General features: G+C 34.9%; 9 protein-coding genes and 5 pseudogenes across 9 annotated transcripts; 6 read left to right on the plus strand and 8 right to left on the minus strand.

Annotated features, from left to right (window-relative positions):
* Nucleotides 1-1,314: 1,314 nt before the first annotated feature.
* Nucleotides 1,315-1,636, minus strand: LOC120195962 (polyubiquitin-like; the record flags this gene model as incomplete). Its single annotated transcript, XM_039197894.1, has 1 exon — nucleotides 1,315-1,636. A coding segment is annotated over exon 1 (322 nt), but the record flags the coding sequence as incomplete, so codon positions are not given.
* Nucleotides 1,637-6,733: 5,097 nt separating this feature from the next.
* LOC120195991 lies at nucleotides 6,734-8,860 on the minus strand. The gene is made up of 5 exons (XM_039197909.1): nucleotides 8,689-8,860; nucleotides 7,887-8,107; nucleotides 7,584-7,751; nucleotides 7,316-7,442; nucleotides 6,734-6,861 (listed from the first exon to the last, which is right to left on the minus strand). Exons 1-5 carry the CDS (start codon nucleotides 8,858-8,860, stop codon nucleotides 6,734-6,736), a joined length of 816 nt encoding a protein of 271 aa, XP_039053840.1.
* A 7,712-nt stretch (nucleotides 8,861-16,572) lies between these two features.
* Nucleotides 16,573-19,440, plus strand: LOC120195992 (annotated as a pseudogene).
* A 1,127-nt stretch (nucleotides 19,441-20,567) lies between these two features.
* Nucleotides 20,568-24,066, minus strand: LOC120195985 (G-type lectin S-receptor-like serine/threonine-protein kinase B120). The gene is made up of 7 exons (XM_039197907.1): nucleotides 22,648-24,066; nucleotides 22,287-22,397; nucleotides 21,890-22,134; nucleotides 21,480-21,690; nucleotides 21,175-21,406; nucleotides 20,959-21,106; nucleotides 20,568-20,884 (listed from the first exon to the last, which is right to left on the minus strand). Exons 1-7 carry the CDS (start codon nucleotides 23,975-23,977, stop codon nucleotides 20,576-20,578), a joined length of 2,586 nt encoding a protein of 861 aa, XP_039053838.1. The 5' UTR covers nucleotides 23,978-24,066; the 3' UTR covers nucleotides 20,568-20,575.
* Nucleotides 24,067-27,896: 3,830 nt separating this feature from the next.
* Nucleotides 27,897-29,337, minus strand: LOC120196006. Its single transcript, XM_039197917.1, has 2 exons — nucleotides 29,070-29,337; nucleotides 27,897-28,988 (listed from the first exon to the last, which is right to left on the minus strand). The coding sequence occupies exons 1-2, from the start codon at nucleotides 29,314-29,316 to the stop codon at nucleotides 27,976-27,978; spliced, it is 1,260 nt and encodes a 419-aa protein (XP_039053848.1). The 5' UTR covers nucleotides 29,317-29,337; the 3' UTR covers nucleotides 27,897-27,975.
* Nucleotides 29,338-34,407: 5,070 nt separating this feature from the next.
* On the plus strand, nucleotides 34,408-41,332 carry LOC120195975 (annotated as a pseudogene).
* Nucleotides 41,333-45,493: 4,161 nt separating this feature from the next.
* LOC120195993 (syntaxin-124-like) lies at nucleotides 45,494-46,411 on the plus strand. Its single transcript, XM_039197911.1, has one exon. The coding sequence runs from the start codon at nucleotides 45,494-45,496 to the stop codon at nucleotides 46,409-46,411; it is 918 nt and encodes a 305-aa protein (XP_039053842.1).
* Nucleotides 46,412-52,063: 5,652 nt separating this feature from the next.
* On the plus strand, nucleotides 52,064-56,007 carry LOC120195978 (annotated as a pseudogene).
* Nucleotides 56,008-58,683: 2,676 nt separating this feature from the next.
* Nucleotides 58,684-60,832, plus strand: LOC120195974 (annotated as a pseudogene).
* Nucleotides 60,833-72,323: 11,491 nt separating this feature from the next.
* LOC120195994 (uncharacterized protein At4g28440-like) lies at nucleotides 72,324-77,648 on the plus strand. Its single transcript, XM_039197912.1, has 3 exons — nucleotides 72,324-72,448; nucleotides 76,709-77,085; nucleotides 77,391-77,648. Exons 1-3 carry the CDS (start codon nucleotides 72,324-72,326, stop codon nucleotides 77,549-77,551), a joined length of 663 nt encoding a protein of 220 aa, XP_039053843.1. The 3' UTR covers nucleotides 77,552-77,648.
* Nucleotides 77,649-79,782: 2,134 nt separating this feature from the next.
* On the minus strand, nucleotides 79,783-81,270 carry LOC120195968 (transcription elongation factor 1 homolog). The gene is made up of 5 exons (XM_039197898.1): nucleotides 81,226-81,270; nucleotides 80,778-80,900; nucleotides 80,366-80,436; nucleotides 80,077-80,098; nucleotides 79,783-79,992 (listed from the first exon to the last, which is right to left on the minus strand). The coding sequence occupies exons 2-5, from the start codon at nucleotides 80,888-80,890 to the stop codon at nucleotides 79,872-79,874; spliced, it is 327 nt and encodes a 108-aa protein (XP_039053829.1). The 5' UTR covers nucleotides 80,891-80,900; nucleotides 81,226-81,270; the 3' UTR covers nucleotides 79,783-79,871.
* A 10,713-nt stretch (nucleotides 81,271-91,983) lies between these two features.
* Nucleotides 91,984-93,398, minus strand: LOC120195972 (ras-related protein RABA1f-like). Its single transcript, XM_039197902.1, has 2 exons — nucleotides 93,146-93,398; nucleotides 91,984-92,470 (listed from the first exon to the last, which is right to left on the minus strand). The coding sequence occupies exons 1-2, from the start codon at nucleotides 93,364-93,366 to the stop codon at nucleotides 92,038-92,040; spliced, it is 654 nt and encodes a 217-aa protein (XP_039053833.1). The 5' UTR covers nucleotides 93,367-93,398; the 3' UTR covers nucleotides 91,984-92,037.
* Nucleotides 93,399-97,354: 3,956 nt separating this feature from the next.
* On the minus strand, nucleotides 97,355-99,334 carry LOC120195971 (rac-like GTP-binding protein RAC9). The gene is made up of 7 exons (XM_039197901.1): nucleotides 99,109-99,334; nucleotides 98,933-99,020; nucleotides 98,635-98,744; nucleotides 98,115-98,178; nucleotides 97,817-97,881; nucleotides 97,650-97,715; nucleotides 97,355-97,511 (listed from the first exon to the last, which is right to left on the minus strand). The coding sequence occupies exons 1-7, from the start codon at nucleotides 99,205-99,207 to the stop codon at nucleotides 97,410-97,412; spliced, it is 594 nt and encodes a 197-aa protein (XP_039053832.1). The 5' UTR covers nucleotides 99,208-99,334; the 3' UTR covers nucleotides 97,355-97,409.
* Nucleotides 99,335-102,527: 3,193 nt separating this feature from the next.
* On the minus strand, nucleotides 102,528-104,842 carry LOC120195995 (annotated as a pseudogene).
* Nucleotides 104,843-118,978: the final 14,136 nt, after the last annotated feature.

The following is a 118,978-nucleotide window of genomic DNA, read 5'->3' on the forward strand; positions in this document are numbered from 1 at the left end:
CATTCTTCTTCTCCAGTGCCCTTTTTCTCGACAAAAGGCACATTCATCTTTGCTCAATCTGGACTTTGACTTCGATCCCTCTGCTTCCTTTATTCTGACTCTTGGAACGGCCTCTAACAACAAGAGCTTCTGCTCGACACTTGTGTTTCTTGATTGTCTTTCTTTCTAATTCATAACTATACAAGGCATCAGTTACTTCACTGAGAGACACATCAACCTTCCCATAAAGTAGAGTAGTTTCAAGATACTCAAACTCATCAGGAAGTGATCCCATCAACATCAGAGCCAGATCTTCATCTTCAAAGTCACGTCCATATTCATCAGATCAATCACCAGCTGATTAAAGCTAGTAATGTGATCATTCATAGTGGTACCTGGTACATAGTTGAAGCGGAACAATCTCTTTTCATGTAGAGTTTGTTCTGACCGCTTTCTTCAAAAATTTCTCCTCCCAGTGCCTTCCATAATTTACTTGTAGAAGTTTCCTTAGAAAATGCATACTTCTGCTCTCTAGAAAGACACGATCGAATAGTACCACATGCCATTCTATTGATCCTCTTCCATTCTTTCTCCTCAACATCATCTGGTTTTCTCATTCAATAGCAATGTCTAGACCCTGCTGAAATAGGGCATCTAGAACCTCGCTTTGCCACATGCCGAAATGACGGTGCCATCAAAAATCTCCACTGCAAATCTAACATTTGTCACATCATTTCTTGCCAAAATTGAAGATGAAGAAGCGTCTGTCATTTCTGCTACAATTCTATTTAATAGCTGCCAATGCGGAATGTCAATTACCCAAGGAAATTTTTCTAATGTGGAAGATCAGCCTAAGCCGCAACCACAGAGCATACTAAAATAAACCAAGAGCGCTGATACCAATTGTTGTGAAATTTGGGTTAATTTCCACCAATAACAATTCCTTGAAAACTATTATCTAGATGACTAGTGTTGAAAACGATTGTACTAAAAATCACCCCAAGGTAGATTCCCAGGAAAGAGGAGGGGTCACAATGGTCCCTCTTAAAACCCACTTTCGTTAGACAGAACTACCAAGACAAGTAATTTAATAGGACAATAATTAACAAAACTATACCCGACAATAACTATTAAATAGACATAAAAGGGAACACCAAAATATTTCACTAATAGAGGAAATATTACAAAGAGAGAAAGAATACAAATAGCCTTTAAAATAGAAGAAGGCTTATATTTGTGGGATGAAACTAAGGAGGAGGAGGGCTTTATTTATAACAAAAGAATTTCCCCTCCTCCTTATACACAACCAATGTGGGACTTTTGCCAAAAAACTACACTCTCCACCTCCAATTTGATCATGTTCCCCGTTAATGTCTTGAAAAAATGGGCATCCGACGAGGAAACATGAAATCTGAACCAAGTATGGACTCTGCTGGATGTTATAATCGGCCAAAGTCGAACAACCATCATCGAATTGCTTGCCGGCGAAAATAAGGCTTTGCATATCTTGGATCTTCACCTTGACGTTGTTGATGGTGTCGGAGCTTTCGACATCCAAGGCTATGGTTTTACCAGTGGAAAGTGTTTCAAGAAGATCTTCATAAACAGGACGATCGAGTTGGAGAGTTGACTCTTTTTGGATGTTGTAATCGGCCATGTTCGAGGTAGAGGGATAATTTATAGGATAGTGGGGAACAAATTGAGGTGACTTGGTAAGAAAGGTGGCTATTTTCTCAAAAAGAAGTCTCCTTTAAATTACCTTACATTTATAAAATGAAGAATGAGAGTGATGTAAAGTGATGAAGATCAACCCTCTGGTTGCAATGAAACTAATGAAGAGTCCATCCAGGTTCGTGGAACTAGTCTAGTGATGATGGTGATGTTCCGGTCTCTCATCCTCCCCATTCGGATGCTTCCGGTTGGTTTCCTTATTCAATAATCTACTCCTCAATCGTAAACCTATCTTCTCTCTGCCTCACAAGTCGAATGCCCTGGAAAGTTTGTGCGGTCAATGAGCCATGGGTAGCTTTTCTTTGCAAGGCCGAATATATATCAATGCATATATTTATTTATAATATTGATTTATTCTAATTAAAGGACTTCTTCCAAATATATATCAATGCGTGTGTGTATATATATATATATCATTTTTGCAAATATCAGTAAGATTTGTAACTTTATAATGTTATAATTTCATGACCATTTTTTTAAAACAATTAAGTTTAAAAAATAATTATGACTTTATTTGAAAAATTGGTGATTTTGAATAATTTGAATTAAATTGAATAGGAGTCGCCATCGACCTTTAAATTAGGGTAGACCGAATACCTAAAAACGTCCTTTAAAATATTTTAAGAAAAATCATTTTAAGACAAAAATTGGTTTGCATTTACCAAAAAATTTGACTTAACGGGTCCGGGAGTCGATTACGCATGGGGAATGATAATCACCCTCACAACTCCCAAAAATTGATACTTAATCGATTACACATTGTCGTAAATGATGGAAATTGTGAATCAAATATATAGTTAGAATGTGATCCATTTATTAAAGTTTAATTAATTTGCTTCGAATTGTTTATTAGGGAAAATCCTTTAATTCGAAAAGAAATATTAAGATTTGCTCATCCTTGGACTGGAAGGTTATCTCTTCCATTCTTGCCTAAAAAGAATATTTCCTTCTCGATTTAAAAAACGAAAATAAATATAAAATTGAATATCTGCATTTTACATAACATAAATTATATATAAAAAATATGCATTGCGTCATTTTAATAAAAATGAATTGATTATCATTTTTTATAAAAATAAATTCAAATTCTTTCAAGTTCACATTTCGTTCGATTGTCGTATCGGATCGGACTACTCGACTAAGTTATGCTTTCCACGCACATTCTACAAATAAGTATTCTTGAAAATATTAGAATAACATATCAATAGATAAAGAAATACGATGAAAACAAATGCAATTTGAAATATGTGGAATAAAATGTCTACAACACATAGAGCTAATAAATATTTAATATAATACATAATATAATATACAAAAGATGTACAGACAAAGGACTAGAATACAAACAAGAAAACATTACTTATCAAAATACAAATAACAAAAACAATCATATTTGGTGATTTAAGGGATCAAAATGGTACTAATAGAAACTTAAAGGAATGAAAAATAATTATAAACAAACCAGAGCCACAATCGAACATTTAGAACACTATAGATACCATAAACGAAATAATCCATAAATAATGTTAAGGACTAAATAAAATAAACCAGAAACATGGAAGGGAAAATAATAATTATACCTAAATGCATTCAATATACAAAACAATGACTGAAATTAAACATTTACAAATATCATGACCAGAGTTAAACATTAATAAAATGACATACATATAAGACGATGACTAAAATACAAATATAGAAATATAAGTGCTCAAAACAAAATAACACAATACTTCATTCAATGGCCCAAATGGTGAGATTACAAAGAATGGGAACCAAACACGTTATTTTCCCCTAAACTTATGAAAACACGGGAATGGGTGAAACTACTTCTTTTCAATCAGTGTATATAAGTCGAATTTAGGGCTTCCCGCATAATCTCTTCATTTGTTTCCTTTCACTTGGAAGAGGAAAGAGAAGTTTACAAACTCTCTCAACTTCCTCGTTAGGAAAAGGAAACTACCGCTGACCGACGGTAAATCACGGCCGCCCACGACGGTCGAAGGGAATAAAACCCTCCGAAATACCCATCTCGTTCTCAATACCATAGATCCTAACCCCCTTTTGCCTAAAAAATAACATAAAATCCTAGATCTAAGCTTTTACCTTTCAAAACTTAAAGTTCGACAACCTTTCTTCCGATGAAATTGTGCCAGGTAAGTTCTCTTCTCTCTTTTGTTTCTGTTTTTTATTCAAACTCTCTTTCTTCTATTTTTTTTCTCTTCTTTTTTTCTTGAATGTTCGAAGTTTTTTCCTTCGTTTCAGTCCCGAATCTAGTTTTCCTCCTTTTTATCTACTCCCCTCGTTGATTTTTGTGATGGCTTGTTGTTTTTCGAGAGAATAGGGTATGAATGCCCTATCTTTGCTTGCGACAGAGCCCCCAATTTCCTCGGGATTTCATTTATTTTTTATTGTTTCTATTATTTTGATTTGGCCTCTCTTTTTGACTGTTGATGGATTATTTATGTTGATTTCGGTCAGTGTAGAATGATGGAGGTGTCAGAAGCGGGCAGCGGCGTCAGCACACAACAGTGGCGGCAACAATAGCTCCTTAGGGTTAGGGTTTAGAAACCCTAAATGTCATCGATATGAACTGTGATAGTCATCAAATCCAATGGTGGAGAGCTGGAGGCGTTGGAACTTGAGATGAAAACCCTAATCAGGTTTTGGGTCTCATATTTGGGTCGGATCTTTGGGCCAAGTTGGTCTGTTGTAATTTGGATTAGAGTTCGGGCCTTTTAATTGAGTCTTGACCCAATTGTCATTTGGACGTGTAAAATGTAGTAATAATACTATTAATAAAATAATAATATTAATAGTAATAATAATTAAAACACGGAAAAAATGAGTGTCTACAATAATATTGTTTTTATAATGTTATGTTTTAAAGAATGGATCACTTGGACTTTGTTCAGTTTGCCGCTCCCAAGAAGAAATTCGTGACCTCTTTGCTCGGGACGCTGCTCCTGCTCATCCGAGATCGGTAGCTCAGGTTTAAACTGGTGTTTAGTTTCATTTTCAATTCAAAAAACAGAATTGATGGAAGAGAAAATTGTATATTATTAAAATTAGTATCACGACTTTACTAAAATTGTCATTTTGGTCACTTTTTCTAGAGTATTTTGGCTCTAACGTCTTATTTTAGGATAAAATAGTCTCCAACGTCTTATTTTAGGATAAAATAGTCTCTAACGTTTGATCTAATAGTCACTTTAGCCTTTATTATTTTTTCTAGAGCATTTTAGCCCTTAATGTTTTTGTTTTGGGTATAAAAGTCTCTATTTTAGAGTGTTAACTGTTTGTTAACTAATAATTTCTGTCAACGTACGTGCCTTCTTGCCTCAAAATGAAACATGAGACTAGGGGTGTAAACGAGCGAGCCGAGTTCAAGTATTGCTAATCTCGGCTCGACTCGAAAACTTTGAAATGGAGCTCGACTCGATTTGAAAACTCGCGAGTTTAAAATTTTCAAGCTCGACTCGAACTCGAAATCATGAACTGAATTTCGTGAGCGGCTTGAAAAGGCTCTAAATGAAAAAAAAAATCTTAAATTTAACTCTATTGAAGTCTCAACTCAAATTTGAACCTTAAATACATGAAAATCTTACTGTATTTTTTAAAAATCAATAAATAAATGTTAATATTATTAATATTTTATTTTTTTAAAAATAAAATCTTAATATATTATATTTCGAGCTGCTCACGAGCTTTTCGAATCGAATATTAAGTAGCTCGTTCGGCTCGTTAAGAACTCGAGTTGAGCTCGAGCTCGAGTCGAGTCCATTCGATCTGAGTATTTATCGAGCCTTGATCGAGTCGATCTCGAGTAGCTCAGGATCTGTCTCATCTCATTTACAGTCCTATATGAGACTGAAATACTAAAAACAAATATGAACTAAAATATTTAGTCAAACGTTAGTAATATCTCTTGAGATTATGCCAAGAAAAAATATAAAAAAGTTATAGTCAAAATTCAAACTCAATTCAAAATTGAAATATGAACTAAAAATTTGAGTTAACTCAAACAATTTAAAGTTAAAAGTATAATTTTTTTTAGTTGAATCAAATTTTGCACCCGGTTTGTAAAGGAGACATTGGTAGTTTTTTAACCTTCAATTTACATGACATAATTTAATCTGCAGAAGAACCCGAGCTTAGATATTTTTCTTGAAATCTATCCTTCACTGCCGTTATTCACTTTCTACCAGAAGCAAATCTTTTTCATAAGCTCACTTTATAATTTTGTCTTGCGGGACTGGTGCGGATATACCTTTCCCATTCTCATACTCATTTAATATTTTCATATCCATTATCTACTCATCAATCACCACGATAGTTAAAATTTTAAATTCACACCCATAACAAAGTCTTCAATTATAAAGTTGTTCATCCATTAAAAAGCCGACTTTTTGAACCCTCCATTTCATCCTTATGACAAACATAAAACACAAAAAGCTCAACAATCATCGTTTTCCATCTCTTACATACATGCATACATTCATATTAAAAGGAAAGATTCCGCATCTTTATCACAGTGGATTTATGTACTTGTCATCATCTCCAAAGTTTGATTTTTTTATAACTCTCTACACATGAAGCTATCTTTAATGGAAGATTCATATAATCTTTCCCTTTTGTTTCTTTCTTCAACCTTCTCTTCTCAACCACTCCCATCGGTTTTCCGGTCTGATCTCCCATGTGTATGTCATGTTGCAATGTTGCTCTTAGTTACCAGTAAGTTGGTGAGTATAGTCCCCGGCTATGTCCTAATCGAAAGCATCCCATCTCCGTTCGTTTTGTAAATCGACAATGTGAAATATATCAGCAAAATCGTTCCTATGCTCGATCTGTCAAAAGAACCCGAAAAGGTTCTTCCTTTCAGTATCATCAAAGCCTTTGCAGATGGAATAGAAATATTCCTGTGATAGGGTTCGGAGACTTACAGTGTGGCAAAGAGAAACAGAAGCCTTTTGGGATCGAAAATCCATTGGGAAGCATGTCGTCGGGAATTGTTTCTCTGAGATTAAATCTGCTCTCGGTTAGAGCGGTGATTGCCAGTTGTAATGGTGATCTGATGACGAGCTTGCGGATTGTTGGCCATATCAGTTGACCCTACAGCGGCCGTCACCGGCTTTTCAGCAGTGCTAGACCCTACCAGAGAAGTTGCGGATCAATAATTCCAGGCCAAATCTTACAAAATAAACTATGCAAACAGGAAATTTGCCATAAAACATGAGAACATGCATCCAAGGGTAACAGGACATATTTCTATGGTAAAATCTCTCCGAGTTTGCTTTCAGTATACCTTTTAGACACATCTTCGAAGATGAGCATATTCGAGTATACCGATATCTGGCACATACTGGAGTCCGAATAACATAGCTAAATACTACTAAAGAACTGTTCTACATAATTCACGAGTTAAATTCAAGTCCTTCAAGGAATTTAACTATAAAATGCTGAAAAGTGCATGGTCTAAACCACTAATCTGGGTAAAAATAGAGCCAAAATGTTCGCCTTTTTCAAATTTTCCTGGAAATTTCCTGGGAAAAATTAAAAAACCAGCATGTGAAAAATCTAAGCAATTAATGCTGAAAGTCTGTACCTCTCGGGGAGGTGGCAACAAAAGCATCTTTATCATTGAGAGACGATTTACAATTTGAATTTGTACAATTGAAGCTTATAATCTTCTTGTCCCCTCCTCTCTGAGACCCTTTACGAGAAAGACTTTTCTGCAAATTAGAAGGGAAAAAAAAAGAAATTTTCTGGACTTGCATGAAACAGTCTCATTGAGATGTAAACACGTGTCATTCAGAAATAATTGTTTTGAATTTTTCCCACAAAAAATAATGAAAAAAAGGGGGAAAACTCACTGTAAATCTTGAATTCTGAGTGATTTCTTTATTGGATCCTCCATGAGAGAAACCTTCCAAGTCGAGAACAAAGCTATCGGTTTTATTATCCGTTGTGTATTGAAAGCCATTATTATGATCCGAAACTGATATATTTTGTATGGATATCTCGTTGGAAGATGACGAGTCCTATCACCAAATCAAGAACCCCAAATTTAAATTAAGATACTTGATATTGGTGATGAAAATCAATTAAACAGTAACAAGGAAAAGGAGATGAAAAAAAATGAAATATTTGAAGAAAACCAGAGAGATTATACTCACCAGCTTTGGATTTTCCGTCAGATTCAACATTTTCTCGGAAAATGAAGCAAAGATAAAAGAAAGAGAAGAAGACGATGAAAGAAGGGTGGAATTAGGACTGTAGAGAGCGTCAAACAACTGCGTACTCCATGGGGAACTCTTGAGATCTTTAACCAAGTCCCCTGATTGGGAGAGAAGAATCAGAAAAAGAAAACAGAGACCCTTTAAGATACAGTCAAAATCTTCAAAGATCGCGAAAAACTATTCTTTAAAATCAAACAAATCTCGTGATTAATTGATTTCTGCTGCAAATGAGCCGACTTTATATACCCAGAGAGATTGAAAACACCATTAAAAAACGGTGTCAAGAAGAAAATGAGATCAAAACATGCAAATCAAGAAATAGGATTTGAAGATTTGCAGCAGAGGGTTTTGTATTATTATATGATTTGGTATTACACTCAATGGGGAAATTTAACAAAGTGGAATAATTTATAAAAAAAATTGCTAGCATTTTGTTTTTATTTGTAATAACAGACAGAGTGGCGTGATGATCTAATTGATGAAGTTTTCTTTGCATCTTTGGATTTCTACGGTAGATGAAATTGTTTTATTTGTGCAATGACAATCACCCGTATTTGTATTACTTTTGAGAGTATAAAATTATAGAGAATTTTACGGTGCATGCACATGTGGCATTTTTTTACGATCGTTAACATAATGATTATGTGGCATACAAATATAGAAGATTAATGCATGATATCACTTACTCAATGAGCACCCTTACCGGAGATTCATTCGAGCTCATGAGCGTCTTACCAACCGGCAACCACCCGAACCCACTGGTGTAAGATCAATATTGATGGCACAAAGATAGCAACCACAGGAGAGACCGCTTGTGGAGGCATAGCTAGGAACCATACAGGAGAATGGTTATGGGGATTTGCTAAGAGGGTAGGCTTCTGCTTAACCCTAGAAGTGGAGCTATGAGGCATACTTGAGGCCCTTCGAATTGCCTAGAATACGATAGAAAAGTAAGTAATCGTAGACGTCGACAATAGCGAATCCATGAGAATGATTCAAGAGGACGAATGAGGGAAAATTCTAAGATTTGTTTATATGTCAATTTAAATTGAGTTGGTGGGTAGAGGGTTAGCGTCGCTTATTAGCAAGTGTAACTTATGATACATTACATGATCTAAAAATTTGAGTGTCTCACATTTTTAAAAAGAATCTGTTAACCGGAAAAAAAAATATTTTCTTATTGAACACACAAGTGAAGAAAATTCGGTGAAGAAATATTAATTTCATATGTTTGAATTTTTTATTTTGTAAAAAATAATCGTAATGGGATAAATTTTGATTTTTAAAATATCTTCTTATATAAAATATTTTAGGGGCCTCATTTTAAAGTAACATGCCTTCATATCTTTTGGGATGCTCCTGTATAGGGCAAATATATTAAAATAATAATTATAACAGTAATGGTAAATATTTGATTGGGTGGGTAATTTTTTTTAAAGTTAATCAAATTGATGAGTTTTATTTTATTGTTCAAAACGTTATTTGATTTTGTTTTAAAATACATTGAGTTTATGAAATTTGAGTCAAATCAAATCGATTTAAATTTCTATTCAAATTTAAGAAAATATAATATCCAAACAAATAATAAACCAACTCTAAGAAAAATATAATAACTAAATAAAATATTAAGTAACTATATAGAAATAGAATAACTATAAAATAAAAAAAAATATATTTATACAAAGATTAACTAGTATTATAACTTAGAAGAAAACATACTTGGAGATCTGAAAACACAGTAAAAACACTCAACAAATTCCGACTGATTTTTTTATTGGCCGAAACATCTTTCTCTTTAACCTATAATTTTTTCATCTCTTGATAATTAGTCATGCCACGTAGAATAAAAGTATATTCTGTCAAACACACTTTTAAAGATGTAATTAATATAGAGTATTTTCCTTTATGTAATATATCCTGTCAATAAAATATTATTTTAAAAATAAAGATTAATTTAAAAATAATTTTCATATAATGATAAAAAGCTAAGCTTTAACTTGATTCATAAGTTTAATTCAATGATTTTAATGATATCAACTAAAGTGATATTAAATCGACAATGACATTTTGATTTTTATATTTTATTTTATACTTGTTCTTGGTGTTAATCTTCTTTTCAATTTTGTTGGTGTTATATCTTCAGAGATATATCTTCAAAGACTCTCAACAGAGACAGACGTATGGTTTTATGTTAGAAGTAAATGAATTTATAAATTTTAAAGACGAAAACATATTATTTATTAAATATATATATATAATATATAAAATATATGATAATTTAAAATTTTCATAGTATTGCTCCCTCCTACTATAAGTACTCTTCAATATTCTTTTAAATTAGCCATAATGTATAAATAATACTTTTAAACAAGACATGTGAGACAATCTACTGGTACAAAGTCCAAAGATCTAAGTACCAGATTTGTTAACATATCGGCTTATAAATAGCATCATCGTCCTATGCATGACATTATTAGTCATAGTCATTGTAAATATCCCTTTTACATATACATAATCAGTAAAGTATGTTTTTTTAACTAAATATCTCTTTTTGAGTTATAATAAATAATAATGATGAATGGGGCAGCACATGTCGTGGAAGTAATGTCTGGCGGTTGGAGAATGGATACGTTGCTGCTGCTGGCTCATGTATTCTCCACTATCACATAGTAATAATAATTACACAACATGAGCGTGTGCTTTTCAAGTTAAAATCACAACGGTTTAGCTAAATTAATCATACTTTAATACAAGTTGGGCACTATTAAAAGTTAATGGTTCTTGTTGGGGAATTTTTTTGCGTGGACCTCAAGATTTTGGGATTGTTTTAGGGGGTGTCTTATCTCTTATTAAAATGTCTCGAGTGTTCAGAATATACAATGAAATTTAAATTATGTCTTATATGAGCAGGTGTGAAAACACTTAAAATACTTATTTCAATAATTTTTTATTAGAAAATTATTTCTGGACCCTCGAAACAATATTTTATATAAACAAAATTTATATATTAAATTGATTTGAAAATAAATTTCATGATTCCTTTTTATAAATTCTAAATCTATATTAGTTTTTAATTTCTATTACACTAATATTTTCTTTCTTCGTCATTTTTAAAGTCGTTTAGTAATTTCTATAGTAAAAGTCACCAAATTAATAATCTTCATCTTCTTTCTTTTTTCTTTAGTTCAAAATCATTGAAAAACTCCGAGACGATCTTTCTTCGTGCAATATTTGCTACATCTGTGTGGACAATGCTATTCGACTGCTCACGCAAAGGTGCCCTTCCGATAAAAGAGCGATCATTTGGTATGAACAATGTATGTTGAGATATTCGTACATCAATTTTTGAATTGATGTTTAATATTGATTTCCTACAAAATTTGAACATTATGGTGTTATTGGGAACTGGGAAGTTCACATGGCTCAAAGCTTGCTATTTGATGGAGATGGGTATTTATCTATCAGATGATCAAGCCGACGAGATGCATCAGTTAATTTAACTACCATAACGCTGCTAAAAAAGTTGTCCGAGGAAAAAAAGCTCGGAGAAGGAGGTTTCGGTTTCGTTTACAAGGCCCAAAGCAGTTCTCTGATCTATTGTTTACGATAGGATTAAGGTTGAAAGCACTTTGAAAACTGTTTAGGGGGGAATGCCCAATAGGAAGGAAATAGCAGTTGAAAGGCTTTCAATGAGATCAAGTCAAGGCCTTGAAGAGTCGAAGGATGAAGTAAAGCTAATTGTAAAGCTTCAACATATATAAAAATCTGGTGAGACTAATGGGATATTGCTTGGAAGGAGAAGAAAGCTTCTCGTCTACGAGTTCATGGCTACCACCAGCTTCGACTTCCTTTTCGGTTTGCTCTTGTCCCTCGCACATCTGAGTCGGTGTTCTTGCTTTCCTATGTTCATGTTCGATTATGCGTCTGACTTGGTGCAGGTCCAGAACATTGAAAGGCAATGCTAGACTAGGAAAAACGCTCCAACATCATTACCGGAACTGCAAGGGGGCTGCAATATCTACACGAGGATTCTCGGCTTAAAATGATCCATAGGGACTTGAAGGCCACCAATGTTTTGTTAGATGATGATATGAACCCTAAGATATCAGACTTGGACACCAAAAGAAAATTTGGAGGCAATCAAAATCGAAGCCAACACAGATTGAATTATCGGCACATTGTAAGTACTCCATTCTGGTTCCTCAACCGAATCCGAACCAAAAGTTGTTTCCTATGCAGCGGATACACGGCACCAGAATATGAACTAAAAGGGTTGTTTTCAAACAAGGCTGATGTTTACAGCTTTGGTATCCTAATGCTAGAAATAATAAGTGGTAAAAGAAACAGGGGATTCTACCATTACCTGGACGGTGGCCAAATCCTTGTGGCATATGACATGTATGCATTCATTGTAACCCCTGAGACCGATGCGGATACCCGATCCGATCTGAAGTGTCACATTAGGGCCACTGGAGCGACCCATTGTAAAAATAGCAGAAAATTTAAAACTTTTCTTAAAACATGTAACTTATAAAATGATTTATCAATATGCAGAAATAAAACAAATTTTCAGGCTCATATATAAAACAAAACACAATTACATGCCCCCTAATTTCATGTACCATACTCTGCAAGCAACGTCGGAAGAACTCCTTTACTGAAGCCGATAGCTGCACTGGTACAATTCTTTTAACCTGCAATGGTGAGTAATAGAGTGAGCTTCGAAAAACACAGTAATACAGAACTACCAGATGATGCTGAAGAACGTGCAGATATAGATAAACATATTTTTTCTTATTGGTTCAGATATTTACAGATTTCTTTGGCTGAGCTGAGATTCCATTGATATTTCAAGTATTAACAGATAGTATTCAGTTCTGATGGAAAATATTTGGGATGTTTAGGTTCAGGAGATAAGAATAGGTTTTCTAGTGTGTTCCCAAAAACCATGTAACTTTTTAGATCTTTTTAAAACATATATATATATATATATATATACCCCATCCGTCAAGTCCAAAATGTGTAGGTTCCCCAGAACCATACACCCACTGTCAAGTCTAGTAAGGCCCTGAGCACACAGCCGAGGAGCCTCCAGGTATTCTTCCTCCAACATTACCCCCCATGTTCCGTCCGTAAACGGATATATCAAAAATCAAATCATAATTCACGTCAAGTATCATATCAAAATCCAGGTCAAGTATCAGATCAGAATCCAAGTCAAGTATCAGATCATAATCCATGTCAAGTATCAGATCAGAAATCAAATCGAAAATCAGGTAAAATATTCATGTGAGTAGGGAACACACCAGAATTTACAGGTAGTATTCAAAGATATTGGATAATCTTAACAAGTAGAGGAACACAGATCTTCAGTATACCGATAGAATATCGGAATTCAGAATCACTATTGGAAGAGTTCAATAACTGACATAATCATTAGTTATTCAGAATGTGACTTGAGCTGATAAGGAAGAAATGAAGGTTCAGAATATTTACATTCTATGTCGATTGATCGGATTATCGAACAACTGTTAGATGAATAGTTCCCAGAACTAATGCTTGTCGATTGGTAAATTCATTGTTCTTCCAGGGTATTTACTCTTTAATACCACAAATTCTTGTCCATATATCAATTTTTAAAATCATCGCAGAATAGATCTTCCAATGTCTTTATTTCATTTCCACTCTTCCACAATAAGTAATGCTAACATATTTGATTATTTTGTTCATAACCCATTGTAATTGTACACTATGTAAACTCATCAGAGTTTCCAGACTTATCCAAATCACTTACTAAATCCTCAGTCATTGAGGTTACCTAGTTCATTTAACAATCATGTCTATTCTAGTTACTTCAGGATTTTCCAGAGTAATTCAAACGTTCCTGAATTTAAGATACATATTGTCCTTCCGTTCCATTCAATTTGGTCTTCGTGGTTGATTTGTCGAACAAACGTCCAATTCTTAGTACTGAATGCGATCTAGAGTTGAGCTGAGCTGAATACTTCCAAAATTTATCATCGAGCCAAACTTGAGAAGACGAACACGCATTCAGTAATATATATGCCATTCAGGTATTGATATAGCTTTAGGGTTGATCTACTCACTTAAATTATGTTCCGTTACTTTTAAAGGTAGTCTAAAACCTATGCTTATTTGGATTCCTTAATTAATCCAAGACATTAACTTTGTTTAGGCCATAAGGTTATTTTGGTAATTTTGTTGTTCAGTTTTACTCCATTCATTTCAGAGCTCGAGGATATCCAATCATTCCTGAGCTTGGTGATATTCTTGGGTCATTTCCATTATAGGGGTATTCTAGTCATTCTACAGATCCAATGTATTTTAATCATTTTCTTCCATCCTGTCTTATTATTTAATTCCAATTTATCATCTATTTCAGTCCCTTCGAACAATTCTGATAAAAGAGTACCCCCGATAAATTGTTCTTCAGGTTTTTACTCGTAACTCGGATATTTTCGGGTCAAGTGCCTTCTCAGATTTTTACCAACGAAATATCAAGAATTTTCTACACTAAGTCAAGATCTTAACAATCAAATTCGTACTTAATCGAGTTAAGTACAAATCCTCAAAGTACTTTCTCATTCAGGGTCAACTCGGACTATTTTACCTCTCAGGGGCATTTTCGTAATTTCTTAACCAGATAATTTCAGTATTAACTCTTAACGAGCATACTTATAATTTAGAGATCCTATGGTTAATTGTTTTTTATCGAATCTTGAAATGATTCCTTAACAAACTTCTAATATCTTGCATAAGCCCTCTTAGGGTTAAAAACAGATTATCCGAATTTCCTAAGCAAACTAGCATTTCTTATGCACATTTGTAGTTTTATCATATCAATATATCCTTTCAGAGTTATAAATCAACTTCCAGGGACAATTCTTGACATATTACAACTTAAGGGTATTTTCGTAATTTTACCCTACCGGAGTATTCTCATAATTTCCCATCCAAGTACCTTTAACATTTGACCTTTGATGAAATAAATTATAAGATACAGATCGAGGTTGATTTCTTTATTACCAAACACAGAACTTGAAATTTAATTCTAACAATCCCTCAATTTCTTATAAAAGTTCTTTGAACCATAATCAGTTGCCAAATTTCTATTGTATTCGGATCGAGTGTAGAAATTCATTAACTACCCATATGAGACCAATATTATCTTATTCATGCATTTACCAATATTCACATGTTCCATAAAGCATAAAGAGATAGTAAAGTATTACCTCGATTTTCGTACCATACTGATCGACTATATAAATTCCATTCGAACGTCTTTGATCTTGAAATCATCTTCCAATATTTCCTCGGATCCAAATCAATAGAAATTACATCAAAACAGAGCTAAATTCTGAAAAACGAATCAAATCGGATGATAAATCAGTGAAAAACAACTTACCGGGTTCGAATTTGGTGAAACAGACTTCGGATTCGGATTCAGGATGTCAAAAGTATAAAACATGACTTTTCGAAAATTTGGATTTTCCCGTCAAAGTCAACAGGTTTGACTGACAATTTTGAGGCATTCGAGTCCAAATTTTGAAAAACGGACTGCGAAATCGAATTTGGAACGTCGAAAAACATCAGGATAGGTATACTCGGTCAAAGTCAAAGGTCGTTTAATGCCCGATCAACGTCGGTCAAAGTTCCAGTCAACTGTGGTCAACGCCAGTCAACGATCGACTATTTTACACAAATATCACACTAACAGAAATTAATTACAAAATCAGCGACCTTCTGTAAATATTTACGAAACTAACTCTCGGGGTGGCGCGTGTGGCGTGTGAACAGTAATCCGGTGTCGATAAATTCCCGAAAAAATTCCTAAAAATTATTTTAAGCGATTTTGAGGCACTTACAAAGCTCGGTTCACAATTTTGAACGGCGGAGAGCTCGATTTCGAAACGTCGGAAACTTTGACGGTCTCACCCCTCCACGCACTCGAAACGATGCAAGGAGCACGATGGTGCGGGAGGTTTCATAAACGGATGACCAGATCGTCGTGAATCGACGAAAAATCAACTGAAATCGAGTTATTACCGATGATACTTCCGACTGAAATTAACAACGAACGACGACGATTCACGACAAAAGGTTTGAGGGATTTTGTTCCTCGGTCGACAACGAACACGATGGTAGTTTCGGTTCATTGATCGGAGGTCGAATGACGAGTAGATAGAGTTGAAAGGAGGGTTGTTAAAGAGGAAAAACTGAGAAATATTCTGGGTACAGAGCACGTGGAGGGGTTATAAATTCTCTTATAAATAAAAATGGTTAAACCATAAGTTTAGTCATTGAACTTCATGCACTTCTTAAAACAGTCTGCTAACTTTGAAATTTTACAATTTAATCCATCATTTCTTTCAAAATACCAATTAAATCCACCACTTTATAATTTATTAAATTTAGCCCCTAAATTGGTGTGTTACATTCATTCTCTTTTTATTTCCTTTTTCCTGGCACCTGAACTTAACGTTTGTGTCCTTAATTAGGACTTTGTGTTATCTAGGCATGGATGGTTTGGAACGAAGGCAGAGGTTTATCGACCCGAACATGGCCGACAATTGCCCGGTTTCGGAGGTTGTGAGATGGATACATGTGTGTTGCGGATGACCCTGCAGTGAGGCCAACAATGTCATCGGTTATTCTCATGCTCGGAAGCAAATCAATCAGTTCCCCTCCGCCATCAACACTTCCCTATTCTGCTGCGAGATTTGTTTCGATGTCGGATCAACCTTCAAGTATCGGGACTGGGACAGGGTTTCTTACATCCGATCAGTGTATAACCTCTAATCATCGTCCATATGTATTCTTTCATATAGCCTTCAAAATTTTATTTTTTTTATTTTGTATGATAAAATTTTAATTCTTATCTTATCCTCAATATCAAATTTGCATTACTTTAATTCTTTTGACAAAATAAAAATTGATTATATTTGCCTTTGACTCGTGCACCATTTTCTCCTGCATTGATTTGTTCGATATATGTTTATTTAATTATCTCATTTATTATTTATGGAGTATTTTAGATATTTGATTCGTGGTTCTTTTTATTTAAATAGTTGTGAACAATCATTCTATATATCTCATATTTAAATTATTATAAAGTTTATTTTCACTATTAGTATTTATATTGATGATGTTTAACCAATATTATCTCTTTCGAAATTATAAATTAATAATTATCACAAACACAATATTACGATATATTTTCAAATAATACAAATCAATCAATTAAATCATAAAAGATTATATATGTAAGGACACCAGATGTTTACGTTAAAGATTAAAAAATCACATGATTTTAGAGTTTAGACAAAACTCAACTATAATTAAATATACAATTATAAGCTTATAATTATGAGTATAAATGAGCTGTTTTGAATAAATATTATTGTGTTCATGTTCGTATAAACTTTTATAATTGAGTATGATCAGGGTTTTAAATAGTTGTAGCGCTGCCTTTCGATATGGCCGCAATAGCGCCTGCTATGGCCGCAATAGCGGCAAACGAGACATGACTGAAAACACGACTGTGATCGCGATTTGAATCCCTGAGTATGACACGAATCCGATATCCGATCAACCACCAGCTCCCCCATCGGAGAACCAAGGTAGGGCAAATAGGCTTATTTCGTAGACTATGTTATTCGGACTGAAGTATCGGGATCGGAAACAAGTATATATCCAACACGGTATACTCATGGGTCGTATTTTGGTCGTTTTAAAAGCAGGAAAGGAGGGCAATAGCAGAAAAAGGATCATAATAATCATCGTATCATCATTAGCAGGTGTTTTTGTTGTTGCAGTTCTAGTTGGTTTCCTGTATCACAGAAGAAGACGACGTTTTAAAGGTAATTTCCCTTCACATTTTCAGGTTAATATGGCATATATATGTTGATTTCTTACAAATTTTGAACATTGTGATTCATTACTCGGATAAGGAACTAGAGAAAACGTTTTACTAGGAAGGTCTAATTCCTCAGACTCCAGATTTGATGGAGTTGGGTATTAATCTATCGGATGAGGATCAGGACGACGAGATGCTTCAGTTTGATTTAGCTACCATACATGCTGCAAAGAACAACTTCTCTGAGGAAAACAAGCTCGAAGAAGGTGGTTTTGGCCCTGATTACAAGGTAAAAAGTAGGAACATTCATCTATTGTGTATGGTAGGATTACTAGCGGAACCTGCAGTTAACATCATGTTTCGGACTTTACGATTTTTTTTCAGGGGAAAATTACGAATGGGAAGGTCATAGCAGTTAAAAGGCTTTCCATGAGATCACGACAGGGTCTCGGAGAGTTCAAGAATGAAGTGAAGTTAATCGTTAAGCTTCAACATAAAAATCTCGTGAGGCTATTGGGATATTGCTTGAAGAAAGACGAAATGATTATCGTCTACAAGTTCATGGCTAACACCAGCTTGGACACCTTCCTTTCGGTTATCTCCTCTCCCTCACACATCATGTTTTCTTACGTTCATGCTCGAATATGTTTCGAACCTGGTTCGATACAAGTTTTCCAATAGATAAGTGTTGCTGTGCTTTTATGCTATTCAAGGCAGATCCAGAGAAAAGCAAGGCAGAGCTAGACTGGGAGAAACGAGCCAACATCATTATCGAAACCGCAAGGGGCCTGCAATATCTACAGACTTAAAATAATCCACAGGGACTTGAAGGCCAGCAATGTTTTGTTAGATGATGACATGAACCCTAAAATATCAGACTTTTGCACTGCAAGAATAGTTGGAGGCAATCAACTTGAAGCCAACACGGTTCATGTCGTCAGAACGTAGTAAGTTCTTCATTTTGGTTCCTTAACTGAATCCAAATAGAAATGAGAAAGGAGTCTAAATTTATGTCCTATGCAGCGGATACATGGTACCAGAATATGCACTAGAAGGGTTGTTTCAAACAAGACTGATGTTTACAGCTTTGGTATCCTAATGCTAGAAATAATAAGTGGTAAAAGGAACAGGGGATTCTACCATTACCTGGACGGAGTGAAGTCCTTGTCACTTATGTATGCATTCATCTCTCTTTATTTCCTTTTACCAGGCACCTGAGCTTAAGGCTTGTGTCCCTAATTAGGACTCTGTGTTATATAGGCTTGGATGGTTTGGAACGAAGGCAGAGGAGATGAGTTGATTGACCCGAACATCACCGACGATTGTCCGGTTTCGGAGGTTGTGATATGGATACACATTGCGTTGTTATGTGTTCAGGATGACCCTGCAGTCAGAGCTACAATGTCATCGGTTATTCTCATGCTCAAAAGCAAATCAATCAATCTCCCTCAGCCATCAACACTTCCCTATTCGGCAGCAAGATTCGTTACAATGTCGGATCAATCTTCGAGTATCGGGACCGGGACAGGGTTTCTTGCATCCGATCAGTCTATAACCTCTGGATCTTCCTTGCTAGAGCGAAGCAAAAACAGAGAAATCCAATTCGAACCCTAAAGTTTTCCGAGTTCGATTTTTTAATCAATTTTTTTTATACTTGTATCGATTGTTTGTGCTAACATTTGTTACATACATAATGGTATGAACAAGTGAATGGAATTGGTATGCTCAGGCTTGGCATAGTAGCGGTCAAAAGAGGGTGCCTCCATTGCAATTTAAAAATCGATCAACCCTCAAGGCAGACTCGTGATTTTGACAAATCCATTGAAAAAGATGTGAATTGTCTTTCACTTATTATTTATTTTTCAACATACAAGAGTGCCACCGAGACAACTATGGATTTTGGGACTGGGTGGACGAAGCTTGGCACAATTGGCGTCTGTTGTTGCAATTAGCATCCATGATGGGGTGCTCACACCTGCATTTGCGGCTCAAGTCGCAATACCCAATGCCAACACTTGCACATATATCCGCACACTCTTTGTCGTTCGTACACCCCAATGTTGTTTCTTGTGCGACCGAGTTCGATACACCTGCAAATTAAACCAAATAACCTTTGTAAACAACTTGTTGAGATACTAAAGGGGAGAAAGATTGTATACATCCATATTGACAAGAAGCTATGATCAAGATGACAAGAAGAGAAGCAACGCCAAGAGAAGACGTCTTCATCTCTTTGTAGATTGTTTTGAAGCTGATTGGAGAATAAAATGAGATCCAACTCTTTGTATTCTTGTGTCGTCGATGATGATATGCAAAGTGAATAGTTTAGTGGGGATTTATAGAAGAATTCTCTGTATCTTTGCCAATTATGGAAGCAAAAATCCTAGACAATTTATTAGGAGGAGATGGATAGATTCTGCATGACCTACATTTGGAAATTAGAATCCAAGCACATTTAATTCTTGGATTGTGGATAATGTTTTTAATCTGTTTGATTTTTTTAGTTAAAAGTAGATATAACAATCTTTTTTTGTCCATTAGTTTTATTAGTTGAGTGAAATTTAAAGGCTGAATAATTAAATTGAATCTGAATGAAGGGCAATTTTCTAGACTGTAACCCTATTCTTTAAACAAAAACAAAGATTTCATAATTACAAATATAATTCTATTCAAGTTTGCATGTACAAGCAACTGTGTTACAATTTTAGTATCGATAATATGCATATATTTATAAAATTTCCGAATTAATTTATCTTCCGGTTATCGTTGTCACTGTAACATTATTAGAAGACACAATTTCTTGACCATCCAAAACTAATTGGCCATCAATGGAACTTCTTATGGAACTAAAAGTGGGTTCCCTTGGCATTGGAAATGTAGGAGCTTCACTCTCGAGCATCAACACCACGGCGGCCATCGTCGGCCTATGCGTCGTGGAGTCTTGCACGCACAACATGCCTATATGTATGCATTTCAACACTTCGCTCGGAGAGCACGAATCCCGGATCGATGGATCAACGATTTCCATCGCTTTATCTTCGTTCCAATGTTGCCATGCCTGGAAAAAAAAACAAACCGATTCAATCAAATTCCATAGAATTATATTATTTCACGGTTGGCCTTTTCACTTACATATGCTATAAGGCTTGCATGTTCAGATGAGCGGAAGCTTGTATTTCTACGTCCACTAACAATTTCCAACAACAATACGCCAAAGCTATAAACATCTGATTTCGCTGAAAACAGGCCTTCCATGGCATATTCAGGAGACATATATCCACTGCAATTCAAGAAAAACATTTGATTTGACAGTGAAATTGTCTGAAAATTGAGCATGCTAGTACTTACTATGTGCCAACTACTCGGACCGTATTTGCTTCGTTTTGGTTACCCCCGAAAATCCTGGCCATGCCGAAGTCTGAAATCTTCGGATTCATTTCGGCATCCAACAAGATGTTGCTGGCCTTTAAGTCTCTATGAATTATTCGAAGTCTCGAGTCTCGATGAAGGTAAAGAAGCCCTCTGGCAATGCCTTCAATAATGCTGAGTCGGGTTCTCCAATCGAGCCGTGCTTCTTTGGCTACCATGAAAGATTTTTATTAGGTATGAGTTCCGAATATGTACCGAATACGTGCAATATCGAGGGAACATACCGAAAAGAAAGTTGTTCAGACTTTTATTGGGCATATATTCATATATCAGCATCTTTTCTTCCCCTTGAATAGAGCATCCCAATAGTCTAACAAGGTTTCTGTGTTGCAATTTGGCTATGAGGATAATCTCGTTCTTGAACTCCTCTAAGCCCTGACCTGACTGTCCTGAAAGCCTCTTTACAGCTATTTCTTGACCTCCAGGAAGCTCTCCCTGTTTTACCAAAATTAACAGCAACTGTTATCACTTTAAACTCGACATTAGTGTATCGACTCGGGTTTCAGGATGCTTTCCCGGTGCCACCCTATACATCAGGATGACCATCAAAACCTGATATGTAGTTCAACATGGAAAATACATCCTAAGACCAGGATCGTTATGAATACTTCCATTACAATTTAGTGGAACTCGCCTTGTATACGGCACCGAAACCTCCCTGCCCGAGTTTGTTCTCTGCACAAAAGTTGTTTGCTGCAGCTGCCACAATGCTGAAATTAAAAATTGGTAACTCTGGTCCATTAACTTGATTCCCATCTGTAAGGATGTCTGATGTTCCTGAAACATCTGCTGAGAATTCTTTGCTCTTTGATTTGGATTCATCGAAAACCTCTGCATCCTTGTCCTTGCAACATGCCATTGATGCAACTGCAGACAAACCTGAATGAAAAAGCTCACAAATTAATACCAAATGGCACACTAGACAGCTTTAAGCTGCCTCCTCTGCAAATCATACCTATGTTAGACTCGGATGTGAGTAGAAAATACAGGTATATGTTCGAAAAGTCCGGCGTTAACATAGAATTTCATACCTTTTAGATCCTTCTTGTATCTCCATAGCAGCCATAGAGACACCACCAAGAAGCATGTTCCCAACAGAGAAACTATAAATATCACAGCTTTGGGTATCTTCCTCTTGTCATCTGTGTTTGAAGTGAAGATTAAAGGTGTTAATATCGAAATAATTGTACTAATATGTCATGTCCATTATTTGTTTAAAGATCTAACATGAAGTATCAAATTCCTGTATAAGATTCGAGTTTGGTTCAGTTTAGCCTTTAAATGATAGGATTTCACTAATATATCAAAGAATCATGTCACCAACATGACGTACATTCTTCAAATTTGAAGCAATTCAGCAAGAAAAGATGACTTTTGGGTATCGAAAAGCACCTAATTCGGAATGATGGAGGCGGTAAAAGAAGCGTAAACGTCCACTTTGTTCTATATACTGAACATCAACCAAATCTCCAGTCCATATCATGCATCCAATGCCAGAAACAAATGTATATGCAGTACAGGAACAATTCCCCAAGCAACTTCGTTTACAAGCATCTAAGCTCCTTGCCGATAACCACAAGTTTGCTAAATCAGGAAACTTCATGCACATTAATCGCTTAAACCCATCCGGTTTACCACCTCCATTTCCCCCTGCTGTCCCATTAGTCCTTTGACACTGCAGTTCAACCCTCCGTTCACACCCGCCGGACCAGTTCCCTCTTGTCCACTGATCTGGAAACTTTGGCCTAAACCCTTGCAAACAATTGCAAGTACTTCGAGAAACAAAGTTGTCACAAGTTGCATAATTCCCACAATAGTTGTAAAGATCACATCTGTTAGCAGGGTCAGGTTGTGATAGCAAAATAGTCCATTTCTTCTCACCATCATCCCACCTTAACTGTTGTTCTATTCCATCCCAACCGATTCGGAACCGCAATAGATCTGAAGGATTCAACGGATAATACGTGAAGTACTGAGTCTTATTTTCATCAGCCTGAGAAAGCTTGAATCCATATAAAAAACTAGCAACATTACTCATATTGACAACACCTGTGAAAATCACTGAATTCCACTGACCACTTCTCCATCTTCTTCTCCTTTGATCCCACATCACAACCTGAGGACCTCCGTTAGGATCGATCCCAACGCTGTAGTTTCCCGGTGAAGGATCATTAACCGATTTCCACGATCTGAAAAATCGGAACTCCCCTATTGCAGAATTCACTGGTACTCTCATGCCAGGCAAAAATGTATCAGTTGGATGATTGAAGCTCTCCCAAATGGTTCCACCCTCATTGTTTGATAGCACAAGATTCCCAGATTTTCGGAGAATCGCAGCAGTGTTGTTCGATGACAAACCCGAGACATTAGAGGACCAAACTGAACTTCTGTTCCCGTCAAGAACAACTAAGTTACCATCAAATCCAATCCTTAAAACTCCATTTCTATCAGATATTGGCTTATCTCTGTTTGCAAGCCATACAACTGCTTTTACATCAACCTCGTACCATATTCCGATATATCTAGAACTGGAATTTTCAGGGCTTAAAAATCCCAGTTCGAAAACCCCATCTTCAGATGACAACTTCTCGCCATCTTTTACGGTGTCACCTGGTCGGATTATGTCAACCCCATGGCAAAACAGAGGTGAAGAAGATAGAAGAAAGAATAATGAAGAAAGAAAAACAGAAACTGGGTTCTTGTTTTTGTTGTTGGTTTTCATATCATTAGAGGAAGCGCAGAGATTGTTTCTTGTTGGAATATGTGTATGAATTTAGGCAAAGAAGATTCAAAGGGTGGGCATGGAATTTAATTGGTGAATGTGAATCAACCTCGAGAAACTAATAAACTTCAAAATGTCATTCCTTTCTCCACACTATATTTATTATTATTATTATTTTTTTTTGAAATAAACTCCACACTATATTTAGAATGTCAAAAAGTAACACCTTTTTGACTCAGAAATTTTATTCCCCATTGAGTTCTAAGTTTGGCTTAATTCCACTAAACTCTATTTTTCATATACGTGTTTAAATTGTTTTTTAATGGAATCAAATATAAAAATTATTCCCCTTATATATGTTAGGTGTCTAATATAATATGTAAATATTTTTCATCCACACCATTACTTCTAAAAAGAACAACGCATAGACATTCTACAGACGTAACTGTTCGAATCCAATATTTCTAAATTCATTAAATCCAAGAAGATGAAAATGAATTTTAATGTGAAAAATATGAAACTTTTTTTTTTAAATTTATTTGTGGTGAGCAGTCATTGGCCTTATTTTGTTTCAACGAAGACGATGGTTAGGTAGTGGCCTTTGACTCCCTCGATTGACTGGGTAATTTATGTTCCTAGTCCCTCCAAATACAAATAATATGATTCAAACCTTTTAACACTTTTATTAAATAAAATACTATGTTTTTGTTTCTCTTAATAATTAATGATTTATTTCTAAACCTTCTTAAATAATTTTTTTATATTTTAAATCAATTAAAATTTTATAAGTTTATCTTAATTATCCCTATACTCATTTTTTTTATTTTATAAACTATATATTTTTACTTTATAAGTTTATCTCAATTGTCTTTATATTATTTTTTAATCAACATAACTACTTAAACTATTATTTACTAACCACTTTTAAGTCTCATTGTTATTTCAATTAAAAAAATCTTTTGATCAATGGGATATTGACATATCACAAAGATTTAGGTATTTGTTTTGATAACAAAATAACTTAGGTTCTTAAATAAAAATAGTTTAAGTATTTATTTTGATAAAAAAAATAATTTAAATACTTAAAAGTGATTATAGGTAATAGTTTAGGTACTTATTTTGATTAAAAATAATTTAGATACTAAAACAAAAAAAAGATGTATACTTTAAGGGAGTTTTCTTTATTAATCCAAAATTTAAAGCTGTTAAAAATGAAATAGTATAATTTTGATGTTGGAGTAAATAGACTCACACACGTGTATCACCGAGCTTAAAAGGATAAATTCTCTCTTCAGTCACTCAACTTTTAACATATATTTATTTTAGTCATCCAACTACAAGATTTTTCGTTGATCAACGAACATTCAAATTTGTTTTGTTGTTCCCTTTGCAGTGGGATTGTATACAGAAAACGTACTTAAATTGATAAAGTTTCATGGTATCTATGAATTCAATGTATCGGCTGCCGGATGAACAAGAGAAATGAAAGACTTTTGTTTGTTATTTTATTAAAAACAATTTGGAAAGTCAATGATTCATGGATTAGATTGAAATATAAGAACCGTACAACTTTAAATTACATTAATCAAAGCAAGATAGAAGTAATCATATCTTTATTTCTCCTCATCTCTCCCATTCTTTCCCATTTCAAATGAACATTATTGAAGGATTCGACAAAATACATTACACGTATGAATATATATTGATCCTCGGTGTTGGGAAATGTTGTCTTCATTCATAAATCCTACGGCAATGGGTCATTGTAGTGCAACCGCGAGTGTAAGGGTTAGCTTGCCTTCCTCGTCCATTACAATTGTAGTAAGAGCGTCCAGGCCGGCTGCATGGGATCGCATTATGTCTGATTGCCTCATAGCTGATGGCTTTCCTCCCCCCTGCAAGTTGTCGAATATACATCTCGGTATCCATTAAATCATCGGTCTCGAATTCGATGCTTCTGTTACCGCCCCGATTGCATGAATCCCGGCTGACCGTGTGGCATTTGACACATTCGACCGCCATTGCCAAGGCTAGGATGAGACCCAACATCGCCCTTACCTTGGACTCCATTCAAGGAATGTTTGAAATGAGAAAACAAATGGGAAGTGCTTTGAGCTTTATTCGGTGTGGAAGAAGAAGAAGAGCAAGATGGGGGGGTTTATACATTGCTTGATGCCTTCGTTTGTGCTTTTTTTAGGGTTCGTTTACTATTTTTCAGGTAACAAATCAGTTGTTTGCAAATGCTTATAATAGATACGTTAAACCAACTTCCTGTATTTACTAACGAATTTTTAAACTCTTTATCCTTCTTTTTAATCCCTAAATTTTAATATCTTTTAGGTAGGTCCAACTCAGAGAACTTTCTTTAAATTAGATTATGTGGCATTTTTAATGAATTTTTTCTTTGATCACCATTTCACCTATAAAATGTAAAATAATTAAATAAATATGATAATTTTAAAATATTGAGTTTTTAAGGGTATGTTTGATTTATGAAATACAAGATTACTTATGGGAATAAGTTTTTCGAAATATTCCGATATCAATTTGTTATAAGATAATAACAAGTATAATAATCTTATGAAAAAAAGACAAAAAGTTTATATAGAAAACTCTTGAAAAAAAAACTATGAGCAAAAGAATAAAACTTTCACTAACGTCAAAAATAAAACAATACAAAGGATTACATAATCGACTTGAATTTTAACTCTAATCATTGATTCTATTTATATGGATAGTTATTCAATAATAAAGAAAACTTGCTTAGTAAAGATTTGCGCAATGTAATTTTTTAATCAACAACTAATAATATAATTTGGATTGTAAAAATTCTAATAATAAATATAGGAAATCATCTGATAACAACCAACTTGGCAAACATATACTAGAAATAAAATTGATCCTAAGAAAACATTATTATTAAAATTTGACCAAAAGAATAAAGAAGCGAAAGTAGTGAGGTGTACCATTTGGACTTTGTTAATTATTCTTTTATAATGGAGCACTAGTAAAAATAATGCTCAGTTATACCAAATACATGAACAGTCATCATTTGTCAGAAATACAAATTGCACCCTGTAGAAATCAATTATTTGAATGCATTTAGATATGTATTATTCTTTAAATATTTATAGGTAAAGTAAGATCTGAAACTTATTCTGACAATTAATTTTTCTTTCACCCACTTAAACCAACATCTTTGATGTAGGGTCGTGAACATGCCCTAACCAAGATAGATAAAAGGAAATACCATCCAACCTCTTCTTTGTCATTAACTTTTCGCAACTTGTTCTTTCATGCAAGTTTATAATTGAAGTATAAACTACTTTTCTTGCCTCAATTTTATTTGTGTTTATATTTAGGTCATTTAATTTTAATTTTTCTAATTTCTTCATCAAATTTCTTAGTTACTTCTATTTTAAGTTTATATTAATGCAATTATTATTTGAAGCAACTTATTTTTCCACAATTTTATTTATTAAAATAGAATAACATCAAAGATAATTGATGATAGAGACTCAGCTTGACGAGGGTGAGCACGTGTCCATACTGAAATTCGAATTTTGTTTTATTAGTTACTTATTTTATTAATGGTGTTCATCCTGAAATTTTTCGTGCCTATTCAGAAATATGAGTTTTATTCGATTAATTACTTATTTTATGGAATGTGCCTACTATGAAATTTTATTTGTACTTATCATACTTAAAAAATTTAAGTTGTTATCCTATGTGTGACCAACTTAAAAAATATTTATGGATCCGAGTATATAATATAGTTCTTGCGTACATCTAACTCAACCAATGAATCAACAAATAATTAACTTGTGTATTTATTAAACGACACGATACCGATCGAAGCGATACATTCATCGATATTTACAAAACTTATATTCGAGTATATAATCTTTTCAATAATGTTCTCTTGAAAATTCAAATCCAATATATAATCGAATCATTATGATAGACTTAAAAGCATAATTACCCTTATATATAACTAATAATCACCGTCCTGGGTGGGATATCCGATCATGTGTCATATCGGAGCCGCTTCTACCCAATTCCTTCCCACCGGGGACCACCATTCGTGGGTAAACTCCCATCGGACCCGTATTTGTAACTCCATAATATACTTGTTGTGTCGCTCCATCAGGAGCCACTCTCCAAGTCGGATCATAAGGATCCACGGGCGATGCTTGACCCACACCAGGAACTTGCTGATGATACCCGACGGTTGTTCGACCCGATGAACTCGGATACCGTTGGACATACTGTGCACGGATTTGAACGGGATGTTGTTGAACTTGAGCATGAGGGTTTCCGGGTTGTGTATGACCCGCTACATAATAAACGGGTATTGGCTGTACGGGAGGAACAGAATAATGAGAATCCTGAACATAATGCCACGTAGGAGCATTACCCGAATATGTCGTTTGCTGCAAAACGGGTTGCTCCACCACGAAGCTCTCTGTTTGATTTTGCTTTGACTTCAAAACCGGTTCTGTGTTATCCGGTTTACTAACGGAAGGTACAATAGGAACTGATGACGTGGAACAGAAAGGAGAAGAAGAGACAACGGGGGCAGGAGAACCGGCGTCCGAAACCGAGTTATTCTCGTACATAACCTGACGTGTCCTTAATTTCGGGTCACAAGATTGGGTCTCATCGGAGTTGTCCAATCCGAATAAATAGTCAGGCACTTCGGATACTATCGAGGAAGCCTCAGAACGGCCGCGTTCAAGACTTGAAGCACCGGCGCCGCCGTTAAGCGCGTCGAAGAACCAATTTTCACGATTAACAGAGCCGTTGAGAAGTGAACTGATGCTACTGGCACGTGAATCGTCATCACCCTTGGAGAAAAGAAAAAGCCGAAGCCGAGCCAGCCGAGGGTTTTGATTCTGAGCTAGCCGATCATATTCTTCCATCATGTTCTCCAGATCTTCATCCGTCGTCACTGAAATCAAAGCGTCAAGATCCTCGTTCGGAAACTGATACTTAAAACTCACGTTGCCAATTCCTAATCAAAGAACCAAATGAATCAAAAAGATAAATATGAATCAAGCAATTATTAAAAGAAAATTGTAGTTTAGTGGATTGCCTGAGAGTTTGGAGAGCTTGGTTAGGAACGATGAGAGGGGAGTGAAGCGATGGAAGGCGACGATGCGAGTATCTCCTCCAACGTACCGCAGCTGATTATCGTGCGGCCGAGGAAGGATCTTGCCGCCAAAACTGCACATGAACCGTACACGTGCAAATGCATCTTGAGGAGCACGGTGTTCGGATAGCGGTGAAGAGGCAACGGAATCGGTGGTGGAGTCGAGCTCATAGAGGTGGTGCGATGACATGTTTGTTGAGCTGGTAGTTAATGTGTGCGAGTGGAATACTGAATAAATAAGAAGTGGCTGTGAGAAATCAGATAACGACAGTCGAATCTGGACCCTTAATCTACTTTTGGTAAGGGGATGGTCCCAGATGACGTGGATGAAGGGATGTGATGGTGAGAGTGATTGCGTGAGTAAGACAAAAGCATGCAATGCAACAAAAACCGATGGTTTAGTCGGCGGTGGTGGGCCGTGCCGCCGTGGAACCATATCATTCGATGTAACCTATTGCTTTCCTAAACCAAACGTTGATGACGAAATGATTCTTCGTAATTCGACAATACAAAACATTTCTCAGTCCCAGTCGGGATCTGCCTGACCTCTGTTACCAAACAGGGTTAAAGTCTCATAAAAATTACTCCCTCCATCTCATTTATATTGTCTACGGTTGATTTTTTCATGTAGTTTTAGAAAGAAAAATTTATGTAAGAAATATGTTGTAAAAAAATTAAAATTACAATTTTATCTTAAAAAAGTTAAATTTTATTTTATTGAGAAACTAAACAAATATAGAAAGATAAATGTGTGTAGTAAAAGCTGTTGATTTTTTTTCAAAATGACAATTTAAATGAGATAATTTTAAAACACAAAAAAGATAACTTTCATGAGATAGAAAGAATAATATTTAAACCTTTGTTATCTATTTTGAAATATTATCCAACTTAATTTTAAATATATTCCAAGTTCAAAATAAATATTAATGTAAGCAGTGACATCGACCTTAAGCTGAAAAAGTTAATAAATTTTAATAGAAGTTTGAAAAAATATTAACTTACAAATAATTCATATTAAAAATAAACTAAAATCAAATTTGAAGTTTTGATTAAATTAGATTGATTTATATATTCACTATAATAATTATTAGAGTTTTTTTATTTAGACTGTGTTTTAATTCAATTTGAAAACTCATAGTGTGACTGGCTTAATTAATTAAATAAATTAAAAGGAAAAAAAAGAGAATGTTTTTGTGACAAAAATGACGCGACTCGCATATTCAATCGTACATAAATTCACTTCTTCAGCTAATTTTTTTACTAAAATATGAATTCATATTCTTCATCAAATCAAACAATTAATTTTATAAATAGAGTATGGGGATTAAGGTCAATATATTATATTATGATAAGGCAAATATTTCTATTTTGGCATCGTAATAATTTTTTTCACTTACATGTATTGTTTCATTTTAAAAATTTTCATACAAAATATATGCATCTCTTTTATTATAAATTCACTTATATCTATTATTATCATCTTATAAAAATATAATAATAATTTTATTTTAGTTATATTGTTAAAATAAATGTTAGGATTTAAATTCACAATATAAGACAAAATAAATATTTTTGATCACTTTTCATTAAAAAAATATTTGATCACTTTCCAATTTAAGTAGTGTCTTTAATTATTATAACCCTACAATATTTCTGTTTGTATGATGCATTTTTGGAGTATTAGACCGTTATATATATATATATATATATATATATATATATATATATTTAACTCAATTTAATACATGATAAATTATTTGTAATGAATTGAAATGTCATTAAATAATGCATCTTAATAGCAACTTGAAATTACTGAATTAATGACCCACAAATTATAATAGTTAAACTAATTATATAATTTTTTTTATTAATCTGAAGTAAGTATAAGACAATATATGTCCAAAGATAAACTCTTAACCTATTGACATTTAACGTTCACACCCTTAACATATATGGTGCTCAAACCTAGGTCTTCAATGAATAATAACAATTCGTTTATTACTGAGGCCACTTGATTCGTGCAAACTAATTATATAATTTTAAACAAATAGTAGCATAAGCATGACATTGTATTATATTGTTATTAGGTAAGTACGGGGGAGGGCGGTGGAAAGGACTTGTCGATATTTTCTATATGTAGCTTGGCCGGTGGCTTAAATTATTTATTTTTCTTCCAAGATAACGACCTTTGTCTTTAATGCTTATTGACCTCTTAATTTGAATGAAAAAGTTGTGGAATTATATGTAGGGTAAACTAAATGCACTAAGTTTTAGGTTGTTATTAATCTCATCACTGAATTTTAAAATGTTTTTATTGAAATTATTTTATTTAAAAAGTGTGTACACATTGATAAAATATAGTCAAAATCAATTACTTTAAGATAAAAAATAAGGACGATAATATGCAAAAACCTCAGCTTGCCTCCTATTTCCTATTTTCTTCTAATCCTCCAGGTCTTTTTTTTTTACTTCTAACTTTTCCCTTTTTAGTTTTGCTTCTCTGTAACTTAAAAAAGACATGATCAATATGTTGTCCCTCGCGAAGCTGATGAGATCATGGGAGTAGATTATGAAGGATTTGATGGATAGTTGTTGAAAAGTTTCAAGGATGAGGGAGAATTTGGGTATTGACTGGTTTTTTACATTGTTGTAATTTTGGGCCTGAGTTGATTCGGGTTAGATTAGGTTTTGGGTGTACTTAGATTTGTACTGGAGCATAGTTTGGTGCTGATGATTTTAATTGTAGCACTGAATTTGGATTTTGGCTTTGATTTTGATATAAGTATTGGATCATGAATCTATTAATGTTTTTAGTAGCACTGAATTTTGATATAAGTATTGGATCATTAATCTATTAATGTTTTAATGATGTGATAATTTGGTGTGGTTGTATATAGGGATGGTAACGGGTCAGGTTTTTGGCAAACTCGATTCGACCCGAAAATATTTATTCTCCACTCGAATCTGATCATATCCAAAAATATATATCCTCCACCTGACTCTGACATAAATTTTTATATTATAAATCTAACCCGACTGACCCGGAATAAAATAAATATTTAATTAAAAATAGTAAATTTTTAAAGAAAATTACATTATTATCCTCAGGTATGGTCGAGTAAGAGTTTTTACCCTTCTTCGAACTTGACCCAACATCGCCCCTTAAAAAATCAGGCTCGACCCGACCTGATTAGAATTGTTTTAAAAAAAATTCAATCCTATTGGATCAAAACAGGTCAAAATCCGTCGAATTCATATTAAATTGTCATCCCTAGGCGTGTGATGACATAAAAGTTAAAAAATTCATCTTTTATTTAATCTCACTTTCTTATTAATCAAAGTGGTGATTTTACATTTTGTTGTCAAATTTTTTTATTGTCTGACATCTTTTATAATCATCCTCGACATAAAAAAACAATTTAGGTTTTTTTTTAATTCAAGAAATTAAACATAAAAAGCAACTATTTTTTGGGTTTAGTAACTTTCTCAGATTTGATGGGTTAGATTGAAAATTTAAATGGAGTGAAATATTCCTTTCAGAAATCAAACAACAAAACTCGAAACTGATCTCACTGAACGACCATATGAGGGATCAAAGTTTTAAAACATTGAACATTTAGATTAATTTTCGTCAATTTTATATGAGTTTCGTAGAAAACCAATTAAAAAGAAAAAGGAAAAAAAAGAGGAGTGATGTTTTTATATCAATCTTGTCGTGAATTAAGAGTGATGACGAATGATGATTGACCGTCAATGACGGTTGGAGAAGTCAACGATAAATTATAGAGACTAATGGTGTGTTTGTTTCACTATAATTGATTTTTTGAAAAACATTTTTCTCATTTTCTAGTATTTGGTTGACATAAAACAAATTGTAATTCATTTTTCTAGTCAATAGAATTTTTTTTGCATTTTCTAGAATATTATTAATCATATTATAATATATGATATTATATTTTTATTTTACTAAAATGTATTAATTTTAATATTTTTGATTATAAAATTATATAAATAATAATATTGATATAAATAATATTAAATAAAATATTATAATATTTTAAAATAGTAATATTATTTTTTAATAATAAACCCAAAATTCAATGTTAAAATTAAGGAATTTTAAAAATGATTAAATTGATATAAACCTAAATTTAGTAAATATGAAATAGTTAAACCTTATATGTAAATACTTTAGTTTACATATAATAAAATTACTTTCTTGTGATGCTTTAAGGATGCTTACCATATTGGGTTGGTTGGATACTTACAAATGACGAGCTATGGGGTAACGCATTGAATGGAGCTTAAGTTGGAGTTCGACGTTCGCCATAGCTTTCATACACACCAAGCTACTCATCGAATCTATATTGCTTGGTTAATTTGTGTGAAAGGGTCCATTCAAGTGTAGTAAAGTATTTGAATTTGATGGGGTTTGACTTTGTCCTTGTAGATCTTTTTAAAAATCATTTTGGGCTTAACTTGGATTTTATGAAAGAGTAAGTCGAGGTTAGGGCAGAGCTGGGTTTAGAATAAAAATATCTAATGCGAGTGATTTAGATAATTACTATAATAATTCTTTATATATATTTAGAGAATTATTATAATGTTCATCCATATATATATATATTTTTTGTTGAATAAAAATAAGGAAAAACTATTCAGGTTGGAGGTGGGAATTTATCTTAAAATTACGAGCTGGTTGAACACCACCAGATGTCGGGATAAATTGGAGTCGAATAAAAACTTTTAATTCTTAAATCAGATCAGAACTGCTAAAAATTCGATTCGTCACGTCATGTATCTATCCCTAGTTTAGACCCTTAAAATTTTGAGAAATGGGCTTCAACCAAGATGCTTGAATTTGGAGATGTTGATTTCCTGAGCCCATACGTTCCCGCTCTAGAGCCTAGGGCTTTTGGCCTAACACCTATTGCCAAGACGACCTCAGGAGAATTTAAACCAAAAGGTGTTTGCTTTTAAGAAAGTCATTTTACTCCTAATGCTATATAGATATGTATATATTAAATGAATCCTTTGTTAAAACGAGTCCTATTAAGTGTTATATACAAGAAAAATCAATTTGGAATAGGAGTCGATATCTAGAAGAACAGAATTCTTGTGCACCTTTTTGTTTCCTCTTTTAGTGCTCAAGGAACCGTAGAACAGATATAGGATCGCCTCACTTCTCTTTCTTCTCAATCAACGTTTTTTGTTTCTTTCTCTCTTGCTCATAAATCTCATTATAATTTCCCAGAGTTTCAAACTTTGGTATCCCATTCCCATGATTATTGATGAAGGAGGAGGGTTGCCTACAAGGCTTGAGGTTTCTGCTTCGTATTTCCTTCTCTTCTGTTTCTGAATATGTAAAGATTCACTCAGTTTTCTTTGAAAAACGATCAGGGAAAGCTTAGTGCCATGGTGGTTTGTTGGATTCTTGGACTTGGATCTCTAGTCGCTTGGAATAGCATGTTCACGATTGGTGATTATTATTACAATTTGTTCCCAGTACGTAACATAATCTTACTTTCTCGAGACACAGTACTACGTTAATTACCTTGCTTTTACGACAAAAATGGATTTTCTCCAAGACGATGTTGTTTTGTTTTATTGTTTTTTTGAAGAACTATCATACTTCAAGGGTGCTTACCCTTGTTTACCAACCATTTGCCATTGGAACAATGGCAATCCTCGCATACAATGAATCGAATATCAATACCAGACGGCAGAACATAGCCGGATATCTGCTTTTCACTGCAAGTACTTTCATGCTCATAGTGGTAAGTTTTAATCTCCTATGTAGCAGAACTCTGTTAGGAAATAAACTGAGTACGAGTAATTTCCCTATAACCAGATTTGTAAGAATGCGAAATAAAAGCGGAAAAATAATACTCGAAATTGATAACGGAGTTCAGCCAATTGTGCTTACGTCTCCGGGCTGCTGCAGATCTTTTACTAAGAGAAAATTTACAGGTGTTTACACAACACACTTGAGAGAGAACTAGAAGATTTTGGGATGATTTTGAAGCTAAATGAGCTAGGGTATTTATAGTTAAAACTTAGGGACTAATCTTTGAAAATACTCTAAAGTCTAGTGACCAAAAAAAAATTAACCCAAACCTAAATTCAACAAAATTAGGCAGCCACCCATTTATTCAAAGCAGCCCCCCCACCTTTGAATATCAAGCAGCCACCGGCTGCTAGTATTCATATTTGACCAACAATCTCCCACTTGAAGACTGATTTTAATCTATCTTCACACCTCGATCGATGCAGCAGCTTTTCTAGTCTTGTTACTCTAGCATGCCAACTGAAGTTGAACACAACTTCAGTTTGTCCGTGGTCACCGTCTTTGTCAACATGTCTGCTGGATTTTGAGCTCCACTGATCTTTTCAAGTTTCAAAATCCCATCTTCCAGAAGAGACCGGATAAAATGATATCGCAATTGTATGTGCTTCGTCCTGGAATGAAAAGACGGATTCTTCGCTAGATGGATAGCACTTTGACTGTCGCAATACAAGACATTGTTTTCTTGTTTCTTGCCTAACTCATTCAAGAAACTTTGGAGCCAGACCATCTCTTTGCTGGCTTCCGTAACAGCGACATATTCTGCTTCGGTTGTGGAGAGAGCAACTATCTTCTGTAGTTGAGAAACCCAACTCACTGCGGTTCCTCCTAGAGTATAGACATACCCTGTAGTGCTTCTTCTGATGTCAACATTTCCGGCTAAGTCAGCATCTACATAGCCTGTCAGTATCGTATCTCCACCTTTGAAACAAAGTGCTTTGTTTGTGGTACCTCGCAGATATCTGAGGATCCATTTGATTGCTTCCCAGTGTATTTTGCCTGGATTATTCATGTACCTGCTAACAGCTCCCACTGCTTGAGCAATATCTGGTCTGGTACAAACCATGGCATACATCAGACTTCCAATTGCTGAGGCATACGGCACCTTCACCATGTGTGCACGTTCTTCCTCCGTCTTTGGTGACTGTTCTTTGGAGAGTCTGAAATGAACACCTAAAGGTGTATTACTGGTTTAGCATCTTGCATGTTGAACCTGGAGAGTACTTTGTTGATGTACTCAGCCTGTGATAACATCAAAGTCCCCGACTTTGTGTCTCTCTTGATCCTCATCCCAAGAATCTGCTTTGCAGCGCCCAGATCCTTCATAGCAAACTGCTTCGACAATTTTTGCTTTAAGTGTATAATCTCTTGCATGTTTGAGCCTGCAACGAGCATGTCATCAACGTACAATAATAAAATAATGAAGCTGTTGTCGAACCTCTTGATGTAACAACAATGATCTGCTTGGCATCTGGTAAAACCACTACTACCCATGAAACTATCGAACTTCTTGTACCACTGTCTAGGAGCTTGTTTTAAACCATACAAGCTCTTCTTCAACCTGCATACCAGGTTTTTCTTGCCTGCCTCTATGAAGCCTTCTGGCTGCCTCATATAGATTTCTTCCTCCAAATCACCATGAAGGAAAGCTGTCTTTACATCTAACTGCTCAAGATGTAAATTTTCTGCAGCTACAATTTTCAACACCAGTCTGATTGTAGACAGTTTCATGACTGGAGAGAAAATTTCACTTGTAACGTTTGCTTTGTAACGTTTGCTCCCATCGTGCTCTTCTTTGATCCTGTAAATCCACTTGTTATGGAGCGCTCTCTTGCCTGGTGGTAATTCAGCTAATTCCCACGTCTGATTTGACATAAGCGAGTCCATCTCATCTTTCATGGAAGACTCCCACTTGACTGAATCCTCCACTTGCATTGCTTCATCATAACACTCTGGTTCACCATTGTCAGTCAGCAACAAGTAGTGTAAAGAAGGTGAATACCGTTGGGTTGGTTTAGGAATTCTGGAGGAGCGTCTCAGTTCTGGTGTGCCTGGTTCTTCCTCTTGAACTGCTTCAGGACTGATCTGAACATCATTTCTAGAAATCTCCTCGAACTCAGCAAATTCCTTTGTTTCAGCCTCGGTATTACTTGATTCTGCGGTTGACCTGTCTTTGTACATCACATTTTCATTGAAAATGATGTCTCTGCTTCTGATGATCTTTCGATTTTCGTAGTCCCAAAACCGGAAACCGAACTCATCACCGCCATAACCAACAAAGGCACATTTGTTGGACTTAGCATCAAGTTTACTTCTTTCAGCAGAGTCTATGTGTACATAAGAAATACAACCAAACACTCTTAAGTGTGAAAGGTTTATTTCTTTCTTGCTCCAAGCTTCCTCTGGTATTCCGCCATCCAAAGGAACAGAGGGCCCACGGTTGATCAGGTAAGCTGCAGTGTTGATAGCTTCAGCCCATAGAAATTTGGGCAATCGGCATGTATCCTCATGCTTCTAGCACGTTCATTCAGAGTTCTGTTCATGCGCTCTGCTACGCCATTCTGCTGCGGTGTTATGGGAACTGTTTTCTCCATCTTAATCCCATTGTTTGCGCATAAATCTCTGAATCTACTGTCTCTGTACTCTCCTCCATTGTCAGACCTCAACCTCTTGACTTTCAAACCAGTCTCATTTTCCACCATGGCCTTCCATTTTCTGAAGGTATCAAAGACTTCTGATTTCTTCTTCAGAAAATAAACCCACACCTTCCTTGTTGAATCATCGATGAAGGTGACATAATATAGTGAGCCTGCAAGAGATGGAACTGGGGATGGTCCCCATACATCAGTATGAATCAATTCTAACCTTTCTGCCTTGGGTGCCTTGCCAATCTTTGCAAAACTGACTTTCTTTTGTTTTCCAAAGATGCAATCCTCGCATAGTCCGACATCTACATTCTTTAGATCCGGCAACTTCCCTTTTGACAGAAGTATCTTCATTCCTTTCTCGCTCATATGGCCAAGCCTTTGGTGCCATAGGTTTGATTTTCCATCAGCATCTGCTACTGCAATGATATTCTCTAAATTTGAGGTTACATAGAGAGTACCAGTCTTCTTACCACGAGCAATGACGAGTGCTCCTTTGGTAATCTTCCATTCACAACCTGAAAAGGTTGTACTATATCCTTCTCCATCAAGCTGTCCAACAGAAATCAGATTTCTTTGAGGCCAGGAATATGTCTCACTCCTGTCAGCTTCCAGGTGGTCTGGTTTGGCAGCTTTAGTCGGATATCTCCTTTTCCGACGATCTTCAAGGTTTCATCATCAGCAAGATGAACCTTCCCAAAATCACCACTGATATAGTTCTCCATGATTTCTTGGCATGGCGTGGAGTGGAAAGATGCCCCTGAATCCAAGATCCATGATTCAATCGGACTGTTGACGCTTAGAATCATGGCATCACCTGTCTCCTCTGTCACGTTGGCAGATTCCTGTGCACCGGTATCTTTCTTCAGTGCTCGGCAATCTCTTTTAAAGTGACCTTTCTTGCCACAATTATAACAGGTAAAATCTTTCTTTCCCGTTCTGGATTTTTCCCGTCTGGATTTGGATCTGCCACGATTTGAATTTCTTTCTGAAGTTCTCCCTCTGGACTCCGTGTGCAAGGCTGAGGAGGTTGATGCTTCACCCGATTCTCTCCGTCGAATTTCTTCGCTCAGTACCAGATCCCGAACATCGTCGAATTTCAATTTACTATTTCCCGACGAGCTGCTAACTGCTGTAACAGTAGCATTCCAACTGTCTGGTAGAGATGATAAGAGAATTAAAGCTCGAACTTCATCATCGAATTCAATTTCCACAGAACTCAACTGGGTTGTGATTGTGTTGAGTTCATTCAGGTGTTGAGCCACTGATGCCCTTCCGTCATCCGCAAATTGAATAATCGCCTCATCAAGTGAACTTTGTTTGAGGCCGATGGCTTCTCATACATACTGGAGAGAGCTGCCATAAGACCTGACGTGGTCTTTTCCTTTGCTATGTTGAAAGCAACATTTCGGGACAACGTCAGTCGGATAACTCCGAGGGCTTGTCTGTCGAGAAGAGCCCAGTCTTCATTCTTCATGCCCTCTGGTTGCTTTCCTGAAAGAGGTTGATATAGATTTTTCTGATACAGAAAATCTTCAATCTGCATCTTCCAAAAGCCAAAGTCCGCACCATCGAACTTTTCAATTTTCACCTTCCCTTCGTCTGCAGCCATCGCTCCCACTCGAATCTGGCTTCGTTTGGATCGTTTCTGACAATTTCTGCGAACCGCCGTGTATTAGAACACCTCCGTCGACAAACTCGTATCGCCGACCGAATTTCACTATTCACGAAATTCACTATTCACGTGAATAGTAATGAATAGTAACCTCGCAGAAAATTGACAAAATTCACAACCAAAAGCTCTGATTACCAGTTGTTAGGAAATAAACCGAGTACGAGTAATTTCCCTATAACCAGATTTGTAAGAATGCGAAATAAAAGCGGAAAAATAATACTCGAAATTGATAACGGAGTTCAGCCAATTGTGCTTACGTCTCCGGGCTGCTGCAGATCTTTTTACTAAGAGAAAATTTACAGGTGTTTACACAACACACTTGAGAGAGAACTAGAAGATTTTGGGATGATTTTGAAGCTAAATGAGCTAGGGTATTTATAGTTAAAACTTAGGGACTAATCTTTGAAAATACTCTAAAGTCTAGTGACCAAAAAAAAATTAACCCAAACCTAAATTCAACAAAATTAGGCAGCCACCCATTTATTCAAAGCAGCCCCCCACCTTTGAATATCAAGCAGCCACCGGCTGCTAGTATTCATATTTGACCAACAAACTCACCCCATCCATTCGATTCTTTAATTTCCGGTTTCATTTTTTTGACAGTTGGATTTAACTACATCCGGGAAAGGAGGATTCGGATCTTTTATTGGTTTATGTGCAATTGTTGGTTGTTTCGAAGTTGCGGATGCCTATGTTCAAGGTGGAGTTGGTGGTGAAATATCTTTCATGCTACCCGAATTTATCCAGGTCGGTTTATCTTTTGAGTTCTTTGATGTTTTATTGCAGAGTTCTTGATTTGTCATAATTTTTTCTCCAGTTAACTGAATCTTTAATCTTGTGTTTCAGTCTTTCCTTTGCTGGTTTGGCTGCATCTGGTGCACTGACCTCTGGTTTGAGGCTTGTCACGGAAGCAGCATTTGAAAATTCCGATAATGGTCTTAGGAAAGGGACGAGTATGTGACTTTTTCTTTACAAAAACATCCTAGAATTGCTGTATTTTAATGCTTATCTGTAAACAAAACGATTGGTTTATTCGATTTTTTATCGAGATTTGATTTTGTTTTGCAGTGTTGTTCCTAGCCATTTCCACATTCAAGGAGTTCCTTTGCTTCCTGTTGTATGCATTTGTCTTCCCCAAATTGCCAATAGTTAAGTACTTTCACTCAAAGGCAGCTTCCGAAGGATCGAAAACGGTTCAAGCCGATCTTGTAGCAGCTGGAATTCAAACAAAAGAAGACCAAAGAGTACTGCAACTTTGTTCTAGGCTAATATCTATGATTTATCAAACTTCTTTTTTCGAAATTTTATAAAACTAATAGGTTTTGGCATTTCCACAGCATGAAGACAATGCTGAACGGAGTGACAGGCTGAGCAACAAACAGTTGTTCTTCCAAAACATCGATTACGCGCTTGACCTTTTTGTGATATACGTTTTGTCTCTGTCGATTTTCCCCGGATTCTTTTCGAAAACACCGGCAAACATAAGTTAGGTTAATGGTAAGCGTTCATTCATTGAATGGAATAAGCATTACGTGTTGTCCAAGTAATTGAATGCAAACTCACACATTACAATTGGTATTTGTTTTAGGTATCCACTTGTACTGATAGCAGCATACAATGTGTGGAATCAGATATCAAGATATCTTCCCCTCTTGAAATTCTTTAAGATCGAATCCCGCAAAGGTCTTATGATCACGATACTTTCTCGTTTCTTATTGACCCCATCCTTTTACTTCACTGTCAAGTACGGTGACCAAGGATGGATGATAATGATCGTCTCCCTCCTCGGATTTAACAAACGGTCACCTTACCGTATGCGATCTTACAGCTGCTCCTAAAGGTTATCGATTCTTCGATTTTCATTGAAGTTTACAACAAATAGCTAGTATTCTGAAAAATTAAAGGGCTTCATTTGAACTTTTTTGCAGGGACCTGAGCAAAATGCCTTAGGCAATTTACTAGTACTATGTTTACTGGGTGGCATATTGCCGGGGTTGCTTTGGACTGACTATGGCTAATTTGTACAAATAATGCCTTCTAAAGGACCTTTGTGGGAATTAATCCAATATTTGTATATTATCAGTTTTGTTAGCAGAAGTGATCAGAAACTGAAGTTTTCTTTACTTTGATTATAATTGAGGAGACAATATTTGTTATAAGAGTATAGTATTTGATTTTGGTCAAATTGTTGTTCTGGTCCATAGCAGAAGTGATCAAGAAACTCAAGCTTTCTTATGCGTAGATATTAATCGAGAAGACAATATTTGTTGTAAAAGTATGGTTTTTGATTTTTGGTAAAATTTGGTTTTGATCCTTATATTATGATCAGATCAGGGTTTAATCCATAGACTCTAACTTGAGATAATTTGATCCTTTTACTACTATAATGTTTGTTTGATTTTTTTTTAATAAAAGTGGCTAGTTTTATTAAAAATAAAAAATATTCAAAATTACAATGAAGATTTACAAGCATATCCGTAAACCTAAAATATAATTATGACATTTTTCTATTACCATTTAGACAAAAACTAGCCACCTAAATCACATAAGGAACCAAGAAGGAAAATGTTAAAAAAACCAAACCAAAGAACTCGAATAAAATAAATATAAGAACAAATCTAACGACATCGATAAACGAATCACAAAATGTAATGAAGTTACTGAAAGACCACCAACAAATCACAAATCAGAGTTAAACGACGTGAGAAAACTATCCACGAAAGCAAAACGCGTATCCAAATCAATCTGATGGTCCAAAGCAAGGAACATCATCATGATAATAAATAAACGACATATTGATCAGTGTTGAGAAGTTGAATAAAAAGAAATTAATAACATCTTATTTTTTATTATTGCTTCACTGTAACTACATCACAACTAGCTTATATAGTATTCATGACTTCAAGCTTACTCAATCTCACAACTACTTGTAACAACATCCATAACAAATTTCATATGACACTATTCTTAACAACCATAACAACTCACACACAGTAAAGCTCACTCAATGCACACATTAGCATTCTACACACTCCAATATTCTCCCTACTCTTTTCCTTCTCCTTGAGCAAATGATAAAACCTGCACTTTGGGTCGAAATTGCTCAAACGAAGATTTGGACAATGATTTAGTAAACCATCCGTTCTAGTTGAATCGAAAGTGCGATGCCTCCTTCGGTTCTACTTGAATCAAAAGTGCAATGCTTCCTTCCGTTCTACTTGAATCAAAAGTGTGATGCCTCCTTTCGTTCGACTTGAATCGAAAGTGTGATGCCTCATTCCATTCGACTTGAATCGATGCAAACTTTGATGTGAATGGACATTAAAAAAATTCTAAAAATATCTATTCTATAACAATGTAAAACAAATCAGACACCAGCAACATCATTGACAAATTTGGTCAAACAGATTGGAAGCATGACCATACGAACCGTGGTTAGGATCAACCGCTTTTCCTTGAGCAAGATTGACACTCATCGAAAGTGATTCCCTCATGGCAATTATAACAGCCACAAATGACTGGTATTCACACGGCACCCCTTCAAATTACTGACCACATACTCCATCGACAGAATCGAACATCCACAGAAGGCAAGAGCATCGCACACCTCTTAATTCGAGTAAGGTAAACCCGCATTGTATCACTACCCTTCTTGGTCCCTTGGATTAGCTCGACATTTTCTGCTGGAAAAATAGTGAAAGCAACCTTGGCATCGTGATCGACGGTGACAACTACAGAAATGATAATCGATTCCTTGCCGCTCTCTAAGTTGAAGTCATCGCCGGAGATAATGGTCTCCTCGATCTTGGCTTCTTCTTTGGCCTTAGGGCTCTCTGACTCAACTTGTTTAGCTGCAATGATTGACTCCATGAGTGAAGAAACGGAAAGAAATAAAATCTAGAAGCGTGAAAACAAAATGCCCATAACCTTGGCGAAAGATACCATGTTGAGAAGTTGAATAAAAAGAAATGAATAGCATCTGATTTTATTATTGCTTCACTGTAACTACAATACAACTAGCTTATATAGTAGTCATGACTTCAAGCTTACTCAATAATCTCACAACTACTTGTAACAACGTCCTAACAAACTTCATATGTCACTATTCTTAACAATCATAACAACTCACACACAGTAAAGCTCACTCAATGCACACATTAGCATTCTACACACTTCAATAATCAGTCGTGACGATATCAAATCCAACTCTGAGAAAAAAGATAAACAAAAATAACGACAAAAAATCGTAAGCTATCAAAAGACAGAGAAAAACATTACACAAAAACAGAGATAAATGTGCCATAAAGAAGAAAACGGTAAGGATTTTACTTAAAGAATTTGTTTTTTTGGTTTCTAAACTCAATTTTTATTGAAAACTCAAATTAATAATTTTATAAAGACACATATTAATCAAAAGTGACAACATAATGAAACTTTGAGACACTTTTTATTAAAGAAATAGAAAGTGAATTTGGATATGATTCATGAACCAATCTGCTGACTGATTAAGCCTATTATAAATACAGATAAACTAAATTATGTTAAAATTGAATATATGATATAGGGACTAAAATCATAATTTAACCTTGATTTTGAATAGCATCAAATTCCCGATGTTAACATCCATGACTAAATCAAACCATGTTTCAAAGTCACCATCATTCTCAACATTGTTTTGAAAATCGGACCGGCCGGTTTAACCGGGAACCGTTACCTAGTCCGGTTTAATCTACACTGGTTGAACCAGTACTAGTGAACTGGCCAGAACCGCTGAACCGTTCGAACCGGACCGGCTGAAAACAGGAAATTTTGTTTTTTAAAAAAAAAATTAAACCAAACGACGTTGTTTGTTAAACGAGCCAAGTCGAACTCGAGTATTGCTGAGCTCGACTCGAACTTGAAAACTTTAAAAGTAAGCTCAACTCGCCTCAAACTCACGAGCTAAAAATTATCAAGTTCAACTCAAACTCGAAATATAATATTAAAACTTGAACTCAAAAAAATGTAGAAGTTCGATTGAAGCCTAAAATTCGAACTTGATTGAAGTGAAAGAATAGTTCACTCAATGCTCACCAAAAGACTCCATGATTTCGAATGCCAAATTACCTCTATTATTTATAGAAGTTAGTTGTGATGCTCTTCTATGTTTCTTAGCCATGTGAGATTGTTTTTTTAAAAAAATTAAACCAAATAAATATCATTTTGTTATGATTTTTTTAGCCTCAAATTTATTTTTAATTATAGTTATATAATTATATTTATTATTTAATATGTTTTACCTTAAATATTATGTTGTAGTTAATTTAAATCATTTTGTTTCACTTGATTTTATGGTTTTTAACTTATATATGTTATGACTTACTTTAAATATGACTTCTGATATAAAAAATTACTTTTTATTAAATATTTTTGGTATTTTTATTTAATTTTTTAAATAATTATGTCGTCATCCGATTCTTTCGACCGGTCAGACCGATTCGACCAATTGAATCAATGAACCGATAGTATGACCGATTTCCTAACTGATCCGGTTCTGAAAACCATGATTCTCAGAGTAATAAACACATAACAAGTTACCGAGAAAGCTTAAGTTGTCTCGAAATGGAATGAAAGAGGAACCTTCAAACACAAAAACCTAGGCATCGGGTATTGTCCCTTTTATCCAGTCATCTCGGAATCTTCATGTTTTCTTCTCTGCCTTTTTGCATCTAGTTAAAACGTGAGCCGCCATTCATGGTCCGAGTCAAGCAGTAGCGATCAGTCGGTGCAACATCATGAACTGATACTCCATGCCTGCTTGTCACCTTGCCTGTCGTTATATTAGCCTCACGTAAGACATGCGTGAATTGCACCATATCTATTTTAGCCATGGCTGATTGATGGATAGAAACAGGGTGACCAGGTCAACCACCAATGGCGAACAAGAAAAGCATGTCCATTTTTGGATTAACTATTTCTCACATCTTTCTTCTTACAAGAAAAAGGTAAACTCCTCTTGTCTTGTTCCCTTTGATTTCCGACAGTTTTGTCTTCCTCCTAGATTGCTAATCACCCACCACCAGTTAGCAGTCAAGAAGAGGAAGATAGCCTTAAACCCACCCAGGAAAAAGTCACAACAAATAAAATATTTAGATTAGTCAATTACCATCAACATCAACCCTTTTTCACAGAGAGTAATTTGTATTGAATAATTTGAGTCAAGATGAACGATTTAATATCGAGTTCGTTCAGGAAATACACGGACATGAAAGAACAGGCGTGCATGGTCGATGTGGAAGCCGGAACCGAAACCGTTAACCTCGACAAATTCTTCGAGGACGTCGAGAATGTTAAAGAAGACATGAAAGCCGTCGAGGGGCTTTACAAAGCATTACAACAAGCCAACGAGGAATGCAAGACGACGCACAATTCCAAGACCATGAAGCAGCTACGTGCCCGGATGGACTCCGACGTCGAACAGGTTCTCAAGAGAGTGAAAGCCATTAAAGGAAAGCTCGAAGCTCTTGAGAAATCCAACGCCGCCTCCCGTACTGTTCCGGGTTGTGGACCCGGATCGTCGTCCGACAGAACCCGGACCTCGGTCGTTAGCGGGTTGGGTAAGAAACTGAAAACGATGATGGATGAGTTCCATGGCTTTAGAGCGAGGATGCTAGCGGAGTACAAAGAAACCGTAGAACGACGCTATTTCACCATCACCGGACAAAAACCCGACGAAGACACGATCGAGAATTTGGTATCGAGCGGCGAAAGCGAGAGCTTCCTCCAAAGGGCGATCCAGGAACAAGGGAGGGGTCAAATCTTGGACACCATATCCGAGATTCAAGAGCGGCACGACGCCGTTAAAGAGATCGAAAAGAATTTGCTGGAGCTTCATCAGATATTCCTGGACATGGCGGCGCTCGTCGAAGCTCAGGGTCATCAACTGAACGACATCGAAAGCAACGTGGCACATGCCAGCTCCTTCGTGAGTAGAGGGACGGAGCAGCTTCAAGAAGCGAGGGAACAACAAAAGAGCTCCAGGAAATGGGCGTGTATAGCGATCATTGCTGCCATAATTTTGATAATCGTCATCCTTTTGCCCCTGCTGCCGACGATTATAACTTTGCTCAAGAAGCATTAGGGATGGTGATGGCATGAATGTTGATATTTGTTTGACGTCCGTCAAGGTTTTTTTTGTCGGGAATCGTAAATTCTGATAATATTTGGATTCCAATAAATATGAAGAAACTCGAATATCTAATATTCAAGATTTGAATTATACTATATCAACTCATTTTACTTTTTGTAGATAATGAATTTGGATTTTTAAATCCAAATCTATTATTCAAATTTGTACAGTGAAATCCGGATTCGTCTCCCACATGTAATATATTTCATTGAATTTTGCAGCCCAAGAGTACATGTGCATGGAGACGTGCTTATATACAGTTTTAACAAAAAAGACAAGTCACTGTATTGAATCAAAGAATGGAATCTTCACGTAGGTATTAATGTGACTCTTGATGATTACATGTTATATATATATATGAAATGCTTAAAATAAAAATAAGTGACTAAATTATACTCAAAATTATTTTTTAATATCTAAAGATTTTTTTTATTTTTAAATAGGTGCCTAAAATTTTTTCCGTTACACCTTTAAGTGTCTATCGTTAAAAAAAATCCGTTAAGCGACAAGTCTCAAGTCCATATATTTTTAATATTTTTAATAACATTTTATTTAAATATTTTTTTACTATTTTTAATAATATTTTATTTAAAAAAATATATACGTAACACGTGTCACTTAACATTTTTTTAACGGTAGACACTTAAAAATATAACGAAAAACATTTTAAACATTTATTTTTAACGAAAAATTCTTTTGACACTAAAATATTTTTAAGACATTTTTAGGCATTTATTTTTATATTAAAATTATATAAACTATTTTTTTAAGTTGACCGAGTTTTATTTCTTCAATGCTGTTATAGTTATAACATAAAATAAAAAAAATGAATTCCAACAAGATTAAACGTACACTAGTCCAGAAGAGGGTTTCATAGGGATTAATTTAAGGAGAGCGGATGGGGGCGGTCATTATCCTAAAAGAATTTTAAAATCATCATATATTTTAATTTTTTTATGTATTTTCTATTAAAAATTTATTTTTCGCCCCTTTTAAAATTTTATAAGTTCAAATTTACCTTCTGAAATTTTATAATTTAAATTTACCCCTAACTTAAAATTATCATTATGTCCTTGGTTCCTAGCCCCATCAGCATTTAGCTTGTACCAACCCTGCGCTGGTGGTGACCACATGATCAAACACCGATTGTTGACTGCTCCACAAAGATTAAAATCCGCCCGCTCTTTCATCGTATGTAGCGTCTCTTGCTGGAGACGCAAACTTTGTTGAACGACACTATCAGATACCACAGCATCCAGCTCAAACACCCTTTTATTTCGTCTAATCCATATGCGCCATATAACCGAACCAAAGAGAAGGGGACCCAATCATCATCTTGTTTAGAGAAATATCTTGGCTGCCGAAGATTAATTTTTATCCATTCAGTCAAGGGTAAATTCCAAAATTCAGCGCCACGATCCTGGTTTATTAAGCCACACGATCCTGGTTTACATAATAAAGACAAATTTACTTGTGGTACGATTCGATACATCGTTTTAGTAGTACATTACGGTATACGACGTGCGCTGTAAACTTATTCTATATAATATAATAAGATACAATAGTAAAAAGCTTACATTACATTGCAATATTGATATGAAGTTACTTGAGAACTTTCCACTGAGTTAATAATCTTAGTGTACTAGTTTTTCCCCCATAAACTACATATTGATCACTTTGTTTAAATTTTTTTTACACTTTTTTCATTAAATTTAAAAAGGGTAAATTATACCGTTCTTCATCGAACTATACCCTCTCTCCTATTTTGTTCACTGAACTTACATATTGAATCATTTTGCCCCCTCCCCCGTTAACTCTCTAACATTTTGATGATGTGGCATTTTTTTTTATTTTTAATATAAAATAATTGAAATAATAACAAAAAGAATGTGGTCGTATGCCACCACCAGCCACTGTCTACCACCGTCGATGGTGGTCGTCGGTCCCAAATTTCAGGGGTCACTTCGCCTCGTAATCATGATTTTGAATCTAACCTCCATTTTGTCTGAAGTTTCTCCGAAGTCCATGAGTTTGAGATTGAAAGTGGGAAGCCGAAATGTTTCAGTCAACATTCACGTATTTGAGATATTTTCTGGTAAAACAACCACCATATTTAGACTCATGGGTCGAGATGAACCAACCCATGAAATTTGGAACCGAACAACAATCGTCAATGACAGTGGACGATGACAAGAATGAAAATGATATGGTGGCTAGTGGAGAGAAAATAAAGAAGAAAAGGAAAAAGGGGTAAATTACACAATTCCTCATTGAACTTTACTCACCCTCCCATTTTACTCATCGAACTTTTAATATAGGATTCGAAACAACTTCGTTTTGGTGTATATTTGAGTTTTTCAAAACAACATCGTTTTGATGATTGTGCCATATCATAACGTCGTTAAATAGTTAACGGTAAAGTGAGTAAAATTATTTAATCTGTAAAGTTCAGTGAGCAAGAAAAATTGAAAGTTGAGTGAGGAAAATAGGGGAGAGAGTATGGTTTAGTGAGGAACGATGTAATTTACCATTTAAAAATAATATTTGATCACTTCCTTATTTATTTATTTATTTATTTAAGATTTGTTCATTTTGTTTTTATTTAGGGTAAACTATATGTTTAGCACATAAATTACCACTATTGTTTCGTTTTAATACTAAAACTTTTAGTTTTTTTTCAAAATCATACCTAATGTTTACTTTTTTGTTTCATTTTAGTACCCCCATCCATTAATTTTTTGTTTTTCATTTTCAAGCTAACAAAAAGAAGAATTTAATAAGTGAAAATCTGAAAAGAGAATAGTAGGAAGTTATGGCCGTAGGGGACTTAGTTCTTTGTTTTTGGTTGAGTTGTGAAAAGCTATTTTCACCCCCACTTTTTATTCTTTTGTTATGTTATGTACCCGCAAGAGTAGGCTTTTCAGTTTGGCTGCTAACGAGGGAAGAGAGCTGACACAAAAGTGGCTTTTAGGCTGGTTTGGAACCCTTGGGTAGTCTAAAGAATTCGCCAAAGAGACTTCTTCTAACTAGGAGAGTCAGCAAGCTACCGAAGCAAAGCTTCTGATCTGGCCCCCCTTTGAATTTCCAATTCCTCCTTTTCGTTCTACTTAGGTGGATCAATCCGAACTGTCGACAGAATATAAAAGAGGTTTTTATTCCTGTGTAGACACCTCAACGAACTCATGTGGACACTCCTCAGCCCGAGGACAATCTCTCAAATAAACATTAAGATGTTGACCCGTTTTTCTTTTCTTTGCTGATTCCTCTCAATGAAATTTGCCATGTTGCACTAAGTTACTTACGGATGTATGCATGCAGTCCGGGAACACTTTGGGGTGAACACCCATCCAAACAAGTAGGGTCAATAGTTCAGCATTTAGGCCGTAACATTTAGAAACAAAAAAAATCTTTAACCCAGTGTTCAGTGTACCGCACCGTGGGTACAAGATCGAAAAGAATGCATTGGATGGATGCCCGGGCATTGAGAAGGAAGGACGCTTTCAGAGGCGAAAGGCCATGGGGATACCGTCTGTGATCCATGGATCTCCGATCGGGAAACCGTATCCAAGATCCGTGGCTAGTCTGCGCTCTTTGGACTTTTAAAACTTAGCGAACTGAAACATCTGAATAGCTAAAGGAAGGGAAATCAACCGAGACCCCGTTAGTAGCGGCGAGCGAGAGCGGATTGGGGGTTTGAAGAAAAACAAACACGAAGCCTCTTTTTTTATCACTCAAAGAGGTTGACCCACTTCATTCGCTTGGCGAATGATCTTCGCTTCGCGGGAACAACAAAAACCACCATCTCGCTCTTTCCTTTCTTCGGGGCTACCTTTTTCTTTCTAAGGGATGGGGTTGGGGTGTTTAAAAAGTCTTTGAGTAAGGTTTTGTTGGAGTTTCAAAAGTAACAAATTGGTCACTAAAACATCAAATAGGCCATTGAACAATGATTTTATATCCAATTTATTCCAAAAGCTTTTTAATTTTTTGTTAATCATTTGAAATATTTGATTGCTTCATGTCCAAAAATGTTAATTTCTATGTTTTAAAAATAACACTTAAAAAGTAAATATATATAAAAAAAAGAGAGGGAAAATAGAGGAAAACTAGAAAGCTTTTGGGGTGAGTTAGATATAAAATCATCGTTCAAGGACCTAATTGATGTTTTAGTGACCAAATTGATACTTTTAAAACTTTAGTAGGGAAAATAAAAAAAAATACTCAAATATTAGTGATCATTTGTGTATTTTAATCTTTTTTTATTTTATAAATTCACTGTGTTACGACATATATATATTAAAGGTCTAACGATAATTAACCTTCAACGACCTCATGTATCTTAATTAAATAAAAATGAAAGTGACTAAATATTATATATATTTTTAAATTCAGTGAGAAAAAATATACAAAACTTAAACGAAAGTGATCAATCTTGTACTTTACTTTTAAAAAAACACATGTATGATTAGGGGTGTTAAAAAATACCTGACTCGGATGGCTCGATCCGCCAACCTGATCGAGAATTTTAAGTATTTTTTTTTAAAAATTCAAGTTCTGGATCGAGTACCCGACTTGACATTTCCCGGGTCAGACCCGAGTCACAAACTTAAATTTTTTGGGTATCTGGTACATTTATTTATTTTTGATATATATAATAATATTACATATTTAATTCTTAACAATTTTATATATTAAATTAAACTAATAAAATTTTAAAAAAAAACTACTTTTAAATTTTATGTTTGGATGTTGGAGTATATAATTCGAACATTTAAATTTGTTCATATACCCGCAAAATTTAGGTATCTGATTACTGAGTACCCGTAACATCCGGATCGGGATACGGGTCGACCAATCAAGTATCCAAAGACATAGGTACCCGAATTTGAACCCCCTATGTATGATAAAATTATTTGGGAATTTCGCAGTTGTTATAAAATACTAGAATACAATATCTTTATCGTGAACGAAATACAATTGTAGATCGAAGGATGACGTTAGTCGTAAATTATATTGTTGGTTGTGCCAGCTATTTTGATGTTTCTCAATTCACTTTATGAAGATTTAAATGAATTAAAAAAAAAACTTTTGATTTATCAAGATATGAATTTAAAACTTTATAAAGAAAGCATATTAACAAATCATATTTCACCATTATATTAGGTCAATTGTAATGGAGGACATATGTGATTATCTCATCCTTTAAGTATACGATAGTCAACCAAGAAAATTGGAAATCACATGGTAACCTACGATACTCATATCCTAGATAAGTACACGGTTAGTATCGAGTACGGTCATTGTCGAAATATAAATTATATAATACACTAACATATTAATAATGATTATATTTTTAATGTCTAAAAATTGAGGGATGAATTTTTTATTATGTAAACCAAAGTTATATACACTTGATGCAAACATTAACCTGTTATTAATATTCCTTAATTTATCGTTCTTGAAATTGGTAGAGGTTTCCTTATCTGAAAGGGTCAGTTTATCTAATTTTGAAAAATAAGAGGGACCTGTTAGACATTTCAACACATATTTTTTAGAATAAGATATGGCCCAGAGAGCAATGACCGATTAAAATCCAACAGTGGCCCAAAGAGGGGTTAATTAATTTATCATCTTCGAAGCACGCGCGTGAATAAGTAAGCGGGAAAGGGTCTTCGTCGTCGAGGTGAACGATCGACGGCCAGATGGCAAAACACGATTAAAGCTCACGCGCAGCTCAGAAACTCGCATCACGTCTTTCCCCACTCGGTCTCCTCCGCCGATGTCACTGTCAGATTACAACACCTCCCCACGCGCCGGGAACAACAATGAAAGCCGCGCTGCCTCGACCGCCGAGCGTGAATTTAACAGCTCCGATATGGAAATCGATGAAGATAGCGTAGAAGGGGAAGAGAAAGACGATTTGCAAGACTTTTCTAATCCAAATGGTTTGTAGATCGAATTTTGGGTGGATTTGATTCTGAATTGTTTCAATATTTACGAGAATTTAGTTTTCTAGTAGGAGATCAAATACTTGCATTTGTTCGAAGTTTTGACTTTTTTAAAGAAGTTTGTATTGTTTTGGGAGCAAAGGAAATTAAAAAGGAAGAAAAAATACACGAACTTTCAACGTGGATTTTTTTTTTATAGATTTTCCTTTATGTGCATTCATTCAACAAATAAATAGTTTTCTTTTTTCAATTGAACCCAAGTATTTTAGTATTTTGAGAAATTTTGTAACCATTTTTGTGATTTGCAGTTAACTTTAACACACTGTTATACAGTGCTGTGACCTCTTAGCATCGACAGAATTGGTCTATATTTATCTTGTTCATGCAGCACTGCAACTGAAACAGCAGTGCAGCCACTTGAATTTATTTTCGCTTTCTTATAGCTGGTGTTTAAATGTTTAAGTCCCCAGGTTACCATAAAAGAAAATGTAAAGACTTCATATTTTATTCAATATTATTTCATAGTGTGACTGGAAATGTTGGGTGTTTCTTGCCATCTTGATTGTCTTTTTCTTACATGTAGATGCTCAACTTGGGTCAGATTCGTTTAATACTCCTGCAAATTGTGGAACAAGAATATCATCTAAAACCCTTGATGTAGGAGAGGATAGTGCTAATTTTAAATTTTCTAGTCTTCCAAATGAAGTGTTGACAACTCAAAAGGAGGATCTATGCACAAAATATGATGGTTCCACGTATTCAGTATCTGGAAAACGGCTTGCAAAGGAAAAGGCAATTCAAGAATATATGGTTCATGGTAAAGATGCACAAGCCATTTTAGAAAGAAAAGCCCCTGAAGACTACCATGTCCAGCAAACTGAAAAGCTTGCTGTCAATGAGGTTAATTCCATTCCGGTTGGAAATCATTCAGGTGAAGGAGTTCAGAGTGGCCTAGGTTTTGAGGAAAAAAGTAAGCGAATGGATGTGCAAAGAGAGGATGGTAAAAGGAAGATAAAATCAAGGTGGGGTGAGACCTATATGCCTTTTATAACATAGAATGAATCTAAGTTTCTTATCATGAAAATTTTGCATTCCAAAGATTGTACATCCATTGATTTACTAATCAATATGTTTCACAGGTCTGCTGCTTCTCAGACTAGTGCTGGGACTCTATCCCCTGGCATTAATAGTGAGAACAAACGCCCTGCACTTATGTGTGACTTCTTTGCTAGAGGATGGTGCATCAAAGGGAGTTCATGTAGATTTCTTCACATAAAAGATGGGGAAAATCCTGGACAACAGCCCAAGGAAGATGTAGCTGTAGCAGATGGGAAAAGAGTTGTTGAGCTTGATGAAGGTAATAAATATTTTCTGCATTATGGAGATCCAGAATCTTCTCTACGTTCTATTTTAATAAGAACCTTATGCATCAGGTTTTATAAGTGCTGCTGGAAGATCAAAATCTCCAGCTTCTACTGATATACGGCCTTCGTCAGTTGTGAATAAGGCCGGATTATCTTCTCAGTTCTTTCCAGAGAGAATATTGCCATTGGGACATGATGAAAACCAAAGATTGCGTCAATTTCATGAAACTAATAAGTTCCCTTTTCTCCAGAGTAAAGAGAAATCCATGGACACTTCCCCTGCCTCTCAGCGCTTTTCTGCATCTATATATGGTTTGGGACCACCTAAGGATGTAAGGAAAAATGGTATAGGTCAGAATTTTCCTGATGATAATTCTGTGAAGCCTGCTTCACTGGGAGATAAAGGTACCTTCAGGAATAGTTTTGTTCCTGAGAATATATCTTCATTAAGCGGCTCAGTTACGTCATTGGGCAAGACATATAATGCGAATCAATCTCATCGTGTCTCAACATGCCTAGCATCACTGCCTTTAAATTATTCTTCAAGTGCATACTCTCTTGGAGCTCAAAAGATGTTGGACAATGACAGTGAGCGTTGTACTTCAAGTTTATCTTTCTTGCTGCAAGCCGGTTCCCCCTTCACTAATTCTAAACCAGAAAACTTTCTTGTAAATGATATTGTCAGGGATCATCCATTGTATTTTTCTGAATGTAGAATAGAAATGTCTTCAGATGATTGGGAACCATCAGTACCCTTTCGGCCATCCTTTTTTGTCACCACTGGCTTATCATCTTCGCAAAGCCAGTATGACCCTGTTCATGGTAGCATTGATTCCTCCAATGCAGGAGAGAGGTCACTTATATTTTCTTTCTCTAATCCAGGTCCATCACTCTTGAATGTAGCGTATCCACCGGCATATGGTGATTCTGCATCAACTGGGCCAATGATCCCTGAACGTAATGATGATAAAAAATGTCGTCTTGTCATAATGGATATCATGAAAATTGGGTCAACAATAATTGCTACCCTTCTGGAAAAGATTTGCTAACAACTGATGCAAATGATGGAACTTCTGCAGTTGAGATGCAAAATGGGACTCTGGTGAAAGAAGAGATTTCCTCGGTTGCTTCTCGTGTCAAAAAAACTTCAGAGGAAAATAAAATTGATACAGATCATGATCGCAGGCATCGAAGAGGCGAGACTAGATGCAAAAAAGACTTAGAAGTAGATAGGGTTAGAGAAAAGAATGAAATAGATGTTGAGGTTGAGAACAAGGAAGATGGGGATTTGCGAAAAGAATCAAAAGCAATGAGGCATTTTCATGATGCTCTTGTAGATTTAATTAAGGAACTGCTGAAACCAACTTGGCGTGAGGGTCATCTCAGTAAAGATGCTCATAATACAATTGTCAAAAAAGCAGTTGACAAAGTTCTTGGTAGCATACAGCCTCATCAGGTTCCGATCACGTTCGAGTCAGTTAAGCAATATCTTTCTTCAGCCCAACCAAAAATAGCAAGACTTATTGAGGTGAGAGCCTTTGATTCCAGAGGCACTATTCTGTGCAAGTCTATAAAATAATACTCTATTTCTTCAACCAATCCCCTTCATCCAACTAAACTAGATCCCAAAGTGTGAATATTGCTTTTCTCTATCAATTAGGTGAACTATGTATCTTCTGCACATTTAATTAACGAAAGTCTTATACAATTGAAACCGAGTATCATGAAATTGACATTATTTTTTCTGTTTTGCAGGGATATATCAATAAATACAGAAAATCTTGAGATGTTAGGCAGAGTGCTTATGTATCTTCTGCACATTTAATTAACAAAAGTCTTATACAATTGAAACCGAGTATCATGAAATTCTGGATTTTTTCATGAAATGTTTTCGTAAAAATTTGTTTTTGCTTTCTTTATTAGCTTTATGTAGAATGGATTTCTACAATACATGTTTCACCTTAACAGTTGGCAAGTCTAGGAGAATATTTTATTATTCTTAGATTGCATGTTGGGAAATCTCCCAAGGAGTTTAAGTTGAACTTTTTAGTAGTACAATGGGACAGTTAGTTGCAAGGTACACTTTTCATGGATATAAGATAGGAGACTAGGAGTTGTTAAAAAGCAGAGACATATATCATAGTGCCTTGCAGTTTTTCAAGAAAATTTTAGGTGGGTTGCAATATGGAACTTAAGAAGCTTTATGGTTATGGTGATACGGATATTGATATTTATGGTCTCCATGCCTCCAAGATTATGGATCAAAACTGGCATGAAATATGTTGATTTTTTGTGGAGACTTACTCTGGTTTGATCATCTCTTTGGTCTGTCTTACTTTTTCTCTAATCACGTATGTGTTTGGCTTTTCTACATTGTTGTCATACTTGTAGAATTACGAAGAGCAGGGATATATCAATAAATACAGAAAATCTTGAGATGTTAGGCAGAGTGCTTATGTATCTTCTGCACATTTAATTAACGAAAGTCTTATACAATTGAAACCGAGTATCATGAAATTCTGGATTTTTTCATGAAATGTTTTCGTAAAAATTTGTTTTTGCTTTCTTTATTAGCTTTATGTAGAATGAATTTCTACAATACATGTTTCACCTTAACAGTTGGCAAGTCTAGGAGAATATTTTATTATTCTTAGATTGCATGTTGGGAAATCTCCCAAGGAGTTTAAGTTGAACTTTTTAGTAGTACAATGGGACAGTTAGTTGCAAGGTACACTTTTCATGGATATAAGATAGGAGACTAGGAGTTGTTAAAAAGCAGAGACATATATCATAGTGCCTTGCAGTTTTTCAAGAAAATTTTAGGTGGGTTGCAATATGGAACTTAAGAAGCTTTATGGTTATGGTGATACGGATATTGATATTTATAGTCTCTATGCCTCCAAGATCAAAACTGGCATGAAATATGTTGATTTTTTGTGGAGACTTACTCTGGTTTGATCATCTCTTTGGTCTGTCTTACTTTTTCTCTAATCACGTATGTGTTTGGCTTTTCTACATTGTTGTCATACTTGTAGAATTACGAAGACCCGTGCTCATTTCATTTTGCTTAAAGCATTCCTTTTCTTTAGCTTCTTTTTTTAATGTTAGCTACTCCTAATGATTTTGCTATTATATGATCCTTTAGAATCATGTTGCAGCTCACATTATTATATGCACAGTTTCACTGGCTTTATAACCTATATGTTCAGATGATAAAAATCATTATATTCAATTTGCTTCTTGATGTGATTGACGAGAACCTTTTGTGTTAGTATCATGGTTTTCAATTGGAATCTTGTTACTGCAAACATGTAGTGGTCATGGTTTGCTTGAGATTGTGTCGATTTCGGTAAGAATACTCATGGAAATATATTGAATATCAAAGATCAGCATGTTGAGATCTCAATCAAGTTTCCTTCGGCTTGTGGCTTCTGTACCAGGTTCAGCAAATACAAAACTCCAACTAATGTGCATCACTATTGTTCTGGTATGCTCCGACTCCAGTGGACTTTGATTTCTGATATTGAATGCATAGATACTAGATAGTTGATCCGACTTTGTTCTTGTTTTAGAGTACCCATGTTTGACACCTATTTGAATATGAAGAAAAAAAGAAAGCAAAAGGAATGAACTTACACGAGCCATATACTCGTATCTAATACTTGCACTTGAGTTCGAGTAACATAGACATTCTCATACTGTGTTGTGAATGTGCATCATTCATGGTATATGCAAATATAACATATGTATGACTGAGACTTGCCAATTTGTGTTGGAAAACACTGTGTGAACCAAGGGGGAAGGCGTACTTTAGGGTTGCAAGGCAAGTCCTTTCGGGAGGGTTGTTGGGTGTTAAAAAAGATCGAATTCTTTGCATAAGTTGTGAATTTAGTTATTGCGTCTTAATTATGTCAATTTTAATTTTTGTGCTCAATTCAGACATTGACCTAAACTATACTGGGGATATTATGACTAAAATTACAAGAGTTTAAAATGGTCAAATTGGAAGATAAGAATTATATTTACAACTTACGCATAACTTAAAGACTAACAATGGAATTCAACTTAACCCGTAAAAAAGACAAAATATCAAATTAAATATGGGGGACTAATTGACGCGCCACCGGCAGCATGGTTGAGTCAATAGTAAGTACCCAAATTTTTATTTTTTTCATCTCAAATTAGACTTGAAATTTATTATATTATTTTTTAAAATATATTAATTATAATACAATTTAGAAAAATAATTAAAATATTTTAATTTTATAAAAGATCTTTATAGTTAATGGTATAAAAATAATGGAAAATGATGGTTGAGACGTATATATGTTATTTGTTATTACATTTTATCTTCTCTTTTATTGAAATTCATATTATAAATGTCTAAAATTTCATTGACCCGATGAATTTTGACAACATAATTTACAGATGTACTTAAAACCTTTTAAGGATTCATTTTTAAAAAATGGGTACTTTTTAACTCTCAAGTCTAATTCTAGAATTTTTTTTTTAAGATTGCATTTAGGGCCGTAAACGAGTCGAGTCGAGTATTGTTAAGTTCGACTCGACTTGAAAATTTTAAAATGGAGTTCGACTCGATTTGACTCGAACTTGAAATCATGAACTACAGCTCGAAAAGAAAGAAAAATATTTTAAACTTAACTCGATTAAAGTCTTAAACTCGAAGAACTTATATTATAATTTTATTTGCTTGCGAGTTTTTTAAGTCGAGTATTAAGAACTCGATTCGACGGGTTAAGAACACAAGTTGAACCCATTTGAGTTGAATATTTATCGAATTTTGATCGAGTCAATATTAAATAACTTACGATCTGTCTCATCTCATTTACAATCTTGTTAATTTATTCTTGAGCAAAATAGCAATTAAAAAAAGGGAAGCCATTCGACAGGTCGCCACGTGTAAGCATTTTCAGACCAGCTGCCTTTTCGTCCCCCATCTAACAAACTTCACAGTTTTCAGACAAATATATTTATTAGTAGACCCGTAGACTAGTTCAATGGGTCGTCGTCTCCTTCATCAGCAATGACTAAACACCCCCACCCCAAATCCAAGCTCAGTTCCATTAAACCTTGAAACAACCCCGCTCAACGTCAACTGCTAAACCCATGGACGGAAATCTTCATCAACTGGACCCTCAAACGGCGGCGGAAAAAGCTGTTACGATTATCGGGTTTGGGTACGATTTATCCAATGATATAAGGCTATCGGCTTGCAAGCCGGGTCCTTCTGGGTCGAGATTGATCGAACTTGACACAGCAGTGAGTCGTGACCTGGTTTTTCCTGGTGCGGTGGTTGTTAAAAATGTTCCCAGTACGATTAGATGTGATAAAGGCGAACGTACCAGGTTTCGCTTCGATGTTCTTTCTTTCAATCAGGTAATTTTTATCTATTTTTTCCCGTGCTTTATATTTGAGGAGTATGTGTGTATGCATGTATATACGTATGTACGTACTGTTTCTGTTTTGCTGGTTTTTGTGCATATTTGTTACTATTTGGTAGGCTGTTTCGCAAAGTATGTGTATGTATATGTACATGTTTTACAGAAATCCAAAATAAACGAGCTCCGAATTCTAGTGTTTTCTTTAGTCTTTGCCTCATGTAATTTCACTTCCCCTGAATTTAACTTGTCGGTTTCATTGTGTGCTTAGATGTCGGAAAAGTTCAATCAGGATATCTCTTTATCTGGCAAGGTTCCTTCAAGATTGTTAAATGCCATGTTCGAGTTCAAAGGCTGCTGGCCGAAGGATACCGGCGCCACAAAAAGTCATGCTTACGATGGTTGGTTCATAACACTGTACAGTGTCGAGCTCGAAAGAGCTCACTTAACTTTGTCCGAGCGTGTGAGGCAAGAGGTGCCTAGTGCATGGGACCCTGCCGTCATTGCCGAGTAAGTTCCCTTTTTTTACTTATGTTGATACGTTTTGGAGTTGAAGGTCTGCTTGGAATCAAGATTTTATATTGTAATGAATTGCAGTCCTCTCTGTTCAGATTATAGCACAAGCACGACGACTGCAGTTATAACTTTAGTGTCTCTGTTCGGGTTAACCGTGCATATTTGTGTTGGTTTTCTTAACTTAATCCTTACCGATTTGTTTTTCCTTCTCCAGGTTCATTGAAAAATACGGTACTCACGTTATCACCGGGGTTAAAATGGGAGGTAAAGATGTTATACACTAAGCAATCAAAGAATTCAAATCTTGATCCCAATGAAGTGCAGGAAACTTTAAAGCAATTAGCAGATGAGAGGTTTTCAGAAAACGGCGAAACTCCTGAATTCTCAGGAAAACCGAAGGTACAAATGGTGCATACGTATTAGTCAGTTCCTTTTTTTTTTTTTTGCATTCTAGAGTAGGCAAAACGATTTTCGATGAATTTCAGGGAATCCTCACTTTGCACTGTATTTTATTGCTTCAGGATGAGCCTTATATGCCCTGGGACCTTCAAGGCATGCTTGCTGCATCAGTTAGACCACCTGTTGTTACTCACTCGAAGAATAACGTAAGTTTCTCAGTGTCTATTTTAGCTGCTATTCTGGAAACTCACCGATTAAGAAACAAACTGCATTCGGTAATGGTGACTCTCTCATTTAACTTTGCAGGATATTGTGATTGTTTATATTCTAAGGGGAGGTGCTGATTTCAGTCAAAGCCGCAGCGGTGGCTCTCGACTATATCGCGGTCTCCCAAAGTTATATCAAGGTCCTTTGTGCCTATTACTTCTCTACTGAGTGGTGCTCGGGGCATTGGATTTTTAAGCCATGCCGTGAACTTATACTTACGATGTGAATCCACATAATCGTACCTTCCGGTTGATCTTTCCGATGCTAAGCGTATAGATATGTATTGTATCCCCTTTGAGTGTATCGTGAAGGCATATGTGAGCACTGGCCTCTAATGGTGATATACTAGTATCTTGCAGATAAACCATCGATAGAGGAACGTTATGCAGAGCTGATCCAATCAGTTTTAATGCCCTGGGCGAGATTATAATTTTATGCCCCTATACTTGTACCGTATACAGGGGCGTGGTTGAGGGGGCATAATGTGCGCAACCGTGCAGGGCCCCAAAAAGCAGGGGCCCCGAAATCGAATATATCTTTCAGTTGTTGCCATTAATAAGCATAAAAATAGGGGTTCCGAAATCGAATATATCTATCAGTTATTGCTATTAATAAGCATAAAAATAAAGGTTCTGAAATCGAATCTATCTAGAAAATAGGGGGCCCTTTATAAGAATTTGTACAGGCTCCCGATAACCTAGCCATGACCCTGACCGTATAATAGACAAAAATAAATAATTTTTTTAAAACAAAAATGTAATAGAAATTATAGTCAAACAATATCAATACGAATACAAACCAAAACCTACAAGGCTACAAATATCACCTAAAACAATGCCTTTGTACTTTTTTTTAAGCAAAAACCTCTATTATTTTACGATAATCAAGATTTTGTAAAAATTGACTTTTGATGCTTAGAATTGTTAATCCGTTCAATCTATCTAGAGTCATCGTGCTTCGAAGATGGAATTTCAAGAACTTCAATTTTGAAAAAAAATTCCGCGGAAACAATTGTAACGGGATTTATAATGTTACTATATTAATTCAATATTTTTAATAATAAATAATTACTTTTAACCAACTTGATTATGGGTCTAATTTGATTTGGCATTACGGGATTTATAATGTTATTATAGATGGTAATGGTGCGGTACTGAAATTTTTAAACTTGTGATGATGATGATGATATTAATAAACAATTAGTATTGAACTCTAATTAATAAGCATGTTTACAGACAAAAGTAGGCCAAAAGCATGTTAAAGATGACAAAAAGCAAGGGTGGGAGGTCAGTGACGTGAAACAACCGGTAACGACAACGAGCTCCATTCCCATGTCCAAGCCAACTCCGAAACTCGTTGATGAAGGCATTTACAGAATCTCCCCTGACCTACTTTACACAAAAACCAAAAAGGTAGGCTCCACTACTCCATTAATTTTTGAATTTAAAAGCTTTTACAATCTGCCCCACTGTTCTCCCTGTTTGTAATGGTTGTGTTTTTATGCAATTATTAATCATTTACCCTATGTTTAATTTGTTGCAGAAAAAAGGGTTAAGCTTGTTCTCATGCTTCTTGATGCCAAGTTGATTACCTTGGAGGATTACGTAAAACTGATGCCCCTATATAATGCCTTGGGCCATCGCCCCTACATGTTTCCCTGGGCCGTCGCCCATTTGACACATGTATTGGGTCGGCTCACTCTATGTATTTCTCGAGTTTCAATTGCCTCGACGATGGGCTTCTATGTACGGCGATTTGCCTCTCGGTCTCAACCAAAGGAAACAAGCATCCCCTTCGCTTCAGTTAACTTTCATGGGGCCTAAGCTTTATGTTAATCAACACGGGTATCGTACTGCACCACTCGATAATACTTGCATGATACACGTTAATATTTTAGTTATTTATGATTGCTTGCTGCTTATTGAAGTCCCAAAGTGTTGACCTATTCTTGAATACTCCATTTGCAGGTTGATACCGGAAATTGATATGTGACGGGAATACGCTTATACTTGGAAGGTAAGAAGAGCGACCATCTAGCAATCCATCTTTAGCATCTTTCAACTCTTACAACGATCCTCCGGCTCTCTGATGATCACAGTTACGAGCCTATTGACAAGCCCGAACGCGGGTACTTCGAGTCTGTCAAGTGGAGCATATTCTCATGTGTATATACAACACCTATGCAATACAATAGAAGCCACTTTGATGATACAACTGCTATTGTAACCAAGGCTTGGTTTGAGGTAAAGATTGTCGGGATGAGGAAAATTCTCTTCCTAAGACTCGGGTTCTCCATAGTCGCCTTCGCTAAGATCCATCAATTCGAATGGGATGGCCCCGTGACATTGTCATAGAAATCGGGGGTTTTCTCGACACTGATCAGTACAAGGTTTAGTTCAGGGTTGACTCAACCGGAGAAGCCGGCGTAAGTGGATTTAAATTTAACTGTTTTCCCTGGTGGTCCGCCTTCACCGCAGAGAGCACCGAAAATGATGAACCTCGTAGACACAAACGAGACGGTTAGGGGATCGGAGGACTCACCGGGATATTGGGTGATTACCGGAGCCAAACTTTGTATAGAAGGTGGCAGAATCTCGACCAAAGCAAAATATTCATTGTTAACAATGTCAGAAGAAAGTATGATGTTAATGTTAGAAAAACCAGATGATTGTAAGGCCATTCTTCTCAAACTATTCGTTGGTTTTCATGCATTGTTTGTGTCATTGTAAATGTTATCATTTGCTTCATTTATTCGAAATTGTAAGTGTTGAAGAATCGGGTAAAGAAAATGAAAGAACATAAGAATTTTAACGAGGTTCGGCAATATGTTTACGTCCTCGGTGCCTAGACGACGCTAGAAGTTTTATTCAATGTCACATATGTTTAAGTTACATCTCTATTTATAATAAAAAAACCTGGCACATAATTATGAGCCATACCTAACAAATCTTCACCTTGGCAAATATCCTGCCTCTTGGAAACTTCAATGTGGGTTAGTTTACCTTACTTCTTTAACAACTCAAAACATTCAACAAGTCCAAGCAATGCTTGAACTTGTCTGTCGTAACTGGCTTGGTGAACACATCAGCGACATTCTCATCAGTATGTACATTCTGAAACAAAACCTCTCCAGATGCAACCAACTCTCCAATCTTATGGAACCTTACATCAATATGTTTAGTTCTAGCACGATACACCTGATTCTTAGCCAAGTGAATAACACTTTGATTGTCACAAAGCAACTGAACTCCACCTTGTTGAACACCCAACTCCTTATATAAACCAGTAAGCCATAAAGCTTCCTTTGCAGCTTCAGCCGCTGCCATGTATTCAACTTCAGTTGTAGATAGTGCCACAACAGATTGAACAATAGACTTCTAACAAATAGGCCCTCTACCAAGAGTAAACACATACTCTGTCGTAGATATTCTATTATCTAAGCCACATGTATAGTCTGAATCCACATATCCTACAACCAAAAGATTATTCCGCTGACTACCAAAAACAATTACATGTCCCACAGTACCCTTTAAGTACCGAAAGATCCACTTGATTGTTTCCCAATATTGCTTACCAGGTTTAGACATGTACTTACAAACTTGACTAACAACATGAGCTAAATCAGGACGAGTACATACCATTGCATGCATCAAGCAGCCAACAACATTAGAATACGGAACCTTTGCCATATCTTCAGCTTCCTTATTTGTCTCAGGGCACTGTTCTGATGAGAGTTTAAAGTGATTCGCCAATGGAGTGCTCACCGATTTTGCGCTGCTCATCGCAAACCTTTCTAGCATTTTCTCAACATAAACCCTGTTGAGATAGCCACAGTTTCCTTGAGTCTCTGTCCCTACAAATTTCCATTCCAATAATTCTCTTTGCAACACCTAAATCTTTCATATCAAATTCCTGACTCAATAAAGTTTTCAAACCGATAACATCATCCATGTTCTTCGCAGTAATTAACATATCATCAACATACAGTAACAGAAAAATAAAAGAACCATCATCAATGCTCTTAACATAGACACACCAATCATACTCACATCGGTTGTAGCCAATCTTGATCATATATGAGTCAAACCGTTTATACCACTATCTCGGAGACTGTTTCAACCCGTATAAAGATTTTTTCAATCTGCAAACTAAATGCTCATCTCCAGGTTAAGTGAAACCTTCAGGCTGCCGCATGTAGATCTGCTCCTCTAAATCACCATACAAAAAAGCAATTTTAACATCCATCTGCTCTAAATACAAATCCCAACTAGCCACCAATACAAGTATTGCTCGGATTGAAGTGTGCCTGACCACAGGAGAAAAAAATTCATCATAATCAACTCCTTTCTGCTGTGAAAAACCCTTTGCTACCAAACGAGCCTTGAACTTCTCCCCCTCTTTTTCTATTACTGATGGTTTCTTTTTATACACCCATTTGCAACCAATCGACTTCTTACCCTCAGGAAGGCGAACCAACTCCCATGTACGATTGTGATTCAAAGACTCCATCTCCTCAACCATGGTAGCCATCCACTTGTCATTTTCCTGACTAGTAATGGCATCATGAAAAGTAACCAGATCATCACTGCTAATAGTAAGTGCAAAAGAGACCAAGTCTTCAAAACCCAATCTGTTCAGGGGTTTTATATTCGTCTGTCTCACCCTGTCTCTGGCGAGACTATAATCTTACAAATCATCCGTAGCAGAACCACCAGAAGTCGGTTGAGAAGTTTCTGATTTCTCAACTAGAAATTGCTCGAAATCCACCACTATCGTGTATTTCTTCTGTTGCAACATGGACTGTTCATAAAAAACAACATCTCTACTGATCACAATTTTCTTCGCAGATGGATCCCAGAACTTGAATCCTTTGACACATTTCTTGTAACCCAGAAAAATGCACTCATTCGATTTTGCATCAAGTTTGGATCTCTCATTAGCAGGTACATGCACATAAGCAGGACAAACAAAAATCCGTAAGTGATCAAAACTAACATCATGACCAGTCCATATCTCTTCTGCAACTTTCTCAGCCAATGATGCCCTTGGCGACCTGTTGATAAGATAACACGCCATGTTAACAACCTCATCCCAGAAGTGTTTGGGAAGCCCCGCATTCAACCGCAAACATCTGGCTCTTTCATTCAGCGACATGTTCATCCGTTTCGCAACACCATTTTGTTGTAGTGTCTTGTGCACTGTAAAATGTCTCTTAATCCCGTGCTCCTTACAGAAGTGTAGAAACTGTGAATCTGTGTACTTTGTATCATTGTCAGATCGTAAACACTTGATTTTTCATCCTGTTTGGTTTTCTACCTCAGCTTTCCACATCTTGAACTTCTCAAAAACGTCAGACTTCTGTTTCAAAAAAAAACACCCCAAACTTTCCGTCAAAAATCGTCAATAAAAGTAACATAATACCTAGATCCACCCAAAGACGATGTCGTGAAAGGCCCCCATACATCAAAATGCACATAATCAAGAATCCCTTGAGTTCTGTGCTTCGCAGTCTTGAAAAGGATTTTAGTCTGTTTACCAAGAACGCAATACTTGCAAAAAATCGAGTTTACAACTTTTGACACCATGCAACAAATTTCTTTTGTGTAATTCTGACATACCACGTTCACTAAATAAGCAAGACGCATATGCCACAGTTTTGTAGTATCATCACAGGACTCAACAGAATGAACTCCACCTACAACGGTACTCCCTAACGATCTGTAAATATTCCCTGCAGTCATCTTTCCTTTCATCACAGTCAAAGCTCCTTTAATAATCCAAATGGTTTTCCTATCCTCATCAGCCTTAGGGATAAAACCATTATTATGCAAAGTGACCAAAGAAATCAAATTCTTCTTCAAATCTGAGATATGTCGAACACCACCCAACGTCCGAACAGAGCTATCATACATCTTAATTCTGACATCACCAATACCAACAATATTGCAACATCGATCATTACCCAAATAAACAGAGCCAGAATTAATCGACCTGTATGTCGAAAACCATTCCCTATTTAGCGTGATGTGATAAGAACATCCAGAATCAAGAATCCAAATATCCGTCAATTGAGTCATTGAAATAAAGAGCATATCACCCTCACTGCAATCAGAGTTGTCATCCTCGACCACATTCACAGACTTGGATGAATCATCACGCTTCTCATCAGTCTGTTTTTTCAACTTCGGACAGTTTCGCTTCATATGTCCCACCTCCTTGCACTTGTAACAGTGAATTATCTTCTTATCCCTAGATTTGGATCTGGAATTCCGCTTTCCAGACCATGTCTTCTCTGGCTTTCATCCACGGTCTCGATTACCCTTGACATATAAGCTATCGGCTTTAGAGCTTTCCCCTGCATTATGCTTCTGCTGATTGTGAGCCAACAAGGTTACAGTAATCTCCTCAACGTTTTTCTTTCCTATATGTAATAGTAGTCACCATGTGGTCGTAAGAGGGAGGTAACGAACACAATAGAATCATCGCTCTGTCTTCATCCTCAATTTTCACATCAAGCTGAGCCAAATCAAAAATGATTTGATTGAAGACATTCACGTGTTGCGCCAAATCATGATCGTCCTGCATCTTTAGCCCATACAACCGATGTTTTAGATATAGTTTTGTCATTAAGGATTTGGACATAAACTGACTTTCCAACTTCCTCCAAATTTTGTCTAGAGATGACAGATGCATGACGTGATACATGACCTTGTCCGCCAAGCATAATCGTATGGTTCTTGCCGCTCGATGTTGCAATTCTTCCCTATAACATCCTTAATATCAGGTTAGTGATTAAAGTGTAAGATTTTAAAATTTCAATGATCAAATTAAATAAATTGAAAAGTGAATGAATTAATTAAAAGATGCCGGTGTAGGATGAATTAATAAGTGAATGAGAATTAAAAGGGTAAAAGGGTCATTGAGCAAAGGTAATAATTAAATATTAGATATTGGGCATTATAATACCCAAGGGAAAAAAACAAGAGTTTCCAGATAACTCTTTATTCTTCTTTTTTCTTCATTTTCTTCTTCAACGTGAAGCACCCAAACTTAAGGTAAGTTTGATTTCTTTTGGTTAATCCTTCAAATTAAAGTATGGGTTTGATTTATGAAGCTTTAAGAAAGATTATGGAGATGAAAAATATTATAGAAACTCAAAGATTGGTGAGTTATGAAGGATTAAAGATAAGAAGTGGTTAAGTGAAATCTTGAATAAGGATGTATAAATGGATTTAGAAGTTAAATCTGACTTTTCATGAGTGGAAGTAAATGATATGAAGTGTTAGAACTAGATTTAGAACATGTTGAAATTTGAGTAAGATTCTTGAATTCGGTATTAATGATTGGATTTGTAAGGTTAAAAGGTATTAAATGGGTATTAATCAGTTTAAGTAGGTGTATAAGAGTTAGAAATATTAAAGGAGGTGAAAGATGAAGAGTTGAGATGAAAAGAGTGAATTTCGTGCTTGCAATGGGATTTCTGGGTTGTGTGCATCGATGCATCTTCAATGTGCATCGATGCACTCTCAAATAAATAAACATCAAATGCAATTAATGCATCGATGCATAAGGAGTGCATCGATGCATCCCCTTAAAATACAAACATCGGATGTCATTTATGCATCGATGCACCGATAGGGAATGCATCGATATACTGTATAGTGCATCGATGCATACCTTCATTAAAAGATAGAAATAGTTTTTCTTTTAGCCTAAGAAATGACAGTTTAGAATATATTAATTAGTATACTAATAAGTATCAACGAATTACTATGTAGATATAGAGCTTAATCAAGTTCACGAACAATTGCCCATAAGATTGATCGAGGAAAAAACAAGGAAATATAGGTGAGTGCATATGTATAGCATGATTATAGAAATATACTCAATTTTAGACTTGTGATAAGTCTAGATTTTATATCTTGATACATGATCATATTTTGTATTATGAGACATGACATGAATTCATATAAAATGCATTATGTGACATGAATGTGCAGGAAAGTTATATGAGCTATGTGAAAATGTAAGAATTTACATGTCTACGCGATATAAACTACATGAAATGTAAAAGACCATGTTATATAGATGAGAACTATAGGTATAGTTGGCATGCCAAGGGTAGATGGTCTACGCGGTCCTTCGGGATAAAATTCTACGCGGTTTTTCGGGATCTATATATATTCTTTTGAACATGTGTGAAGTCTTGGGAGACACATACTTGATCCCTAGTATATGTATATGATTCTTAAGGAATTCTATGTGGTCTTTATGAACATTATTATATGGCACTACGGTGCAATTCTACGCGGCACTTCGGTGCATTTATACGAGCTGTGGTGACAGCATAGTGCACAACCTCACAATACTCACATACCTTAGGTTCTCAATATGATATCATGGGCCAATAAATTTATTAATACAAATTCATGAATGTTAAAGTTATATGCTTACAGGTAAGGATAATGGTGATGTAAACATGGATTAAGTATACGCTTTCATCCCATTTCATATCATTATGGCATTTTCATTACATTTCCTTGTTATTATTATTATATTGCCTCACTAAGTCGATGACTTAGCGTGTGAGTGTTTCACACGTAGGATCCGAGAAAGTAGATGAGACAGGTTAAGCAGCTGGATAACATTACTCCTGCAACCATCAGATCAGAAGCAACTTAATCAGTAGATCATTTTGTTATGTAAATGGAAGTTGGCATGTAATTAAAGGATTAAGTTGTGTATGCTCTGAATATTTTGGTAAACTTATATTACCATATGTATAGTATCGTATTTTCTTAATATAAGTTCAAGTATTTTGATATTATTTGTTAAGAGTTGTGTTTTAAAAGTCAATGTAATATCTCTGACTCGTATCCTGGTCAGGTACGGGTTGGGGGTGTTACATTTAATGGTATCAGAGCTATGGTTTAGCCGATTCTAGGCATAAACCAGAGTCTATAGAGTCTTTAGGTGGAATACATGCCAACATATAGTGAGAAATTCTGATCTGGTATAGTATGAGTATGTTGTTTTGCTAATAGAACAATGTGTTTATTTTATTAGATGTCCAGACAAAATAGCTCCCGAAGTGAAGCGGGAGAAGATAGGCCTACTGAAAGCAGTAATTCACCTACCCTGGCCAGGCATGGTGAAGAACATGCATCTCAAGGAGTGCCTGTGCAAGATCAGGATACGTTCTTTAGAACGTTAGACGCTATTATGATGTGTCTTCAACCTTTTACTCCACTAACTCAATGAATGAATGTAGCAAAAGAGTTGAGAGGTTTAGGAGCTCCCGAATTTAAGGGATAAGCTGAGGAATGTCCAATATCAGCAGATCTTTGGTTGAATGATTTGAAAATCGTACTAGATGGTCTCTATTTCTTCGAAGTGTAGAAGTTAGATGGAGTTGTATCTTTATTGAGGGGTCAGGCGAGGATATGGTGGACAAACGTCACCATGAGGATGTCAAACGACCAGTTGACTTGGTATTTATTTATAGAAGAATTTAAAAACAAGTATATTGGAGATCAGTTTATTTGGAAAATGAAGCAGGAGTTTATGAATTTGAAGCAGATGAGCCGCTCTGTATATGAGTACGAATGTGAGTTCAATAAGCTGAGCAGGTTTGCAGCTGAGCTTGTGCCTACTGAAAAAGATGCTTGTGAATGGTTCGTGGAGGGTTTGCGCCCTAGACTTAAAGAAATATTGATAGTATTAAACTTGTCCTCGTTTTAAGAGGTGATTAATCGAGCAAAAGCTCTTGAAAGAGCTCAAAATGAAAGATTTGGGGACTCAAGGGTTCAGACATCAAAGAGGACGGGTGCTTCTTCCAGCTCAGTACCACCAAAAAGAGGAAGAGATTCAGATTTCGATCACAAGCTAGATCAGAATCATTTGCATCCTCTGCTAGAGGAGCAAGTCAAGTAAGACCTAGACATACACAGTCAGTGGGATCGGGTACTGGGAGGGCCACTCAAGGTTAAGCGAGACAATGTCAGCATTGTGGGAAGAACCATTTTGGTGTATGTCGTATGGCTTCAGGGACTTGTTTCCGATGCGGAGAGGCTGGACATTTTATCCGGGACTGCCCGTTATTAGTTGGTGAGCCTGCATCATTTGAAAGAGTTGGTTCTGCCTCACAAAGAGGACGAGGAAGAGGTAGAAGAAGGAACCAGTCTGAATCCTCTGTGTAATCGAAAGTTTGATCCACTGCTCGGGTATACAATTTAAAGACAAGTGATGACCGGGATGATCCCTATATTATAGCAGGTACTTTTCAGTTGTATGATAAATTAGTGATTGTACTGATTGATCCGGCTCTAATTATTCTTATATTACCAGTAAATTAGTAAAAGAATTGAGAATTCCCTTAGAAGCTACGAGTAATGTAATGATAGTAACTAATCCGTTAGGGCATAATGCTCTGGTGGACAAGGTCTGTAAGAGGTGTCCCATAAAGATTCAGGGAATTGAATTCCCTGCTAATCTGATGGAATTACCCTTTGACGAGTTTGAAGTGATTTTAGGAATGGATTGGTTGTTTCATTACTATGGGAATGTCGACTGTAGATTGAAAAAGGTAAACTTGAAGAGTCCATAAGTAATAGAAGTAAATGTGATTAGTGAAATGTGTAATCCCTTAGTAAATGTAATATCAGTGATGTCTGTCAAGAAATTACTGCTATAAGGATGTCAGGGTTTTCTTGCAAATGTGATAGATTCAAGAGCTCAAGAGAAAAGGTTAGAGGAGATTCCAATAGTTCGAGAGTTCCCTGATATTTTCCCTGCTGAGTTGTCAGGATTACCTCCAAGTAGAGAGGTAGAGTTCCAAATTAAAATAATGTCGGGAAAAGCTCCGATTGCAATGGCACATTATCGAATGTCTCCAAAAGAACTGCAAGAGTTAAAGAATCAATTACAAGAGTTGCTAGAGAAGGGATTTATCCGACCAAGTGTATCACCTTGGGGAGCTCCTGTGTTATTTGTTAAAAAGAATGATGGATCAATGCGTCTCTGTATTGACTATCGACAGCTCAATAAGGTGACAATCAAGAATAAGTATCATCTCCCATGCATTGACGGTTTGTTTGATCAGTTAAAAGGAGCTTCGGTATTCTCGAAGATTGACTTACGTTCCGATTATCACCAATTGAAGATTCAGGAGAAAGACATTCTGAAGACAGCTTTTAGAACGAGATGTGGTCACTATGAATTCATTGTAATGCCATTTGGAGTAACGAATGCACCTGCTGCTTTCATGGATCTTATGAACAGGATTTTTCAGCCCTACTTGGACCAGTTTGTTGTTGTCTTTATTGATGATATACTGGTATACTCGAAATCCTATGAAGAGCTTAGCGCATATCTGAGGATCGTCTTGCAAATTTTAAGAGATAAGAAGTTGTATGCTAAATTGTCCAAATGTGAGTTTTGGTTAAATGAAGTAATTTTCTTGGGGCATGTGATCTCCGCATATGGGATTAGGGTGGACCCTTAAAATATTAAAGCTATAATAGATTGGGATGTTCCTAAGAAATGTGTCTAAAGTTTGGAGTTTCCTTGGACTTGCCGGTTATTATCGAAGATTCGTTAAGAATTTTTCGATGATTGTGCTGCCTCTAACAAAGCTAATGAGAAAGAACGTACCGTTTAGTTGGACTCCTGAATGTCAAGAAAGTTTTGAAGTTTTAAAGGAAATTTTGACAGAAACTCCTGTTTTAGTTCAACCTGAAACTGGCAAGAATTTTATAGTGTTCAGTGATGCGTCTTATAATGGGTTAGGGTGTGTGTTAATGCAAGAAGGGAAAGTGGTAGCATATGTATCGAGACAGTTGAAACCACATGAAAAGAATTACCCCACCCATGATTTAGAAATGGCTACTGTAGTGTTTGCTCTCAAGATTTGGCGTCATTTCTGTATGGAGAACGATGTTATTTGTATACGGATCATAAGAGCTTGAAATACCTGATGACTCAGAAAGAACTTAATTTGAGGCAAAAGAGATGGGTTGAATTCTTAAAAGATTATGATATGATAATTGATTATCACCCCGGGAAGGCTAACGTGGTAGCTGATGCCTTGAGCAGGAAAACGTTTGCATCCTTACGAGCTATGGACGCAAGATTATCTTTAACTGGAGACGGTGGTCTATGTGCAGAGCTAAATTTTAAACCGGAATGGTTGGAAAGAATTGGAGAATTACAAAGTAAAGATGAAATGTGTTTGAAAAGAATAAGCAAGTAAAGAATAAAGAGATTAAGGATTTTGAGGTTAAGTCGGATGGGAATTTGTTTTATAAAGGAAAAATTGTGATACCGGACAATGAGGATTTGAAGAAAGAAATATTGACAGAGGCTCATTGTAGTCCATTGACGATGCATCCGTGTGGAACCAAGATGTACATGGATTTGAAGGTAGGTATTGGTGGTCAGGAATGAAAAGAAGTATCACTGAATTTGTGTCTAAGTGCTTGGTATGTCAACAAGTTAAAGCTGAGCACCAAGTTCTTCTGGATTATTACAACCCCTTTCCATTCCTCAATAGAAGTGGGATAATGTGACGATGGATTTTGTTTGGGGTTACCCTTGACTCCGAACAAAAGAGATTCAATTTGGGTCATTGTTGATCGTTTGACCAAATCAGCGCATTTCATTCCTGTCAGAACTAATTTCTCTGTGTAAAAATATGCGGAGTTGTACATTAGAGAAATTATTAGATTGCATGAGTGCATGTTTCTATAGTTTTTGATCAAGACCCTCGATTTACTTCGAGATTTTGGAAATCCCTACATGGAGCGTTGGGAACTCGCCTTAACTTTAGTACGGTCTTTCACCCTCAGACAGATGGGCAATCAGAGAGAACTATTCAAATATTGGAAGATATGTTGCGAGCATGTGTTATTGAGTTTAAAGGGTCGTGGGAGAAATATATACCACTGGCGGAGTTCGCTTACAACAATAGTTATCAATCTAGTATTAAAATGGCACCTTATGAGGCGTTATATGGGAGGAAATGTCGTACTCCATTAAACTGGTATGAGCTCAAAGATCGAAGTGTACTTGGTCCAGATTTAATTCAAGATGTGGAGGAGAAAGTGCGTGAAGTTCAGCATAACCTCAAAGTGGCATCTGATCGGCAAAAGTCCTATTCTGATCTTAAAAGAAAAGAGATTGAATTTGAAGTTGGAGATAAAGTGTTTCTGAAAGTATCTCCCTGGAAGAAAGTCTTACGATTTGGTCGGAAAGGAAAGTTAAGTCCTAGATTCATCGGGCCATATGAAGTTGTTAAGAGGATAGGACCAGTGGCATATCAGTTATCTTTGCCACATGAGATGGAGAAAATTCATAATGTCTTTCATGTGTCCATGTTGCGAAGGTATAGGTCTGATCCCTCTATATAGTTGCACCAGAACAAGTACAAGTTCAATCAGATCTGACCTATGAAGAAGAACCAGTAAGAATATTGGCTTATGAAGTTAAACAGTTGAGGAATAAATCAGTTATGTTGGTCAAAGTTCTCTGGAGGAATCACAAAGTAGAGGAAGCAACGTGGGAGCGTGAAGAGGATATGTGTTATCAATACCCCCATCTGTTCGTGCAATGAAAATTTGAGGACGAATTTTCTTAAGGAGGGGAGATTTGTAACATCCTCAATACCGGGTTAGTGATTAAAGTGTAAGATTTTAAAATTTCAGTGATCAAATTAAATAAATTAAAAAGTGAAGGAATTAATTAAAAGATGTTGGTGTAGGATGAATTAATAAGTGAATGAGAATTAAAAGGGTAAAAGGGTCATTGAGCAAAGGTAATAATTAAATATTATATATTGGGTATTATAATACCCAAGGGAAAGAAACAAGAGTTTCTAGATAACTCTTGATTCTTCTTTCTTCTTCATTTTGTTCTTCAACGTGAAGCACCCAAACTTAAGGTAAATTTGATTTCTTTTGGTTAATCCTTCAAATTAAAGTATGTGTTTGATTTATGAAGCTTTAGGAAAGATTATAGAGATGAAAAATATTACAGAAACTCAAAGATTGGTGAGTTATGAAGGATTAAAGATAAGAAGTGGATAAGTGAAATCTTGAATAAGGATGTATAAATGGATTTATAAGTTAAATCTAACTTGTCATGAGTTGAAGTAAATGATATGAAGTGTTAGAACTAGATTTAGAACATGTTGAAATTTGAGTAAGATTCTTGAATTCGGTATTAATGATTGGATTTGTAAGGTTAAGAGGTATTAAATGGGTATTAATCAGTTTAAGTATGTGTATAAGAGTTAGAAATATTAAAGGAGGTGAAAGATGAAGAGTTGAGATGAAAAGAGTGAATTTCGTGCTTGCAATGGGATTTCTGGGTTGTGTGCATCGATGCATCTTCAATGTGCATCGATGCACTCTCAAATAAACAAACATCGAATGCAATTAATGCATCGATGCATAAGGAGTGCATCGATGCATCCCCTTAAAATGGAAACATCGAATGTCATTTATGCATCGATGCGCAGGTAGTGCATCGATGCACTGATAGGGAATGCATCAATACACTGTATAGTGCATCGATGCATACCTTCATTAAAAGATGGAAATAACTTTTCTTTTAGCCTAAGAAATGATAGTTTAGAATATATTAATTAGTATACTAATAAGTATCAACGAATTACTATGTAGATACAGAGCTTAATCAAGTTCACGAACAATTGCCCAGTAAGATCGATCGAGGAAAAAGCAAGGAAATATAGGTGAATGCATATGTATAGCATGATCATAGAAATATACTCAATTCTAGACTTGTGATAAGTCTAGATTTTATATCTTGATACATGATCATATTTTGTATTATGAGACATGACATGAATTCATATAAAATGCTTTATGTGACATGAATGTGCATGAAAAGTTATATGAGCTATGTGAAAAGGTAAGAATTTACATGTCTACGCGATATAAACTACGTGAAATGTAAAAGCCCATGTTATGTAGATGAGAACTATAGGTATAGTTGGCATGCCAAGGGTAGAGGGTATACGCGGTCCTTCGGGATAAAATTCTACGCGGTCGTTCGGGATCTATATATATTCTTTAGAACATGTGTGAAGTCTTGGGAGACACATACTTGATCCCTAGTATATGTATATGATTCTTAAGGAATTCTATGTGGTCCTTATGGACATTATTAAATGGCACTACGGTGCAATTCTACGCGGCACTTCGGTGCATTTATACAAGCTGTGGTGACAGCATAGTGCACAACCTCACAATACTCACATACCTTAGGTTCTCAATATGATATCATGGGCCAATAAATTTATTAACACAAATTCATGAATGTTAAAGTTATATGCTTACAGGTAAGGATAATGGTGATGTAAACTACATGGATTAAGTATACGCTTTCATCCCATTTCATATCATTATGACATTTTCATTACATTTCCTTGTTATTATTATTTCATTGCCTCACTAAGTCGATGACTTAGCGTGTGAGTGTTTCACACGTAGGATCTGAGAAAGTAGACGAGACAGGTTAAGCAGCTGGACAACATTACTCCTGTAACCATCAGATCAGAAGCAACTTAATCAGTAGGTCATTTTGTTATGTAAATGGAAGTTGGCATGTAATTAAAGGGTTAAGTTGTGTATGCTCTGAATATTTTGGTAAACTTATATTACCATATGTATAGTATCGTATTTTCTTAATATAAGTTCAAGTATTTTGCTATTATTTCTTAAGAGTTGTGTTTTAAAAGTCAATGTAATATCTCTGACTCGTATCTGGGTCGAGTACGGGTGGGGGTGTTACATTCCCAATCTTCCTCCTCCATCGACGCCGGCTTTGTAGGTCGCAAAGCCTTCAGGATCCCTTGCTACGCCAGTAGATCCTTCACCCTCGTTTGCCATGATCCGAAGTTACTCTGACCATCGAATTTCACAACTTCGAATTTTGCTCCTGACATCTGATACCAATTGTTGAAGAATCGGGTAAAGAAAACGAAAGAACACAAGAATTTTAACGAGGTTCGACAATGTGCTTACGTCCACGGTACCTAGACGGCGCTAGAAGTTTTATTCAATGTCACATAGGTTTAGGTTATATCACTATTTATAATAAAAAAAACCCGGTACATAATTATGAGACATACCCAACAGTAAGGCCATTTTTTCTCAAGATTTATAGAGGTGTTCGTATGTTGAAATAGTATTCATATTATATATATTTTATAGAGGACGATAATATTAGGGTTTTAAGCTTTGAGAAATCAATTCTAAACTTTTAAGAAAAATTTAAAATTTAGACTATAGTTTGGGACGTCTATATAATTAACCCTAACTATATTCAGTGATTTCTCAGATTTTCAAAACTAGAAAACGACACCGTTTTTCCGAGTTTGGATTTCCGTTCTAGGGCTTCCCCATTTTCTCATTCTCCCACCATCGAAGAAAAGAGCTTACACCGTCGAAACCATTGGCGACGACCGGACAGCCAAAAGCAACAACACCAGCAGCAACAGAACAAATCGACAGAGAAGAGAAAGCCAGTGTTCGTAAAAGTGGACCAATTAAATCCAGGGACCAATGGCCATACCGTAATCGCCAAGGTCTTGTCTTCCAATACGGTCCTTCAAAAAGGCCGACCCGCTTCTCAACATCTTCGACAAACCCGAATCGCCGAGTGCCTTTTCAGAGACGAGAACGGCGCCATCCTCTTCACTGCTCGTAACGATCAAGGTCCATTTTACAAACCCCTTCTATTTTTTAAGTTTTCTTAAGGATTTTCACGCCCGACTGATCTGATTTTAATTCGTTCTAGAAAAGGGTACATTTTTTTTTTCATTGATGCCAAAAGCTTTGATCTCTCCTTTGTTACATGAAATGAATTATTCTGTATGTTAAAGCCGACACTCATTGTCATTGACAACATTTTGAAACCGTTCTCGGCTTTCCGATTTTGTTTTGCCTCAAGAAATTATTGAGAGAAAGTGACTTGAATTGTCCATGCAGTTTGATGATAATAATGCTTGAATCATTTGCAGTTGAGTTGATGAGGCCTGGAACCACTGTAATTCTTCGTAATGCAAAGATCGATATGTTTAAGGGTTCCATGAGGTTGGCTGTCGACAAATGGGGCCGTATCGAGGTCACCGACCCTGCTAACTTTGTTGTCAAGGAAGATAACAATCTATCTCTCATTTGAATATACGGCCAAGCGATTTAATCGATCTGGGTTTAGTCTTCGCCCCGGTTGAAGATGCTGTTCGTGAGACTCGTACAGTTTGGCGAGAAGTTATACAATGCGGTACACTTAAAATATAATTAAAAAATATGTTATTGGTTTTATTATTATTTAAATAATAAAATCGATAAAAATTATTTAAAACATTATTATTTTTATTTAAAATATTATTGTTTTTTAATATTTTCGATAAAGTGTCTAACAATAACAAAATCAGTATAAATAATAACAAAATTTGTAAAAATAATAATATTTTTGATATTTTTTACCGATTAAATAATAACTAAATCGATAATACATTTTTAACGGTATATTAAAGCGGCCGCACATGAACATTTCCCCCTCTACATGAAAATACAGACTTATAAATTAGAAATTCTGTTTATATATATATATATATCCCTCTACATGTGTGTAAAGTAAGATGGCTGAAGTATGTTCTCTTTCTTTTGGATTTGTAATGAATACTTATATTAATGCTCAAATATCTACATATTATTCGAATTCGTTTACTTTTGTGAAGAACAAATTTAGAGTCGAGCTAAGTTTACTTATATTAATGCTCAAATATCTACATGTTATTCGAATTCGTTTACTTATAAATATCTACATGTTTGAGCTTCAATCGAGTTAAGTTTGAAAATATTTCGAGTTCAATTTTTTTGAACTCAAGTCGAGCTTTAATTTTTGATTGAGTCGAGCTTGAAAAATTTAAGATTGCGAACTTTTGAGTAGAGATTCAATTTTTTATTTCGAATTTGAGTCAAATTTGATAATTTTAAACTCCGAGCTTTCGAGTCGAGTCAAACTCAACTTTAAACTTTTAGAGTTGAATCGAGCTCAGTGATACTCAAGCTCGACTGGGATCGTTTACAGCTACACTTAAGGCAGCATGAACTTGGAGTTGAGTTTTTCCGTCCAAAGGGATGAGATTTCTTTATTGCTTGATGGCATTTGGTGATTTCTCTCTTGTATAACTGAGATGAATCCTTTAAAATCTTCATCGAACCGATTAAGGTGCTGGTGGAGTCGGATATCATTATTACCGATACCTAAATCAATGGCTTTACTGCCATCGTATTTTATGTAGCTGAGGTGATTAAGACTGGGCCCCTGGAATTTTAGTACAGAATCCATGAAACATATAGTGGCAACTTTATCATATACTATTAAACTGTGATTGCAGAGCTCTTTGATCTCTCTGTTCTTGATGGTGAATAGATGAGGGAGTGGCTCTTCTTCGATAAGCCTCAAAGAGCATTTGAAAGTGTGAACTGAAAGCAGAGGGCCTTTGCCCGATTACAGCGGGCATGAGTCGAGACAGCAAGTTATGAATGAATTCGGAGGTAGGACTGAAGAGATCATACTACATGGATCCACAGCCACTGAACAATTTTGAGTGGCACCTTCACGAATACGAGACCAACAAATGTGATGCTTGTGCCTTGTATAGGTTGGAATTGAAGCTTGTTGTTGGTAAGAAAAGTGCAAAGGGGAAATCGGTTGCTGATCCGGATGGGAAGACTCATGGCAGATTTCCGATCCGATAACAAGCCCTGTGTCAAAGGAAAGGGATATGATTAATGCAAAGGTTGGTGTTGGAAATCCTTATTCCACTCAGAATGTGGCAGCGCCAATGAGTGAGAGGCTCGATTACGGGCTTAGGAGGATCTAACGAGTAAGATTCTGCATTTTCTCTCGGTCCTTTTTGCAGGATTTCATTATCTCAAAAGCAAGTCAAGCTCTTTATTTTAATGAACATAAAAATTTGGTACAGTTCATTGTTTCATCAGTCCTTTTGATGATCATCATCATGGCTCGAGTCCGACATAAACTCCAGGAGATGGTTACGGAAGGCAAAGAGGAATGATTGTTTTTCCTCGGCCCGCCTTTTTACTATTTACTGAGATAGTTACGGCAGGCAAAGAGAAATGGTTGATTTGGATATGATAATGTATCCCAACTCCTTTATGTAATTATTACTATTCAAATTCAGTTCATAGACTAGAATATCCAACAAATCTTGTTATCTAATTTGAATTCGGATCTAGATAGCAATATCCGAATTTAGTAGATAATATGCAGAACTGGAAAATCAAAGAAAGTAATCGATCCGAAATGTTCAAAAATTAAAAATTGCAAAAATCAATCGGCATAATAACAACTCTGTGACTCCTTATAAGATGCTGTTAGATGTGCATACCAGCATAATAACAGCTACTCACTATGGGAACTAAAATAATTACAGGCTTAACCAGTTCTAAAGCATACCTGACCATATCTAATCCCGCTCAGACGTTGCAACCCGTTTTCTAGGCTCGAAATCTTCGTCCTGATCTCCATCATCATCATCATCATGGAGGTGGTTAACTCGTTCACATTCATCGATCCATTTGCTGTATCTGAGAAGTTTTGAGAGAAATAAACATACAAGAGAAGATCAAATGGGAAGAAAACAGAATAAACACCAGATTGATGGTGCTTACATGTCTATTGCTTCGGTCAAAGCTGCATATTAGAAACAAAAAAATACGGATGAGTTATAAGCATTGCTGCCAACTTAGTTTTCGTATATATTATTTGAATTCAGATCTAAATATTGTACACGAATATGGTAAGATTTTTTTAAACTTTTCTACGTATTTGGAAGATTGTTAAAGGTCGTAACCTCAAATAAAAGTGTCGACAATAAATGTAAGACACAAGTACTTCATTAAAATTAAAGAGTCGGAGCAACAGATTTTCATGGTAACGAGTCAACAGCATTATAAGTACCTGTTATAACAGTGCTGAAACTTTCTTGGCAAATCCTGCACGAGGCTTCACCGATTAAGTTCTTCATATCACTGGAACAGATAAAACACCACCAACTTTGTAAAACATAGCAATAACATCTCTAATTAATTCCACTAGATGTCTCCAAACTATTGCCCCGACCCCAAAATAGTCTTGAAACATTCCATTTGAATCCTTGATATTGCTGTGTTTCAAGACCAGTTTAGACAATGATTTATAGTAGGGGGACGTAGAGTTCAATTAGTTTAATCTACATCAAGGATAGAATAGTCTACTAATTTCAATAATCATAGATAAACATTCCTTTTCTAATCATCTAATAGGAAGAATTTGTTTCAAAATCATCTCAAGTTCAAATAAGAATAAAATTTGTCATAAAACAAATACTTACATGCGGCATTCTACGCTGGTGCCATGGTTACAAAATGGACAGCTGAAAACAGTATCGAGCTTATCCATTCGCTTCTTAGCAGCAGGCTTGGCTCTTGATTTCCTCTTTCCCATGCTTCAATTCCTTCAATACGTAAAACTTACGATCAAAATCGGCAATAAAATTTCCAGATTTCACGACAAATTTAAATTTCTTACCGAAACTCAGATTCTTCGATTCAAAACCTAACAAATTATTTGATCGATTTGATCAAAAAGAGATTCTTAGCAGATTATGTCCAGAAAAAATAATAAAATGTAAAGCTTATTTCTAAGGCCGATCGATTCGATCCATGGAAATGTCCATAGAATCCGTACAAGTAGAAAAGCAATACAATTTTTATTTGGAAAAACGAATGATAAAGAGCAAGATTTGAATTTCATAAACGAGCAGAAGTATTTGAAATTACCTGTGGTTGATCCAGTTAGCGTTAAGAGTAGCAACTGGGAGCTCCGATGCTTTACAAATGAAGCAGAGGATTTTATTGAACAAAATGAAAACATTATGCTTTACAAATAACCCAGAGGATTTTATATCTTTAAAAATATAAAGATAATAATAATATACTTGAAATAATAATATAATTATTATCTTTATGTTTTTAAACGATTGCTATAATACCTCTCTCTACATAATTTTTTAATTAAATTCTTATTTTATTGAACAAAATGAAAACATTATGTATTCGAGTTGAGCGGATGAGAGATATAATATTCAGGTTGAGTTCGGAACAAAAGTCTTTAAATTGGTAAAAAAAACTTTTATTTTTAATAGGTGATATTATATAATTTTATAACAATATATAGATTTATAAACAAATGCTTCAGACTAATTATTAGTTGCTCTACGGTTCAAAAAAATTATTAGTTGATGAAACATTAAATTTCTTAATTAAGGTTAGAGATTTAAATTTTAACTTTGTGAATGAAATAAATTAGAATACGAACGACACTTTCATTATGGACTTGAAATTTGCATATATGACGATCACATAATCAAGTTTCAAGGTTTTTAATGGATTAGGGTCAACATGATATGGGTGTTGTAGACACATAATTTTCGTCTTTTTATTAGTACCACAAATTATATTATATAATTTTAATTATATTATATAGCATAATTTTAATTATATTCATGTGTTTATTTAACATATACAGGTCCTAACATTGGCCCAAGTTACATTATACAAGACTCAGCCACCAAGCAACAAGCGAAGACCCCAGCGCCACATCACCTCAACGTTCGGCTAACCAAAAGCCGAATCTCTCACCCCAGCAGTCCGCATCTTTCGGCGCAAGGAACGACAACAAACACAACCACGTCGTTAGTGTTTCGCACAGAGTTAAACTCCTAAAAATAGGACTGTATTTTTACTATAAATTAAACACGACCCACACACACGGGGGGGACAAATACCACGAGATACACAAGAAATCATACGCAAAATAGAGGGAAGGTTCGAAAGAAAAGCAAGAGAACCGGTAGCAAGAAATATATCCCAACATCCACATATCAATCGGAAATAATAAACATGTTCGAAAATATCGAAGGAAATATACAAAGAGGAGAGGGGAAGCTCACTGCTACTGTCTTCCGCCATTAAGAGCCACTGTCGGTCGCTGGAAAATTTTTGTCGTTTACCGTGGAAAGTGTTGTTATCTTTCAAGCCTCAGATCGAAGGTGAGTCCTCGTTTTTTTTGATTTTTTGAGAGTTTTGTTATTTTTGTGGTATGGATGGACTACAAGTTATAAAAACAAGATTAGGAGAAAAGAACTATTTGTTTTGGATCGAGATGGGGTATTATGGAAGAGACATGCAAGAACACGAAAGGAAATTATGGATTTAATTCAAGGGTTCTGTTTCTTTTACTTAGAATTGTGTTGTAAAATGGGAAAAGGAAAGCAAAAAGGGGGAGGAGATAAGGAGAGAGAGCACTGCTGAAGCATAATTAAAATAAGGGGCATATTCATTTTCACGTGGGAGCCCTAGGAATTTGTGTTTTCCCAAACTTTTTGGTCTAAGTGGGAAACATGTCATCCAATAGTTATATATTTTTGTATTTGTCTATAATCTTCACACTATTTCAATTTGGTCACATGTACATTGATTATTTCTCTGAATTTTCAATTAATGCAATTCAGTCCTGTTTTGAACTCAAAAAATTAATTCATTTTAATTTGATATTTTTTCCATATTTATATTTTCTTTAAAATTTAACCTTTTTATTTTTAATTTCCCACTTTTTTTTGTTTTATATTTTTCTCTTTTAACTTTTTATATTTTTCTCCTGAAATTTTACATTTTCTTCTTTTGTTTTGTTTTCTTCTTTTAACATTTTTATATTTTTCCTTCTTTGATTGATTTATTTACTTATTTATTTTTCTTTTTATTTAATTAACTTTTATTTGACATTTCTTTTATTTTACCATCTAGCATATTTTTGACATTTTCATTATTAATTCCCAATCAATCCAAGGTAAGTAATTTGAATCGAATTTCTAAATTTCAATTTAAATTCCAATTTTCGCAATTAAAGACAACCAACAAATTAATTGGTACCGAAAGGGCGGTTCAAGTGTGCTAATCCTTCCTTGACCGTAACCGACTCCCGAACCCGACACGTTTCTGATACGACGCAGATCAGGTAAGATGGTGTTCGGCCCACCTAAATTCGTTTTAAAGTGGTCGGTGGCGACTCTAATCAACTCATTTCAAGTCGAAGCCCAATTCCGGGGCCAACCGAAAGACGGTTCCGACAGCTTGGCGACTCTGTTGGGGAAGGTAAGTGAGTCAGGCCGAAATTAATTTTCGGTTGTCTTTTTATGCGAAAATGGTAAATTTTAATTTTAATTTATTTATTCGATTCCAATTATTTATCTTTGATTATTTTTCAAATAAATAGTTGTACTGATGTTTTTTAATGATTTCAGATTTTTCAAAATTGTCATCTCTAATCTCTAAACCTGAGCTCCGAACCCTATTTAAGTGGGGGTGAAAGCGACGCCTTCGTGTGAATTTATTCACCGCACAGGCCTAGCAAGTAGCCTTCGGGATTCATATACCTTATGTCTTCGTGTGAATTTATTCACCGCACAGACATAAGGGAATGTGTCCTCTCGAGTTTAACTTAGTCCACACAAGCCTGTGATGGGTTTAGGACTAAGGGTCTGGCAAGCCCAAGGGGGCACCGGCAAGGAGAACTCGAGTACCTTTTTTTAGAACCTAAATCGGGAGAGTACAGGGAATTAGAGCCCACCCCAAAACCTCATTTCAAACCCTAGGTTGTTTTGTTTCCTGCATTATTTTATGTTCAAAGCATGCGAACTAGACAAATATGCGATTAGGATTTGTTTGAAATTAGCATACGGGATAGAAATCATGTCCGAGTAGGAATATTAAGCATGTTCGGGTAAATATCATGTGGGGTAGGACTTTTATTTTTCATGATTATTTTTACCTCACTAACTTTTTTTCTCTTTCACTTTATTTTCATCCCTTGCATCATTTAAAAGAGGTGTTGATCCACCAAAAACGTGTTTGCTAAACATGAATAATCTGCATTAATGGACAAAGGGGTTGTAATACAAGAGATGAAAATGCAGATGACAGTCTACAAGGAGACTATGTGTCACATTTAATCCAGAACACGTGGGGCCCACGATTAAAGAGTATATCACTATATTGCATTATAAATGACTCAATGAATCGGGTCTACATCAAGCACAATGAAAGTCTATCTTTGAAGAACTGACTGGCAGAAGTTGCAGGGGCAAGATGAAGACCACTGATCTTAGGAGTCACTTCAAAGACGACAATGGCAAAATGATAACTGAAATGGGAGACCATTACTGACGAATTCAAGAAATAGACAAATGGACTTAACATAGTTCCTATCAATTAAGGGCTCCAATGACGTATTCGTTGGGAACAGGCTCAACAAAAGATAAATGCCGGAGGTGCAGTCCTTTAAGACTTTTTTTAGGGCAAACAACTCGTCATTTGCACGGTTCATCCAGAGAAGCCAGAGCGGTTCGACAGGTTATTCAACTGATGACGATGAAGGCAGAAGACTAGTCAACATGTTAGAAGCTGTCAGAATATTTTTTGTCTCTTAAAAGATAAAACACTTTTGTCCCCAATAAGGATTATTTCTAATAACAGACACATTTTTTGGATCAATGCCTCGAACATTGCATGCATTATGCATCTAGACATATGTTGCATTTTGTCATTTTTCTTTGCATTCACATTAACTAACATATACATGTCTCATCAAAAGGAGCAAATACTGGATACACCGCCTCAAGCGTTGGACACACCTCATCCGCATAACACTCGTTTGAAGAAGAAGATGATGGAAGCCAGAATTACACAAATCGAGGAGAACATGTTGAAGCTCCAGAGATAGTTAGAAGAAAAGATAAATCAGAATAGCCAGAGTACCCTAGATGCAATCACGAAAGGCCAAGAGTCATTGATCGATCAGATCGTTGCCAAGTTAGTTGGCTTACGTCATACAAGTGTGCCTGGGGCAGGCTCATCGGAAGGGGTAACCATGCCACTTACCCCGCAAGTGGTTGTCTCACCCAGAATCTTACCAAAGACTTCAAGATAATTCGGATAGTTATCGCATTCCGAAATTTGAAGAAGAGGTCAAAACAACGAGGGTAGAAATTACCATTAACCCAGGAGGTAGAACGGGTGGAAAGCCTCCCCTGAAGAAGAAAGAAAGAGAGATCATCAACATTTCAAAGTCGTTTCCAGTCGCACCCTTTTGTAGGCAAAAACAAAGGAAGGAAAAAGAGCATTTTGATCACATTCCCATGACATACAAGGAGCTCTACCAACAACTGTTTGACGCACATGTGGTGTCACCCTATCCCGAGACACCTATAAAGCCCCCATACCCCAGGTGGTATGACAAAAATACGCACTGTGAATATCATGGCAGTGTTCCGGGGCATGCTAACGAAAATTGCCTCCCCTTTAAGAGGGTTATCCAAAGGATGCGCAACAGGGGTTGGATTCATTTTAATAATTCAGAATCACTCCACGTTGCACAGAACCCCCAACCAAATCATGAAGAGAATAAGGAAAGTGCAGTCACCGAGGAAAAAGGTAAAAAGGCCAAAACCAGAGTTTCCGAAGTGAAGTTACCTCTCGCTTGGGTATGGAGGCAAATGATAAATGAGGGGTTTCTTGCACCATATCTTGGCACATCAGATTCCAAAAGTGACAGTTATTGTTGTTATCACAATGAAGATGGACATGATGTACAAGAATGTACAGAATTTAGAGCCTTGATCCAACTAATGATGGACAGGAAAGAGCTGGAAATTTACGATGAAAGCAATGACACTCCTAAAGCAGAAAGAGTCATGGCAAGTGGGGCATCCTGATGAGGCCTTATTCAATTTTGAGACATGTTGTTTGAATTTGTTTTTGATTTTTTTTTTCATGTTTGGGACTTGTTTTTGAACTTTCTTTGGATATTTGAATAAATTTATGCTACTTTAAAGATTGTAAGCAATGAATCACATTTGCAAACTCCAATTCTTTAAATATCATCGGAATTAAGAAACTCTGTAAATGATTCAAAGTTACAGATCTTTGACGAAGTAACATGATTTAAAAACAAGGACTTTGACCTTACCCAGAATATACACTCAAACACCATACCCTACTCTTGCAATTAACCAGTATAACCTTTTCCTTTCATAATGTGTGGACAACATGGGGCATCATGTACATATGACAATTACTATACTTTTTGTTTAAGACGTTCAATGACGATGAGAATCTTTACAAATGAAAGAGTCGAGTAGGTGAATCCGGTTTAGGTCAGTTGCTTGAAAATTAAACTCTAAAGATGAAATTTTTGACTTTCAACAAACACCTAGGCTATAACAGGTTCTTCTTGACAATCTTAAGAAATTAAATCCGTAAAACTGAGCTATTCCACTAAGGCAATTGGTTACAGAGGAAACTCGAAAGCCCTGGCTTTATGAATAGATTGTATTCTAACCATGACATTGCTCGGACACTTGGCAATTCGGTGTTTACTCCACTGCTTTTGTCAGGCCAAAGACTTTGTGATGAGATGAACCCTTCAGTTAAACCTGATAAAAGTGATTATAATGTTAAGCTGTTCCTCTAAAGTAATTGGTTAAACGCCCCGGCTTTATGGATTTAGCTAGCCAGATAATGGCAATATTAAATAAGGAGTTTCGGTAAAAATGGACTAAGGGAGTTAAAGAACACCTGTTATAGTCAACTTCACACGAGCACTCAAGGATTTTATTTTTAGACCGATATTTCTGCACTACCTTTGTTAGAGGAGCCTACAAAACTTGAACAAATGGAAGATTTCGGAGAATCGAAATAGAAGGTCTAGTAATCGATAATGCTAGTTGCGTCATTTTGTCCACACATCCAATTAAAAAGCCAAGCCAAGGAAAAGAGTCTGTTACAATGACCAAAAAAATGACATTTTTTTTCTTTTTGCCAGAACCTTAGAAAATAGGAGGCCAACCTAAAGCCGACTCATCCCTTTGAACATTTTTCAAAGAGCTGTAACTCTGAAATCATAAAAAGAGCTATTGCTTCCTTTGATATACTTTGAACTCATGTTTACAATTTGATTCAATTACGAACAATATTTTACAGAATTTTCATCCTTTTCCCTCCTAAAACAAGAAAAAAGGAGAAAAACACTTTCAAACAGGACAGTCACAGATATGAAAGGTCTGTAAAGCCAAAGCCCAGAAAAGAGAATGGGGCACGATCGATTCCAAGGACCAGATTGGAAGACAAAGCACGAGACTCCATCCAAGAAATAACACATAATTTATTCATGTTGCATGCATCTTAGACATACTTAATTGCATCACATTCATCATTTTAGCATACATAATTTTGCAGCTTTCAGAGTCAAGCTTCGACTTCAGGATGAAGGCTACTCGACTTGCAAGCACCTTTAAAGAACGATGGTGTAACTCAGCAGCAAGAAGTTACACCTCAACCGACTTTACATATCTATAGATCTCAGAACCAATTTCAGATGGGTTCGAGAACCAATTCAGATCAAATTCAGTTCAGCTCAACTCAACAATGAGCAATATGTTTCCAGTTTATGTCTTCAAGCCAGATTTCAATTCCACAACGGAAGATATTTGGCTGTCAGAATTCATCAACGGGCTTTCCCATAAAATGGGAGTCATCCAAAGATTGTCTTACTTGGTTCTCGCTCAGAGGAACCACCTGAAGAATCATGACCGGCTTCGACCCGTTAAGGGAAGCCATTTTTTTTAAACAAACTATTTGCAGCATAGCTTAAGTCGAGAAGGGCTATCTGCCAAAGTCCCCCGAGTTCGATTACACTCAGCTTCGAAGGCACATCATTTACAACATAACTCAAGGCTAGAAGGGTTATCTGTGACCAAAAGACCTTCGAGTTCTACTACGCTCAGCTCAAAGGCACATCATTTGTAGCATAGCTTAAGTCGAGAAGGGTTATCTGCCAAAGACCCCCGAGTTCGATTACACTCAGCTTCGAGGGCACATCATTTACAGCATAACTCAAGGCTAGAAGGGTTATCTGTAACCAAAAGACCTTCGAGTTCGACTACGCTCAGCTCAAAGGCACATCATTTGCAGCATAGCTTAAGTCGAGAAGGGCTATCTGCCAAAGACCCCCGAGTTCGATTACACTCAGCTTCGAGGGCATATCATTCACAGCATAACTCAAGTCTAGAAGGGTTATCTGTCACCAAAGACCTTCGAGTTTGACTACGCTCAGCTCCAAGGCATATCATTTGCATCACAACTTAAGTCTAGAAGGGTTGTCTGCCAACAAAAGACCTTTGAGTTCGACTACGCTTAGCTCAACGGCACATCATTTGCAGCATAGCTTAAGTCGAGAATAGCTATCTGCCAAAGACCCCCGAGTTCGATTACACTCAGCTTCGAGGGCATATCATTCACAACATAACTCAAGTCTAGAAGGGTTATCTGTCACCAAAGACCTTCGAGTTCGACTACGCTCAGCTCCAAGGCATATCATTTGCAGCACAACTTAAGTCTAGAAGGGTTGTCTGCCAACAAAACACCTTTGAGTTCGACTACGCTTAGCTCAACGGCACATCATTTGCAGCATAGCTTAAGTCGAGAAGAGCTATCTGCCAAAGACCCTCGAGTTCGATTACACTCAGCTTCGAGGGCATATCATTTACAGTATAACTCAAGGCTATGAGGGTTATCTGTCACCAAAGACTTTCGAGTTCGACTACGCTCAGCTCAAAGGCACATCATTTACAATATAGCCCAAAGCAAGAAGCGCTATATGTTAATAAAATTATCGAGTTCGATTCTATTCAGCCCGATGACACATCATTCACTACTGTCCGACTGCATTCGAGGCTTTCAAGTCGAGAATAAGACTCGGGTTAGCCGTACCTTAGTGGCAAGAAACCTCTTTTCGACAGTATAACTTAACTCGAGAAAAGCTATCTGTCAACGAATACCTTTCGAGTTCGATTTCATTCAACTCGAAATCAACCACTGGGTAGAGTCCAGGTACTATTTTCCATTCGAGTTTTAACCAAGGTCTTTAAACTAGGAAGAAGACCGAGGTTGACTGCAATTTGGCAACGAGAAGCCACATTCTGATTCTGAACTACGGCTTCAGTTCCATATCATTTCAAGATGGATTGGACTTCACAACGGAGGAGCCATCTGCAATCTAATTCGACAGGGAGTTATTCTTCAACTTCACCGAACGAAAATTTGTGTCTTTTTATCTTTGTCCTATTTTTCGTTCCACGAAAAAGGACAAAGAGGGGCAGCTGTAGACACATAATTTTCGTCTTTTTATTAGTACCACAAATTATATTATATAATTTTAATTATATTATATAGCATAATTTTAATTATATTCATGTGTTTATTTAACATATACAGGTCCTAACATTGGCCCAAGTTACATTACACAAGACTCAGCCACCCAGCAACAAGCGAAGACCCCAGCGCCACATCACCTCAACGTTCGGCTTACCAAAAGCCGAATCTCTCACCCCCAGCAGTCCGCATCTTTCGGCGCAAGGAACGACAACAAACACAACCACATCGTTAGTGTTTCGCACGGAGTTAAACTCCTAAAAATAGGACTGTATTTTTACTATAAATTAAACACGACCCACACACACAGGGGGGGACGAATACCACGAGATACACAAGAAATCATACGCAAAATAGAGGGAAGGTTCGAAAGAAAAGCAAGAGAACCGGTAGCAAGAAATATATCCCAACATCCACATATCAATCGGAAATAATAAACACGTTCGAAAATATCGAAGGAAATATACAAAGAGGAGAGGGGAAGCTCACTGCTACTGTCTTCCGCCATTAAGAGCCACTGTCGGTCGCTGGAAAATTTTTGTCGTTTACCGTGGAAAGTGTTGTTATCTTTCAAGCCTCAGATCGAAGGTGAGTCCTCGTTTTTGTTTGATTTTTTGAGAGTTTTATTATTTTTGTGGTATGGATGGACTACAAGTTATATAAACAAGATTAGGAGAAAAGAACTATTTGTTTTGGATCGAGATAGGGTATTATGGAAGAGACATGCAAGAACACGAAAGGAAATTATGGATTTAATTCAAGGGTTCTGTTTCTTTTACTTGAGAATTGTGTTGTAAAATGGGAAAAGGAAAGCAAAAAGGGGGAGGAGATAAGGAGAGAGAGCACTGCTGAAGCATAATTAAAATAGGAGGCATATTCATTTTCACGTGGGAGCCCTAGGAATTTGTGTTTTCCCAAACTTTTTGGTCTAAGTGGGAAACATGTCATCCAATAGTTATATATTTTTGTATTTGTCTATAATCTTCACATTATTTCAATTTGGTCACATGTACATTGATTATTTCTCTGAATTTTCAATTAATGCAATTCAGTCCTGTTTTGAACTCAAAAAATTAATTCATTTTAATTTGATATTTTTCCATATTTATATTTTCTTTAAAATTTAACCTTTTTATTTTTATTTTCCCACTTTTTTTTGTTTTATATTTTTCTCTTTTAACTTTTTATATTTTTCTCCTGAAATTTTACATTTTCTTCTTTTGTTTTGTTTTCTTCTTTTAACATTTTTATATTTTTTCCTTCTTTGATTGATTTATTTACTTATTTATTTTTCTTTTTATTTAATTAACTTTTATTTGACATTTCTTTTATTTTACCATCTAGCATATTTTTGACATTTTCATTATTAATTCCCAATCAATCCAAGGTAAGTAATTTGAATCGAATTTCTAAATTTCAATTTAAATTCTAATTTTCGCAATTAAAGACAACCGACAAATTAATTGGTACCGAAAGGGCGGTTCAAGTGTGCTAATCCTTCCTTGACCGTAACCGACTCCCGAACCCGACACGTTTCTGATACGACGCAGATCAGGTAAGATGGTGTCCGGCCCACCTAAATTCGTTTTAAAGTGGTCGGTGGCGACTCTAATTAACTCATTTCAAGTCGAAGCCCAATTCCGGGGGCCAACCGAAAGACGGTTCCGACAGGTGTTATTGTGGAACAGGGCGTGGCGTGGTGAGTAAGTGGAGCATGGGTGGAGTTGTAGTGGTGCTAGCTGTGTGGGAGCCTTGAGTGGTACTCCCACTTTTGTTAAATAAAAAACAAATCTATAATTAATGGTTTGCTCCAAGTTTAGTTCAGTGGGGTTTGACGTGGTCTTTAGTAGTGCCCGTATTTCATACCATTGCTTTTGCTATTTGGGTATGTTACTTAGTGTATTTGGGCGGGGTTACAGTCTAAATCATGTAAAAGTGTTATGTGTATTTGTTCTTCACTACCCTAAGGTACACTCTTTTTCTTCCATTTAGGATTAGGGAGGTTTTTTAATGATGTCCTTAAGGTGATTTACTTTGTTATTCTTAATACAAAGTACTCTCTTTCAAAAAAAAACTATCAGTGAATGATAGAATTAGATTTAATCAAATTAATTGATAGATCTTGATCAAGTCGATTATAATGATTAATAATGTTTTATATACTATTACAACAAGTTAGCTAATTATGGGTTATGAATTTTTACAATCGAACCAACCAAGTATATATTATTTTTAGTATTTAAACATGATGTTCATTTGTTTGTGCTTTCAAGGGCATGAAAAAAATTCAAAAGATGAATTATCCTGAAGACAACGTCTCCATACTTAAGACGAGCAACATCCGGCTCCTTTCACCGCCGATACGTCGTCCTTACTTCCGACATTAATCGTCCGACCTTTAGGTAAAGCTGCGGGATCATCTCCAATATCAAGAGCTTTCCTGCTTACAACACGATAAATCTGAGTCAACACTTCGGTGAAAGCGTTCTCGACATTCAGAGCTTCGAGTGCGGATGTTTCCATGAAAAAGGTATTCTCTCGTTCCGCAAAAGCTTTAGCATCATCGGCTTGGACGGCTCGCAAATGTTTCAGGTCAGCCTTGTTCCCGACTAGCATAATCACGATGTTGGGATCGGTGTGGTCTCGGAGTTCCTTGAGCCACCTCTGTACGTTCTCGAATGTAACACGACGGGTAACATCGTAAACTAGTAGTGCCCCCACGGCGCCTCGGTAATATGCACTGGTAATTGCACGGTATCTTCGGCAAAACACAGGGACGTTAGACCAACATTTTAAAATTTTCACGTCTTTGCAATAAATTCAAATTGCACATTTGAACCCGATCTAATCATGGTTTTGATCCTTCTATTATACTAAAATTTGAGATTTAATCTCTTTATATTAGTTTTCCATAGTTTGATCTTTCTACTTTTATAATATTAATCAATACATTTAAACTGATAATATCGACAATTGATACCATTAGAGTGACGATCATAAACAACTTTAAACATTCAACTTTTATTGGCGGATGAAATATGATTGATTGAATGTTCGCGTAGTTCTAATTATATAACCTGATAATCATAACAATAAATTAAATGTAAACAATTTAGATTTATTAATAAAATTATAAAAAAAAAATCTCCATTTTCACCCATTATTATCTAATACAAATTTAATCATCATTCATCAATATTCATAAGCATAATTTACGTAATCTACAAGTTGTACACATATATATGATAATGCTTAATGTATTAAAAAATAATGGATGAATTAAATCTAAATCTAAATCAAATGTTTATATATAAAATTATATCAAATCAAAATTTTAGAATCACGAATAAACTTTAACATGCAAAATCAAGAAGGAATCCATAAATGAAGCAAACAGAAAACAAATCATAAAATAGCAAACAAAACTATTTACCTTTCCTGGCCAGCAGTGTCCCAGATTTGAGCTTTAACGACCTTATCATCAACATGAATGCTACGAGTTGCGAACTCAACGCCGATGGTAGATTTTGATTCGGAGCTAAATTCGTTCTTCGTAAACCTAGACAAAAGGTTGGATTTCCCAACGCCGGAATCACCGATCAAGACAACCTTAAACAAGTAATCATAATCATCATCAGCCCTATAGGCTCCCATTTCTCTCCCTATAGCCTTTTTTCCCCCTCGATTGGCGTCAAAAACAAATTCCCAGAAAACAAGAAACAAAAAAAGAAACCCAAATTTATTTGGGTATCTTAATTGTTATGGTTAGCACCGTCTTGTCTTCGCTTTGGTTTTTATTTGGTTGATTTTGATTCTGGGTTTCGTTGATGAAAATAATAGAAATAGGTAGAAAGCTTAGCAAATGGCTATGATTAAACCAAAACTAACCTCTTTTAACGAGATTTTGGAAACAACTTTGTGTGGGCAAAATTTACTTTGATCTAACCCTCTAATATATTGATGGTTTTTGTGTGTTGAGATAATTCGTACATATTATACATTATTGTTTGTCGTGAATTTCAATTTAGGTTTACTAAATAATGTTAGTCGAATTCAGTTATAGTTGAATATATCTAATATGAGTATAGTTAGTTTTTTTTTTAAAGTTCTTATTCGTTTTTGAATGAGGATAGTTAGTCGAGGATGACGGAATTGTGCTGTAACTTTGGAGAGTGGGGGTGGTGGTGGTTCATGTGGCTTGGTAGGGATGATGGTTATGATGTATTTGACGATCAATTTGATAGATTTTATAAACGTGTGTGTTAGTTTTGTTAAATTATTTAGAATTAAGATTAAATTGACTGAATGTTTAAATATAAATGGTTAAAATTGATATTACTCCAGTTAAAAAAGAGAGGAGAAACACAATTATTATCCTTATTTATTTAACCATCCTTGTCTTGATTGATCAAAGTTTCTAAAATTAACAACTTCATCAATTTCTTTTTTGTTTAGTGGCCAAAATGGAAAGACAATCAGTTTATTTTTTAATAATATGATGTAATTATAATGTATTATTTTTGTAAACAAATTATTCTAAATTATATCTTATTTAAAAATACAATATTCTCATTTACCACTGAATTTAAGGAGAAAAATATACTCTCTACAGGATTCGAGGTCCTTTAAGGAGGTTGTTATGGGGGTTAAGACGCCAATGATAAGCGCCATGGGCGGTTTGGTTGCTGGGTGTTGTGGGAGAAAACAAGAAACCTTAGTGACAGTGAAGATTGTAGAGGACGATTATTTCAATGCAAAACAACACGCTGAGGAGTCAAAGAAAACTTTATACATACGTAAATCGGAGGAAGAGTGGAGGAGACGCTGCATTGTTGGACGGATAAAGGGGTATATGATCTCGAAATAGTCCAGGATGTGTTAGTTGCAGAAGGGTTTCAAGTCAAAGTTAGCCAATGGCATGGTTTGTTGGTAGTGTTGGAGTTTACAAGTACTGAAGCTTTAACAAGATGTTGGAATATGAGAGAAGCTCTAACCCAGTCGTGGTTTGATGAGATGGATTTGCTAGAAGGATTCGAGGGCAAGAGGAGAATCAAAGTATGGTCCATGGATAGTTATGCAAGACGTGCCACTGCAAGCTCAAAAACCTTTTATGGAAATCGGAAATAGATGGGGGACGGCCATATCGATAAATGAAGACACCCTTTTAAGAAATCGCTTTGATGAAGCTAGGGTGTTGGTTGCCGTTCAGAAGGTTTCACTCATTCCAGATAGGGTCGTAATCAACGTGGATGATAGGGCTTTTGAGCTGAAACTGCAAGTGGAGGAGTTCGTCTGCGACCGGATTTTTTAGACGGTGAGTTTCCGTTCAAAAGGACAGGAGCAGAAAATATCCGAACGTCCGTTGCCCTTCCCGAACAGTTTGAGGGCATTAATGAAGGTGCCGTTATCGAAGGCAATAGGGAGAATTTTTTGTCGGCCGTAGATCCATGTCAGAATAGAATGATTATCCCAGCTGAAGAGTCATCTGATTTAGGGATGGCAAACGAAAGGTCAGGTGCAGATACCATCCTATATTCACTTAATATTTTTAAATTTACAAATCCGTTATCACTTATGATAGGTAAAATTTTTTAAATCCGCATCTACCCACACGGGTACATTCTTAAATTTATCCTCACACTTACTATCCAAATGGAGATGTACCCGACTAGACTCGCATGACATCAACCTTAAGTTATATATAAACAATAAACATAAAACAAATACGTCCATTAAGAAACATAATAAAATAAACTAAGGATTATCTGAATTAAGTGTTAACATAGATCTTAAAGTACATAAAATATCATAATAAAAAATATAATTAAAGCCTAGAAACATAAATGACAAACACATAATACTTTTATTCTTTGGTACACATAAATGACAAATCCTAAAATTATACCTATATTTATAATGGTCCAAAATTTAATGGGTATTTAATGGGCGGGCGAATGTGGGACGGGCGGATGCGGGGCGGGTAAGGTCTCAAACCCATCACCCGTCCACTACCCGCAACGGATATCACTTTCTAAATCCATATCCCCCACTACCCACTAAAGTTATACCCATCCCCGCCCCAATTGAAACGGATACGATATGGAATCCACGAAATTGTACCCCCGTTTACCATCCCTAATCTGAATGGAGAGTTTCAATCACGTGTTTAATGAAGTCCAAGAATCTGATGGTCTACTTGAAGTCCCAATTACGTTTTTGTGGTGGGCTCAATTTATTTGAAGAGAGGAAGAATGATAGTGGGCTCGCAGTAAATTATGGAGGAGGAATGTTGGGCGAGAAGTGCACATCTAATTCATATGGATCCCATCTCCTCGAGGTGGATTTTTTTTGGCCCAATAGAGCAAACGGTAAAAATATTTAGTTTAATAAGGTATACTGAAGTTTATTTTGGAATCTACGGTAATTGTTACGGTATTTTTAAAACTCGTCACGTCGAGGTGACGAGTTCTACTGAAAAATATATTTTATTCGACCGATTCATATTTAATTATTTTCTTGAAACTCGTTATGTCGAGGTGACAAATTCTATTAAAATAATATATATTTTTAGATTAGAGCGGTTTTTAAATATAAAAAAATAACGAAACATGTTCTGTGGAAGTGGTGAGTTTGAGGATGGGGATTACCCTTGCTGTGTCAGGTTTGCAATTCTGGTTTTCTATTTTGGTGTTGTATTCTTTGTGTCGTGCTGAAGTTATGTTAAGCTCTTCGTGTGGTAAGGTTGATAGTTTGGGCTGCCATTGTAACGAGTAATGGATATTGTATCTCTTACTTTTTCTTGAATAAGATGTACTATTTTTCCTCCGTTTAAGTCTTTTTTTAGTCTTGTTTTATATGTGATATAATCAATAACATACAAAACCTTCTTCTTCCCAAATAAAAAATAAAAACAATCATAGTTCAATAGCTTAACTTACCTTAAAAGATATCATTATAATAATATTTAGGGCCTGTTTAATCATCCAGTTTTCATCATGTTTTTATTTTGGCCATCTAACTATTAAAAAATTCAATTTAATTATTTAACTTTTGAATTGAACTCGTTTAGGTCACTTGCTCGTTAAATATTTAATACTAGCACCAAAATGTTGAGTTTTAGGACTTTTACTTTTGTAAGTAACCTAAAAGATTAACTTTATTCTTTCCCGTAATCCACTGTTTTTTTTTCACTATGTTTCGACCATAACCAATCATCGTTTGTGATGGATTTAGTAGTACAAAATCATTCCTTGTCCTCTTTTTTTTCATTCCCAATTTGGTTTCCCTTGAAATCGACAAAAATTAAATTAATGATTCACCTTTATTATGATCCAATCTACAATCTCTAGTGTTTGATCAATATAAAATCAAAATGTAATATTGTTCTCCTCATCTTCGGTCTCCTCAACATTTAAATTTAGAAGAAAATATTATAGTATTGATGAATCGAAAGAAGCGTAAAATTATCAGTTTGAAATGAAAATTTTGAGGCTTTTCATAAATTTATCAAAAGAATTAAAATGATATTAAAGAATTAATGATGGAGTGATCTAAATGAACAAAATCAGACAACATTGTAATTTAACTCATTTTAGCAGTGCATTGAATCCCTTTAGGAGATCCTTCATAGTTTCATGTGGACTTTATGTAAAAAAAAAAAAAAAAGCATAGCAAATAGCATTTGATTATAATGTTGTTCAAAGGAAAACACATGATCTTCGTTTCCTTGCTGGCTTCCTCTTTGGTTTTGGTGGCCTCAATGCTACCTTTATTGCAACATCGAAAACTGTCTTCACATTCTGAAAAACAAAACCCAACAAAGCAAACTCGATTAGTCTTTTTAAACATTTTAGGTTCTCTAAATTTCAAAATTTTATAATTTAATCCCTTTAAAAATTGGTAAAAGGCTAAACAATAGAATAATAGAAATGGGGTACCTGTTGGGTTTTGGAACTGCATTCAATGTAAGTCACTGCACCTACCATCTTCTTCAGTTCCTCTCCCTGCTCACCATGTTTATTATTAATATTATTGAACCATTAATGAACTATAAGCATTAGTAAAATTACATAATTATTTAATCTTAGACGCTAATTTAACTTGCCTGAGATGTCCTTATTGATGTTGTTCCTGGGTGGTCACTCAAGAACTGCTTGTCATCTCGTAAATCTGGTAAAATTACATTTTGATCCTTAAAATTAGAAACTTGTAATTTAATCTTTTAAAAACTATAAGTTGATATATAGATGAAATTACATTCTCGGGGTAGTTCAAAATTAGAAATAAGTTGTCTCGAATCTAATTTAGTAAGTCGAATCTATCAAATTGGATAAATAATTTAATTTTCGAATAGGTGGAATTTAATTCGTGTATGTAATAATTTAAAGTCGGATTAAGCTTACCTAATTTGGTTCCGACAAGCACAATTGGCACATTTGGAGCATGATGTCTAAGCTCAGGAATCCACTACTAGCCATGAAACATAAAAATAAAGGTAAGAGCAGATATAACGATGTTGCAATAAAAATAAAGGTAAGAGCAGATAAATTTAAGTTCTAAAATCGGAAGAATTACATATAAAGAAGAAGAATTTTACTATAGTCGATGGAAAATGATATCATATAAAAAAGAATTTTTAAAAAAATAAATATAGGATAAATACAATATAATATCTGTTAAAAAACTCTCAACTATTTTACAATAAACGCTCATACTCCTATGCGATGCTCGAACCTATGAACTCAAGTAATAATAAGTCGCTTAACTACTAAGATTGGTCGATTCATATATATTATGAAAGAAATTTAGAGTAGATACTCATTTGTTCTTAATTTATTTTTATTAAATGATCACACTGAATTAAACGGATTTCGAATCATAAAACTTCAACAATTTACAGAAAAATGAAAAACAAGAAATCACCTTCTTGTGAACATTTTCGTAACTGGGCTTGCTTATAAGAGAGAAGGCCAGCAGAAACACATCAGCTCCTCTATAACTCAGAGGTCTCAGCCTGTTGTAATCTTCTTGTCCTGAAATTAACACATTCTAACTTTTAGAAACCGAAATTGAACCGAACCGACAATAAAATCGGTGTAGTTAAAATAACTGTTGATTCAAAACATTTGGTTACTATCTAAATCAAAATCCAACGTTTTGAATCGAATTTTCAGCGTTTTAAATTCTTATTTCTCGATTCCTAGCCTAGTCATGAATTTACCGGCAGTGTCCCATAGGCCAAGGTTCACTGTACTTCCATCCACCACCACGTTAGCACTAAAGTTATCAAACACTGTCGGAACATAATCCTGTATCAAGATTATATTATCCGAATTCGATTAGTCGATCGATTCGTTAGTATTCACAAAATAACAATGTAAATGGGATCATGATTACCGTTGGGAAAGTATTGCTAGTATACGAAATAAGCATACAAGTCTTTCCGACTGCACCGTCGCCCACGGTGACGCACTTGATAAACCTGGCCGTATTCATTTTCTTCGTGGTGGTGGCCTTCTCAGCAACCCTAAACTCGGTTCGTAACTACGATTGTCGACGAAGAAGATGGTGAGGAATTGTGAGGTTTATATGAAGAAAGAAATGAAAACTTTAGACATGATTAAAAAATGGGTGGCCTTTTGGTTCCTTCAGGTAGAAGAACATGGTTATAAGAAGAAGAAAAATAATAAGTGATTAAAGTGGAGTTTGGTGTTGGTGTGTTAGTTGGTTTAAGTGTTGAAGAAGGGATATATGGAAAAAGAAAAACTAAACTTTTTCCCGACACAAATCAATATTGGGTTAGTAGAATAAAAAGTTAATCATTTTAAGTAAAACCAAAGATTCGAATTATGATATTATGAATGAACAAAGTTGAATTAAGAGAATAGTTCTTATAACAAACTTTTATAATATTCGATATTAATTAATCAATTAATGAATGAGATATTGAATACAAAACAAAAAACCACATTTGGAGCTTTAATTGTGCTTCATAATGACTTGGCACATAATAGTTTGTTCTTTTGCTCCCCCGCCAATCTTTTGAGTCTTCAAAAACAAAGAAGTGGGGGAATTAGTGATGTTTACGGCACATTTACTCATCTTTACGTTAAGATAACCTTTCTAATTATGTTACTTGTCCCAAGAGATGGGACATAGTTCGCAAGGTCTAATTACGATTTTAGTCCATCTATATTGAAATTCGAGATTTAATTTTTCCGTTTTAAATTTTCATAATTTGATTCTTTATTATAAAATTATTGGCATGTTCAAATTCACAACATATAATTTGTGGCTGTAATTTGATTTTAGTCCATCTATATTGAGATCAGTCGGTTGTTAGCCTTGTTTAATATTTTTTAAAGGCATAAATCCTTAAATTTTGACTGAAAAATTATTTCAGTCTCTTTTTACTTTTTAACGTTTCATTTTAAGTTAAAATAACTTGTTATCTCCTAGACTCGGTTCAAATATTACGGTCGAATCTAGACAGTCACATATTATAAAAAATCATTTTCAGTAAATAAAATACATATAACATTAAAAATACGAAAAATATCCAACAATAAGATTCATGCGGTAAACATATATAAATATCAACATCGAAAATATGTATAAAACATGTCCAAAACAAAATATTGATCATACAAATATATAAAGATAGTTGCAAAAACCCGTGTCCCCAAAATATAACAAAATAGCATATAAAAATATACAACGAATAGAAAGGAGAAACAATAGATCCCCCAGATGCCAAGCCTATTGTCTGGTAATATCTTAAAGGTTAAAAATTAAATAGTGAGCTAAAAAGCCTAATGTGTTCCTTGCGGTGTATACAGAAAATACATATAAAATACTTCAGTAAAAAATAATTTATAAAACATGTTTTTAAAACATGAACACTACCCTATCTGAACATCAAAATGTGTAGGTCCCCTTGAACCCTACACTCACCTGTACCCCTGGTAAGAACCTTATACTTATAATGTAAGGACTTCGGCAAGGACTTACCATGTGCACAAAGAAGAGGGGCATGTGGTAAGGTCTTAAAAGTCATAGATTAAGCCTAAAATATTTCCTCCAATGGTACCCCCAATGACAGTAAATATGCATGTATTTCAGTCAAAACAATAGTTTAATATCATGAAAAATTATATGGTTTAAAATCATATTTAGAAATATAAGGTAACCAGAGATCATGTCAGTCACTAAAATGTTCACTATATCATCAAAAGTTCAAAACAATTCAGATAAATAAATCAAAACATAAATTTAACACCATCAGGAACACACCTGTATCGGTATGAGAAGTCTAATAGAGTAGCCTATTATCGAGTCTGCCTATCACGATCAACGGTAGTGCTAGATCCTACAAAAGGAAAAACTATATCACTAACTTAATATAATAATTAATAAACTTTATTTAAACAATTTACATAAACCTACAAGTAAGCTCATAAAAATATATTCTCAAATTAATTATATATTCAAAACTCAAATAATCATGTAGAAATATTAAAAATACTAAGCATTATCGGGTTAACAAGATTATTTCGAGACTTTTGGGTCATAATTTGATAAAACGGACTGTAAAATCAAACTCATGACGTCGAAAAAGGTCAAGATTGAGGTTTTCGAAAAAAGACAACGACAGTCAACGTCTGTTAACAGTAAATGGCCAACGACTCAGCTCGACGTGACGCAATGCAGCTCAATTCAACTAGATTGGTTTGGTTCGATTCGACTAGGCCGATTAGGTTTTGGACTGGTTGGGCTTTGGGCTAGATGGGTTTTGAATCAGGTTAGGCGGATCGGTAAACGGGTTGGTCAACTGATTGGGTTAACTCGATTCCCAAACCCTCCCCAAGTCGGTGAAGGAACCCCACGTGCATGGGAGGTGCGTGCAGCGGCAAAGAGCATTGGGAAAATACAAAAAAATATAAAATTCTTAAAATGAGGTTTTGAGTCACTTATCAAATTGGGTTCACGACGGTGAACAGTGAAGAGCTTGATTTTGTAACTTCGAAAACTCGTTTTCCTTCACTCCTTCACACGTCGGTGATAATTACTACAAAGTAGACACTGATAAATTCGAGACAACTCCAAGAATACAATGGTAAAGGAGGTGTAGCAAACAGAGCTACGATCAGTGACGAATCAGATTTTAAAGTTTGTTGGATAAGAAAACTAAAAATGAAAAGAAAGAAAAAAGTGGAGAGAGAATGCTTTTGGGTTGGGGTTAAATAGAGAAAGTTTCAATAAGTGGGATTTAAATCCCTCCCAAACTTTAAAAAGGGAAAAATCACCTTTTAAGCCCTCTAATTTTTTGTCAAGTTAAAAATTTGATTCGTATTTAATTAAATTTAATTTAATCCCTGAATTTAACTGATTAAAAAATGGCTCCTATATTGAGGTATGACATAACTCATAAATAGATGAAAATTTTTAGTTGACTACTGTCAACTTCTTTTGTTGGCGTGACACATCTTATGTGTCTAAACTCTCAAGTGTTGACATGACATTATCATATATGCATAAGTGATGATGTGGTACATGTCATGAATTCATAGATAACGTTTTATATATCTCCTAACTTTTATTTTATTTTTGTCCAAATACACTCTTAATCAATACAATATAAGCATTCATTGTGACCAACTGAATCTTAGCTCCAAATCCGTGAGTTCAAATACATTTATACATAATCACCTCCGGTTTAAGGGTATCGGATTATAACTTGTTGATTGAATTCAATGATTTCACATGTCGCAAGCAAATTTCATAAAGAAAATTTATCATGAAAAATTAAAGAAACCTCAAAGCAAAATATCATACATGTAAGAATTTTCAGACCCCAGTGCTAGAAGAAACCCTTTCCATTTAGCACGGTTAGCCCTCGTCTCTTTTCCCAACTCATTACCGTCGTCCATTACAGTCTTCACCGCCCTGCAAACATCATCCTTTGTAAACAGCCCATTCTCTTCGCCTTTCTCAACCTCCACTCCAATTCTCAACTCTCGAGCCATCAATCTTGCGTTAATTATTTGGTCCCGACGTGGGGTAACAGCACCAGTTGACAATCATTCAACATACCCTCTGCCAACGAGCCTGACCCACAGTGGGTCACGAAACACCTCACGGAAGGGTGCTTTAGGATCAGTTGTTGTGGCACCCAACCTCCATGGACGAACCCTATCTTCCTTGTACTCTTTCTTCGAACCCTTTCGGCCAGGGGTGGATCCAAAATTAGATATAGAATGGAGTCGAAATATTAATCTTTTTAAGAAAAATATAATGATTTACTAGGTATTTAAACTCACAATTCAAAAAACAATGTTTTATTTATCTAATAATTAAATTTATAATGACCTAAATTGTTATTAGACCAAAAAATTGAGAAATTGAATTATAATTCTTTTTTTTGTATAACCACTTGTTTTCAATCTATTGGTTTACTAATTCGGATCATGTACTGCAGAGGCGAGAACGATACTCCCAACTTAGTTTGCTTCATTCGTAATTGTTATGATTCGAACCTCTGACCTTGCTTAAGGGATCTAGTGCCTCATCCAGCTAGACCAACCGATTGTTAGTATTAGATTATCATTCTTTTAGTTCGCCCCCTACTTTATTAAATATATAATAAATTCTTATATTTCTTAATTTAAATACTTAATTTTTCATTAATCAAAATACTATTAGATCAAAACTAGGGGTGTAAACGAGCCGAGTCGAGCTCGAGTATTGCTGAGCTCGACTCGACTCGACTCGAAAACTCTGAAATGGAGCTCGACTCGACTCGAAAACTCGCGAGCTTAAAATTTTTAAGCTCGACTCGAACTCGAAATCCTGAACTGAAGCTCGTGAGCAGCTCGAAAAGGCTCGAAATGAAAAAAAATCTTAAACTTAACAAGATTGAATCCTCAAATTCAAACTCGAACCTTAAATACATGAAAGCCTTATTGTATTTTTTTTAAAAAAAATCAACACATAAATGTTAATACTATTAATAATTTATTTTTAAAAAAATAAAATCTTAATATATTATATTTTCGAGTTACTCACGAGCTTTTCGAGTCGAGTATCAAGTAGCTCGTTTCGGCTCGTTAAGAATTCGAGTCGAGATCGAGTTCGAGTCGAGTCCATTCGATCCGAGTATTTATCGAGCCTTGACCGAGTCGATCTCGAGTAGCTCGCGATCTGTTTCGTCTCATTTACAGCCCTAATCAAAACTATAGAACATAAAATAATTTTACTGGGGCTGGGCCCTTTGGGCCATAAGGGAGCTCCGCCCCTGCTTTCGGCAAGGCCGACTCGATTGTTTCGGCTCCCTTTGGTGGTTTAAGGACAGCTAGGAAGGGTAGAACTACTTTTTGAATTAAAAACCTTTTCCAGAACACACTCACTTCCGAAGGCACGGAATATCACAGTCCCGGCTCCGAATCGGCTTAATAATTTTTCCCATTGTTCTTCCAACGTCGTTTTCGGTGATTCCGGCACGACCGGACCAGCATAAAGCTCCTGCTTTTTGACCTGGCTTCCGACATATTCACAATAAGGCCCTTCAATCTCCTTGCAGGTCTTGAAACCAATAGCATCACAATCACCGAGTGTATTGGTGAGACAAAATCATGAGAATATCGATCGGAATGGATGATACTTGGCATATTTTGTGCAGGTTTCTAAATTTCGTACTTATTTCATGATAATAGAGCAATCACGCATCCAAGTGTGCACCATTTATTTTTGAGTTCAAAGAATTATTAACTTTACATTTGATCTTCGGTCGCCCTTAATCCTAAATGTACAAATTATAAGGAGAAACTAGAAATAAAAAATAAAACCCATCATTGACTGCCTAAAGCGGACCATTTTTGTCACATAACAAGAGCAGCATACAAGAGCTGGTTCCATGAATCTGGTAAACCGGGGAGACACCAGGGCTGCAATCGTTGCCGGAATGTTGGCCGTTGTAAGTGGAAGGATGGGCGTCTTTTCTGAGTTGAGATAGTGTTGTGATATCAAGCAGATACACTGGTTTCTTCATGTCCCCAGTATTTTGTTCAGAATTGCAGCGGCTGGTGGTGCTCCTGCTGGGTACTTTGACCTGACAGTGGCTGTAATTCTCCATTGCAGCTCCTTTCGGTTGGTTCCATTCCCAGCCCCTTTTTTTCCATTCAACATAATAATAATTAGATTTTTTCGATCAATTCGGTTAAAACCGAAAGATCCAACTTAACCGATTAATTCCTACATTTAACCGATCAGCTGATTACAGGAATAAAATCAGAATTTGATAAATTCTTTAGTATTCAACTCAACAAATATATATATATATAATATATATTAATTGACTGTAAAATATGAGTGACTGCTGTGGATGATTCTATCTCTTATGATTTGGACGAAGAGTCATAATTCAAAAATAGTAATGATTTGTAGAAGATTTCACATGATCATTGATGTTAATTATTAAACAAATAAATTACTAATTAATGTTGTCCAATTTGTTACTTGAAATAATAATAATAACAACTATAATACAGGTTGGCACTGGTAGGTCCTTAAAAACAGCTGTATGTCAGTGGTCCTTTAAAGGAACCACCAATCATGCAAAGCATTCAAGCTTTGATTTTCTCACATTAATTCCCCACGTGTCACAAATATTAATAAACATGACACAAAAAGAATTAATATGAATACAGTATAAAAATTTACAAAGATGTAAAATTTACAATAAGACCCTTGTGCTTTAATCATTGAAATTTTTAAAATTTATTTTGATCATTTTCGTTAACGGAAGCTGATGAAAACATTAAAGCTACATCAGGCGTCGTTAATAATTGTGATTAAATGCAAGCTTAATAAAAATTTACTAACTCTAATATAAGTTTTAAAAAGTGTGATGATCAAAGTATGAACACCCTAAAAATCCATTGACCATTAGTATAATTTACCCTATTTTAAAATATATGGTTTTGATTTCATAGATGGTTTTGAATATTATATATATACACACACACAATACTCAATCTGGACCGACAGTAATGAGTTTCAACTTCAGCAGTGCTTCACTTATAAATAAATAGAAAAACAAGAGAGTAGAATACACTATTTCCCCAGATGTTTTTGACCTTAACTTTGAAGACAAGCATATAAATAAAGAAATAATGGATGCAAAACCTTTGCCCACTCTCTATATATAGAAACATTCCCATTCTATTAAGTAAATAAACTTCAAATCAAAATTCATGTATGTATATATATATATATATATATATATATATATATATATATATATAATATATATAATATTGGTATACGATATATCAACAGTGTATACGTGATGGACCTTGGTAGTAGATTTGGAGGTTAATAAAAAATTTCAAAATTTTAGAGGACTTAACTAGATTTTTTTTAAATATGATCTTATTAAAAAAATTCAAAAATTTTAAAGATTTAATACATTTTTAACAAATTAAACGAATTTAATTAAAATTAAAAAAGTTAAGGAGGCCTAAATAATTTTTTAAAAATAATTTTAAATAAATACAGATTTCTTATAACTTTGAGTGTGTCAAGTCCACCCTACTTTTCATCCGCCCCTGAATGTGTAAATTCCGTTATAAAATATGGCATGTTAGAAATTATAATAATTATATATTTCGAAATCCTAAAATCTAGGATTAATCTAACTACGTAGTATGTAATTAACTTTAAGAAAACATTCACATATGTAAATTTTTTAATACAAATAAATCTAAAGAATGATTTTAGTGATAGAGATGGTTTATCGTATAATTATTTAAATTTTGAACAATTTAGTCTATATATAGAATCGAACATAGATATTAATTACTAGTGAATTAAGCACGAATTTCATGAAATAATCTCAAATTAAAAAAAATACGAAACGATAACTAAATGGGATATAACTCACCTCAAAATAACAAAGACAAAGGGTCCTTTCTGACAATTGCCGTCTTGGCATTAGGCACCGCGCATGGATCATACACGCCAATGATTCCCACATGTTCAAACTCAGTGAATCACCCACGAACATGATTTTCTTTCCCCTCCACTTTCCCAGAAACTCACACCCATTAAACCTACAAAACAGGAAAAAACCCCAATGTGAGATCGAAATCCACAGCTCAAACAGTGCAGCCAATTGACTTTTACCTCGGCAAACTACAAGCATCAGGTTTCCAGGCGTATTTAAGAAACTGCTTATCGGGTCTGCCGTATTTAAGGCAATCGAATTCGGGATCTATGAAGGGACATTTGGAGGAATCGTAGAACGGGTACGAAGGATCGAAAACCCATTTCCCTGGAACAGATTGCATCCTCCTCCGGCTGGTTTCTACCACTCAATAATGCACTCTCATTGTAGTATGTTGTTGGCTCGCGTTTGCTCGGTGAAAGATTCGAGCCAAACCGTGAAAACGAAATGCAGAAAGGTTTGGTAGCTGAAACCCATCTGGGAATTTCAGCAAAAGCTTGGATATGAGACGATAAATTTTTTCTAGACCCAGAGTTTATATTGAGCAAGAGAGGCAACTATAAAAACTGTGTGACAGTGTGAGGGGCACTGTAAAAATGGAGAAAGCAAAAAAGCAACTGTAGGGATGCTCGGTAGGTTCGTATCACAGCTAGTGGATATATATGGTATAACCTATAAATATTCTCTAGATTTAGGTAATGAACCGATCTATTATCAAATAATTTATTTAAATTATATTCCATTTTTAATATTAAAGTTGATTTATATTTTATTAAAATGATATTATCTTATGTATTTAGATTAATTGATAAATATTTTTATATAAAATTTTAATTAATGAAAATATATTTTATAATAAAATATTATTCAAAATTCAATTGGGACCATTAGAGTATTTGATTGAACAAATTAATTATATTTTTTTTATTATTTATTTTATGGTATAGGTTGCTCTAATCTTCTTTTTAAATTCCACTGTCAGCATGTCACGGGCAAATGCTAATAATGTCTTATTCTTCAAAAGCGCACGACTTTTTTGAAACTACTAAGAAAATCATAATTTAATTTAGAAAATTATACGACTCACGATAAACACCAATGAGAATTATTAATTATATGCATCATTAATTTTAATTTATAAAAAATTAATTTAATTTAACATATAATTATAAATTACTTACAATTTTAAAAATAAATTATTTAAAATAAAGAGTAAACATTATAATGATCATCTAACTATTTCCTCTTTTTTATTTTTACCAACGTTTTTGAAATTTTGCCAATAAGATCATTCAAACTATTTAAATGTATTAAATTAAGCCACTTGTCGTTAATATTTAATAGAGAAGTTGATGCGACAGTTAAAATATTGAAATAACTACACATTTGGTCATGTTATTTATATATTCTATCAATTTGGTCCTAATTTTAGTAAATTAAAATAAACTTGACTCTCAATCAATGGTGTCATTGGTGCCGAGTGTAATGTAATGTGTCATCATCTGATTGGATGACTAAGTTTATTTTAATTTTTCATTTAATATATTTTTCTCACTAATCAGAAGGTGACACATGTCACTATTTAGATAAGAAAATGTGGGCACTTTAAATGATACCCGGGGAATCAACCTAAGGTTCCTAAGTTGAAGAAGCAAGACTCAACCATTAAGCCAAAGTAGTATTTGGTTAAAACTGACTACATATATTATATATGTTGTATATAAGTGTAAACTTAAATTCTTAATATTTTATATATCTTAACTTAAATTCATATATTAAATCAATGGATAAATTACAAGTTTGGTAACTGAACTTTCATACGATTTCTATTTTACTCACCATACTTTCAAAATTTTCAATTTGCTCACTCAACTTTATGGATTGAACTTTTTTTGTCACTTCACCATTATAACATTAAAGTCTCGTTGATGTGGATATTTAATATTAAATATACCACATTGGATTTCCACATAATATAATAATAAGGGTAAATTACAAATTGATAATGAACTTTTATATGATTCCTATTTTACTCACCGTAATTTCAAAATTTTCAATTTGCTCACTCAACTTTATAGATTGACTTGGTTAGGGTGAGACGAACGAACACGGGGTGGCTGGAAAATAGCTTCGGGTTTAAGTCTAACGGTCGCAGCGACGATGAAAGGCCAAATTGATTGGGTTTTGGCTGAAAAGAGGTGAGGACTTCAGCAGTGGCGGCGTGAGAAAAATGGACGGCCGGGGTGGCTGAAAATCGATGAAACGGATGGGAAGATTTGGTTTCCCGACAAACTTTCGAAGATTCTATACGAAGAACGACGAGGAGCCTTGATGATCAACCAATAGGTTTTGGTTACGGTGGCATGGTGCTCACACCGATACTAGAATGACGGTCATCGTCCAACAACGACGGAGATCAACGTCAGGTCATCGAATGATTTCCTATGATTTTACGATGAACGACGGGTTTTCATCAACGGTGAAGGGTAAGGCTTCGATCGAGAGGCGACACCAATGTTGTTGGAGGTGTGGTGCGAGCCACCACTAGCCGAAGATGGGTTTAGCGATAAGGGCACGGTGGCGATCGTTGGTGATGAGAAGTTTTAACAACAGTGACCAAAAAAATTCAATCTATAAAGTTGAGTGAGTAAAATATGAATCATATGAAAGTTCAATTATCAAATTTGTAATTTACCTTTTATTTTTTTGACATATCATAACATTCGTGGCTTTTAACAATTAAAAAATTATTTCTCTAAGCCACATCATAACGACGTGAGAAGTTTAACGATACTGACAAAAAAACTCAATCTATAAAGTTGAGTGAGCAAATTGGAAATTTTAAAGTACGGTGAGTAAAATAGGAATCTATGAAAGTTCAGTTACCAAATTATAATTTACCCTAAATTAATTTTACATCTTAGCATTAAAAATATTTTTTTATCTTAACTATTAAATATATTTTATTCTTTTTGTAACCTAAAGTATATTTATTCTATTTAATTAAAAATATTTTTAATCTTATCCTAAATTTAAAAAATATAATTAATTCTTATCTTAACTTAATATTATATTTTATTTGATAATATTTTAATTTAAGATAAATATAATATATTTTTTGTAGTTAAGATAAAATAAAATAAATATATTTAATGTAGTTAAAATAAAAATATATTCTTTAAGTTAAGATAAGAATAAAAGATATGTTTTAAGTTAAAATAATATCGTTGGGTGATGAGAAGTTTTAACACAGTGACAAAAAAAATTCAATCTATAAAGTTGAGTGAGTGAAATATGAATCATATGAAAGTTCAATTATCAAATTTGTAATTTACCTTTTATTTTTTGACATATCATAACATTCATGGCTTTTAACAATTAAAAAATTATTTCTCTAAGCCACGTCATAACGACGTGAGAAGTTTAACGACATACTGACAAAAAAACTCAATCTATAAAGTTGAGTGAGCAAATTGGAAATTTTAAAAGTACGGTGAGTAAAATAGGAATCTTATGAAAGTTCAGTTACCAAATTTATAATTTACCCTAAATTAATTTTACATCTTAGCATTAAAAAATATTTTTTTATCTTAACTTATTAAATATATTTTATTCTTTTTGTAACCTAAAAGTATATTTATTCTATTTTAATTTAAAATATATTTTAATCTTATCCTAAATTTTAAAAATATAATTAATTCTTATCTTAACTTAAATATTTATATTTTATTTTGATAATATTTTTAATTAAGATAAAATATAATATATTTTTTGTAGTTAGATAAAATAAAATAAATCTATTAATGTAGTTAAATAAAAATATATTCTTAAGTTAAGATAAGATAAAAGATATGTTTTAAGTTAAAATAATAATTAATTATATTTAATAATTTAAGGTAGGAATAAAATATGTTTAATTATTAAGTTAAAATAATTTATGTAACATTTAAGTAAGAATAAAATATATTTTTAAGCTAAGATAAAGACTTAATATATTTTTAAGTTAAAATAAAAAAAATATTTTTTAGGTTGAGACAAGATAAGATATATTTAATAAGTTAATATAAATAATACATTTTTAATGTTAAGATGTAAAATTATTTAATAGTGAATTTAAGTTAAGGTATATAAAATATTAATAATTTAAGTTTACATTAATATACAACATATATATATGTAGTCAAGTTTAAATCAAATAACTACTTTGGCTCAATGGTTGAACTTGCTTCTTCAACCAGGAATCCCATGTTTTGATTACCCTTTGCTTGGTGAGAAAAATATAATAAATTAAATAAATTAATCGTCCAATCGGATGTTAACTCATGTCATTACACTTGGCACTAGTGACACATGACACCATTTGATTTGAGGGTTAAGTTTATTTAATTATTAAAATTAAGATCAAATTGATAGAATATATAAGCAACAGTGGCCAAATGTGTAATTATACCAAATGTTTTAACTGTCACATCAGTTTCTCCATTAAATTAACGACAAGTGGCTTAATTGAATGCATTTAAATAGTTGAGTGATCTGGTTGACAAAATTTAAAAATGGTGCCAAAATAAAAAAGGGCATGGTTAGGTGGTTATTGGTAAATTTACATTTATTTTAATAATTTACTTTAATTTTTAACTAATTTATAATTTACGTTTAGCTCTTTAGAATTTAAATTTGTTATAAATTAAATTAATATGTTCATTATTAGTGATGCTCATCGAGCGTGGCAGACTCATCCAAATAGTAATTCACAATGGCTTAAATTTGAATAAATTTTGTATGCATGAATTTTTTGCCGATAGACTCTCCATCATGTAATTCGGATCAATTCGAATTAATCAATGCAAAATCTGGGAATCGAAAGAGCAACCAAATTAGAGTAAATTTTTATTTTTTTATATAATTTTCAAAAATAATAAATAATTATTAATGTTACAAATTTTAATAAAATGACAATCCACAGTTATTCTTATTAAATTGATGATGTAATGACATTAAGAAAAAATAATGTTTGATTTTATCCATTAACTATCATTAAAAATCAAATAGATCAATCATTAATAACTTTTAAGTTAAATCAATGAAAAGGTATTAAAGATTAAATTTGTTATTATATTAATCAAAAGTAAGATAATGAATGGAAAAGTGAATGCAAGTGTTATCCTCAGCTGCTCACCATCAAACTTGATAGGGACTTGATTATTTTGAGAATGTACGATTTACTTAATTATTATCTAAATTGAGAGATCTTAAAAGTCTTCTCATCTTTTGAATTCAGATATTAATTCATTTAATTAATATAATCGGTTTTAAAACTTAATATGCAATGAGTTTATAACATGAATTCAAGTAATTTCAACCAGTTATTGGATTTTGATCTCTTTTTATGAAAAAAAAATACATAATTATTATTTTTATCTAAATTGTAAATTTTAAAATAAAAAGATTGATTGATGTGAAGGGTGATGGCCTTTATATAACGATACACTGTATATTTTTCCAATGCTTGCAAAGACAAATTCCTATCATAAGATAACATTATATATTTATAACTAAACTTGGGTTGGTTGGGAGTGGTTCTAGAAATGCACTTGCTTTCATAAGAAGGTGAGTTAATATGAAGAAACATAGGATTTAATGTTTGATGGGTATCATAATGTTCATAGTAGAAAAATTACAAACAGTTGATATCTAATCTCATCTTTTAGGTTTTATAAATGTAAATAAAAAGATAAATCTTTATGAGTTGAGTTATGAGATCAATAGCATTATAAGTAAACATTTGATGCACAATAAGTTTTAGAACTATCAATGATACATGATTTGATAAGAGAATTAACCAATCAAAAGCTTGCAAGTCGTTGTCTTTATATCCATGAGAATTTGCGGAAGAGAGAAATGGTAATTGATGAATAGTAGCCAACAAAATTGAGAAAGGACCATTTGAGCTTATAAATTGGGTAATAATCCCTTTCATAGTCCTAAGTATGGCCTACGAGAAGACCAAGTCAACATTGCTCTTTACAACAAAAAACAAAGCTATTTCATGAGAAGACAAGTGAATCAAAAGCAGCCTGATGGAGAAACTTGCTTTTAGAATATACCAAGACTGTGGGTTCCTAACCCAAATAAATAAAAAATAATTGTGTTTTGGTCTATCTAAATTTAATCTAGGTTCTATTCTTTCAATTGTACTATACTCCGACTCATATTTAGTGATGTTTCACCTAACTCGAACTATGAGTTGATTTTCAGGGTAGAAATTCATATCTGTATCTAACTTGGCATAAATATTTTTATTTTATAGGTAAAATAAAGATTTAATTAAAAATATAAAAAGAATGATATTATTGTAATTATTTCCAAACATGTAAATAATAAATAATATTATTTTCTAATCGAGTCGGATTACGTAATTTTTATCCTAAAACTGATCGATCTCAGATTAAAACAATTATTCTTATAAAATTATGTCCGATCAAAATCTATTAATTTCAACTCATTTATCCACTCCTAGTTTCCCCCCTCAACCTCAACCCTAACCCTGATCACGATGGCTACGTGGTGGTAAGAGCTGTTGTAATCAAGAGGGTGTTCCCCTTTAAAAACATGTATATCAAAGCCAGTCCCTTTTTGAGCCGCCACCGCATGCAAGAGTCCCACCACTTTGGCGGTAGGCATTGACTCAACTCGGCATTCTATTGATGAACCTCGCTGCTAAGTGGGGCACCCCGGTTCCAAATCGAGGGGGTCTTGCCTCAAAAAAGTGGTGGCGTTGCTTTATAAGGGTAGGTCGGCAGTCCATTGTGGAGGCTTAAAGATTCTCTTTAAATGAAAATCGTCCAATTTCAGAATTTAATTTCAAGTTTTTTCAACGAGTAATACTTCTGTTAAGATCACTAACTCTTCTAAAAATTTATGGAAGTATAGTTCGTTAAATAATTAATTAGATAGCGATTATTGAAAATATTATTTTTTAATAAAATTTATGTCTAGTAGTTCTATTGAAAGTTATGGATGGTACACAGAATTAGAAGCAATCGAGGATCCAGTTGGTTCTATATATTAATAGAAGTACCATAAAACAAATTATTAGTATTAAAAAAACCATATCAAATTAAATTTTAAGAATCAAATCATTGTATCGTAAAAATCATTATCTTAAAAAAATATTTGAATTTATATAATCTTCAAAATAAACGTTACTCTTAAAATTGATACAATCTTCTAGATTTCATACATCTAAAATAAATAAAATAAATAAAGCTCAAATGATAATACTCTTTTCATCAAAAAGGCCCGTGAAAAATAAGAGTAAAAAGGGGGGAAATGAAACAGATAATTTTGACGTGTAAAAAGAGAACTAAACATTCCTTTTATAGGGAAAAAAACAAAAATAAAAGAATACAAATTCAATAATCATGAAAATTTCAACCATCATCAAATTTAAAATTATATATATATATATATATATATATATATATATATATATATATATATATTAAAATTTTATTTTTAGTGTTATTCAAGAGTTTGAATGATGAGCATAAATCAATATCTAAATAATCAAAAAAATTATTATTATTTTTAAAAATTATGAATTCGAACACGAGGTTTACAAGATTTTGAAAGTTCGTGCTAAAGGCCCTTTAGATTTTGAAAAATTTTAAATTTATGTAATGGTAAGTTCCATTTTCAGCCCTCCAGAGTCCAGATTATTACATTTGTAGTTTAAGCCTTTTAAAATTGTAAATTTTAAAACAAATACATTTTGATCCCTCAAAAATGTCTAGATTAACATTGTCTCCCACAAGTTTTTTTTCTAGCTTCGTCCCTAAACCCAAACTTTAATTCAAATAATTCATTCAATTATTTTTAACAAAAAGTTAAGATTTGAACCTACCCTACCACTTTTCTTAGGCCACCTTTGTTTACCGAAAAGGCACTCGAAAACTATGAAGATGCCCTTGCAAAGTTTCACAACTCACTGCAATTTGCAAACATTGAGTTTCCCCAAATATCATTACAAAGTGAAAGTGGTCAAAAGGAGAAAGGAAACAAAATCTTGAAATGTAGATATCTTTGTATACCAATTCGTATACCAGTCATTGAAGGAGCTCCCCATTTAGGTTTTGGCTAAATTGCATCACAAAGTCATCCAATTATTAATAAAATCATATATAAGTTATTGTGTTTCAAATGACTATAAATAAGTCATTCAAGTGAAAACGTTTCCATTGAAAACAAAATGAACATGAACCTCTACAGTTATAATCAGATCATTTGTTTATACAATTTATTCTTATTACATTCAATGACATATTTAAATAAAAAATTTCAAATACAATCTAGCTCGTCAAAAATACCACACGGCTCATACTAAAGAATAGAACAAGATTCAATGCCATTTATCATCTCCCAAATCACAATCTTATATGATCACGCATTAAACCTCTATCAACATTAAGTTTTATTAAATTATTTAGTTGATATTGCCAATTAGCCTCCCTCAGTTGTAGGATTTAATCGAATTAATATATTATCTTTTTTGGATCAACAAATAGACGCATTAAATGTAAAAGTAACAATTTTTTTATCAATATCTTAAAAAAGGACCCAATTAACAAACACCTAGTCCATGTGCTGAAATTAATGATCAACTTGTTGAATAAATCTCATAAGATCCTGCAGAGTGCACACCATGAAGTTCCCATTAAAAAAGAGAGGATAAAGTACATAAATCATCCCCTTATATATTGCTTTATTAAGTCTCGACTATTAAAAGTTATAAAATGGTCATCTGATTATAGGGAAATACTTTATTGGGTCACTTGACAATCAAAAGTTACAAAATGATCACCCAACTATTCATTATGTTCCAAACTCGTCTTTTTTCATTAAATATTTGACAGCAGTCTGAGTTGTACGTTAACTTGCTGACTGAGATATGATAAAATCTGATCTCAAACGACTATCATATCTCAGTCAACTGTTAACGTCCAACTCAAATGACCGTTAATTTGTTAACAGAAAATGACGAGTTTTGAACATAATGAATTGTCGAGTGACAATTTTTCAACTATAATAGTCGAGTGACTCAACAAAGCAACTCCCTATAGTTAAGGGATCATTTTGTAACTTTTAATAGTCAAAGTACTCAATAAAATAATATCATAAAGTCAAGGGATCATTGGTGTAATTTACCTTTAGAAAATACTAATCAAAAAGCTATCATTCAAGCAATTATGGGTTATTTTTTTAATGCTCTTTTCATTGAATGAGTGATGCAAAATTGTATATAAATTGGGTTTAAATAAACAAATTAAGCTGAGTGGTTCTCCCACGGCGTTAATATAATCACCAAAATATGTAGTCATTGCAAGGCAGACATAGAGGGTCCCCATTCCAGACGGTAATGGGACAATCTTATCGAGAATGCAAATTTATTCTTCTATTTTATCGATTTGTATCGAAGAACGACATATTTTTTTAAAATCCTGTTAGGTCTATAGTTGTTGAAGAAGGAGTGCAAGATATAATTTGAGCGTATAATATGATATATAGTCTAGTCAAACTAATCACCTTATCATATTAATTTTTAATTTTATGAGTTTAAAATCAAAAAAATTGTACAAAACAAGTAATCTCCGTAGTAAAAAAATTATTGTTATTCCTTAAGAATTTGGGTTTGAGTACCATAGATGCTAATGGTATGAGCATTCAATGTTGAAAATTACAAAAAAAAAATTAATAACTTGAGCTCGTTGCATATGTAACGGAGATCTTAATTCAGATTTCAATATATGTAACTTTTTTATTTGAAATTTATATTTATATTTTAAAAAGCTATATAAATAACCAGATATATAAACAAATAATATAAAGATGGATAAGGTGGGGTACCATTTAGCAGATGAGTTGTAGTGTTAAAGTGGAGGGCCACTTGAATAATGCATTATTATACAATTTGAAAGCAGCATCCTTTGTTCTGCCCCCATCTAGCACATGGTTTAGGTACAAATTGTGTTCTTCACCTCACAAACATCATTATAACCGCTACATATTATATATCCACTTGCTTCACCTCTGAAATAAAGTTTAAAATTCTTCTTTTAATTGTTAGGTGGATGAAGTTATGAGATTTTGTTTTGATTCATTTAAAAAAAATTAAAATTAGAATAACATTCGAACAAATTAAGATACACATGATTTTTTGGTTATCGAATTATGTTTAAATGATCTTTTTGGTCAATACTTTTTCAAAAGTTACATAATGATAATTAGATTAATCAAACTATTAGGAACTGATTGCAATTTTACAAAATTATCAAAACTTTATAAAATGCTAACTAATTTAAACAAAATTTATTATTAGTATTATTATAGCATTATAATGATTATTTTTTTAATAAATTTAATAATCATTTTATAATTTTTAAATGATTTCTAGTGTACTTCACTCAAACTAAAAATTTCATACCATATAATCAAAAGGACTAAAAATCTAAGCTTAGGGATCAAATTGAGAAAGTTATCAAATTCCGATACCAATATAAACAAAAAAAGATTCAGAGACAAGTTTGGAAAATTTACCTTTATCCATTCTAAAAAAATTCATACCCAAGTCCAAATGAACTTAGCTTGACCCACTGGCCCGAATATGAAAACCTAAATGAGGCCACCAGCCCAACATCTTCAAACTTCACCGCTTTAAATGGCCGCGTCTCAAGAACGCATATAAATAATCAAAACGACTGGGAACGAACAAATTATACTCCGCGATCGGCTGATTGATTGCAGATTCTTTGCCAAGGTAACCTTCATCGTTCTCAAACCCTAAATTCTCACTTGTTTTTTCTTCGATTCATGTTCATTGTTCTTGAAGTTATTGTAATATAAACCAGATTTTTCTTAACTAAAAGATTTTGTTTCAATGGTGAATTTTGCGTTTGTCTAACAGATAGAATCGACGAATGATTCTAATTCGGAGCCCGTCTCAAAGCCGCTACTTCTCTACCGCTGCAAAAGATCCGAAGGATCGTTGCCTCAGAGGAAAGCATAGTTCCACACGAACGAGGGCAAGGTGGGCAATGTTTTAAGTGGAGAAAAAGGAGTGGGCATAACGTTGGGGACGAAGAGAAGGAACCCACCCAATGTTCTTCCATATTCGTCGAGCCGTTGAAGTGGATGCAACAGGTTCAAGACGGATACGTCGAAGAGAAGCTTTAGTGTATCGGGTGTAAAGCTCGTTTGGGTTCGTTTAATTGGGCAGGTATGCAATGCAATTGTGGAGCTTGGGTGAATCCTGCTTTTCAGTTGCATAAGAATAGGATAGATTAATTCTATTCTTAATTGGGCAGTGTATGAGTGCTATATGTGAAAAAGGGAATTAAAGAACCAGGCTTATTATGTTGCTTGATGAACTAATCTTAGTTAATTCTGTGATCAAATTTGGTAGTTTGTTTTTGGAGATTAACATTTGTAGATGATTCAATAACACTCTGTAACATGGAAGTCTTGGATAATCATGTTCGAGTTTTGATGATAAATGAGAGTAACTGAATTTAATGAGTGAATTTGTGTTATGAAAATTAAATTTATGGAGATTGGATTAGCTATTGAGTGAAAAAAGTCACTTGGTTTTTATTGTTCTTTGTTGTGTACTTGCATGATTATGAAACTATTCATATCAAGTGAATTGCATACATTGCAGAATAGGCTATATAGGTTGAGTTTGAACTTTGAACTGAGGAATCCGTGGTTCCCGGGACCAAGATGGTTCAATTTTTACTGCCCAGCAGCAAATGCATCAACGGGAAAGTCTTGGTGACACCGGCAAGGCTCTTGAAGTGGATTTTTCTGGTAGTTGGGTCATCGACTATTATCTCATTCACCGGGGGCCACAACATGAGTTCCTTAGCCTTGATTCCCTTGAGCTTCTTGATCTGGTTCTTGTCGACGAAACCGGTAATTTGAGTGTCGTAGCTGACCAATTTCTTGATCATCTTAAAGTTATGTTCAACCTTCTTCTTTTGCACAATCCACATGTAGCCTGTATCCCTCACGAAACCGACCTCGATAACATCCTCAAGAGGGAGAAGTCCCAATGGGAGGCCAAACTCTTGGAGAAGAGCAATGGCCATTTCCATTCCCTCTTCATGGCCTTTCTTGGCGACACCTCCTTCCTTCTGTGCCATTTCAGACCTTTGATGCAATTGATTGCTGTTGTGACCTTAAACATGAAGTAGGTAGATTATTTATGCC

This window comes from Hibiscus syriacus, unplaced genomic scaffold (genome assembly GCF_006381635.1).
Source record: "Hibiscus syriacus cultivar Baekdansim isolate YM2019G1 unplaced genomic scaffold, ASM638163v2 tig00117022_pilon, whole genome shotgun sequence".
Lineage (NCBI taxonomy): Eukaryota > Viridiplantae > Streptophyta > Magnoliopsida > Malvales > Malvaceae > Hibiscus > Hibiscus syriacus.

Coding starts and splice junctions, on each gene's coding strand:
- LOC120195991 (XM_039197909.1), bottom strand. CDS start 8,860: ATGCCTCATAGCTCCACTTCTAGGGTTAAGCAGAAGCCTACCCTCTTA. Junction 7,443..7,583: donor CTCAGAATTCAAGATTTACA/GTGAGTTTTCCC, acceptor TCTAATTTGCAG/AAAAGTCTTTCTCGTAAAGG. Junction 6,862..7,315: donor TGTTGCCACCTCCCCGAGAG/GTACAGACTTTC, acceptor CTTCTCTGGTAG/GGTCTAGCACTGCTGAAAAG.
- LOC120195985 (XM_039197907.1), bottom strand. CDS start 23,977: ATGAAAACCAACAACAAAAACAAGAACCCAGTTTCTGTTTTTCTTTCT. Junction 22,135..22,286: donor ATACAAGAAGGATCTAAAAG/GTATGAAATTCT, acceptor TTTTTCATTCAG/GTTTGTCTGCAGTTGCATCA. Junction 21,407..21,479: donor TCTGAACAACTTTCTTTTCG/GTATGTTCCCTC, acceptor CTTTCATGGTAG/CCAAAGAAGCACGGCTCGAT.
- LOC120196006 (XM_039197917.1), bottom strand. CDS start 29,316: ATGTCATCGCACCACCTCTATGAGCTCGACTCCACCACCGATTCCGTT. Junction 28,989..29,069: donor CAAGCTCTCCAAACTCTCAG/GCAATCCACTAA, acceptor TTCTTTGATTAG/GAATTGGCAACGTGAGTTTT.
- LOC120195993 (XM_039197911.1), top strand. CDS start 45,494: ATGAACGATTTAATATCGAGTTCGTTCAGGAAATACACGGACATGAAA.
- LOC120195994 (XM_039197912.1), top strand. CDS start 72,324: ATGACTCAGAAAGAACTTAATTTGAGGCAAAAGAGATGGGTTGAATTC. Junction 72,449..76,708: donor GATGCCTTGAGCAGGAAAAC/GTTTGCATCCTT, acceptor GTGATTTCTCAG/ATTTTCAAAACTAGAAAACG. Junction 77,086..77,390: donor CACTGCTCGTAACGATCAAG/GTCCATTTTACA, acceptor AATCATTTGCAG/TTGAGTTGATGAGGCCTGGA.
- LOC120195968 (XM_039197898.1), bottom strand. CDS start 80,890: ATGGGAAAGAGGAAATCAAGAGCCAAGCCTGCTGCTAAGAAGCGAATG. Junction 80,437..80,777: donor ACCAGCGTAGAATGCCGCAT/GTAAGTATTTGT, acceptor TATCTGTTCCAG/TGATATGAAGAACTTAATCG. Junction 80,099..80,365: donor TTTCAGCACTGTTATAACAG/GTACTTATAATG, acceptor TCTAATATGCAG/CTTTGACCGAAGCAATAGAC.
- LOC120195972 (XM_039197902.1), bottom strand. CDS start 93,366: ATGGGAGCCTATAGGGCTGATGATGATTATGATTACTTGTTTAAGGTT. Junction 92,471..93,145: donor GACACTGCTGGCCAGGAAAG/GTAAATAGTTTT, acceptor GTTTTGCCGAAG/ATACCGTGCAATTACCAGTG.
- LOC120195971 (XM_039197901.1), bottom strand. CDS start 99,207: ATGAATACGGCCAGGTTTATCAAGTGCGTCACCGTGGGCGACGGTGCA. Junction 97,716..97,816: donor CATCAATAAGGACATCTCAG/GCAAGTTAAATT, acceptor CATGGTGAGCAG/GGAGAGGAACTGAAGAAGAT. Junction 97,512..97,649: donor GCAGTTCCAAAACCCAACAG/GTACCCCATTTC, acceptor TTTGTTTTTCAG/AATGTGAAGACAGTTTTCGA.